The 144,179-nt window shown below is 42.1% G+C and overlaps 5 protein-coding genes, 1 long non-coding RNA gene and 1 other non-coding gene across 9 annotated transcripts; 6 read left to right on the top strand and 1 right to left on the bottom strand.

Annotated features, from left to right (window-relative positions):
• Window positions 1-52,753: 52,753 nt before the first annotated feature.
• marcksl1a (MARCKS-like 1a) lies at window positions 52,754-55,704 on the top strand. Its single transcript, XM_070920510.1, has 2 exons — window positions 52,754-53,047; window positions 54,328-55,704. The coding sequence occupies exons 1-2, from the start codon at window positions 52,964-52,966 to the stop codon at window positions 54,868-54,870; spliced, it is 627 nt and encodes a 208-aa protein (XP_070776611.1). The 5' UTR covers window positions 52,754-52,963; the 3' UTR covers window positions 54,871-55,704.
• A 2,310-nt stretch (window positions 55,705-58,014) lies between these two features.
• On the top strand, window positions 58,015-58,096 carry trnas-gcu (transfer RNA serine (anticodon GCU)). The gene has a single exon. It is a non-coding gene; the product is annotated as a tRNA-Ser (tRNA).
• Window positions 58,097-59,047: 951 nt separating this feature from the next.
• Window positions 59,048-65,513, bottom strand: gjb9a (gap junction protein beta 9a). Its single transcript, XM_070919948.1, has 4 exons — window positions 65,398-65,513; window positions 61,995-62,206; window positions 60,470-60,771; window positions 59,048-60,357 (listed from the first exon to the last, which is right to left on the bottom strand). Exons 2-4 carry the CDS (start codon window positions 62,163-62,165, stop codon window positions 60,015-60,017), a joined length of 816 nt encoding a protein of 271 aa, XP_070776049.1. The 5' UTR covers window positions 62,166-62,206; window positions 65,398-65,513; the 3' UTR covers window positions 59,048-60,014.
• Window positions 65,514-67,084: 1,571 nt separating this feature from the next.
• On the top strand, window positions 67,085-68,389 carry LOC139297199 (uncharacterized). Its single transcript, XR_011598479.1, has 3 exons — window positions 67,085-67,137; window positions 68,060-68,198; window positions 68,281-68,389. It is a non-coding gene; the product is annotated as an uncharacterized lncRNA (long non-coding RNA).
• Window positions 68,390-69,213: 824 nt separating this feature from the next.
• On the top strand, window positions 69,214-71,520 carry LOC139297516 (protein tyrosine phosphatase type IVA 2-like). Of its 3 annotated transcripts, XM_070920220.1 has the most exons (5): window positions 69,214-69,309; window positions 69,456-69,548; window positions 70,055-70,185; window positions 70,565-70,639; window positions 70,823-71,520. In XM_070920220.1, the coding sequence occupies exons 1-5, from the start codon at window positions 69,214-69,216 to the stop codon at window positions 70,932-70,934; spliced, it is 507 nt and encodes a 168-aa protein (XP_070776321.1). In that variant the 3' UTR covers window positions 70,935-71,520. The 3 variants fall into 3 exon arrangements, with proteins under 3 accessions (XP_070776321.1, XP_070776323.1, XP_070776322.1); XM_070920222.1 differs by lacking the exon at window positions 69,456-69,548; XM_070920221.1 differs by lacking the exon at window positions 70,565-70,639.
• Window positions 71,521-83,161: 11,641 nt separating this feature from the next.
• LOC139297455 (apoptosis-stimulating of p53 protein 1-like) lies at window positions 83,162-117,222 on the top strand. Its single transcript, XM_070920129.1, has 24 exons — window positions 83,162-83,278; window positions 86,673-86,820; window positions 88,354-88,461; window positions 91,218-91,279; window positions 101,791-101,886; window positions 104,285-104,341; window positions 104,546-104,666; window positions 104,930-105,009; window positions 105,119-105,265; window positions 105,356-105,496; window positions 105,621-105,819; window positions 106,210-106,338; window positions 110,183-110,250; window positions 110,432-110,633; window positions 110,955-111,182; window positions 111,311-111,526; window positions 111,713-111,863; window positions 112,002-112,039; window positions 112,144-112,508; window positions 112,762-112,899; window positions 114,565-114,698; window positions 115,104-115,270; window positions 115,406-115,605; window positions 117,096-117,222. Exons 1-24 carry the CDS (start codon window positions 83,162-83,164, stop codon window positions 117,135-117,137), a joined length of 3,354 nt encoding a protein of 1,117 aa, XP_070776230.1. The 3' UTR covers window positions 117,138-117,222.
• Window positions 117,223-119,728: 2,506 nt separating this feature from the next.
• sdsl (serine dehydratase-like) lies at window positions 119,729-123,173 on the top strand. The gene is made up of 9 exons (XM_070920502.1): window positions 119,729-119,861; window positions 120,733-120,886; window positions 120,965-121,001; window positions 121,100-121,239; window positions 121,357-121,445; window positions 121,559-121,792; window positions 121,875-122,005; window positions 122,194-122,280; window positions 122,601-123,173. Exons 2-9 carry the CDS (start codon window positions 120,740-120,742, stop codon window positions 122,702-122,704), a joined length of 969 nt encoding a protein of 322 aa, XP_070776603.1. The 5' UTR covers window positions 119,729-119,861; window positions 120,733-120,739; the 3' UTR covers window positions 122,705-123,173.
• The last annotated feature ends 21,006 nt before the right edge of the window (window positions 123,174-144,179 follow it).

The raw sequence follows: 144,179 nt of genomic DNA, 5'->3' as shown, positions 1-144,179 counted from the left end.
TGAAATTATAGGATGCAGAAGATAAAAGATCTGAAGAGAGGATGGTGGGATTTGCTTTTGTGGGTCAAAATGTGTCACTGGTTGAGTCTTTTGATCTTTCAAACATGGATTTCAATCAATTTATCCGCACAGGACTCGCCCGTGCTGAAATATGCTTTTTCATTGTGTCGAAATCCCGTCAACGTCCTGTCTGTCCGTTTGGATCAGAAGCTGGAGGCAGAGCAGCCACCCCTGAAGACGTGTTGATCCGGCCAGCTCATGTTTCCCAGTGTTTCTCCGTCGTTCCCACTGCGGCAGACCACAGAGACAGTCCCATGGTGGCCTCCGTTCCAACCACCGCCATCTTGCATTCCACAGCAAAGCACGATGGGGACGGACCTCCACCGAGGAGACACAATCACAGAAGGTCAGCGCTACAGCCCCCTCCCAACACCCCCTGTGAGAGATTTTCCCATGAATTCAAAGCCAAAGAAACATTTTACATGGTGAAAATACTGATTAATTGTACATCTGCTGTAACTCAAGATGAATTCTCTAAGTGGTTGTTCAACTTTTTGGTACCACATACATAGAATACCCCCCCCCCCCCGGGGGACTATTACAATACAGATTTTCAAACTACCAAAGCAAACACTCGCTATTCCAATCCCATTCCACCGGTGCAGCCAATCTTGAAGGAAATGAGAGCGCCACATTTAGTTTTTGCTGAGCTCAAGATTTTCCTACATTTCTAAAGAAGGAAACAGCATCTCAAGACAAGGGGAAGTGATGACAGTGAACTTGCTCCAGAGTAAACTTTCTTTACTTGAGTCAGCTCCTGCAGTCTCACTCGAGTGGATTTTTGCTCCTGTGTTGTCCATTTAGGCTGTCGGTGGTTGGCACTAGTTGCCCGTGGTGATTGGTGTGAAGTGAGGGAGTCCGGAGCAGCACACTTGTCCTCTATTGATCTTCAGATGGCTATCATGTAGGGTTGCTCAATCAGCACAGCACAGCACGTAAGAAGGAGAACCTGTCTGTCTCTTCTGTGGCCTTTTACCACGGCTCGGTTCTGCCAAAGGTCACAAACCGAGGACACGCTCATCAGTAGGCTGCTAGTTTCAGTTGGGATGCATTTCTCTTATAATGTACATTATACCGAGCACTTCCGGACAGTGACTAAATTTAACATTTTAAAGTGGAACTGAAATTTGGATTCTTACTTCTTGTGGAAGGAAATGTAAGCTATAATGATACTGCTGCATTTTTCAAAAGAGGATAAACCTATTTATAGACATATTTGTGGAAACAGCATCAAAGCTTCAAGTCTCTTGTTTCCTTTCACAATGGCTGCTAAAAGACATGCTGCCAACTTCCCTGGTGCGCTACCGACTGGAGCACATTATAATGTATAGCCTTTGAATGTTAATATAAGACCTTTTTTTCCTCTTCTTAGCAAGTCCACATAGCGCTGCTTGTGTACAGTTAAGCAATTTAAGATGTTTGTCTCTTTACAACATTTAACATTTGTTAGGAGCCGCCGTGCTGCTAAGTTTGTCTTAGACTCAGAAAGTGGCAGCCATCAAGTTAGGCTGAAGGTCGCAAATCAAAAGTGTTTAGCTGTTTTGAATGGCCACACTCGAAGGCAGAGTGAAAGGGTCATGTACGGTCAAGTGGTCATAACTGAGTAATACTTTCAAGCAAACAAGGCTAACTAGCCTACACTAGTTACACTGGTAGAAGCTCATTTGCCTAGCTTGCTAGCGTTCGTACTGATTCCCACTAAATTTTACTTTATGTTTTTGTTGGTCTAGATAGTGTTAACTGTCTTTCTTTCATGGGACCACGTGGCTTCAAATGACCAGACTGTCAAAAACAGCAGTCTGTCTACTGTAGTCTCAGTACTCCTTACTTTACTCTGTGATTTAAATCAAGACACGGAGTAACATGCAAACTCTCACAGAGTAATGTGGGGAGCGCCGAAACCACAGATGATACAAGACAAGGGCTAACGACAGCTGGTTAAATCCCTGTGTGGCCGTCATAACTGAGGTGATGTCACAAACTATTTTTATTGCCCGCCCACACAGATATTGCACCAATCAAATTACAGTACCAGCATGTCAGTCAGAACCAAAAACCCCTGGAGAACGCCAACGTTAGGGGCTTAGTTACCTCCGAAATATGCATAAAACATGGCTGTTGGACAATTTGGAGTCGAAACAAACACCAGGGTATAAACACTGATTCCTTAGCAAAAGTTTCAGTTTAACTTCTGTGCCATTGTGGTGCTTATAATCGTTCATTCATTGTTGGATGAATACCTAATACCATGAAGACAACAGCCAATAACCGCTATGCCGTTTGTTTTTGTTATTGTAGCCATTAAAACTTCATATCCATGGGAAGCAGAGGGTTGGACATTGGTATGTCAACACTCACCAGCAATATCGTTTCAACTATTTCCTGCAGTTTATTTACACTCAGTCTGGTGGTGAAAGTGAACAAAGGTTAGAAGTTTGTCAAAGCTGTGTTGCAGGCCTCCTAAAACAGTTTGTGCAGTCAAAGTCCATATATTTTCTGTTTAATTACTAATCTACATTCACAGGATTACTTTCTGTGGAAGGTACTTTCTAAAGGACTAATTAGGAAATGGAACAAGCTAAAGATATGACAAAACAATAACTTGCAGCCAAAGCTTTTTTTTCTGTTTGCATTCAGCTATGAATAAATTGTTTTCAGTCGGGTTTAAAAACAGCTGGGGGCAAGCTAACGGTCCTATTTGTGTGTGTGTGTCTCTACGCGCTGCATATGCATTACTAGCTGAATGCAGCATTGATGGGAAGCAGTGTTTGGCCTGCTCGTGTCCTTCCTTTTTCTGTGTGACACTGAGCAGTCATCGCTGTGTTTACAGGAGCAGAGCAGCTCAGAAGCAGCAGAGGTGTCGCTGCCTCCCCCAGACATCAAAACACACACACAAATAACCACTTACTTACACACGCACACACACACACACACACACACACACACACAGACATACAGCCGGAATTTAAGACCTGCAATGTTCAGCAATGCAACTTGGTAATGCTTGGTAATTGTTGACCTGACATTTAGAGAAATGTACACACACACATTTGTGGATATGAATGAAAGTAGAGGCGACATGTGTACACATTTGCGATGTACAGAAGTGCAGGTTGAAACACACACACACACACACACACACACACACATATACATACATATGCACATGCAGAAATTCACACATTCACTCTCAGTTCTTGTGAGATTCACACATGTGATAAGTCATCATACACAAACAATCAGCCAGCTCTCTGTATGTTCTTAGAATAACTGTAAGGCCAAGTAAGGACAACTTCAACTTGTATAAAGGCAATGAATATCTAATGAGAAAATAGTCCTGCCCCTGCCAAACATAGGCACGGAAAGTGATTTGTTATAGTGTATGATCAAAAAAGATCTAACAGACCAATGCATTAATGGATAGGGTACAGATGAAAAGCAGAGCCAATATTACCATTTTTATTTATATGTCACGCTAGCAGCATGGCTCTAGGGACGTTACTGTCTGTCTATTCGGTGGGTCCACCGCTTCGGTCCAGATTGAAATATCTCAACAACTGCATGATTGATTACCATTAAATTTGGACCCCCAGACTTTTCTTCCAGTGCCACCAGCAAGTTAAAATGTGTTGTTTTTACTTACATTTCTCCACAGCTGTTCGATGTATTGCAATTAAATTTGGTACAGATGTCTTTGGTGCCCAGAGGATGAATTGAAATAGCTTTATAACAACTATAATAACACTCTTTCCCTTCAGTTTTGTGTGCCACTATCACGTCAATGCTTTAATTTTTCTGACCAAATACATGCAAAACAAATAACCTAAATAGCCTTAGCTGCCTTAGTGCTAATTAGCTAAACTAAGATGTTTAACACTATACCTGCTGAACATCAGCATGTGTGCATTGTCACTTTGAGCAAGCCATGACAAACACATTGACAGACTGAACTGTATTTCCATCCTTTATAGTAGTTAATGTTTCATTTTGAAATGTTGTTTTACCAAATCAGAGAAGTTTCACAGCACCTTCTTCAATTGACCTACCGATGGATGGATGCAACACAGGAAGAGGAAGCAGCCTCAAAATTTGAAGTCTCTTTATTTTTATCCACACCAACAGCTTCAAACAGAGGCATCAGTCCTGGACTAGATTAGAAGGGCTGGCTTTAATCTAAGACTTCAGTAGAAGTCTCTTCAGTGTGCATGGATAACGTCCTCTGAATGGATCATTGATGAGCATCCAATGTGCTTTTTACGCAATCATGCGTTTCATCCAAAGCCCCTTTCAGCACCAGCTTACACGACTATTGAGAACCCCAGAGAATATATAATAGATTTATCACTTGTGCTGGACGCTTCCGAAATAGACATTTGGACGAGAGGACAGACAGTGTGTCACTCGGCTCTTTCCCGAGCTGACCTTCTGATGCGCCTAGTGATAAAAAAAAAAAGATGATCATAAAGCATTTTACGTAAGAAGGAGATTGTGCAGGATTATGGCTGTGGCAAATGTACACAGCCTTGCGCATGAACACACCGTTAGAAGTGGAGGACAACAATGCAACAAGGCCACACACACACAGATGTGATTTGGGTCAACCAGTAGTGGACCAAGGTTTTAATTCTGCTAATGACTAAAACCTGTTTGTCTCTTCTGTGGCCTTTTACCACGGCTCGGTTCTGCCAAAGGTCACAAACCGAGGACACGCTCATCAGTAGGCTGCTAGTTTCTGCTGCCGTTTTGGCTCTGATGAAAAGAGAGATGAAAGGGAGGAGGGAAGGAGAGACAGAGCGTCTTGTTTCCTCTCCGCCAGTAGAGGAAATACTGCTTGAGCAGGGGTGTGGGAACGCCAAAGCCAGCAGCGAGGGGCTCAGCGGGGCGCCGAAGGCCTCCTTGGCAGGATGCAAGCAAAGGGGATTGTGGGAAATTACACGGAATTAGAGCGGGCGTCTAATGCCCTCATCCAGCGGGACATTTTCATCAAGAAACAGGGCTGTTGGACAGGCACAAAGAGAGAGAGAGTGAGAGAGAAACCTCGGCCGACCCTTTTTTCCAGCTCCCCAGGATTAGACCTTGCAGAAACGTTCTTTCTTCTCCTTTGTGTTGCTCTTGCAAGCTGGCACCTCTTTGAGCAATTGTCCGTGCACACGGAAAGAGTGGGGTAGACAATAAAAAGGAGAAGGAGAGCGGAGAGGATGCTGACGGGTGGAAGTCCTGCTGTTTAAGTTGTGATTGGGTGTGCGGGCCTCCACCACTACTATACCTTCCTTTTCCTCCCTCCCTCCATTCCTCCACATGGGGTTTGTAACATGGTAGCTTTTGAGTCTGTGGGAGTTCCTAGTCCCTGCACAGATCCCCCTGAATAATGAGAGTTTAATCTCAGGCCCTGAACTCATGTGGCAAGTGTTTTTAGATTGGTCCTTCATTCCTAAACTGGATGGTGGGTGTAGGCCTTTAAATACCTGAGACAGGCATCCCACATGTAGTCACATTTAAGCTATTAAGACACTTTGGGTAAGGTCAAGGAAAGATTGTTGTTTGGTTAAGATTGATTATAATTTTGGTTGAATATAAAAAAGAAAGTCAACATGTTCTGTCTTCTGTTCTTCAAGTCAGTGTTCCCACATTTTAAATACTTAACCAAGACCACTATCTTTCCCTGACCTTAAGAGAGGTAAGCTCAGTTTTTGAGTGCTAAACTCTCAATAAATACCTTTTTTTTTTTTTTTACTTTGAGCGTTGTTTATTTAATCATATATACAATGTTAGAGAAATGCTTGAGATGATTTTTTCAGTTGCTTTAATCAAGTGCTTTGAGTTGCCTAAACATAACCATAAAACCTTTCATTATGCTTTAGTTGCCACGAGTGGATATTGTAAGAAAAACTCACTCAGGCTCTCTATTTCTTCATACAAGTACGTCCTTCACTTTCTGTGTGTACAACATCATACTTGGCTTTAAGGAGAGATTGTCAAAAACGGTGAATTATCCCCATTTGGACAATTATCACGTCTCGTCCCTCTCCATGATGGCAGGCTTTTTACCGCCCCTTCGAGTGTTCCACTGCTCAGAACAGCTACAAACACTTTGGCCTTCAGACGTGTTCAGTGTACAAAATAGCTTGTTTCAAGTGTGCTCCAGCCTTTATGGCAGACGTTTTGTAACTTTTAAGAATGTGTCTTCATTATGTTGAAGAAAAACATAATTTTTAGGAGACTTGTACTTCAGAACCTATAGGCTGCTTCAGTGGCAGATGAGGGCCGTCTCTGACTGATCCCTGTTCTTTTGGATATCTGTAACCCTGATAAGTGTCCATTGTGAAAGAGCCATCAATGGCTTTTTGTCACTCAGTCAAAATGTACCACCAGTCAGAGCTTCCTCCTCTTCTGAACTGCCTGGTCAATGAGGTAAGGGAGTCCATAAAAGTGACAAAAAGAGCTCAATCCCTGCTGCTTTTAAAGACAGGCTGTAAAAGCAGATGCCTTTACTGCCGCTTTACTCCTCCTAATGATTCAGGACGTTTTAACACACAGAGGAGAGAGAAAAAAAGCAATCCTCTGCATACATTTCCTATGGTTGGCAAGGATGCAATAACAGGAAGCCGCTGTCTTTATAAGGCAAAATAAAACCGTAATGGCCTTTTTAATATTTGGGTTGCCAGGTGCTGCCTACTCTGGCATGCATTTTCCCCTTGGCTTGCCTGGGCCTATTCTCTATTGGCCTCGGTTGAATGCTGTGGGAGAAGCCACTGAGAAGCCATTCACTAACCTTGTAGTGTTTTACATGCCCATTAAATCAGGCTTAAACAGTGCCTATATAGACATAGCTGCTTTGTGTAATTAGTTGTGGAGGGATAATTGCAAGGTCACTGAGTGTTATTGTGTGCAATCTGATTAAAAATCCTTAATTTCTGGCCAGCCGCTAACTAATAAGTTGTTAGACCTTGAGAAATAATGGATTAATAAGGCTTTGCAGAGATATTCAACAAAGCATTATATCTGAACCTTTTTTTAACCACAGTTTAAAAAAAGGTTATTCGTCTCTACATCTTAACACACTTTTTAAATTTGATTTACATCAGAATATCAGATTATGTCCTTTGATGGGTTTTTTTTTTGTGTGTGATTGCTATGAATGCCATATTTCATAAACATACAGAGGATACGTGTGAGATCCACAGCAGAACAAATCAGTTAATATGACTCAGAAGACTTCAAAGTCCCATCGAGAGACCTGACACTCAATGGGATTTTCCTTTTTACTGATGCATTCCAATTATGCTTTAGCCGTCCTCTTTTTCATTTTTTTCCTTCTGTCTCTAAAAATACATCTTATAATTACATTTTGACTCATAAAATTGCAATTTGTGCCCTCTCTACACCCCTGCCCTGATGTCAAACAGCAAAGTCCAAAACTGCAAATTGATTTAGAAGAAAAAGGCTACTGATGACCCACAAACTTTGAACTAAAATTCGAAATGCGCCTTCTTACATAAAAAAATCTAAACTGTAATGATACTGCAGCTATTGTTATTATTATTTTCAATTTTCAAGAGAGGATAAAACCATTTTGGACATACTTGTGGATCAGTGTGTCAGCTTCAAGCAGCTCTTGAGAATGTGAAGGCTTGCTGGCACTAGACGTTACTTTTCGTTCACGTAATTTCAACACCTGATGTGTCAGAAGCTCCCACAAACTCAGTGTTGTGTTCGGCCTGCATTATAGAAAGGAGGGGGTTTAGCTAGTGTTAGTTGTGTCTTTGCACTGTGGTGTCAAAACTCACAGCTGCGGGTGGTCCTGTAACCTCAGCACTCAGGGGTGTGTTGCCCCAAGATTTCACTTACTACATTATCTAATGTACCAGGTTATAGAGTGACCTCATCACAGATGAGACTAAGCAACATCTAACAACATCGAGCTGCCGGCTGGTTCACTGCCTGTGTGGCCGTTGGAACTGAATATATATTACAACTGAGTGTCACCTCCTGGGGAACACAGATGAAGGGGGCACTGTCACTGCAGAAAAATAATAAAACTCAAATTTCTTCTTCCTGGTAATCAGAATTCTGTAAATACATATGTGACTGTACCGTATATAAAAATGCAGCTGATGAAATCTATTAAATACGAATGTAGTAATGGTACTGTTTATTGTAATCTACGTCTCTTTACAAGCATTTAGTTAAGTACAGCACAGCCTATAAAGCTGTACTTTCAACACCACAGATAGCATGCTGCAACTGCCAACCAACACAAACTCGAGGTCACATGATTCTGGTTTACTAATCCTTCCAAGAATCAAAAACTGCAGGCAGCAGGACTTTCCAAAGCAGAACACCACTAATATGGAGTAGCCACAAATAAGCACAGGGTACAGACAGTCTCAGTGTTTAAACCCAGAGACTGTGGTTCTCCTCTGTCTCCACCGGGCTCAGAGCCCCAAAGTCCAGGAACAGCAGGGTCCCTCTGCCTCGACCCCACCCTGCTCTGTCCCCCGTCTCCGGGAAGCTGCAAATCCTCTCTACATTTAGAGCGAGCGGTGTGCAAACAGCGATGAACAGCTTGTAATTTATGATGCATAACAAGAGTGATTAGTCAGAGAGCTAATTATTCCTTTTGAGAAGTGTGGGGAGCGACCGCAGACTTTGTCAGGAAGCATTTTTCATTTATTGTTTGAACTTAACCTCAAGTAACCCGAGGCTGGCAGGGGAAATAAAGAGTAGTGGTTTTTGCGTGTAGAATTTTGTATTTGCCACAAATAACACATGGCTCTTGTGCTTTGTTTAGGTATTTCCCTAAGCTTTCCTCTGTTTTCTGGTTACATCAGTGACGTTTCTCACCTCAAAACCAGTTTTGTTTAGCCATAAGCCACACGGGGCAGATTCATGATGACAGCAACATGATATTAACAGTTTTAATCTTGAACATGCCTCAGTTCTAACACCTTTCATTTTACACCCCCCCCCCCACCCCCTCCGACACTGGGGGTAGTTTCATTACATGCTGCTTTGCATTGCTGCTGAGCAAGTGAGTCACATTTGTGCGAAATTCTCGAGAAAGGAAGTGGCACACTCAGCAGTGACTTGAAGGAGAATAAAGTTCATTGGTATTGTTACCATGGCGATTTTAATCAGTTGTTACTGCTTCTACTGGACATGTTGAGCCAGGATGTAAAAATAATAAAGAAAAAGTAATCGTTTGTTATTTAAATGAGCAACAAAGTGAGTTTACATTCAATACAGGAGAGTTTGTAAAGGTTGCAGTGGGTAGTAACCATGACAAACATTGGCAGTAACTTCACACACAGCCACCAGTGAGTGCTCTGAATATACAGCTTGTCCAGTGAAAAATCAACAGTGTCACAGCTGGCAGGCTGTTTGTACTTGCCTGACAACAGTCAAGCTCTATAAACAATGCTGCAGTACAGCCGCTGCTCTACAACTCACACACACACACACACACACACACACACACACTCCACCAGTCCACTTGTTTGCATTCCCTGCTGCATGACATCACCACCCGGGGTCAATACCCCGCAAGCCAATTGGTTGGCTGTGGCAGAACTGCTGATCAGGTCCAAAGATCACAAAGTCGTGCCAAGAGGTGACATCAGCGTGTGGAGCTTAGCCAATGGCCGAGAGATGCCTGGATGACTCTAAAGCAACATCCTATTAACACACACCGACACACACACACACACACACACACTTACACAAAGCAAAGTAGCTTTCAGCAAATGCGACGTGCGATGTGGCCCTTCACTCCATCCAGCTGATGTGTTGAAGAGGATGTGAAGCAGCTGAGAGTAAGTTGTGTCGTAAATAAAAAATGTGCTGTGGTTGAGCTTTGGGTCTCTGTTTCTTAACGACTCTCACTTCCACTGTTTATGATGACTTCACAGTATGACAGAGTGGTGTGCTGTCACCCCCAAAACATATGTCTGTAGTGTGTGTACGTGCCAGCATGTATGCACTGTAGTGTATGACTCCTTCTGCTGTACCAAAAAAATAGATCTTTCAAAAGGAACAGATCACTGCGATTTCTTCCCATATTTCAGATCACACATCCAGTAATTGTGTTCCACGTCCTGTATCAGATACTGAAAACGTCGACAAATATGTGCTGTAAGTATTTCTTGAGACGGAGCCAGACTAGCTATTTCCCTGTTTTCAGCCTTAATGCTAAGCTAAGCTAACAGGCTGTGGGGGCAGCTTTATATTTACCGTATAGACACGAGAGTGGTATCAATCCCCTCAAACCTCAAGCTATTCCTTTAACACACTGTGGGCAAGTTATCAGTATTTTCAAGCAGAAATCTACATATGTGGGTGTTTGTGTGCGTGCATGTGTGTGTGTGTGTTGCCCTGTTGTGGTTTCGTTGAATGAATGAAGTCCAAACCACCAAGAGAGACATTATGAGTGATTCACCTCTTGATGGGCAGCTCCTCACCAGTCAGTTCCTGGAAGAAGAAAAAAAAAATATCAGCTCAAAGTGGGTCTGTTTTCCATTCAATGCTGTTTGATTTTTCATTAGGTGAAGAAAAACTCAACCTCCCCTCAACATGACATTGATGAATCATTTGCCTTTGAAACGGTGGTTAACAAACTTTGACTAAACAGACTCCTGGAGAGCTTCCCACAAAAACTCCCAGGGAGCTCAACAGGAGGCCACATTTACTGTTTCAGCAATGATGAAAGCCTGTCCCAGCGGCCCCTGTAAGACTCCGCAAAGACCCTTAGGGGTTAAGCCTCCTCCAAACTTGACTGTGTTTGGAACAAAATGCCTAGATGCTACTCAGCCATACTGTTTTACTGACTGTTGACAAAGAGCTACATAGCTTCTTTAAAGTCCATAATCTACAGTCCGATATACGATGCTCAGACCTAAATCCAAAGAGAATCTTTCCAATTTAAAATCGCGACATCTCTGACCTGAAAGTGATGAAATCCATATGTCCTTCTGACACATTTTTGCTGTTGAAACATGTATATAAAAAGCGGTATTTGGGATTTGGGGATTTTGGTAAGCCAGTGTGTGCTTTCTGTCCCCTCCTCTGATACAACAAGGAAAGATTGTCTTGTTAGTTCAAACCTTTGTTAGTTGAGGGACTTTTTACTCTTAGTCGTATAGCTGGATATTTCCCCAAGTCCCCAACAAGGTAGGGGATTTTTCTTGCACCTACTACTGTACTAAACTCGAAATGCCACTGTAAAGATGGACAGAAACACACTTCCTCTTTTTGCTTTCGGTTTCCTGTATTTTTGAATCTCGTGGGGGCGTTCAGCAGTGAGCAAGTGCAGTACAAGACCTTAAAACAGAAAGAGACTTAGGTGGTGACATTTCGGCCCACATTTCACAAGAGCGGCCATTGTTGAAGGACTGAGGGAAGCACAGTGTGTGGTAAGCCAGGGATGGGTGAATGACAGGGCTTAAAGAGTAGGCTTCTGTTAGTCATTGTACATTACCATTAACACGTCTGACTGCCTGGCACCGATTCCACTGTACGAGAGGGAGCGTGAAATCCCATCAGACGGTACAATCATGTCTCACACACATTCATATACAGACAGTCATATAGTTACACTCAACCCCCATGCCCTCCTTCCTTGCAGACTGGTTTGCCTGGTGATAGATGATTTGGTTGGCAGGCACGAGGGGAGGAGTCTGTGTGCCCTCTTGTGTGCTTGGCGAATAGGCTTTGACTCAGCTTTCTGGCATTCAACCTGATGGTAGCTGCAGAGGAGGGTGAGATTCCTCTGACAGCTGAAAGACAGCAGGATTCTATTAATACCTGAAGGATACAACTAAATTCATTTTATTTTCATTACGTTTTTTTTGCCTAAAACAAAACAAATTCATTTTAAGTTATTTTGTAATTATATTTTTGTTAAATATCATCAGCCATAAAAAAAAAAACCTATCCAACCCAATCCTAGAATGTAAGAGCCTCTTCATGTTATTAAACCCACTAAATTCCCAGAAACATTGAAAAGGACATGACCTTGGTGGGCCCTGACCGTAAGTCGAAGCTGCTATGATCAATATTTTCGTAATAACCATAGATCAAATGACTATGTGTAATGTGTAAGGGGTCGTTCATAGTGATGAACCCACAGATAACCCCCACTCTGTAGTTCCCCGTCAGCTCTACAGATAGTTTTCTCTTTCAGGTCATTTTTTTTATTTTATGATCCGCAGCTTTACTGTTTTGGTTCTTTGTTTCCAGAAGCAGCTGTTTTCAGCAAAAAAAAAACCCTATAAACCTACTATACACTACCTGTTCAGCACCAACCAGCAAACAGACAAAGTTAGCAACTAGCTGGTGAACACTGGGGAGCATTTAGGGCCAGATCTTTTTCTAAGGAGTAGCTTGACACCACATCAGAGCAAAAAGGATACCGAGTTTAGAACTCACATTCCTCAGGTGACCAGAAACGCAACTTGCTCTGTATCTGCTGATTCAAACAGCGGACGCACACCCTCAAAACCCCTGCTCTTCATATTCATATTTATTCTCTGGGCTGTTTGACGGTGGGGAGGCCTGTAGCACTGAGTGACAGCATGACATTATTGTTTTTTTTAATGTTGCATTCATAGCATTGAACTTTTCCATCCCAGCCAAAACACTGATATTTAGTTTGAAACTTCTGGCATCTCCACTAACGTTTTGTCATTTGCAAACTTACAAAGAGTCTGAACCCATTGCTGTGATTGCCACGCTCAGAAACTCACATTGTCTATTCTATTGCAACTTCACCTTATCTTGTGGAAATCATAGGCCCCCATTATTTTCAAAAATCAATTAAAACAGCTTGCAGAGACATATTGCTGCATTGATGAACACAATCCATCACTGTAAATGAGACAACTCAATTTGTTCCTCACATTTTTCCCCCCAACATGACTTTATAAGACAACATTGACTGCAGATATAATCCCATCAACAGCAATTTCATTCTGCCAGAAATGAACAAGAACAGGTTGCTGCACATCTCCTGTCTTATCTGTCTTATCATGTTGCCTCTTCTCTGCCACCACAAGTACATGTACCAGTAGGAACTAATAAGAAAAGAGAAAAGAAAAACTAGTTCTATTAAGTGTGGTAATTAGCAGCTTGGTGAAGTCCTGTTAGGAAATGTTACCAGTTGTTTAACATGATGGATGGCATCTGTTAGTACAGCACGCTGTCTCTGTCAGCTGTTTTTATAACAATAAGCTGACTTTCTGGATGCCGAACAAAGCTGCAGAACAGTTTGTAGTTTCTGACAAATACGTGGTGTGTTCAGAAAAAAAAAATTCCCTTTGTAAAACACCTACTTTGTCTTGATGGTACTTGAAATATAATAGTTTTTACAGGCTTGTTTCTTGTTGATACTATATTGATCTTATTGATAGTAATCTGAACTAACGCTTAAAACTTTTCTCAGGATGTGACATTTATCAATGGTTGTTTTTTCCACAGTTAGATAAACTTTGGAATACCGGTTGGTTTTTGGCACCACTACAGTAAAGTTTTTATCTGTTTGGTGATAAAAAAAAATCTCTGCCTTAATACGATTTTACCCGCCATGATTAAGTGTGTGCTGGAGCTGCACTGTAAAATATTTACTAAAATGCACTGCAGTCATGGCTCACCTCAAATGTCCTTTAAGTCACGAGAGTGATGAATGTTTCCCAGGGAGCTGGGTTTTTACTCAGTACTAAGTGAGAAAAGGCCTGCAGCTCTGCAGTCAGCAGTGGCAACTGATCTGGGACGAAGTTGGATTTGGTAAATCCCAGCCTGTGCATGGGGATATAGGGAATGCTCATATTGGCTCAATGTACCACAAATACATATCATAAATACCATAAATATTATATCTGCAGTCAGCAGAGCAGTCCCCATGGGTTTTACGATATTGCAGGACTCCTGAGCGATTATGTTATGTTATGAATGTGTGTTTGCATGTATTTGATCGGCCACCGCAGTCCGACAAAGGTTGAGCCAGGACTGACCTCATTCAAATAAATGGGAGGGCTGCACTTTTCAAGCAGGGATGAAGTTGGTCTGAACGAGGCCAAGACCAAGACTCTACAGCCATGCCAGCAGCTCTGTGAGGTTGTACTTGGACACAGCTGTGCTTTGAGCTAAACGCTAATGTCAGCATGCTAACATGCTCACAATGACAATGCTAACATTCTGATGTTAAGCAGGTACACTGTTTCCCATGTAGTTTAGTTAGCATGCTAGCATTCGCTGATTGTCATATGTTTTGTAGGTATTTGGACAAATTCAAATTTAGATCTGATGATGAAAAGTTAAGGGATTACCGACATGATTACATTTCATAATGAGGGGAACATATATGTACCAAATTTTATGGCAGTCCTTCCGATAACAATCGAGACATTTCACTCCAAACTACAAATGTCAACCTCATGGTGGCTCTGGAGGAGAAGTCAGGGGATCAAAAAGTCAATGGATTCACTGTCCGGGAACCATGAACGTCTGACAATCCATCCGTTAGGTTGAGATATTTCAGTCTGGAGTGAAGTGGTGGCCCGACCAACTGAGAGGCCGTCATTTCCACCACTACAGTGTGGCCAGAAAAAAACAAACAGAAAGCAAACAGTATTGCAACACTTTGTTCTCTATTATATTGACACACATTGAGCCTTTTTGTGGTTTTCTTCCATTTTCGAAATCCATAACGAAACTGACCTCAGCAGTTCCTCAACTGTTCTGCTCTGTTCCTCTGTCTCACTTCAAAAAGTCCTGGGGAAATTGTTGCAGCAGAAATTGCGTATTTTAGAGAGAGAGATGTGGCAGTGGTGGTGGGGGGGTGGGGTTCTGTGGGGTTTCCATCAGCTTTTGTCTGACCAAGCCAGCTGTCAGGTTTCTTCTGCCTGTCTCAGTGGCTTTATACACATCTCAGGGGATTTGATACAACTCTCCTTTCCTACTCTTGCTGAGACTCTTACACAGCTCCACTGTAGTCGATGTGATGCGGATATAAACAAGCTCTATAGGGACTATGACACGACTGTGGGAGAGTGACAGCTTTTTTTGTGTGGTTATATTGTGAATATTTTATTTGAACAGTTGGCAGAGTCAAAACACAACTGCGTGTTTCTGTATCGCACTGGAATTCAATCTAAGCTGCAGTTTTTGGGCCCGTGCTTTTCAGCGGGCTTTGATATCGAGAAGGCAGCGCTGTGTTTTGACAGCTTTCAGGCTGTGATGGAGGAGAAAAAAAAAAGGGGGGAGAGAGAGAGATGGGAGAGTAAATGGGAGTGGGGGTCGGCGTGGGTGTGGCAGAGAAGGAATCCTGGGCTGCTCAATGTCACACTAGGGAGGACTGCAGGGTAAATGAAAGAGGATGGGGGAGGTTAGAAGGACATGCTTATCAGTGTGTTTGTGAGGATGGGGGGGGGGGCAGGCTGGCTGCATGAACCGCAATTGATGGAGAAGAGAAGTGATCCACCACCGAGCTCGTGGAAACACACACATGCTATGTACTGTACCTCAAGCACGGCTTTCTTTCTGTCTCTCTTACGCACATGCTCACATTATGTCGAGTAACACTGCAGAAAGGCTTGGGGTGTATGGATATTTAATGAAACACCCCCACTCTCATCCTCCACCAAATCTGCTCACTAGCACGGGAGTCCAACGGAGGAGGAAGAGGAAAGTAGGGCACGTCTGCAGATTTAATGAGGCAAAAAAAAGCGCTGTATGACAAGCTTATGTTTTCTCCTCCAGCAGAGCTACTCTCTTCAAAAGACAAACTCCATTCTCTTCTGACGCGCAGCCACAGAATTCAGCAGTTATTGAGGCCAATCTCGCAAGATTTCTTTCCATTGTGAAACATGAATATTTGTGGATTCTGAACAGCGGGACAGAGGCCAGAGAAATGAGTCCCATCCACTGCATGTCACCGCAATCACGTTAGATCGTTTTTAGAATGTAATCCCATTGAGTAGGCTTACAGTGCATTAAATCTAAAACCCCCTTTTCATTTCAGACGTGTATTAGGTCGAGTCATGTTGGGGGACAATTATTCAGACATCATTAACTCAAGAATTCTCCTCATATTTGTGGATCTGCAGGATAAAAAAAAATACAAAAGCTTTGCGCTGCAAGGAAAAAAAAAGGGTTAAATCTAAGTGCTGCAAAAGATGAAGTACAAAAGTGACAACAAAAGAAGACGTTTTCAGATGATCACTCTGCAAACCAGCCAGAGGATCCCTGGTACTAGCCCCTACATGGCTTTCTCTGAACCAACCACAGAGCTCTGAAAGACACTCTATTTTAGTAGAGATGTGCTCAAGCTCATTTCACCTGGGGGGATTCTGGTTGCTAAAACAGGGGCACACTCATGCCGTCATCTTTGATATGGCTGAAGAACACACCCAAATACAAACAGGCACAAATGTAAATACTTCACTGCCCAAGTGCACATACTTAAGAGGCAGTTTGCCCCAGCCTCAGTAAAGAAAAGGAGACAATACGGGCAGCCATGTATCCAGAAACAGCTGAATATGTCGCTAATTACATCTTGAGGTAGGACGCTCCCTCATAAGACCTTGTTTACCGTTTGGCAGCAGATTTTTCATTGTATCTCTCTAATTGAGGACATGAGTTGTTTTTAGCAAGGTTGCAGTGCCTGACCCAGCGTGCGGCAGCGTGGCGATGCGTCTCGGATGTTTGTTCAATAGGTGTCAGCGAGGCAGAATTTTCCAGAGTGGCTGTCAATTTGTTTGTCTACATTCTTACTGCAAGGAATCATAGTGTGACATTGTGATTTGTGGTCAGGGTGACATTGGTTTAAAACAAAAAACACACAAGTCTACTGAGAGGTTTTGAGGCAGACGAGTTTAGAAATAATCTCCCCATCTTCTGCTTTTGATTCCTACATGTTAGACATAGTAGATTTAGGATTGTCTTACTTCTTCTGTGTGTCAGCAGCTCTTTGAAAACATCCCTGCTTTGAAATGTGACAATAGCCACAAACCAGCGCTGTTACATAAAAGCCCAAAGTTACTTTTTCCATCGATATGTCAAAAAAGGCCTTGTTGATATGTGTGAGCATGCTTTTTTCCCCCCTCGCCTCAGTCTGAAATGAAAAAATGCATCTCATCACGTCGACTTTGAAAGCGTCTGTCATTTTCACCCTGGGTGAGCTGGAGGAGGAGAGGGGACGCAGGTAGCGAGGCAGAGGGAGAGAATGAAAGACGGATGCTTGTTCAGAGTGCATTTGATTGCTGTCTGATTACAGCCGCTCCTGGCGGGACGGGTTCAGACTGTCTCTCACAAACACACACATGGCTGAGTTCATTAGAGGCCCGCTGAAATCAGATAGCTGGACGGACATCGCAGTACATCATAGTTGGGACGTGATCATGAGCGCTCAGACGTCCACAAAGGCACTCTGGAAAGCAACTGGAGACACGCTGACGTGTGTGTGTGTGTGTGTGTGTGTGTGTGTGTGTGTGTGTGTGTGTGTGTGTGTGTGTGTGTGTGTGTGTGTGTGTGAGTCTGTGCTTTCCCAGCAATAATGTTTTGATGTAATGTATTCAGTGTCTCATGGGACTATACGCACTCGACTTTCTCATGCTAAAACTGCATACATATTCTATACCATGCAACGGGCTCTCATTTCGTTGTGTTGCCAGTTGTTTTTTAATGGCTTTCTGCTTCGCGGTGGATACAGATGGAGTGAGCGCCTCTCATTGGGAGGAGAACGAGGAAAGGAAGGATGTGTGTGGAAGAGCCAAGCCGAGCAGGCCTCATGGGGTGGGGAGGGTGATGGTGGAAGGGTGTGGGGGTGAGTGGGGTGGGGGTCTGGGGCCCCTTCCATACCATCGTACCCCAAGGCATCCCTCTAAAGTTACCCACTGTCTGTGGCTGCGGCCAGCGGGTCTCACATCACCACGTTCATTAAAGCAAAGCTGTAACCAGATAGCCTTAACTGGACCCACATCGCCATCCATATTTTGGTCGGCATGTATGCGGTCACTCAGCCACACACACACACACACACACACACCACCTCGAACCCTCTTCCTCAATACCACAGTGCAGGCTGCTTTATTACAGGTCTGGTGTGGTTAATGAGAGATGTGAGGTGCCAACAAGGTAAATCACTTATCACACACCAAGCTAATACCGGCCAGTGTATGTGCCGGGTGATTTACTTCATGAGAAATTCACTGAAAAAGAGAGAAAGGAAACAGGTGAAGGAGAATAAGGGGAGTTGATTTTCTTTTGTTGGCACATGAGTCATACTGGGAAGCTTTGTTGCTTCCTGTAGTTACACTCATGTTCAAAAACACAGGCATCAACATCTTTCTATCCCTTAAAACTAGACTGAAATATGTAAAGACCTTTTATATCTGTGATTAAATAAGGCCACACAGCTAGGAAATGAGTACACTGAGTAATGTTGTGGATGTATTGATTTTCTGTCTTTGCCTCCCTCTCTTTCTCCTCTCCTCCACCATCCACCTCCCTCCCCATGAAGGAAGCCTCGTCTCAGCCTGTACGAGCCCCTGTACGTGAGGCGCTACTGGATGCCGGAGCTGCCCAGTTTCTCCACCCCGCACCAGGGGAAGGGAGGGTACTGGTGGAGTCCCCAGAGATACCAGGAGGTGGGGTCTACATGGAGGGACACACGCCGCCGCCGCGTGGTCTTCCCAGGGAACACTGGCTTCTCTGACGTGCCCTCAAGTCTGAACGCGGGCTACTGCCACCTCCACCCCACCTTGGTGTGAGTGGGCCACTACGGATTGGCTTGTTGGGGGTTGTAAGCGTACCTCCCTGCATGTGTGTGTGTGTGTGTGTGTGTGTGTGTGTTATGGCATTGTGCTCTATGTTCCTGCTTTTGACGAGCCTCTTCTTAAGGAGAAGTTGGTTGTCAGCACTCTGGGAGAAGCAGACGACAGACCTGTTAGTACTCAATCAGCACTCCGTCGGCTTATCAGAGGCCAGGCGTGGAGCCACGGTCAGGAGCTCTCCTCACGCTGTCATCCTGCTTGTATGTCACCAAGGCCACCTCTTCACACAGGGGCCATTAGACCTGTCAGAAAGTATGCCTGTGGTCGTCACTAACCTATAATATCTGCCAAACAGTAGTCTAATACTGTAGAGAGAAACTGGAGGGAATGTAACAGAATATGTTTATCCTGTGTGTCATACAGTCAGCCAGTGCCACTGGTAGAAAACAACTACGGACATTTACACAAGCATTGTAGCCTACTTAATTACAATTTTGAGATACTCGTACTTTACTTGAGTGTTTTCATTTTACTTTAGAATTATACTCCTCTACATTTCAGAGGACAGTGTACTTTTTTTTAACGTTTATTTAATAGTTACAGTCATGCTAGCAGCTCTGCGAGGCTGTGCGTTGCTTTGAGCTAAATGCTAACCTGCTGACGTTCAGCAGGTCTAATGTTTACCCTGTTCACCTTTCCTAATTTAGCTCGTGCTTGCATGCTAGCATTTGCCAATTAGCACTAAACACAAAGTACAGCTGAGGCTGACGGGAATGCCATTAGTTTAGTTTGGTCATAGATCACTGAAGTTATTACAATTTATCCTCTGGGCACATTTATATCTGTGCCAAACTTCATGGCAACCCATTCAATAAAGGTTGAGACATTTCACTAAAGACCACAAATGCCAACCTCATGGCGGCTGCTCGCGTGGCAAAAAGAAGAGACTTTAATTTGTGGTGGAATATGTGTACACTGTGGTATTGCTATTTAAGTAAAAGATCTAAATTCTTCTTCCACCACTGCTTACTGTACACCCCCACAACCACTCCTACCACCTACATCCATCACATCACAGTATCTACACTGATCCCATCCCTACTAAAGTGTCTATTCCCAACCCTCCCATCACCAACCCAATATACAGCACATATTCCTCTAGCCCTCCGGCTACTCCACATCACACACATCCCCCCAGGAGGCTGATAACCCGGAGGACGCTGACCTAAATGGATGGGCAGAGTAATGGTCTCCACGCCCCAGAGCGTCTCGTCATGACAGCAGCATGGCTGTGCGTCGGGGTGTTTCCTCGCACTGATCTGATCCTTACCGCTCTGTTGATTGAGGCGATTGACACAAAAGCAGTGAAAAGAGGTGTGGGATGGATTAAGAGTGGTGATGTACTAGTGGGTCCAAGGGAGGGATATGAAACAAGTGAGGTGAATCACACAAAAAGGCCTCAGCACTGGGGAATGGAGACTGAAAGAAAGAGGAAACAATAGAGAGAAGAAGAATAAGAGTACAAGAAAGAGAGAGAGAGAAAGTTGGGACTATGAGAGAGAGAAAAGAGGTGATGTGATACAGTGGAGAGTTCAGGAAGCAAAGAAGAAAGACAAAGTGAGACACTCAAAATGGAAAGAGGTGGTTTTGAGTGAAAGGGAGAAAGATTGATGGTCAGGGGAAAAAGAGAGAGTGAAAAAAAGGAAAGAAGTGGAAAGAGAGAAAAAGCCAGGGGGCTAATGGGCTCGTGGCTAATCAATCCTGAGTGATGGCCACTTTAGAGTGGGCCAGGATGACAGATGGAGACCATCCCTCTGCTTTAGCTCTCCCCTGACTCCCCGGCTCCTAACTCACCATGCAGGAACACATCATGTCCCCCCCCACACCCAGAGGGCATCTGACATCACGTATATGTAACACACATACGGAGACATCAGGCCAGCCAGGGTCTGTCACATCAGCCAAACCATTTATCACGTGAGAGACGGCCGTATCAGGGGTCCATACTGTTATTTTTGACATGGATGAGTTTGAACGAGCGCAGCATCAGTTGTAGATTGATTCTCTATAAGGACTGATCGGACTAAATGAGCGCTGGGATCGATTGCAGGAGATAGGAGGGGTGGAGGGTGAATGAGTTACTGCTCAGGCAACCACATGGTACTTTTGTACACTTGTCCTCAGTGAGCAGAAAGAGGAGAAACTGTTCCATTTATACAAGATGACCGTATAAATCAGTGATGTGCCACCACGGCAGGAAAGACGCACATTTTCCACATTGCTGTGTAAACCCACAGCATGTGGACGAAAATGGACAGGAGGATAATGAATGGGAGAAGGGCAAAATAGATGCTATTTAAAGAGTCTGGAGATGGTGCAATTCTTACTAAACACACAGGAACTGTGGAGGTTATATGATACTTCTTAATAATACAAAAGAAAATGTCTATATGCTGTAATCCATGATGAAGCAACTACCTGCGCTTCCACTGTAGCAACAGTGTCACTGTAGGAACACAGAAGTTCACAACACAACTAACAACACAGTAATATTTCTATTTCCCCCATTTCACAGCTATAGTCCCGCCATTAGAGGTTGTTTACAATCTTGTACTGAAACCAAGCCAGAGTCCAATCCAGGGCCAGACAAGAAAGCAGTGTCATAAATTGCACTCTGCTGGCCCTGTTAAAAAAGATTAAAGGGAAGAAAGTGTCAATCCAGTGACAGGCTGCTTGAGCAGGGGGTGGATGGAGGGCTGCTATCAGCTCCTAAAGGACAGCAGGAGGCAGGGGAGCAGGAGGAGGAGGAGGACAGTGCTGAGGTCTCCACTGATAGATATTCAGCAGACAGTCACTTTCTGCTCGCACTATCAGCAGGGATGCTGCCACTGGGTCACGCTCGCAGACACACAAGCCTCTTGTGCTGCAATGTCAACAGCTGCAAGACTCCAGTTGCTACTGTGCGCTTGTTTGCTTCTGCATGTGCGTTCATCTGTGCACACATGCGTGTGTCACTCACATGTTTTCTTTGTGCGCACTAAATCAGCGCATTATACAATCCGACGCGTTGTCTGTTCTGTCCTTTGCCAATCCTCTTGCAAGGGAACGGCTCTGTTTTCCTCGCCCAGCTGTCACGTCAACAGTCAGCCAGTCAGTCTGTAAGACATTCAGTCAGGCAGCGATGCAATTCTTCCCCTAGACCCTGCTAGGGCTTAGATCCTTCACTTCCTGAGCCATGGAAAAGGGTCAAAGCACAAGCCACAGATGGCAGAACCAGGGCCGCGCTTTGGAGAAATCCAACTCTGCTCAGGGTTGGAAAGCTAGAAGGTCGAAAAGGCAGAGAGAGGGGAAAAAGAAATGGATCTGGCTGGAAATGAGGGAGGAAACTGAGCAGAGACAGGCCGTTTGTTTCCACAACCCAGCACACACACACTGGAACACATCCATTAGGATTAAGCCAGAAACTGTATTGCCTTTACTGAGGTATTCTTTCAAAGCGTATTCATTTTCATGCTTATTCGTAATTTCCAGGGATAAGTTAACAGTGTTGACTTAGCGGTGATGTATGATGGAGAGATCACAAACGCTCCTATATGTCTGTCTTAGCTGTGAATAGCACCACCAGAAAAGAAGCTTATAATCCACTGACATTTTCAAAAGCAAAGTCTGGCCTCTTGGAGCTGTGAGAAAACCACCTGCTGAGCTTGGTAATTGAATGGTGCTGTTCTGCTATTATTATCCTGGTTCACCTCCGAGAGGCTGATATGCTCAATAATGAAGTCTTTGGTAATTAAGTCAGCTGATTATGGAGGTGATATATAATTAAATTTGCAGGGAATAGTTGTGAGGATTGTCTCTGTTTCACTGTTAGCCCTTTTTGGAGATGAGAAATCTCTTACTTTTGACACATGATTAACTGAAAGTTAATATAAATAAGACAACTTTCGAGTTTTCGACTCACCAATTACAAAAATTATGTTGGGTGATTCTGAGTAAAGATTTTGCTTTTGTATCAAGTTGTGAAAAAAAAGTGTTGAAAAGTCCTTGCAGCGACTGATTTCAACAGTTTTCCTCAAGGAGTAGAATAGACGCAGGGTTTCGACTGAACAAATTATTCTGCCTGGGTGCTCCGAGACATGAGTTAGTCATTAAGGACTGAAAATCAAATAAGTGAAGTGCTAATGCTTGACAAACACCCTTTTCGTCACACCCTCTCTGTCGATGCGTGGAGCCTCCAGTGAAAGAGGATGCCGGGCGGCAGAAGGCGGCGTGCTGAACAGGTGACAACACGGCCCCCGTCCCTCCCTGAGATGGCCAGCCAGGCTCAGTTTACTGTAGAATGTCACACAGCAGATGGTGTCCAAGGAAGTGAATTAGCACCAAGAGGCCGTGTCCACACACACCAGATGGGGGTAGAAGAAGAGACAAAGAAACTAGGGGAGAAAAACAATGACATAAAGGCAGAAGCCAAGGTGGAGGGGGGGGGTTGGTGGTTAGTGGTGGGGGGAGTTCGGCTTTGTATGGGCTCATTTGTTTGTTTGCTTGTGTGTGTTTGTGTCTTTTGTTGGCCCAATGCAAGCCTCGGGCCAAGTTCATGGGCCCGTCGACTGTGATTACACACACTCATTGACTCATTAACAGGCCAGATCTCATGTGTAACACTTCTCATTTTGATGATAATTTTACACGTGTGGTGCAAAGCAAAGCTGTTCAAACATGCTAACTTTGTGTTTTGTTCCCTGGTTGAAAAGGTGGAGGCACCGCTGGCAAAAGCTGAGGGAGAGGGTGCCTCAAGTGCTGAAAAGAAGAGAGTAAGAAAATGAAGCCTGTTTCCCATCCAAGAAACTAAAATAAAGATCACAGTGGTGTATTCCTCAACCTGTTTCTAATATGATGTTTTTCTCTTTTGGTCCCTCTCTCTTCCTGTAACCTCCTTGTCCTGTGAGGTTTCTTTAGACCCTCAGAGTGAATGTGGAGCTCCGACACTTGATACGAACATATTATACGGGTGACAAATCGCTCCTTCGAAAAACAGAAATGACTGCAATTTGTATTGGAGCTGGAGGGGTAGCAGCCATGTTTTGGTCAAGGTAATGTCACGGTGTCAGTGGTTCAGGAATGGGCTCTGGAATGTTAATAAGGGGGAAAAAAGGGCAACGCGACTTAAATGCCACACAGATGTGGCCTATCGGTGATGCAATCTTGCAAGGAAATGAGTTGTAGCGCTTTCAGCCGCACTGTTGTTGTGGAAGCTGTTAACTTTTATGTTTTGACTGTGCACAAGGCTGTAACTAGAAATGTCAGAATAAAGTTGTGCTGTAACCTAACTCTGAAAATGTCCCAGGCTATCTTGTTTTTCAATCTCCCTCTCTGTCCACGCCCCTCCACAGCCCATCTGGCTGTGATTATTGGCTGTGGCCTAATCCAGCACTGTGTCCCTTTTGACACAATGGGGAGGGCCAACTCTCTGGTGTCTCACTCATCCCTCTTCATCTTCTACCCCTTTTTCTTCCCCCGTCTCTCTTTCCCTCCTTCTCTCCCTCGCTCTTTCTCTCTTTCAATCGCTCTTTAACTCTTCTCCCTTTCCTCCTCTTTGCCTGACTGCCGCTGCATCTGTCACTAGCCGAGCGGCAAGCGCCTGTGTGGCACTCTGCCAACGCTGACAGCTGGCAGAGAGAAAGAGCGAGAGAGAAAAAATAAACGGCGGAGGAGAGAGGGCAAAGAGAAAGGGGAGGGTGAGGGCGGGCGGGCGGTCGATAAATATCAGCACAAGTCAAAAATTCCAATATCACCTTTCTGACTGCACATAACATTGCTGGGGTGGCAAAGGAAATCAATGATAGTGTGACAGATAAACAACATAAATGAGTGATACAACAACAACAACAAAAAAAACACTGCATGAGGAAGCAGGTGACAGAGCACCTTTTGTCCTCTAACTTTGGAGATATTACTCTTACTTCTCTTATTTCCCCCTTTTCAAAATATTTGTTTCCTTTTGCCATATTTGAAGTGGTTGGAAGATGCCTTTTTTTCTCTGTCTGTTGGCAGGCAGCCATGTTTCATGACGGGGGGTCCACTCAGGAAGAGAGCTCTGAGTGGACTCCTCTCTTTTATTGACCTTTGTTTGTTTACAGTAGGAAATAGATAATGAGTGGATGGATTTTGTGTCGTGTTCAGAGACTTAATGCTGAAATTCAGCTCATTATCGCAGAACACGCGTCCCACAAAATGCATTCTTTGTAACTGCTCTCCGGAACGACCAGCGTTTTCTGATCCCCTGTGGGCCGGATGACAACATTTGCCATGGTTAAAGTGGGACTATGTGACTTTTGAAAGTAGAAATGGCACAGTCTTCCTCTTATGAATGAAAAGTTGAATTCATAAGCAATAAAAAAGCATCCTTTCTCAGTTCAATGCGCTCAGGGGTTGGGCTGCTACGGCCTCACTTGGTCTCATGATGGCTAATGTTAGCTAATGTTGGCTAACGTTAACTGTGTAACTGACATTACTTAATCATTTCACTTACTTTATGACTCTACTGCTACTGTTCCACCAAGTTTTGGCATGTCACAAATAAACATCTCAGTAGTTTCATCACAAAAGTAAATAAAGAAGTAAATAAATTGTGCCAAGTTGTGTAATGTAATCCCTGCTGTTTAGAAAAAGTGACATAGTGTAGCTTTAAGGTTTAGTTAAAAAACGACTTGGTTAGGGAAACATCGTTAAATTGACGTCTTTATCGAGGTCTCCCGTGTTGTAGCATCCATCCACCCTGATCTCCACAAAAAGGAAGTTTTTAGGGGAGCTCTGGTCCTTACATGTGACCAAGAGAGGTCCCAGGATGCATTGCTTCACTCAACATCCTGCTGAAAGACAGACTGCAGCAGGCCAGGGTGGGCTCCCAACACTGTAGGGTGGTCTGAACACAAACTATCAGCTTGGACACAGTTTTAAAGTAGCAAGGCTTTGATGGTGCTGAGCTATAATATGTTTGCATTATAAAATCGCAAAGAGAAAGTTGGTATTACATCTTAACAACCGTGTGAAAGTATGAGGCCCCATTTCATACAAACTTGCAGTGTTGTAAAGTAGAGGCCCAGCCTGCCGAGCCATCAAAGGCGACAGATTAGTAAATCGCCCGCTCTCCTGATGCAGCATCATTCTTGTGTTAGTGTTTAATCCAGCGTGCGACGTCAAGGGAATGCACTGGGTGACCCAACTTATAAATATCTGCTGTGTGTTTATTTGGCAGCACAACACTATTCTTTCACTCCCCTGCCTGCAGTGTAAAAACAACAGTGGCATGTTTATAATATATACATACTGATGCATGAGAGCTCTAGTGGAAAAATATTTCTGTATTTCGCAGTCTGGAATCTCAGGAATCACAAGGGTCCTTACACTGACAACAGAGAAGAGGGCCGCAGAGGGGATGTAGGGGGGAGGGATGGAGCAAAAATGCAGCATTCAAGCGAAGAAGAGGGCTTGTTGTTGCACTTTTTTCGACTGTGTGGTGACCAAATGTGTTGCAGTGAAAATAAATGTGCTGCTGGAGAGACTGGAGGAGATTTATTGAGAAGATAAGTGGCAGGTCGGGCGAGGGGAAGAAGAAGGGAAAAAAAGTCCAGATTTGTTTCCAACGTACACGACAAGCAATAACACTCAAGAGAGATGAAGCTTTTCCTTGCACAGAATGCAAAATGGTTCACTAACACTTAGGAATGAGCCGGTCGTAGTAAGTCTGATTAAACGGTGGGGGAGGTCGGCAGAGAGAGAGAGCGAGAAAAGGAGTAAATCTCCATTTTTCCATCTGGAGAATGTATGTCAGTGGGCTGCACTATCTGCCTGGCCCACATCTCTCTCTCTCTCTCACTTTCTCAGCCTTTGTGAGTGGGACTGATTCAGTGCTGTAAAGTACAGTAGTCTGTTGCCAATGCAGCCAATTCATATTCAGAGCGCGTACTCTGCACTCTCGCCCAGCACACACCGCACACTCCCATTGACTGGCTAATGGACGGATTGAAGAGGTCTATCTGGGCTGCTCATATTCAGCTCATTAAAGTCACAGTCGCTCTACTGTAACACCTTTTTTCATCTACTCACATACTGTAAGGAAGTTGCGTAATGAATTAAAACTCAAGAGCATTTACCCTACATGGCCAAAAGTATGTGGCCACATTACAATCATATGAGAGATTGTTGGACAGCTTTGCATTAATAGGCAGCTATAACAGCCTCTTCACTTCTGGAAATGCTTTCAGTTCCAAGATTTTGGAACCTGGCTGTAGGGATTTGCTCCCATTCATCCACAAGCGCATTAGGGCGGTTGGGCACTGATGTTGGGCGATAAGGCCTGGCTCACAGTTGGTGTTCCACTTCATCCTTTATTTACCTGGCATTATACAAGGGGGTATTGTCATGGTGAAACAGGAAAGGGCCTTCCCCAAACTGTTGCTACAATGCTGGAAGCACACTATTGTACACAAGAGCATAATAGTGTGACACCCCATGTGTCATGCCTTTGGCCACATATTCCATATACCAAAACACTATGAGGAGCTTCCAAAACGACTAACATATGGTATGATATTAAGTGAATGAAGACTACATGCTTGAATATAGGCATAGTTTGCATATTCGTGTTCGAGTTCTATAAGAAGATTGATGCCACTGTATAGTTTGCTTAATGTGTACAAAAACCAAAGTGTAAAAACAACATGTTGTGGATTGACTGGGAGTTATGTGCCCGACTATTTCTTGGCAAGGAGCAGTAACTATCTGGACATCAAGACTCCAGCATATATCTAACATATGTGTACTGATTAAACGTGTTAATCAGTGAGCTTGAGAGGTGTTGGCACGCAGTTTGTTACCTTTAGACAGAGCGAGGCTAGCTTTTCCCCCATGTCCCCAGTCTTTATGCTATGCTAAACTAACCAGCTGCTGGCTGTAACTTCATATTTACCATACAGACATGAGAGGGGTATTGATGTTTACATCTAACCCTCGTTAAGACAGTGCATGAGCATATTTCCCAAAATGTTTTTAAAAAAACGTTTAATTTCACAAGGCAGTTGCAGATGAGCACTTTGAGCAGATTGCAGAAAGGATACAAAAAAAAAACAAGACAATTAGACGTCTTGTTGTACATCAACACTGGAGTCAGTGAGGACATTCATCCCCCCTTCGTCATCCAACAGTAGCACAGACTTAGAGCTGCGATGAGCCTGACGAGGTGGGACGCCACTCCTCGTTAGCTCAAATTATTCGAACGTCTGCACGATCAATAAGACCTTGGAATGTATTTCCTGAATAGGTAATGGAATTTCAAACTTTTTAGATTATCAACAGTGCTTGGGGGAATATCCCCCTGGCACAAACACAATTATATGCACATACTCGACTCCCCAGAAACCCCCCATGCACCAAATTGAATTAGAGCTTTAATGAAGAAGTTATTTACCTCAGCCTGTACAACCCTGAGCAAGAGAGCAAAGACAACCCTGGTCTAGTAGAAATAAAGACTCACCACAGCTTGTTTCTTTATCTTTAAGCTGTGTGCACCAGTAGATATCTAATATAGTTTCTGTGTGTGTCTGGATTAAACAGATAGTGATAATATCTGAGCAAAGAGGAGCTGCGCTTGTGCGTCTGAGCACTTTGCTCACATTCTGTTTCCTGTGTTGTGGTTCCAGTGCCAACAGCTGTAGGGGAAGTCGGAGGGTGTTTGTGGGTTCGGCACTTGTTTGTATATATATATATATATATAATTGTGTGTGTGTGTGTGAGCGTACACGGCCTGTTCTTCCACCTCCCTGCTGGGGCTGTTCTATTTCCTGGTTGCAGGTGCTGCAGTGAGATCACTTCCTGCCGGCTCCCCCCTGTGTGTGTATCCGTGGGCTCCAGCCATTTCCTGTCCACAGGGAAGAGGAAGCTATAGGAAACAGGATGAGCATCCCGGGCAGGAGGGGTCAGAGAGGGCTGGGAGAAGTGGAAGGAGGGGGTGATGACCCTGGAAATAGGGGAGAGGACCACAGATGCATGTACGCACCATATCAAGACCTGTTTTCCTCGTTGAGAGTAGATAGTGATGTCTTTTTCAACATTAGGCACTCACAAGAGACAATCGTTTTATTCTTGTATTTTCAGGGGGGAGTTATGAAGGTCACAAAATGGGATGACAGTACTACAAATTATCAAAGCATAGGTCGACATTTTGAGAAATATAAAAAAATATATATATAAGCCTACGGCCAGCAGGCAGTTAATTTAGCTTAGCATAAAAACTACTGGACTCTATCCTAAGGTAACACAATCCACCGACCAGCGCCTCTAAAGCTCACTAATCAACAGGTAGTATCTAATTTGCTTAGTCTGTACAAAAACGATAAGTGTAAAAATGACAAGTTATTGTTTTACAGGGGAGTTCTGTGCCGGGCTGCTTTTTTGCCGTGAACAGTGACTTCTTGAAGTCTCCGCTGGTTGCCTAGCAACCTCACAGTGTCAACAAGACTTTGGAAAGTCACTAATCTCATCCAAGTCTAGCCCATAACCCACTGTAAAAAACACAACTTGTCATTTTTATACTTGTCGTTTTTGCACAGATTAAACAAACTACAAGCTGGCTGTTTTCTCCTGTTCTCCTCTTGTTTGTGCTAAGCTAAGCTAATTGTCTCCTGGCTGTAACTTCATATTTAGCGCACAAACATGAGAGAGGCATCAATCTTCTCATCTAACTCTTGGCAAGAAAGCAATTAAGTGTATTTCCCAAAAAGTTGAACAATTAAACAATTTGAACTTGAAGTCCAATAAAATCCTTCAAGTGATGTCATTTGAGTTAGCATTGGTTGGGACTGAAGACTACGAGTTAGAAAATGAAATAAATCTGGAGGTGCTGACCTCTGTAGCCCGCTTCTCATCTCTGCTTGAGGCTACATTAGCCACTAGTTGCAACACAGCTGAATCTCTGGCCAAACTGTTGGTGGTGCATTGTGGGTAATGTAGGCACCAGATTTTGACAAGGAATAAGAATGAGTGGCATATAAAAGCTGGTATCTCTGGTTCTGCTGCATTGATTTTGTCAAGAAAGAACTGTCCATCAACGTTATAGAAGTGCAATGCTACATTGTTGGAGTGTTCTTTTAATGGGCATACATGAGAAGCATGCCTTGGCCACAGCCCCCAGATAGTGTTTAACCTTGCCGGGATGAGTAAAGGTCAAAAGTCATGATAGTGATTTAGCGAACCCTCCTGTTTGTTTCCTATCCTTAACTCATATTTCCTCTAACTGACAACAAACTTCCCTTCCTACCTTGAAAATCACCCACAGAAACAGACAAGACAGATGTTATTGACGTATACTCACATTTAGTCACACATACTGTACACCCTGACACACACAGGCCCATTCATTACCCAAGACCACGGGCCATGTGAGGGGCAAGCCCAGGCAGATAAGTCTCTCTTCTGACATTTCCGCTACACTTCTCGCTGTCTATCTTACTATTCTCCCCTTTCTGGGAAAAATTGTGCTCTTGTGGAAAACATTTTGTGATGTCACCTTTTAAAGAGGGTCTGTATGTGAGTGTTGATGTATGAGGTTGTAGCTTCACAAGTTTTAGGAAGATAGTTGGAGGTTATTTTGTAATACCTGTCCTTTATGGTCTCCTTTAATAGCTGGTCAGACTCTAGAATGCGCTATAACTTTGAAAGGGCCCTTGTGATAGGAATCTTTTTATTATTATGATCAACTGCCTGGTGTGCACAGTAAAATTAGTTTCATCTTAGGGGTCACCTTAAACATTTACTTTCTCTGTGCACCAGAGAGAATAAGAAAAAGGAACCTGAAAAGTTGAGCTATCAATACATGTGATCTGCATCTTTCCAGAAAATTCCTCTCCACTTTACGCCCTATCTCAGCTCCATCTGAAGATGAAGAGGATACATCCGAAGTCAAAGGGTGAGCCCGTTCCTATTTTTGTAAACCCCTAAAACCACCCACACAGATCCCAACTTAAACCCAGCTCTCGGCTGATCTCTGACCTTTTCATATCCTGTCAGAAGTTGCTGAATCTCTGACTGACACACAAAGCTTCATCTGCTCGGCTCGCTGGTTATGCTCCGTGCTTATGTGTGTTCGTGTGTCAAGATTTATGAATGAACCTGGCGGGCCAGGCTGGCAGGGCTTCCTGACTCGCTGGCGTGTGTGTGGCGATGGAACTTCCTGTCAAAAGATGTGCGATTTCCCGTGCTCGCACAGCTGGGAAGTGAAGCGCTTGGGGAAAACACCCCTGCTACAGGGAATACTCAGAGAACCACTGCGAGCTAAATATGCCATGCACACAGTATAGTTTAACAACCATGTTTTGAGATAATCACTGTGAAATGGAAAGAAATAGACCCCGTTTCATTTATCAAGCATTAAAAGTTCCAAATATTGAGACCCCTCCTTGGTTTTTCCTCATGCTGATTAAAGACCCGGAGGAGTGAGACACACAGGAGTCCTTTAAACTCTCAGCCGGCATTCCTATGGGCACGTGTCATCGCTCTACTCAGGCATGCCAGGAATGTAAAGAAAGAAGGGGAGAAGACGAAGGATGGAGATTGTTTATAACAGTCAGGCTCCAAAACAGTTTGGTCTCATGTGCCAATATCGATTCAATTCTAATAAACGATTCAGTAAGGTTGTTCCCGGCTTGTAACTGACTGGAAGGTATGTTGTTTTGGGACATCAGTGCAAGCTAGTCGTGCATTTAAACAGTCCGCTGACCCTTCATCTCTTGCGTCAGAGTTTCGTCCTTAGGAAACAGTGCAGTGGCCTGCGGGAGAACTTTGAGAGAGATCAGATAAAACAAATATCTAAACATTCATCTCGAATGAGTGGTGTGTGTTTTTGTGTGTGGTAAGATGGCTGAAGTGATAGTCATGTAATTTTCATTGTGAAAGAATGTAGTCTGGTTGTTTAAAGATCGTAGATATCTGGGACACCAAAAACAAAAAGTTTAGATGAATATCTCGTGCTAATCAAAAAACTTTTGACACTGTTTTATCTAGTGTTTACTGGTGGTAGAAATCATTCAGTTTGACACAAAGTCTAGATGATTTTGATCTGGCCAAACACATTGCCACCTTACAATCCCTCTCCCCTATCATTTGAAACATACCCCTTATTTATGAGGTCCTAATTGGTGGAGGGCTGCCTTTAGGAGGCAGTCGGGATGGGGCCACAGTCAAGAAACTCACTCTTCTGATCTCTCCTGGGGGTGGGTTAATGGGGCAGGATCAGGCAAACAGACTGACTGGTCAGCCAGTTAGCCCCCAGGACGAGTGTGTCACAGGGCCATTAACGCTTTAGCAAAAATGGCTGCTTTATATGAGGTGTCAAGCCTGGAGGGACGACACATTTCTAGACTGTAAAAAGGAAAACACAAGCTGCTAAATCGAGAGGTTACACTCCTTAAAGGTTACATACTTCAGTGAATCAGCAAAGTGAGGGATGCTGAAGAGAGCTGATTAATCTGCTGTCCAGGTATTAGACTGTGTTGACTGTGTGTGAGTCTCAAGTGGAGGCTCATTGGTTATGAAAGGATTTCCTCTTTCCTCCCAGGAGCCAAGGCCGGAAGCACTATGTCCAACCTTAACTGCATGTCTTCATCTTTCATATCTGCTACTTCACTGACTCCACTTATCGGGGTGGTTCTATTCTTTTGTCACTGAGAATAAATGGCCTGCTGTCAGTATTTGGTCTACAGAGTCTCAGCAGTCTCTGACTCAACTTCAGCGCAGCCACTATTACCCAACATCCTCTGCTCCTGGCTCCCGCAGATGTTGTAAATTCTTTGAGCGTTTATCAGCCCGACACTCTGACTCTTCAAATCTCTCTCTGTCTCCCTCTGACAATCCTTCGCACATGTGTCATCCCTTCACATCTCTGGGGAAAACATATAAGGGTGCTTCCTCTTCCTGTGGGGTGATTGGCCCCGGCATCCTGCACATGCTCTGCTGCCCAGCGGGGGTACTGTCACTTCCTCTATGACCTGGGGGGCAGAGGTGGAGGAGGAACCAAAAGAGGTAGAATCATGAATATGATTCAAGGTGTGAGCAGCATTCCAGGTGTTGTTTCGCCTGAATAAGGATCGTCGTCATTATGACACAATGAAGGGATCATTTAGAAAGCCCTGGAGATTGTGAGACTGAAATTAATGAGTGTGCAGCGGCTCCTCATTCACATACATGCAAGTCATTAGTAAGTTAATTTTCATTCAGCAGCATGGAGCTATTTTAAAACTGAATCAAATTCCAGCTGAAGAAAAAACACAGCTAACTATCCAGTCATGTAACATAATAATGTAATATAACCGAAGATGAAATGTAACATCAAGAGAGAAATGAATTGGAAAAACTTGAATACCCTTGAGGCCTATTGTATGAAATATGGCATGGTCGTAAAAGAGTTGCAAAGCAAAGTTCATGATAATTATGGGCTCTGACAAAGATCGGCAGAAAACTGACAAGTAGACCCATCTTGGTGTTTTATTCCTTTCTGATAGAAGTGCCCTGAAATCAGTGAAACTACACGTCAAGGAGAAAGCAGAACACTCAAATGAACTAATAATGTTTTTAGCTACTAATTATGATGCCCCCCGAAAGTGTCTGAAGCTGCCTTCTCTTTTGTGTGGTTGTGAGGCTAAAGTGTCTCTAAAGACTATTGAGACCATGTAAAATGATTTCATACGTTTTTCTTGTGAAATATAAGTAAATAAACTAATCAACCAACCCAGTAAATTCCATTGTAGTGTCATAGAAACGAATATAATCACTCACAATGATGACAATTTGAAGTATGGTGAACCTGATGTAGTGATATCACATTGTCTGGCTATTGAGATTTTTTCTTTACAGAGCAGCTGACTCCACACCTTTGACCAGGGTGAGCTTGAACAGGGTCGGCTCAACCTCCAGCGCTGCTTCTCTTGTTTCGCTCCAGCCCTGTCAACTGGAAATCCAAAGCAAAGAAAGAATGCACTTACGACAGTGCAGTGTAATTACCACACGGAGTCAACAAGTATCCTCTCGTCTCCATTGTGAAAGAAAATCTCCGCCAAGCCAGTCAAGATTACAGATTTCCATTCTCGGCGAGGAAGTGCCACAAAAATGACACTTATTCTGACACAAACATGAAAAAGAATGCGGTCAGGCATGCACATGCCCGCTGTGAAAATTGGCACCCCAGAAGTGGCCGATTGTTTGCACTACATTGTTATCAGTACGTGGTGCCTTTGCATGCATGTGTAAACAGTACCTAAACCCATAGTGTTCATAACTTAGATTCCTGGTTATCCATGTTTACAAACAGCTTTAGACCTCTTTCTCACTGATTCTTTCTCCATCCACAAGGGAGGACGATAGTACTTGAGCTGGAGCTCTTGGGACTCACAACACAAAATAATTCCACAGAAAGGCGTGCACATGTATGTGCACTGTCCAACATACACAACTACTTCAAATACATAAACACTGTTCCCTCTCAGCGTCTGATATGCTGGTCTAGATCCCAGTCAGGGACTAGAGTGAAGAAAATAAGAAAAGAGTGAATACAAATGAAAATCATTGATTTGCACTTGTCAGAATACTCATGAACATGGCTGGAGTTTTTGGATCAAATGTATGAAATCTAACTTTCCATTTGATCTTCCCCACTTACTGAATCCGTAGGAGTGAGGTCTCCACCACAGGCTGCACTGCAGTGACACATGGCTTGACAGCACGCATACACGCACAACACATGGAGGACGACCTGGAATGTGCTGAGAGGAAAATATGCAGGAAACGTGATCACACACACACATTTGATCATATCTAGGGTGTCAGTAAAATGCCCAAACTGTTTCCAATCTCGGACCATTCTACAATGATAAATGGCGACTTCTTCTTGCCAGGAAGTAGTTCTAAGATTTCCTACCATGAGTGATGCTATACCCATGACACACACACCTTCATGCCATACACACTGTTACACCGTGGTTTTTGTTACCTGGAAGCATGCATGAGTACCCCAAGAGATTATGTTCAGGAATATTGACCATGTCCAGGCCAATGTTCAATGTCATTGCAGGTAGTAGTAGTGAAAGTAAAGGTGTGTAGGTTGGCTACACACCTTTAGGTTGTCTGTGTATCACATTCGACTTTGAATCCCGGTACAATCCAATAGTTAACAGTTAGCAATAACATGTTTTGGTTGCTTAACCTTAACCATAGTTTGGTTGCCACAACCACACTAACTAGTCTACCCACTATTTTGGTGGAGACTGAAATATCTAAACAATTATTGGATGGATTACCATGGCATTCATGCTAGAGGATTAATCCAACTGACACCCTTGACTTTTCTTCTAGCACGAGTAACAGCTCGACATTCTTGGCTTTTGAAACTGAAATATCTCAATTGAATGCCATGAAATTTTGTACACACATTCAAGCCCCCCTCAGGATGAATTGTAATAACTTTGGTGATCCCCTGACTTTTCATCTAGTGCCACCATCAGGTCACAATTCCAATTTACTTTGGTTTACGACCAAATACGAGCAAAACTAGTGACATTCCCATCAGCCTCAGCTAAACTTTGGGTTTATTGCTAATTAGCAAATGTTACCATGCTAAACTAAGATGGTGAACATGATATAAACATTACACCTGCTTAATATCAACATGTTAGCATTGTCGTTGTGAGCATGTTAGCATGTTTACATCAGCATATAGCTCAAATTGTGACCGGTCTCTGGTGACAGTCCTGCGTGACCAGGGAACATAATTCAGTCGGCAATTACATTTCTACTCAACATATATTTGGCAAAACAACTTAGTACTATAAAAGACTATTTTGTAAGAGACATGGTTTGGTCAACATTCTGTCTGGTGATAGGGTTTTGACCCATAGGTGAGACCCATGAGCCTCTTGTAGCCCCGAAGTATCATCGAACATATTTTGCAGCTCGTAATTCTGTTTTCCAAAATGTTGGTTTTGTTTACGAGACTCGGTTTGGCCTCCGTGCCGTCTTGAAGGCCAAAGTGAGGCTTACAGTGGAGCCTGGAGGGACGTTTGAATAGGAGGGCAGTGGTGGAGGACCCTGTCAGGGCTTATTAAAAGGATCACATTCCCTTCTGAGGACCCAGGGGGCTGGCTACTTCCTGTGGCCATGCGGCAAGCAGCAGACCCTGTAAAGACAAGATCAGACAGATGGACTGGGACAGAGTCCTGGGAATTGAGTATTTCCTCTCAAATCGAAACTCTTCTGCTGCTCTTCTGGACAGACTCGCCTCTGTCTATCAAAGTTTCTTTCTCTGGTTTCACTTTATTCATGCACACATTTCTGTTTAGCTTCTTCCGCTCTGTTTCGTGAGGCTCATTTATTTTCTGAATCACTCACTTGCACCCACCTCCCTCTGTCTTCTCCTTCGTCTGTACACCTCAGCTATATTTTTCTTTAAATCTCACACCTCATTTCCTTTGAACCCACGCCAAGTCCGCCTCACATGTCCGCTAGTGTTCTGTTGAGATACAGCATTCCCTCACAGCTCTGACAAGACGTAGCCTTGCATCTCTCTGCTCCCCAAGATGAGACAGTTGTGGGACAGACGTGTCAGATCTCTGACTATGAACATCTGGAGAATGTTAATGTAATCAACCCAAATCAGATTCCTCTAACAGCCACTGGCAGGAGTTCAGGGCTCGGGAGGGAGGGATGGGCTTGGGAGAAATGGAGGAAAAAGAAAAGGAGGGAGTGCCATCGAGGCGATGAAAGAGTAAAAGGTTGCTGGTTCGTGTCCTATAGATCTAAACAGATGTGCTGTTAAAGAGGTGGCACATTCTTTTTTTTTCTTTCGCTGATGGCTCTGGTGTTTCATCAAAATGTTTTGCTCATGCACAGAGCCTGAGAAATTAGAGAGGAAACACTTAGAGGATGAGAAAATGGGGCCCACTTCATTGCCGCAAATTAAATTTCAACCCGTGAGATGTATGATCATGTAGCACTGCAGGAGAGAGGGGTTCAGGGTCACTGTGTGTGTGTGTGTGTGTGAGAGAGAGAGAGTGTGATTAGTGTGCCTTTTGAATGGCTGAACGTGAGAGTGAGCCATTTGTAATGGTAACCTTTCACCTCTCAGTTCAGGGCTGTCGTAACTACGTTTCCTCTCCCCTGGGTAAGTGTGTGTGTGTGTGTATGTGTGCGCACATGTGCTGTCGCAGGGGGAATCGGACGTATTTCCGGGTGTAGAGTCTCACGGAGTCCCAGCATAGTGACTGACTGGGAAAATAATGATAGTGCAGGAGCAATGAGGTCAGCCAGCCGGAGGACTCTCTCTCTCCCAGCCTCTGACTGACCCAGATTGCTGCAACAGCCAAAGCAGATTTTGGTCCAACCCTCCCCACCCCCATGGACAGAGCGTGGCCCCCCAGGCCTGCATGTGAGCCACACACTCCTCTCTCCCGAGTCATGCCCACTGGGTTTATCATTGTGAAACTGTCACTGAACACCACTCCACTGTCCACGAGTAACCATAATCACTGATGACGTTCACACATGCTGCTACAGTATGCTGTGCTTGTAGGCTCGACATAATGCAAAAATGTAAACTAGTGTTTGTTGTGTGTTTTAGGATACACACACAAAAATAAAGCATGTAATATATATATATATATATATATATATCCTATATAGCATGTTTATTATCTTTTGTCTAACATGTTATTCTCAATACAGAAAAAAACTGACTTGCAAGGAAGGAAGACAGACGAAAGAAGAATCAAGCCGAGGGAAGGATGTGAAGGACAGGATGAGGTAAAGAAAGATACTGGAGGGAAGCTTGTAAAAGGTATTTATACTCTCCTATTGAGGACAGACAAGGAGGCAGACTAACAAGCGTACAGCCAATATAGAGGCAGAGGAATAAAGCCAGGTGGTCGACCAGACAGTATGCAATCAAAGGTGAAGATGGGAAATCCGATGGTGAAAATTTTCGAAGATGTCTTTGTGATCTGAAACGAAGCCAGACATCATGTAACAGATGTTCGCAGAAAAGGGCAGGTAAAGGCTGTCTGATACAGTCTGGAGGGAGGAAGTGATAGTTAACAGAGAGAGCTGTTATTTTGAGTAGATGGCAATAATGAGTCTTGGGACCGGAGGGGGCAACAATCCACGGTCGCCAGCAGCCCTATAAAATGACTCCCGACTTTACAATCTTTATCAGACATTTCATTGGTATTATGGTACGTTGGTACATTTTATTGGTACTGTTTGGTACTGTTAAACTACTTTGTCAGATCTTTGCTTAAAGACAAGCCTGCACTGTTCCTGATGTAATTAATGCTTTATGGACCAAGTACTGACTAAAACCTATGATTACGGACCTCGGGTTGGCAGCAAGCTATAGCAAATATGTTTTCTTAAAAGGGCAGTACTAATGGAAAAATGTTTTTCACAAAATGTAACAAGAAGAAGTCTATGTGGACATATGAGCAATAAAAGCTGGAGTCAAGCTCCTGCACGCTCAGCGCTGTGTGCATCCCACGATATAAAGAGGAAGAGGTCTAGCTAGCTTTAGCTGTCCTTCTTTCATGGGTCCGGTTAGCTACAAGTACATATGTAACCTCAGCATTTCGTACATCACCCACATGGTTTGAATCACAACACAGTGACACACAGGGTCATGGATCACGTTGGGAGTGTTCAAATCACAGATAAGACTTAGCAACAGCTAACAACGTAGACCCCCCCCAGTTGGTTTACTTCCTGTGCGGCAGTTAGGATTGAAGTGATATTAAAAAAAATGTATTGCCCACTCACATAGATATTGCACCAATCAAATTACCAGAACTGACATTGTGGCTATTGTAGGGGCCCTGTCACTGGAAGAAGATGGATACAATGCAAATTTCTTTTTTTTTGGTTTGTACAATGTTGACCAAATAAGTACAACAAAGAGTAAAAACAAACACCAAGGATATACAGTATATACTTCTCGTTCGAAGAGGGCCCCAAAAGATGTCCCTCCATACCAGTATGCCTGTCCTGCCACTCAAGACCCTCAATCAAATAACCATTTCATGCGTATACAGTAGTTTGGCAGCATATTGTCAGCATTTGCATTAAGATAAGCATTTTTGGCCTGATTGACTTATAAATTGAGTGATCACTGAGAGGACAGAAACTTGGCCTCCTAACTTTACATACTCAACCAGGTCTGTGAAGGTTTCACAACATATGTAACTGTTTACAGAAAGCTACATTTTCTTCGTCTACAGAGCTTATTAAATGTATGCTCTCCAGGGAGCGTTTCTGAGAAGAGTTTTTGATGGTGGCAAAGGTTATTTCGTATGGATGAAGGCCAAAACAGAGAGGAAAAGATGCTGTTTCAAATTTATCTCCATTAGTGTGGACACGGCTTGAGTAGAGCCCAGAAGGTGGGGAGGGTCAAACTATCACCTTTCTGCCCCTGAGTTCTCCCACAGCTGCCACCTCCATCCCAAACAATTACTGTCAAAAGGCCCCAACACATATTGCACTCTCTCTCTCTCTCTTTCTCCCAGTCACACACACATCAAACACACACCCACACCAACAGCAAACCAGTAGGGGGTTGAAAAATGGCATTTCTTAGAAATCACCAGACATTCGTCCCTTTTAAACTTTCTCAACTCACTTTGTCTGTAGTTGGGGAGACTTTCTGTGAGCTCCCAGAATTCACCAAGGAACACTTGTGTGGCACTTGTGGTGGGTCAGATTAATGCAAGCACACTGTGTGGCACTCTGTGTTGGCACAAGGCACTTAACCTACTTCCATGAAAGCATTAAGACCCAGTCTTGTTAAGCCAGGGGCCAGGAAAACATCAAGCGCTTGATTTGATGGCCTTGCTTGATGAAATTCAGCACTTCCATCTGTACAATAACATAATGTCAACACTGTTTTCATAGACAGAGACGACAAGGTGTGGTAAGACTTGACTGATGAGCAGAGGCCAATCGTAATGACCGTAAAGTTAGCACAGGGCGCGGTAATCAGCTTAGAAGTTCACGACAGCTCCTGAGAGTTAGATGGCATGCCGGGTGGTAAAACCACGATGCATTATGAAATAAAGAGCTCAAGGCAGCCCCTAACCGAGTAATGTTATTGAGTTATCCCATAACTGGCTCAGCCAAATCCGCCTGCTGCACTTTGCTTAATGTACAACAGCTGGTGGCAGCTGGGGCCAGTGGCAGCCATGATGGATGTGATGTCATATCGCAACTCCCGCCCACCCTGACCTCCCATGATTCCTCATCTGCTGCAGGCTCCAGGAGAGTGGTGAGTGTGGCGGGATGAGTGGTGAGTGTTCGCGGTATTGTAGATCGTCCACAACTTGTCACTGCAAAACCTGCTTCTTTTGCTCAAAGAAAACACATATTCTTTTGTTTGAGTTTATCATATCTGTCCTGTGTATATTTATTCTTCACCCCCTTTATTGCTATCATTATCTTTTTATTGTCTGTAACCATAACCTTTCCCCAACCTTAACCAAATGTTTTGGTTATCTAATCTAACGTTAACCATATCATAGTTGCCACACACATATATTACAGAGTAAGAATTTACTTAATCTGAGGTTTGGTTGGTTTAAAGACACTCAGAGATAGTCTTGCTATTAATATGCAACAGAGCACAGCAAGTTCAAATGGGAACATGTTGACTCCATCTCTCAATGTCAATATGTTTGGGTTCTGACAATCAAACCAACTTCCGCCTCTGCTTTGGGGCAGTTGGGGCTTCCATGATGGAGGAGATATAACATGTAATGTGTCTGTGTGTGTGTATTATATTTCTGTTTGCAGGGGGGTGATGGGGTATACAGCTACCAGACGTGAGGTTCCTCTGGTTCAAACTTCTTCATTCATGTAATCCTGGCCATGCCAAATGAATTCCATCACCGTTGTCATGGCATTGTCATGGCAACCACTTAGACCCCTGTCATTGATGCCACTGCTCAGTCAACAGGGAGAGTGAGAGCGAGACGGAGAGTGAAAGAAAAGCAATATGAGGGCAGGAGGAGGTCGAAAGGGGAAGATGTGGAGTCAGAGACGTTGAATGACAAGATGAGAGTAAATATTTCATGCGATTTGACCATTAAAACATTTTGAATAATGCAGAGGAGCTGCGAGCACTGGCTTGAAATGAGTGTTACTAGTGACTGAGGGCTTTACACAGATCCAGTTCTGTTAACAGGCAGACCCACCGACTGTCCCCTCCTCTCTCTCTCTCTCTCTCCTGCAGGGATACTGGAAAAGAACTGGGATGCACAGCAGGTACATGGATTATTAATGGATATGACTCTATTTTGGAGCTCTGTGTGAGGAATGTTTGCCTGAGAGGGAAAAAAATGTACAGATCACACTTGATCTTTACATAGCTGAGGGCATATAGGCCGTCATGACATAGAAACATAAATATGCAGAGTAGATGCAAATTTCATCATCACTCAACCACATGGTGAGTTTCATTTCTCTTGCTGTCTCTCCCCCACCTCCCAAATCTTACTCATACAGTCTCCTAATAATACATACATTGAATTCTTCTTCCTCCATCTGTTTTTCTCTTTCGGTCTCATTTTGGTTTCACTCTCTTACGCACACACAAAACGTAGATACACACACACACATGCATATTTCACCGTGCCCTGACACAAGCACACCACTCTACCCTCCCTTCAGACTGGGAGCTACAAGATTAATCCATTTGCTACAGCAGCAGAGGAGAGAGAGGAGCGACCAGAGGGACCAACACCGAGAGAAAGTGAAGAGGAAGAGGGCTGAGAAAGAGTCAAATGCAGGTAGCTGTAATTTGACCAAGACGTTACCGTATCTTTTACACCAAGACAGTGACAATCAGGCAGTGCGACCAAGTGCGACAAAGAGTCAGGGACCCTCGGGTGCCATCGTGCATCTTTCTCACCACAAATATGCTCCTTATAAACAATTAAATCATTAACCAGCCTCCACCTGGTAAACAATATTCGTGCAGGCTGAAAACAAGATATTGTCACTTGTTTGTGTGTGTGTGTGTGTGTGTGTAGAAACCTTTGATGTATCAATGGATGATATGTGACACGTAATGATGCAAGCTGATGAAAAACTGAAAGGGGGCTCAGCAAGGGAATGTGCTTCATGCCTGCAGGGAGCATGTCAAGGCTGATGAGAGCTGTCTTAATCTATACGAGGGTGTATCTGAGCCTATGGGAGGCGGGAGAACGATTGGAGAAAGAGTTACAGTGGCCGATTTCATTTTGAGATAATGGCTCTGCTACCTCTGACAGTTGATTGTTTAAGGGAATATGTAAAGCCTCAGCGTCTGTTTGCAAACCTCAACAGACAGCGGTGGTCGAAATCCGACAGCTCCCGGACTGGCTTTCATCAACGCTGTGTCATTACTGTCTTCGCTGCCTGTGCAATAGCTTTAGAGGCCCAGGCCAAAGCCAAGATGGGTGTCTTTCCATTACAGTGCCCCCCCCCCCATCCGTTATCCTCATCTGAAAGGTGTGTCTTGCTATTGATTTCCTCCACCTGCCAAAAGCTTGGTGAACAGCTGCTTGGTCGGACAGCTACATTACTCATCCTGGACACTTAGCAGATATCAATAATCAGACCCGTTTCCCTCTTCTCTATTTGGAATAACAAGGCCATACATCAGGCCCAACAGTCACTCGCTTGCTGCCAAACTGCTTGAGGCTCCAAACTCTTTCAGGCCTTATAAGGTGATTCAGTATGTGGTTGGACAGGGGAAGAAGGAGATGGTTGTGGATTGTTGAGTTAACTCAGAGACTCTCTGAAGGTTTCAGGTGTTTGATGATAGCACAGGAGCCGAGATAAAGGCGGTCAAAGCGCCTTGCTGCTGGTAGTTAATTACTCCGGATCACTCCGACCTTGAGGAGACTGGGGTCACTCAGCCCATTACGAGGGACAACTTACCTCCACCCAGGCAACTTTCCCCTGACACCCCCATAAATCTCCTTAAAAGAATCCTCTGAATGTTCGGCAAAGAGCATAAAACCAGACGCCACTTTTAATGCCCTTTTAAGCAGTTTATTACCTGCCCATCTACAAAATTCTGTCAATCTGGGATAAATGATTCAGGGAATACTACTGAGCTTTTCCTTTTTCTGTCCACTCTCCGACAGCTGGAATGTAAGAGTATGATGGTTTTGGTTAACTCCATACTTTCAAATTCGGGGAGAAAATCGGACACCCAGGAATGTTTCAGGAATGAGACCTTTTGGGCAAATTCTTAAGCAAATGAAAAAGGAGCTGCCTCAAAACTACATCACATCAACATCCATCATACGCTGAAGGGACAAATCATGACACCAAATAGCCTTGATAGTTCAACAGTCTTTGCTTACCATAGTGAACCCGCCACTATCCCCGAGGGCACTCAGCACCAGCAGGCGACAGAAATCAGGCCACAAGGGACAGTGATCAAATTGCTCCTGTTGTGTGTGCACCACATCAGTCTGGTCATCTCCCTGTGACACAGGTTATGTGCTTATGTTACACATCCATAGGCTTAAATCCTCCAACGACATCAATAAAGAACTGACAATCTCATCAAATTATGGCCTTCTATATATATCTAAACCATTGTCACTGGGTTCAAGCAGATTATCTCCCACACGGTCCTGAATGGTGCCTGATCGGCTTACATGTTGGGTATTTGAGGATGTTATGGGGGTCCACCAGCAGCACCTGATCATATAGCGCACAACCTCCTGAGACCTGCACCAACCGATGCCCTTGGCCCATATACCGTGCCTGCTGTCGCCCCTGTCCCTCCCGATGGCGCCATTGTGGACAGATACTGAGGGTCTTCTAACTGCTTTCCAATTGATCTCCAGTCCCAGCTCATCACTGACCCATGATAACCTTGTTAGTACGCCCCAAGGGGATGACACACAAAGGAAGTGTCTCCCTTTGGAACTGACAAATTGCTTTTTCTTCCCTCGGCTGTTGTTATAGCAGGTGTCTTTCATATTGTACCTGTCAGCAGGAGATATATTCATCCCGTTTCGTTCTTAATGTATCTCTCTGTCAGGGCGGTATCTCAGGCTCTGACAGGCAGTGAATGTACGAGAGAATAATATGGGCAGTAACCGTAAATCTCGACCCAACCTGACTGCACTCATTTCTAGATGAGACACAAACGTAAATAACTGCCCACCGTACCCACATCCTTACCTCACTCCACCTCCCTCCCTATCCCCTGTTTCAACCAATCAATCCTTAATCAATCACTTGCAATCACTGTCAGGCGGTAGCCAGAGTATTATGGGCTAACCAGACCCAGGCAAGCAGGAGGTTAATGCAGACTCAACGGGGCAGGTTGGTCAGGCTAGCATAGATCAATGCTAGCTGTCTCAGCAGACCAGTGGAGATGAGGTCTGTGCTGCTCTGCAAACACAGACGCACAGTTCTAGATCAATTAAAGCACGGTTAAGAGGGAGGGGAGGCAAACTGGACTGCCAGCAGTCTTGGTAAGTGCAATGTCAGTGTGATGGTGAAGTTGTGAAGGATGGCTAGAGGTCAATATTAGCAGGCTGGGTTAGATTTTGACAAGCAACAGCCATTGTCTTAGTAACCTTATAGCCGTTAATCTAATGATGAGAATGAGCTGTACTTTCAACATTTCAAAGTTACATGTCTCCTGTTATGCCACTTTTGAGCTAAGAATATCTCTCAAGAGGGAAATTTAAATAACCCAGACTCAACACCTCACCCTGTCTTCTGAATTATTTAATAACTCACAAAGATGTTCATGCCACATCAGTGACGACCCATTGCTGGTTCAAAGGGAGCTGTTTTTATGCAACCATGTTTTGATAAACTGGAGGAGGACAAAAAAAAGAGAATTGGGGGCAAGAGATAGAGGGGGTGGGTTATAAATAGGTCACTCACAAACAGGCGCAACACACTGCAATGATGCTCCACGACAACCCAGCTGCAATGGCAGATGGATAAAATGGAAATCTGGAGCAAAATGACAACCAAATAATGAATCACGCCAAAGCTGAGTGAACTACACAAAAATCCGATTTTTTTTTTCCAGGCTGACTTGAGTTTTGTCGAGTGGCCATTTCTCAGCTGGAGGACCTGCATGTTTTTGGCAAAAATCTGCTTTCCTTATGTGTCATTTGGGCCTTTGTAACTGAACCTGCACTCAGATCTGTGTGGAGGAGGGCTGGGAAATTAGAACAACTCATGATCATGTAGGTATTATTATATGTGTAAATGTCAACAGTGCTCTAATCCTAATTGAACCAGGCACGTAACTGTGCGCTACTTTGTTCTGTAATCAAACGGGGAATGAGGAGTCAACAACAGGAGTGAACCGGTTGTCCTTTTTTCAGTGCAGTAAGGGGCGCAGAGTCAATGAATCCATCCCACACTCATTTAAACACAATGGCCGAGTATCGACTCTAGACATTTATTTATTTTCGCTGGGGGGCTTTTTCTGCTCTCCACCATCTCTGCCCTCCATTCTGGTGTGTGTGTGTGTGTGTGTTTGTGTTTGTGTGCATGTGTGTGTGTGTTTGGTGGGAGGGGTGGGGTGCATTGTCACTGGGGGCGCTCGGTAAATAGTCAAAGTTTGACTTCTGTGACAGCTGGGACGAGCTTGCCCATAGTTTAAGCTGCAGACATAAGAGCTAGACGGACCTCAAATGCACACACTGTGATTATACACACGCTAATACACACCCTGACACACTTGCAGAAAAAAACCCAAACTTAACATCTCAGACAGCAGCTGAACACTGTGTGTGGCCAAATTAGTGAGATTTCAGTAATGGCTTTACTGCTTCCACACAGATAAATACACAGATTAATACATTGCCATTTGCAAATTATGATCGCTATTCATTTTCCAGTTAGTTTGACAAGGTATTAGTGTTTGACAGAGGGAACAACAACGTGACCTCGGTGACATTAAGCTCATTAAGTCTAGACTGAACAAAACGCCATCGAACATCCTATTCTTCTCTGTTCCACTCCTGAATGAGATTACTGTTGAATGAAGATACGAGGGGCGTCTGCCATCTTTTATTTCAAGATGAGGCCGTGATGTTGGTATCTGATGTCTGAGTCATGTATACAGGCTGGGGGATAACCCTCAAAGCTCTCTCTTTCTCTTTCTCTTGGGCTCCCCTTCCCCCAGCCCACGCCGGACCGCCTGCTGAGGCACAGCAGGGCTGCCAGGTCATACTTAACACTAACCACAGCCCTCCCCACAAACCTCCTCTCTCCCCATCCCCCACACCCCTGCTCCCATCCCCCACTCGGTCCTTAAATCTGCATCACAATGAAGATGGTTGAGGAGGAGGAGGGCGGGGGGGTTGAGGAGCTGGGGGAAAAAACTGAAGGGGGCTCAGAGAGAGTGATGATTTCACAGATTGGCCAAAAAAAGAAAAGCCCCGGCTAGCAGATAACCCAGAACTGAGCTAATGAGTCTGTCTGTGTGTGTGTGTGTGTGTGTGTGTGTGTGTGTGTGTCTGTGTGTGTAGCGATGGTGGGGGGTAAATTCATTTGCATGTGGTTGCACGCAAGTGGTTATTGTCGTATATATGTCTTTGTGTATACCAAACAAACGTCACGTATGCTGCCAGCTATTTCTGAGCAGTTGGCTGTGTGGTCTTGTATCAATCTGGCCCTTTTACAATGTGCAGGAATGCAAAGCTGTCGTGAAATATAGCCTATTATGTTTTATTGGTCTGCCTTTAACAGCGCGGAGTGTGTCAAGCTATCTGTGCTTCTACTTCCAGATCATTAAACTGGATTCACGAGGGATAATTGATTTCTGTCTGTCACAGGGCAACTGCTGTTTTGTGATTTTTGACAGAAAGAGGCATGGGTTTGATAAATGGCGGTGATGATGGCTCTCTTCACTTTTGACATTGTCAGGTCATTAAGAGGCGCAGTACCATTTTATTGAGTCTTTAATAATGGGTAAAAGGTCTACTTTTCCAATAAAACATCAATTCTGCAGTTATTAAAGATAATATGGTACATAAAAATAAAAAGTTACACAGGTTTCCGACTTTCCATCTTTACTTTCCAAGGCATCAGCAAAAGTTACTGAGAGGCCCGCAGATTCTTGAGGAAGTCACTGGACCCGATCTCTGCAAAAAACTGTGCAGCACACATTTACCAGTAAAACCACAAACACACACTTTGCTTTTTGTACAGATTAAACAAAAAAGATATACCATGTTTATAGTGGGTATTAAAGGTGCTGGTAGGCTGATTGTGTTACCTTTGGATAGAGCTAACCTAGCTGTTTTCTCCTGCCTTTATGCTAAGCTAAGCTAACCACCTCCTGGAGCAAGTTACAGGTGCTCCCATTCAAGAATAGAATGATAGGAATGTAATTTGTTTTTCATGTATTTCGTCACAAGTATTTTGTCATTCGGAGAACATGAACGTCAAAATGTAATGGCAATCCATCCAATGGTCGTTGAGATGTTCAGTCTGGAACAAAGTGGTAGACCAACAGCCCGACATTGCCATCCCTTGAGTGTGGATGTGGCCGAAAGAGCTAGCGAAAACAAACAACTCGAGTGCCATGTTGACATCAGCCAAAGGTAGTTTTCACAACCTGGTAAACCAGAAAGTGGTGCCTTTTGTGTTTTTCAGCATCTGGATGACCTTAGCTACTGTGTTACATGTCGACTTGGACTCAAACCACACAGACCTGCTCCGTCTGAGGATGTTTGGGCTTTACTTTCCATTCGGTCTCTGAAGCTCTGTGTCTCTCCCGGTGTGGTGTGTGCGATAGGGAAGAGGAGAGAACAACTGCAAGAAAGCGTGGGAGGGATGAAGAGGGAGAGTGGAGGAGGAAGAGCAGGCTGTGATAATGATGAATGAGATGATGGCACACTGACCTAGTAACGCTGCAGTGCCGTTGCCAGTGGGGATGAGCTGCCTTACTACTGTACGCCCCTGTCTGACACATAGACACATGCACACACACACATCGACTCGGCCCAGCCCCTATCCTCTCCCTCTGCTTCACTCATCAATGCTTTCTGTACTTCTTAACCCCTCGCCCTCTCCTTTTAATTGTCTCGCCATCTGTTTTTATCTCTCGCTGTCTTGTTACCTGGCCTGCATGTTATGACAACAGATGGAAACAAGGCACCCCTGGGTGAATTCGCCTATGATGGCCCAAGTCTTGATACCAGAGACGAACGCAGGGAGAGGGAGGGAGAAGACGTACAGTCGGTGAAACTAAGAGAAAGAATTTATGACGAGGAGGAAAAAATGTCTGTCTGACGGGGAGGTGGTGAGGGTAAAGGTTAAAAGGAAACCACGCTTCATTTCCCTGTGGTCACAGAGAGGTTGAGAGTCTCGGCTGCATAAATTGTGAGAGTCAAAGTCGTCTCAAATAAACAAGCCAGAGATGATAAGGCAAACAAAAACAACGGCAAAGCTATATCCTCTTCCATGGGTTCCCACCAAACCACGTTCCACTCTGTAACATCAGCCAGAGATGTCGATAGAGGCAGTAGTTGCCATGGTAACCGGCTCTGTGGCATGTCTGCACGCACGCAGAAATGTGGGGAGGGGTGTGTTGCGTTGTGTCTGCCACCTTAGGCACAGAGAGACAGAAAGGGTGGGGGGGGGGTCTACACACATCAACATGATTACTGTTGGTTTCCCTCCATTTCTAGAGGTTATGTTGTGTTTCAGAGCTCCCCTGTGATGTAAACGACTATTTTATCAATGAGGCGAGTCAAACATGTAAGCTTGGCTGAGCATTGGACATCTAGCTACCATCCCTTCCTCCTCCTCCTCCTCCTCCTCTGAGAGCCACTGCCAGAGCCCAACAGATAGATACATCTGCACAAGCCCCCGGCCAAGATGGCTGCCATGCACAGCTTTGTGGCTGCCTGCTGGTGAGGGCCTTTTTGCAGTCAATAAGCCAGTTGATCGAATTAATTAGCATCACAAAGGGCTTTCTTTTAAGTCTACACACCCCTATTCATGGGAGTGAAGAGGGCTGTGCACCTGATTCTCCTTGTAATTAGGTGCTTGGCAATGCAAATGTTCTGTTTAAGCCAGACTAAATCAGACGTATAAAAACAAATTTACATCGTTGCTTATATGTCGCTTTTGAGCAGAATTCAACACTGCTTTTGCATTTGTGATACATGAAAATGAAGTGTTTTTGTTTTGAAACTGTGTTGTGGCTGTATATAATCCACTTATCGCCCACATTATTTCTTATTATGAAACCTATTTTTTGACTGTGCCTCATAGCATGACATTGCATTAGGTATTGAGGTATTTAGGCCATTAGAGGAGTGCAAAACTACAAGTTTGTTATCAGCAATGTCTCACGAAAACCATAGGAAGCACACAGGAAACAGCCTGCACTCGAGTTTTTGTGATCATGTATGCATGATTTGAGAAACTGAGGAACTCGGGGAAATTACATATTCATCACGCTGATATGCTCAAGTAATCTGTTCAAGGTGACTGTCGTAAAGCCAACTTTTCTCCTCCCTGAAGCAAAAGGAGCCCCAGAGACATGTTTCTGATTCTTCTCCCTCCCTTGCTCCACTCCTCCTCTCTTTTCTTTTCTCTCACTCTCTCCTCTTTCCTCTCTTTCTACTTGTGATGCTCATCAGTTGGCTCGCCGAGAGCGAGACAATGAAGGCTTTTAGCGGGATTTGAGAGCTCATCCTGTGTCAGGGCATGAAAAATGGGCAACCGCACAAACGGGCATTGACGAGCTCCGAGGGAGAAGAGTGTGTGAAGAGGAGGAGAAGCACCATGTTGAACGTGAGAGAAATATGTAGGCAGGTCGAGGCCAGAGGAAGTCCTCCAGCCACAATCACATTTTTCTCAAGAAAACCATCATCACAATGTGTGTACTACAAGTGTGTGTGCGTATTAAATAAATGGCAAGGCCTTCATTGTTAGTATTCACTGCAGATTCAGCTGTTCTCTGGTTTTAAACACTGAGCTGCTGAGGACAAACATAATTAAGACCGTGTTTGCACTTATGTAGAATGTAAAATACTTTTATTCACCTTTTTGCTGAAAGTTAAATGAGGAAAGTGAAACCGCTCTCATGTCTGTGCGCTAAATATGTAGGTGTAGCAAGCAGCCACTTAGCTTAACTGAGGACAATGACTGTAAAAGGAGGGAAACAACTAGCCTTGCAAGGTCTAAAGGTAACAAAATCCACAAAAACAGCTCTAAAGCTCATTTATTAACACGTTATATCTCGTTTGTTTTATCCATACAAAAACAAAAAAACAAGGCCAGCTGCTTCCAGTCTACACACTAAACTAAGTTAATCGGCTGCTGGCTCTAGGTATTGATCTTCTCATCTAAATCTCAGCAAAAAAGCGAATAAGCGGATTTCCAAAAATGTCAAATTATTGATATAAGTATATATAGAACATTTTCCAAAAAGTCTGTATTTTCTTTACAAGCAATGCAAGACCAGCATTAGCCAGCTTTATTTACTTTGGAGGAGGAAGATTGTCAGGACAGAAATACCAATGTAAGGTCAAAATGGAGAAAATCTAATTTGCTTTCAAATCCAGCATTGCTCCATCCACCCAACTTACACCTGACTACAGGTCTCATCAGCCAGGGTTACTGGAAACACCTGTGTGGATGTGCGGAGCCTTTAATTTGTAACTATATTTGTCAAATGAATGTAGTACAATATTTTCTGAAATGTATTGGAGTAGAAGTATAATGTTGCATAAAATGGAAATACTCAAGTAAAGTACAAGTACCCCAAAATTGTATTTAAGTACAGAACTTAAGTAAATGTACTCACTTACTTCCCACCACTGTATATGAGGGACAATCCTGAAGTCAAGCTGGTCAGAAGTCCCTCCGCAGAGGCTTGGGTGCCCTGCTGTGAAGACATCCCTTTCTTGTGCTGATCAAACCGGGACCATCCCTTTGAAATCTGACAACGTTAATGTATAGACCTCGTCAGAAAGAGGACCCGATTCAGACGTGCCACATCAGAGAGCAATGAGGAATGTCAGAGCCAGGATTGGATGGCGAGATGGGGGTTAAAAACATCTTTCAAACATGTTGTTCTCCGTCTTGACTCAGTTTGGGAGAATGTATGGAGCGGTGGTGGGGTGGGGTGGGATGGGGGTGCAGATTTTGAACCCCTGAGGGTGTATTCCACTGTGGGAAGCACAGCCCACTGAATGGATGGAGGTCATTCTCTGGGTGGCGTATGCATGCCTCGCATACCACGGCTGTGACATGTGTGTGTGAGTGTGTGTATATGTGTGGAGGGGGTGGTTGTGTGTTTGCCAGCGGATTGGTCGAAACAATGACAGAAAGGCGAAGAGAGAGAGAGACGTGGACCTATAAAGGGGTGCCTCAGAAGAATACGGGACTTTAACAAGAGGAAATCATAAATTCCACTTAATGAAGTCCTGTAGAGATGACAGGCAGACAGAGCAGCATTTTGTTAACATGGGTTCATGTGGGGGATAAATGAGGGCCTTGTTGATGGGAAAGAAGGGATAATTTGGTTAAGGTTGCCAGAATTAAGAGTAACGGCTTGAAAATGAGGCAGCTGGCATATATAAATGCATGTGTGACCCTGTCTCATGACTGGCCGGTCTATGGAAGCGGTCCACTGGCTCTCATAACTCAGCTTAAAACACATGACCCCTGACCTCGCCCGGATCACAAGAGGAACCCATCAGCTTTTTGGGCTCCCAAAAAATGCAGTGTCATTGCTGCGATCGTGGGATTCGCTCGTCTGGCCAAGAGACCTCATTACCGGCTGACAGGCTGATTCACTGTCTCCCTGTCTGTGTCGGTGACAAAGCAGCCCCAGTGCCATCGCAAGTGCAAAGCTGGCTGCGGGTTATGTAACCAGTTTACTCTTGGAAAGCCGGGCCTGTCACTCAAACTCCGGTGGAAGCCATTAATGAAGTCCTCCTCATCGCTCTTTCAAGTAGTGTTTTCTGCACAGACAAATCTCATCATCATCAAGATCATCTGAGGATTTCTTTTAGCTAAAGGAAGTCACCCAAACTGTGATAGTCCATGTTAAACTTGAACAGGCGTTGGCATCATCTTTATACAAAGTGTGTGCGAGGGTGAAACAGACGTCTGGAAATCATAAGGTTGGAATAATCACTGCACGGGTCCCCCAGCTTTTTTGATCATTTATAGCTAAACAATGTCTATTTGCAACCCCTTATCCCTTACCCTGAGAGCACTTCAACCAGAAGGTGAAGTTTCCCTCCCAGATTGGCTGATTGAGTTTGTTGAGACCCGAGGAGGCAAAACTCTAAAAGAAAAAAAAGCCATAGACACTTTATTTGTTGCAGAATTACTTTTTATTTCCCTTGCGGTGGCCGAACCATAGGTTGGGAACCACTGATCTGTGGTGTGTCTGTCGTCCTCATCAGTGAATTTATAGCATCAACATAACATTTATGGTATTGTTTGTCCATTATGGTATCAATGTAACACCCCTTATACAACATTATATACAATTCATAGATGTGTTATTTAAATGGCGTAAAGCGATGATATAAATATTTCTGTGACCTGTATGATCGCAGTTGCTGGCAACAAGTGCTGCTGAGTGAGTTCATGAACAAAGTTTAAAAGTTTAGAATGGCCAACATCTTCCAGACATGTGAAACAGTGGAAAAAGTCCTGCTGATCATCCAGTTGAGCAGCAGACTGTTGCAGTGACAGGGGGGTGAAGGAGGCCCTTCCCCCGGCTGCAGATTGGACAAAGCCCGGCTGTCACGCCCATGGGAGGAGACTCTGGTCGATTTTGAGGCGCGGTTGAAATACTCACAGTCTTATCACCGACATCCTTTAATTTGAGCTCAGCCGCCGTGGGGTCCGCACACAGACACAGAAGGGGGATCTTCTCGTTTCCAAACCTACCTAAGGGAGAAGGAAATCCGGTCGGATTTTTCACCTCTTTGGCAAGATCTTACCCATCCCAGAGCTGGATTTTTAAAATCTCAAAAAACTCCTCGAGGTTTTTCTTTTTCGATTTTCTTTTTTTTGTTCAGAACACCTAAAAGGAAAAAAAAAAAAAAATGGGAGCCCAGTTGTCCAAGGGTGGAGTAGCTGTGGAGGGGAAAGCCGCCGCCGACCCTGCTGCTGCCAAAGCCAACGGCCAGGTGAGTAAAGCAGGCCTGACGTGCCGAGCATCAGCGGGGAGCCACATGGCACCCAACGCCCACTGGCAGCATGGGTGCCACGGCCACGGGGCTGAGGGCTGCGATGGGAGCCGAGCTGTTGCTCTGTCACACTCTGCACCTCCAGCAGACCCGGTCCCCTGTTTAAAACCACATGGTCGTAGACACGTTTACTGTGACTGAAAGTAAAACGCATCGTCTAGATCCGGGGGACCTCCAGCAGAGCGGCCGTCGACTGGCACATGCTCGTGCCCGCCCAGCGCGCGCCAGTCCTGCCTTTTGTTAATTCCGTCTGCGGGGTCTCGCGGGGGCCGTTCAGCAGCAAAGTGTGCGCGAGGATGTCGGGTTGTGGTGGAAACGTGTGTTCTGACCGTGTTTTCTCTCATGAGTTGGCTGTAGTCTGGCGGTGTAGGCGCTCACGCGTCGAACAAAAGATGCGAGGCGAACGCTGCAAAAGATGCAAATGCGGTCTGCTGGAGGCGCATGTTGCGGAGCTGCGAGCGAGGCGCCGCTTCAAACACCCCCCCCCCCCTTTTTGCCCCAACATGCGTTTTTCACATAGTTCGATGAGACTAGGTTGAAGAAGAAGTTTGTAGAAATAAAATGTGCACTTTGATGACCGATGTGATTAACTGCTGATTGTTGGGAGAGTTAAATGAGTGGCTTGCTCGAGCCTGACCCCAGATCAGACGATGTATTATGTGATGCCCGTTTATACACGTTGATGAACTTGGGTCGCCGGGAGCTGATCGACTTGAATAACTTCTCTCCCTTATCAATATGAGTGCAGTGGGTTCACTGAACATGACTCCTACACTGGCCGTGTGTGTGTGTGTGTGTGCTGGCTGTACTCCGGCCACACCGGGCTCCTGCAGAGAGCAGTGGGAGATGTGAGCTGCAGCTCTTGGATGAGAGCAGAAACCAGGTTTCACGGGGATTCCTTTGTTCCCCAACTTTGCCGGGTGTGTTGACGTTCAGACGCAGCACTACTGCCCCCCTGTGTCCGCTTAAAGTCATGCAAACAGCTGTTGAACCCCCCCCTGTCAAGCAAGCAGCTTTCCTCAAGTATAACATGGATTAACTATTGGAGTAAATGGGCTAATGCTAATCTGTCATATGCCAGACCTCTATTTATTTGGAATATTGGTACACAGTTTATCCATCTGTATGTTTGAGTGATTTTCCATGCCCAGAGGCAATGTGTTTATTTTGACCCAGTTTGATTATTTTAATCCATGACTAATGAGTCCCCCTCTCTGCAGGAGAACGGCCATGTCAAAACCAATGGCGACGTGTCAGCCAAGCCTGATGGGGAAGTGGCGGCCGCAGATGGAAATGGAACAGCCGAACCAGCCAAGGACGGCGAAACCAGCGCCGGGGATGCCATCGAGCCCGCTCCTGCAGCCGAGGGCGAGGCCGTCAAAGCGGAGGGTGAGGCTGCCAAGGATGGCAAGAAGAAGAAGAAGTTCTCCCTGAAGAACTCCTTCAAGTTCAAGGGCATCTCGCTGAAAAAGAACAAGAAGGGCAGCGATGAGGGCAAAGAGGAGACCACCTCTCCCACAACTGAGGACAAGCCCGAGGAGAACGGCCACGCGGCCAAGGAAACCAAAGAGGAGACGCCGGCCGCCGAGGCCAAAGAGGGCGAGGCCGCAGAGGCCGATGCTGCACCTGCCCCAGAGGGAGAGACCAAGGCGGCGGAGGAGGCCCCACCAACAGAGGCTGCCCCCGCCGAGGAGGCCGCCGCCGCCGCCCCTGCCGAGGACACGACACCTGCAGCCTCTGAGGGCGAGGCTAAGGCAGAGTGACTGCGCCCCGCCACCTGAACTGATTTTCCAAGATTAAAGTATATAAATATATATATGAGAGACTCGTGCCACGTTCTTAAAGTTATAAACAAAACTACAAAAGAAGACAAAGGATATATCACGTTTGCTGATTCAACCACCAGTTCACTGCCTTTTATTAGTTCTTCGACAGACGGAATCTCACCGGGCCCTCTCATGATGAAAGTGTCGGCTTGTGTCGCCCCCTCATGGTACACACAGAGACTGGCGTGTGGCGAAGGTAATGGATTGGATGTGGAGCGAATCAGGAATAATGACTTATTTTCCCAATTCATGGAGAAGCATCCTTTTTTTAACAGCGTGGCAGCCCTATAACATTTTTATTTTCTTTCTCATCCTTTTTTGGGATCTAAAAATTGTCACCGGAGCGGGGCAGAGCATCTCCTTCACTCGAAATGACTGTTATATGGACACATAAACCTTTCAAATGATCGTATTAATTTTTAGAATTCTACATTCCTTTGTTTTACCCCCAAATTTCAAGTATTTTGTCATGTATAGAAAAGTGAAAACCAAGGAGGGGAGGTGGAAAAGGAGCTATGTCTTTGTTCGTGCATTTTGATTCTTTTTCTGGCTAAAACCACATTCAAGCTTCTTGAGTATTGCAGTGTTCACATTTCAGAGTTTATGATGCAGGGGTTGGGATTGTGTACAAAATGTGAGCTTTTTATCTGCAAACTGTCTCTGTAAATATGTTTTGGCCAATATTTTTGGTTCTCTTTATTTTGCTATCGTTTGAAGATGTTAATGGTTTTATTGTAACTTTTAATAAGGGTAAATAAATGTTTGATCCCCTCTGTCTGTGTTCTGCCTCCTCATTCACACCTCAAAGACGCACACTAATTGGTTAGACTAGTTTGAAACAAGGAGGTTGGTTCAGTTATGTCATGCATACACAAACAATCAGTTATATAAGGATAGGATAGAGCTTTATTTATCCCTAGGGAAATCGTTGTGCAGCAGTTGCAGTACAAAGTTGGAAAAAGTGCAAATATTAAAGAGTGCACAACAGTTGGTGGCTGCCGCTCGGTGCCGTAAGAACTTGTTTTATAGAAGAGATTTAAATGATTAAAAAAATGGATTAAACAACTTGTACTGTCTTGGATGAAAAGTTATTCAAATCAACCATGATAATTAAATGTGCGGTATAAACAAGCTTTACTATTGAATCATCTAGATTATGAAAACGGCAGAAGAAATTGGTACTATAGAGGTTGCATGGACGTCATACTTGATTCATCCAAGTTCTGTGTAAAATAAGAGTCGCACCTGCATCAATATCGTGTCCCTAATATATTTAGTTGGGATAACTAAACAAATATTTGCATATATTTAGATTTTTACCCTGTAGATATGTATATTTTTTAATTGCTCTAGTCTTTTGAGCACATTGGCAGCATGCCACATAGCATTTCATTACACATATTACTTGTTTACGTGACAAATAAGCCTTGATTTTTTTTAAAAATCCAAATGATGCATATTGGGCACAGAGAGCTGGAGGCGTGTCTCGAGCAGGATGAATGGGTATGACATGATTTATTCAATAATTACACATTAACATATTTCACATATGGTCATCAGGTGCTGGAATAAGACCCACTTACAGTTTTTCTCAGTTGTTTACACAAAAACACTGGTACTTGAGACACAGTGACCACGACCTGTAACTCGTGTACCAACCCTGCTTTACACTCAGTTTGCAGTTCAAAATCACACTTTTTTTCAAAACACTGTACACGATTCTCAACATTTGGCACAATCTTCATGAATAAAATCTCTTGTGTTCACATGGAGCACAATGAATAGTACGCTGTATCTGTTCTTTTCACAAAATAAAGTTCAATTATCTTGTTGAAATGTTTGAAATGACATCTACTCCTTCATTCAAAATATAAGTTGAACTGCTGGACAACAAGTGTTCCCTGCTTCACTGTAAAGTCCATTCTCAGTGTGTGTGTGCGTGCTGGGGGCTTCAAATTTCCACACCACACTTATTATTGGTCCTGGATTGGCTTCCAGACTATATGTGATGTCACAAATCATGGTCTTAGGCCCGCCCCTGAAAACGGGATTTTCAGTGATCACATAGAAACTTTCTACATTCAGCAGATGAATGTGAAAACATCCTTTTTGTGTCAAACTCTGCACATACATCATTCTGCACAGTGAAGCTCAAGCACCCAACTGTAGGAACAAGAAGAAAGACATATTTTTGAGTGAGTTAATTTTGAGTTAATATTTCAAGTATGAATGAGATTGGGAGCTGTATTCCTACCTACACAGTATTTACAGTATTTATGCTTGGAGATGGAATGACTCCAATCCTTATACACGTATATACCTCTTCTGCAAACTATGGAAGATGCACGTGCAGATATATCTGTAGAAGCTTTTCAGAATCAGAATCAGAATTTTCAGGGAAACAAATACTTTCACTGCTACTTGGCCAGGGAGACATTGCCCGTGATGTTAATGAGGAGGCCAGACCGAAGCAGAAGACAGGATACAGCTTATCTTTTTTTATTTTATTTTACTGTATACAGTACATTTTCTATATATCTTTGTTCTTTATGTAGAACACTTTACAAATCCAACTTTGTGTTTGTTGGGATGTATCCAGTCATTTGGGGAAAAAATAAAAACATTGATGTTTATATTACAGTATATTTGTGTGTTTGGCATGCTTTCAGAAAACGACTGAAAAAAACAAATTGAGAAAAAAAAATAGATAAATCAATTAATTATAAGACGGTTAAGACACCTAATATTATCTGTTGGTCTCTGGCTCCCTGTGGTGGATGTTTGTGATTCTCCACCCTGTTGCTCTTCGGCTAATACATGCAAACACCTAATCTGCACGTTGTTCGTGTTGGTGATCAGGGTTTTAGCTATTTTTTTCGTAGCATCCTTTGCAAGGTTTATATTGCGTCTAAATGACGTGTGGAAATGGATTTGGAAAGACCACATTAAGTCACTGGAACACATTAAGGTAAGAGCAGCTACGTTTACTGAAATAAGCCTAACTAAAGTCGACGCTTGTAAATGGCATAGAAAGTTGTACAGTGTATCAACATATTATGAGCTAATACATCGGCGCCTCCAGACGAGGTGGCCGAGTGGTTAAGGCGATGGACTGCTAATCCATTGTGCTCTGCACGCGTGGGTTCGAATCCCATCCTCGTCGCAGCGGGTATTTTCCACTCGAGTGTCAACGGATCTACAGTATTTATTACAGTGGACATGTATGTGGTAGATTACATGAAAGACATGTTAACACAAAGTAAAAACAGTAGTCCCGAAATGACTGAAAAACCTTTTTGCGTTTTGGTAAACTACAGACTCAAGTTTATGTTAGTATTCAAATACAAGCTAATGGGGGAGAAGCCATATTTAGGGGTTTTCATGGAGGACTTGATGGCAGCACTGTAGGTTCTTGTGCCTAATGTCCATATGGTGAGCAGATGTGTTCACAGCCCTTGATGCATGTGTCGGCACGTGATTCCGCATGTGTCAGGGCTGCACATGTAGTTATGTGTTTTCTTACCTTGGTGATGTGTTGAAGAGTTGCAAAGTTTAAAACTTATCTTTAGACAAAGTCCCCGAAATGTCCATAGATAGATAGAATTTGGTTTATTTAACTTGGAGAATGCTGCCATCTAGTGGTGACACAACAAAATTAAACATATTCAGTCCATATTCTGGATGTGAACATCTGTAAACATCTGTAACAAAATGCCACATTTAACCAACAAAATAAATACAATAAGCTATTTTCATGTTTTGTTTGGACATGTTGTTACAGCAGGAGAAAGCACAGGTGTAAATAATAAAATCAATGATGGCTGAATTCCATTTAGCTGCTTCAGTATCAGGGTCCTGGTATTGTGCATGCTGGCTCACTGTCACTGTTAATGTCTTTGGTAACAAGTCCTTGTGATAGACAACAGACTCTGCATACAATATTAAATACAACCTTAAATTTGTTCAGAGCTGCTGCTAAATTTGATTTTTTTTTTAAGCCTCCACTTTCTCTACTGATCTAGTCTCTGATATTGGGCGCAGTATCAAAATGTCCATACAAACCCTGCATATCTGTGGGGACAACTTAATAGAAGAGACCAGTCTAGACACTGAGCTTGATCAGCATTTTTATTTTACAGGAAATTAAATATAGTGCTATAAGGGTCAATAAAAACAAGTCTTAAAATAAACTGTTGGACCACATTAGGACATTCCAGTTGGCTCGGAGTCAAAACAGAAGTAGTCTGCTCTGTGTCTGGGGATTAAACCAAAGATGAAAGTACAAATGATCTTGTCCTGACCTCAGACTGTACAGCAGGACTACAGCTTCTTTACTCACAATAAATGATGAAAATGCAATAACTTTAAATCTCCAATGTGTATTTTGAATTCTGATAATTGAGGCCCCTCAGCAGGATATGCAAAGAACTCAGCTGGTTGTCAGATTTAGCACATATGAGCCTCTTAAGAGTTAAACCCCGATGGATAACTCATCACTTCATGTGGAGCATCAAATTCCCAGCGACGTTTTGGTCCCTTTAGTAGAAGCAATATGAACGCGCAGAGCACCCGAGGCAATCATTTTCTCCGTCACACAATTAATAAAGCTATTAACAGTGTTGATGACACCAAGTGCAGGTCATTTACACCAAGGTGTTACACATAATTCAAATGACATATTGATGTTGACTCATGATCAACAATCAATCAACAGTGCCCTCACACACAATGACAGATTGCATTTGTGTTATACAAGCCGGCTCCTTGATGTTTCTCCTCGTACATTCAGCCATATGTTGATCAGATCTATGATACAAAGAAATGTGATATCCGAGCACAGTAATAGTATAGTAGTCCTCTTCTGTAACAGCGTCCTACAACATACATACAACCAGCCAGTGTCGGAGATCCTTCCAGCAGAGAGTCATGAATGTTTTATGTTCAGCTGGATCACAGGATCACCATACACAGGATCGGCCCTTTAATCAGTCGTTCGATTTAATAACTTTATTGGGTAACTTGTGCTCCGGATGTGGGGGCACCCATTAGAAACAAAGCCATGGTTTAGTGAGCCCTGGGTCCTACAGGGTCGTACTTGCAGCACCTTCTCTCACTTTGTCCCTCCTGTTTAAACTCATCTGGCTCTCTGACAGTGTTGGATCAGTCTTACGATACTGGGACCTGGGTGGGGCCATGGTGGTGAGCTCATGCTGCTCAGCAAATAGGAGCCTCTCGTTTTCTTGACGGACCCTCAACAATTTGGCGATGCGCTTGCTAATGAGATAAATCATCTCGCAGATACACATGAAGATGCACAGCGCGCTGGATATAACCATGAACAACATGAAGATTTTTTTCTCCGTTGGACGACTGATGAAGCAGTCGACGGTGTTGGGGCACGGCTCCAGTGAACACTTGGATAACCTAAAAGACAAAGTAGAGCAGAGAGTTCTCTTCAATATTCATGTTCTTCTGTTTTGCTAAAGATGGTTCAAATACTGTGCTTTCATTTGAAAAGCATTGATAAGAGCGTTACCTGGGCAGGTCATATCCGTGGTATATCCGATACAGGATGTAAAGAAATGACATGTCGAATCCAGCTTTGAAGACCAGACTCAGCAGATAGGTCCACCACAGACCCCCTCTCTTCTTGCCAGGGTTGGCGTACAGGTGAGAGCCTTGGTGCAGCTCCACATATTTCCTGTCCTTTCCTTCACGGTATTTAACATGAGCCATCACCATCAGAGACGGGCAGGTGACGAAAATCAGCTGCAGCGCCCACAGACGGATGTGGGAGATGGGGAAGATGTGGTCATAGCAGATGTTGGTACAGCCAGGCTGGAAACAAAGTGAAAGAAGTTTTTTAAAAACTTACTGCGATTGCTTTTTCCATAATGACTGTAACGTCTCAGGCGGGTAAAATGAGTGATAGCAGAAGTTGTTGCATTTGTGCCAGAGATAAAACACAAGGAACCTAGGAGTTTCAAAGAGGCAATACTTTTATAACAAAGTTAATGTCATGGAATGATAAATACAAAACAATACCACTAGTGCTGCCAGAATTAAATATCAGCTGGAGGATGTGATGAAGGTTATAATATGTAGGGCTATAACACCTCTACAATGGTAAAAAGCTGCAATACATCTAAACCCACAGTCCTTTTTAGGGGATCGGTGACATAAATCTAAAGCAGGAACATTCCAACTGCAGAACCTTTTTTCCTGAAAGCTTAATATAGACTAAATATAAATATAAAGTCATCATTTTGTCATTGATTTCTATTAGGATTATGACAGAGATGTCTGATGTTCAGAATCTTCTAGCCATGGACTAAAAGACAGCTACATTAATAAAAGGTTTACTTTAATAGATAGTGCTGATTGCCCACCAGTTACCTTGTGTTCTATAAGAGAGTTACTCATAAACCTGACAAAGATGATGCAGTCACCAATCTTCTAGTCACACGGGTAAGCTTACAAATGTGTTAAAGTCCTAAGAAGTCAGCACATTTCTTTAATAAGTCTGCCGAGCCCTTACGGGGCTACTCCAGTGATTTGGTGTTGCACTTTCATAAAGTTGGGGGACTCACAAGAGACAAATTAAAAATAAGAGAAAGGTCAACAATGCTGCAACAGAGCCTGAGATACTTCTTGTTTCTAGAATGGGTCAAGTTCCAAAAAACACTGGATCATACAGTTCCCATATTAAAAATCAATAGACCTCACACACCCCAAGTTCGTAATTCAGGTTTTCTGTTATAAATTTGAGGTGTCATGTGCAATCCAAGATAACCCTTATGACATCAGTAGGGGTAGCTCCCTCCAGAGCCACAGCAGACATGACTATTCACGTGTAAAAATCAGGGGAATGCCTCTTTAACATGTGAACCGGATAGAGCCAACCAGCAAGGTCAAACTCAAACAGTCAGTGCCAGATTTCATCATTAAAACTGGTATGATGTTAGTGCGGTGCCTCCTAGGGGGAAACTCATTTATCTGATGAACTGAATAACATTTAAATGTGTTAGCACAGACAAAACAGTATTACTCCTCTATCTTACCTGTCGAGTATTACACACAAAGTCTTTGCTCTCGTCGCCCCAAACCCTCTGCGCTGCCACCACGAACACCAGGACGCGGAACACAAACACCATGGACAGCCAGATCCTCCCGAACGCAGTGGAGTATTTATTGACTCCACTCAACAGACTCTCCAGTCCCGACCAGTTCATCCCTGCTGCTGCACTGGCCTGGGCGATCGAAACAAGTGCACCTTGTGAAAGAGAGGAAGAAAAGGGGGTTATGTTTCCATACACTTGTTGCAAGATAAAAACAGATCATTGTTTTCATCATGACACATTTAGACTTGTTATGGTTAAGGATTAGTCACATCTTGCCCAATCCAGCAGATGCAAGTAAGCCCCGGAAACTGGTGTGTCTAGTAGAGCTTGCATGGGCTTGTATGAAATCGTTACGATACAATACAAATTAAATAGCAGATCTGCCAAGAGAGATAGGCAGAAACATAGTTTCATCTCGTGTCTGCAGATGTTCCTTGACTGTGCTGTTGACAAAGAGCAAATTTAGTTGAAAGCCTGCTGACTTTTATTCTGTATTACTAGTATCATAAGGCCCCTGACTAATGCAACTCCATACTTCAGTAGTCATGACAAGATGTAGCCAGAGAAGATAGAGTCATGTTATGCTCAGGGTGGAAAATTAATCTTTTGTCAGCTGGCTGTAGTGGCTGATGGAAAAATCAATATGTACCATCAGTTTTTGACATATATATGTGTATATGTATATATATATATATATATATTGCTTTCATACCAACAACTCCAGCAAAAGATATAGCTGGATACAGGAGCCGGTTAGCTTAGCTTAGCACAAAGAGTGGAAAAAGGGGAAAATAGTGAGCCTGGCTCTGTCCAAAGGTGACAAAATCTGCCTACCAGCTAAAGCTCTGGTTTAGATGTGGTCTGTTTGATCTGTACAAAAAAAATATTTGCAGTTTCATGAGAGGTACCAGACTACTTCATGGCTGGGACCACTAACTTCCGGTAGTCTCTGCTGGTTGCCCGGCAACTGCTCCCAACCAAGAAGTAATCCGGCACATAAATCACAATGAAACAGGGAATTGACATTTTTACACTTTGGTTTTAAGCTAGCTGTGTCCACCTGTTTTGCTGTCTTTATGCTAAGCTAAGCTAACCTAACCGGCTGCTGGCTCCAGCTACTGACATAAATCTCTGCAAGAAAGCAACTATTTCCTTAAGTTAAAGGTGCTGCTGTGTGTGCAGCATTTTGCCACCAGACTATATATAAAGAATTAAAACCACATTTCTGATAAACACTACCTTAATCCTGGCAGCTTTACATTTCATGCACAAATGTATGTTGCTCATGCAAAATATAATTATGCACATAATTCTTAGGTAGAAAAAGTTCACTCACTTACAAACACTGTGCTTTATGACCAGCAGGCAGTGTGAAGTTGGGATTGTGGAACTTGAATAAAGTTGTAATAAGACCTTTTAAGCCATTATTTGTTATACCTGTGCTTTTTCGCACTATGACGAGTCTAGATATCTGCAGAAAAAAATGGCCTATTATTGCAAATTGCTACAGCTCTGTTCCAGTGTTACATTTGTGTAAGGTAATGCCACTAATTTCTCAAAATGTATTTACTAATGATTTGTTGATCGCAAAATAATTGCTACTGAAAATGGCCTTATAATGATATCACATGGCAAATGCAATAGCTTTTGATGTAGCTGACTCGTAATTGCTGGCATTTTTAAGTTAGATTATGATGTTTACACTTTTATTGTGTATTTGGACACAGGGGGTGCACGCGTGTTGTGTTTAAGGAATAAGCGTCGCTGCTGTTTTTGTTGCTATGTGCTTGTCTGCTGCTGCTGAATGAACACAGTGGAAACACTGGCCTGTGTGCGAAGCTAATGAGGTTTATGAATGAAACAGCCCAATGTCATTAGTCTAGTTTAAATATAACTTCAGTCATATGTGTGTGAGCTTATGTTACCTAGATACTGGGTAGTGTGTGTGTGTGTGTGTTTAACAAATATGTCTTTGTCCTTGCAAACAAAATGTAATGTACACAATCAGTGCCCAGTTTTCTACTGGCCTTTCATGGTTTTCATAGGTACATGGGGCTGGCATTGTACAGATAGAAATACTATAGCTTCGTCTTTTTCTATTGTACATTATCTTCATTTTCAGATCAGCTGCTGTAAAACACATTAACATCCATTAAGTCATTAAAAAGGCATATCTATTTCAGTATTTTACCACATGTATGTTCCTATTTGAGTGCAGAAAATGTTAACCACTTAAACTTTAATCAAGTTGAATTTCTTTATAGGTTGACATCATTTTGCACAAATATATACAAGTGAGGCTCCACAGCAATAAGTATAAACCGATGGAAGTTATGTGAGGGCAGTGTTTTCATAGAAATGGAGAAATGTATGCTGATAACAGATTTTTCAAATATTTTGCTAGTTGTTTTTCTCGCAGTGATCAAACTTGAGTCATATACTGTTTCTTTTACATCCCAACACATTACTGGTCATAAAGGGAAATAAAATCCATATGACACCATCCCTTACGCTTGTATGGTTTCTGGAGCAGCGCAGGATCACGCACTGTTTAGAAATGGGTAAAATATTTAGATTTCATTTAAAACAGGAGTGGCTCAGCGCTGAGGACTTTTCAGTGTTAACACTTTAAACTCTGGATTAACTTCACTGTAATACTATATATAGAGTGATATTACTCTGACACTGACCTTTCATTAAACATCAGACCTGGTCCTGTAAGTGCTAAGTAGCTGCTTTGTCCCACATACTACCATTTCAGATTCTAATTGAAAATGAACTGTATTGTTTGTGTAAAGGGATATCGTGGCAGATTAAACTGTAGATATCCGTTATATAGAAAACTGAGATATTCAGCAAACAGTTTTAATTTCAGGAAAGCATTAAGTCACCCTTTACCACCATTAAAAGACCAATTACAAACTATTTACTATAAAAGAGGTTACTTGATATACATCAGTGTGCATGCGGAAATGTCTAACTTTTAAGAGGGCTACATTCCACAACGCCGCTGTCTGTGTATTGAATCTATAATTTATAAGAACACCACATTTTACTTTTTGTAATTGTGTCTTTATACTGATTGCTCAATATCATGCCACACTTGAAGTTTGTGTCTTAGTCATAGCAGAAGTCTCTCCCCCCCAATGGAATGAAACTGGTGGTTTTTCCTTTGTTGGCATAAAAAACAACTTGTATCCGTCTTGTTTTGGGGTAAATAAGGAAAGTAACATTAACCGTAACTCAGCCAGTATTTAATTTAAACACTGCTGTCTTTTGTTTACCGTACTCACTTTAATATGATACAGTGAAATTAATGAAAATCCAACAAAAAGAAGCTTACCTAGTGCTGAAACCCGGCTCAAACGCCAAAACCCGTAATGTCGACACCAGCAGGAGAAGATTAACACACAACAGTAAAAACTACTTTAAACTATTCCGCTCCTTTTTCTCTCTGAGTCTGTCTGTGCTCTCTCGCCCTTCCCTCAGAAATCCTGCCAAACCAGATTCAGCAGCTGCTACGTCATCACACACACACAGACTTTGCATGTCCTGTCTTGTCAGTTTGCAGGATACAGGAAGACTACCACTCCCTACAAGCCATGTAACCTAACACCTTATAAATACGTAAAGAAACAGACACATATGCTTTATAGAGCAGGGAGATAGGACATCCATCCTTGCCAACCAGAATGCCTGTGGTCTGTGTGTGTGTGTGTGTGTGTGTGTGTGTGTGTGTGTAGGAGAAAGAGAGTAAGAGAGAGAGAGAGAGAGAGAGAGAGAGAGAGAGAGAGCGATGCCACACCCTCCATGTTTTTACAGAGGCCTGTAGGGTAATGCAGATGTGTTTTTAAAGTGAGTGATGTGTTCATGAGTTAGTCTCACTTGAAAAACAGAATTACATGAATTTAGTGTATCGAAAAAGTAACTTGTTGAAATAGTGTCCATAAGCTGTGAACATAGAGTTGTATGAGAGTAAAATTAATGAAGATAAAAACATAAATGATATGTAACAAATAAGAACATTTGATGAAATCTAGTGGTGTGTAGTCTTGCACAAATGTGTACAGGGGTAATGTTATAAAACATCTTAGGAAATGATGTCGTGCCAGCAGGCTTGAGGTTGGAGGTGTAAGTCACACAAGAGGCTTCACATTACCAGTGCTGCCTTCAGTGCTGGACCATGAACCACTCACCATCAATGAGGCAAATATAGAAAGGTAAGGCTGCAAGCCTCCTGCACTGACAGAAAACACATTTGAAAGTGTCACTGTTTTGTAGTTTTGTGTGTTTCTTCAGCTAAAACCCTCACTGGATTAAAGAACTTCATCCATACACTGTGTCACCCAGTTACATCTTGGTAAGTTTACTTTCTTCGTGTACAAACAGTAGATGGCAGCAGTGACTTCAACATCAGTCTGACAGTTACAATTTGTCAGCTTGCAGCTTTAAAATACCATACAGTACGTTAAATAAATAATACTAAGAAGGGTAGAAAAAAAGTGACATTTAATATCACAATGTATGCAAAGTGACAAGAGAAAATGAAAACGTGAAAGCTGAAAAGTGTTTATAAGCTGTGAAAATATAGTTGTATGAGAGTACAATAAATGAGGATTAAAACATTAAATACAAATACTAAATAAATAATACTAAAAGGGTATTTTAGTTATGCCTGGGTTGATAAAATGTTACATGTAGAAGGCAGAACATTGACACCAATCAATTAAAGTAAAGTCAGCTACTTGCCTGAATAAACCTAACTTCACTCACTCTGCTGCAAATGCATAAAACATAACACATAATGTGAAGTAAGACTCTCCAGGGTGCTGGGGCAATTTTTAAGACAGAATTACAGTGAATTTCTTTTTAAAAAATCGTCAAGTTAGCAGAAAACAGGCTGCATAATACCGGAAGTGTGTACAAATTAAAACGGTTGTGTATTTTTACCAGTTTTATTATTGAAAGCTTGCGGCCGGAAGTTGCGATGGTTATTGTCGACATTTCTGTTCAACATGTCTCCTTTGCAGACTGTTCTCTGTCATTAGAAGCGTCTGGATTTTTCGTGAACCTACTGCGTTTTGTAAGTATCTATGTCAGTCGTGTGTGTGTGTGCTTGACGTCGATGTAGCAACTGTTGCTACTGTGGAACTGATGTTACCTGAGTTGACAAGCCCACTATGCTCGCTGTCATTTGGCTGATATTGAAAACCGGCGAGTGCTTTAGCCTGGAAGTGTTAGCGTGCTGTTTATTCTGGGAATATTGTTTTTGACCTGTTTTTACATGACCTGGCTGGCGGCGAAGCCTCTAATGACAGATGGCGTTCTTGATTAGGTTAGTCCAGTGAGTTCGTTTCCAAATTATGTGCTAACATTTTGTCTTAAACTGGGTACGTTATAATCTTTGTTGTATATACAGCAATTTATGTGCCTTTATATAAAAAAAAAAAACAGCTACCAGTAACGTTAAGCTAGCTGGCCGAACGTTAATTTAACGTTAGAACATCGCCCTAGCTAACGATAACGTTAGCTAACTAGCTAAATATTGAGCTTCTAACAATGTGTACGTTGTTGTCGCCGTTAACGTACCTGTTTATTAATTGACGTTACTCTCGGCAACTTGCAGGTGTAAAATCAAATATCAGGCTATAAATGGCCTGATATTTGAGGTTACAGTTTACCAAACGTTAAGTTAACTGAACACAGTGGCTTTGAAATGTTTCATAATTTTCGTGTGGCCACAATGACACGCCGAACTCTAACGTTAGCGTTAGCTATGTTAAATTAGTTAGAATATCTAATGTTATTCCGATAAGAGGTACAAGCGACTCGGTGGATCATTTTACTCAGGCTTCATGGCTTAACTAACCGTTGTGAACGTTAGCTAATGGTCTCGATGGAAAGGGAGGTCGCAAATTTCTCGTAAACACGTTAGCATAATGCAGGGAGCTGTTAAAGTCAGGTAACGTTAGCTGAATAATATTAACATGTTTTCCTTTGCGCAGCAGGTTAGTAGCAAGCTAGCGGGCCGTTGTCAGCCAGGACCCATAAAAGCAGCATCATCATCAATGGTGTGTCTACATCCCGGAGCCGTCACATCTTCCTGTGTCCGCTCAATGAACTATCTCCTCAGCTCTCATCAAAGTGAGTATACAGTCCCGTCTTTTAATGCAGTGCAAATGAGTAGTTACACATCACACTTGCTGTTCATTACTGTCCTACTCAGGCTGCACATGTATGGCGTTTGCGAGGCTCGGAGGGGAGTTTTGCCAAGCCCAGCACCTGCTGCTTATTGTGGACAAGTGAACAGGAAACACCAGCCAGGCGCAAACACTGCCATTCACACTCACAGGTGTGTACTCTAAAGGCAGATCATTAAAAAGTTATCCTTTTTACTATGTTACAGCCCATGAACAGCAGACAGTAGAGGTACACTGAATCAGTGGTGATACAAATACTGATCATAGTCCAAGTACTGTCCATGTCCATAAAGCTATAAAGGTTGGAAGGATACTTTCAGTTAGGCTTGCTTAAAGCCGTGTAAAAAGTGAACGACAGTCTCCATGTCCCCATAGGTCTTTACTGCCATCCTGTTGAACCCATATGAAGACAAGCCAACGTTCAGCCTGTCACCTGACCTGGGGAGTAGGAGAGCCTTTGGTTTTATCTTGGAAGTTTTCCGCACAGCTCTTCTCCCTTCCTCCTTTGTCTTTCTTCTTCTTCTTCTTCTCTGATTTGTACAAGTATTCTTTGAATGGGCTAACAGATTTGAAAGAAAGGAAGGACAGATCTTTTTTTCTGTCTTCAGTGTTTTTTTTCTCCAGTCTTTTTGATCCCACTCTACTAGATTAAAATTTTTGTTTTTATCCAAGCCAATTTTTGTTTTTCCTTCATTGCCAAGAAACATTTTTACCCCCCCCCCCATTTATTATCCAGATATGTGTCTTGTCTTTTTAGTTTTTTATTCAGACTACTTTTTGTCACCAAAGGAATAGAATAGTTACATTATTTTCCCATTACGCATTTGTTAGTGAAATTGATTTTAAAGTTGGTTTTCATTTTGGGTTTCTTTGACGAACCTGTGTGTTACTCCATTCTTTGAAGAACAGTACTTTTCTGATCTTTTTTTCTTTATTAACAAACCTTTGTGGCTCTAAAAATGAACCGACCGGCTCCAGTGGAGATCTCTTATGACTGTCTGAGATTCCTCATTACGCACAACCCCACCAACGCACAACTGGGAAGATTTATAGAGGTAACACAACACACATTTGAATAACTCATTTATTTATATATATATATATATATATATATATATATATATATATATATATATATATATATATATATATATATTTCTAGAGGAAGCAGTGATTTTAAGAAGTGTGTTTTGATGTTTAGGATCTGAAGGCATATGGAGTAAACACGCTGGTGAGAGTGTGTACTGCTACATATGACAAAACACCAGTGGAACAAGAAGGTGTACAAGTCCTGGTAAGTGACATACTGTAGATACACACTAGATAAAGCCAATTTATTTAAAGTCTAAAACAAGTGCTTATCCAAAAGTGTAATGCTGTACAATAATAAAATGTAGTTAATCATCAAACTAAGGAGCATCAACTTCATCTGCTGGTCAGTCAGGCCCGAATGTTCAGCCAGATAACCAAATGCCTCCATAAGCAGTTTGAGTTATAGAGGGTGGAAAATGGATAAAGGACATTCTTCCAGTACATTCTGCTTGATGGCAGCAGTAGGCATAGCAGGCTCCTGGTCTTAAAAGGTTACTGGAGCAACTGAACAACGACCAAGTGAAAATACACACTTCTTTGAACATTCTGGACCCAGGAAGTGATTTTGATATCCTTCTGCGGTACCGAAACTTCTTAAAGGTGGACATCAGTCAGTCTAAGCATAACCATGAAAACAAAAAGGTTTACATTTGAGGACACCTTGCAACAAATTGATGAGATCAAATAACGACTTAATCTCCCTTCAAGGATTGGCCGTTTGACGATGGTTCCGCCCCCCCCGACCAGGTGGTTGATGATTGGCTGAGCCTGCTGCAGACAAAGTTTAGAGAGGAGCCTGGTAGCTGTGTGGCTGTGCACTGTGTTGCTGGACTGGGGCGGTTAGTATGCACTTGACACAGGATTTAACATATTGTGTTTGTCGTAAATATGAACTACTTGTCAAGATAAATGAATGTCCATTCAGTTTTGTTTTAGTTTTTTTTTTTCAGATGCTGATATACACAAAATCTGTTGTTGAAACCTGGCATTTATTGTCAGTTGTGGTACTGTTGCGCAGTATTAAGCTCTGTGGTATTAGATTTTTAAATTGGTACATTACCAGCCACTACTGTGCCACTTTGATTAATGGCTACAGGGGCCCAAACAAGACAAACTGAGCTGAACTACTCTTAAAAAGTCTGTACTTCATACAGGGCCGAAGGACTGTTGCCCAAACAGATGGTTGTACATATTTATATACTTGTTGTTTGTCCTCAGAGCTCCTGTGTTGGTGGCGCTGGCTCTAATTGAGTGTGGGATGGAATATGAAGATGCTGTGCACTTCATAAGACTGTGAGTACAAAACACTGTTTCTACTGTTCTCTATTTTACTTGGTTGTACTAACAACTGCTCAGTCTTTTCATGTACCACATTCAGTACCATCCCTGTAATTGCTCACACACCTGTCTTTATAAACCTTTATAAATCTATAAAGTGTCTTTGTTTCAAACATAATGTCTCTTTCATGTTGTCAGGAAGCGCCGTGGAGCGTTCAACTCCAAGCAGCTGCTTTACCTGGAAAACTACAAACCTAAACTGTGTCTGCGCTCCAAAGATGCCAACGGACAGAGCTGCTCTATACAGTAGGAATCTACAGCCCAATACATCTTCACTGCAGCTTCATAGGAGACTTTCATCTTTTGATGTTAAATGGAAAGTTGACATGTTTGGGTACATTTCCATTAAAGCCCTTGAAATCTATTCAAAGTACTTGATGTATTTCCAAAAAAGGACTTAAAAGTTCTGAAAATCTTCCAGAAACATGGGCCGGTAACTTCTGATTTTACATCAAAAATGAACCTAAAAAGTGGAGGCTTTTTTTTTCTGCTCCTTGGTTTTTAACCTCACCTTTTAATATGTAGCAAAAACACACACGAATACTTAGCCCATTAAAGGGAAACCCCAAAGTTAAACAGACTTGATTTTAACTGTCAGCATCACTGAGAAATCAAAAGTTAAAAGTTTTTATTCCAACAGTTACTCTCTTAATTCAGTGTCACAGGTGCAGCTACAATAAACGCTGCCGATGTTAACAAACTTTGACTTTGGGATCAGACATTATAGAAAATTCAGTGTCAGTAGGAAAGTATGTTTGACAGTTGATTCATTTGTGTGATGTTAAACTGGTCTGCAGCTTGATATTTGTTCTAAGCGACAACAAATGCTGAATAAATAGTTGGCAGTGTGTGCTTTCAGAGGCTTGCTGGTTTATTGCACATCAATCCACACAGTGCTTCAGACTGATTTGTTTATCCAATCTTTCCTCACTGACCAAATCAATGTCCTGCAGCCAGAATGTGACACAGATGATATAAAATTTAGAAAACATACAATATTTTTTAGTTAGGAAACATACAATATTTAAGAAATGTGCTTAATGGATTATTTGCTTAAGAAGTTTAAAAAGATTTAAAAAAATGTATTAAACAACACTACAATCTACCTACCTACTGTATGTCCCAAGTGTGAGTCATAGGCGGACAATCTGCTTCTCTAGAACAAACTTGTGTTGGCTGTAAATACATTTGACACTGTCCTTCATAATGTCACAGTGGCAAGAGGGCCAACAGTCAGTCAGTTGGTGTATTCATAAATGAACACTTTAAGGTTTTGGTAGATTGTCCTGTTACTGTAGCTGTGAAGTGTAAAGAAGAAATATGAAATCATCAATAAATAATGATTAAATCCTGGTAATTCATTGGCCCCACTGCTCTATACAGGGTTTCCACGGCTACTTAAAAAGTCTAAAATCCAATAATCCAAATTTTAGGCCTTAAAAAGGTCTTCAAAACTGATTGGATTATGAAATTAATGTTACTTTTGTAAAGTTGCATTAGCCTCAGTATTGCTTTTGAATGTGTTTTTGGAAGAAATGTGTATTGATCACACTTTAACAAAACAACAAAATGAAACCAACATGGAACCAATAACCACTAATGCAAACTGTGCAGCCTGGTCAGAATTCATTGGCGCACACCCAGCTAGTGTGTCGCTTGGGCTAACATGGCATCTTCTCTCATCAAAGAAATAGCTACTTCTAGAAGTAATACGTTAAAATTGTTTCTGTTAACGTTACTTTCATCTACCTTTGAAGCCTGCTGCACTTTGTGCAAGAAAACACTCAAATGAGGAACTTTGGGTATAAAGGCATTAGAGTTGCATGGGAAGTCAGAAAAGCATAAAGCTGCCGTAAAAAGCCACCAGCAAACGCCTGTCATCACCATATATTGTTCTGTATTCACATCGGGAGCATCACCAAAGTCTGGCCTCAGAGTAACCCACTCTGCACTGAACAAAAAAAAATGAAAGCAATGATGACATAGATGAGCTGTTTCAAACCATGTTCCTTGGTTCTGACATTGCTAAAGCCTTCAAGTGTGGAAAGGCATCAAAGACTGCTTACATTATGCAGTCTGGATTGGCAGATTTCATGAAGAGAGACCTCATCTAGGCCCATTAGCACTGATGTTCGACAAAAGTCTAAATCAGACAAACAAAACCAAGCAGTTGGACCTGCATGTACATTTCTGGGAAGGCGAGCAGGCACAGTCAAGGTACATGGGGTCCAATTTTTAGTTTATTAATTTAGTTTGTAATAATTCAGGGGCTCTTACTCTTTTGCCATTATTAAATTTAACTTGTTGAAACCTGCAGAAACCCTGTCTAACTCCACTTCAGAATGCACAATGTTTAGCAACACAGTGCATGATGGAGTGGCAGCGTATGGTATGTGACATTCCTGCTAACAATTTAGCATTAGGTGGTAATTGTGTGATAATTTACTGCTGAATGATAGCAGGCTTCATGCAAACACATACAAGAGCAGTAATACAAACATGTAGATCATTTTGGTTCCCCGCTTGTCATCAGTTAAATTTCCTAATGGGACAATCTCCTTAATACTTTCTGTGTTCCTATTACAACCACCATGGAACAGGACTGTGGAGCCAACATGGCTGCCATCGAAACCTTAGTGGCCATAGTTCTTGTCTATCTCTGGCTGTGTACTTGCCTAGCTGTCTGTTCAGCTGCCGTGTTTGTAAGATGCTGTCGGTCTTTGTGATGTTATTATTTTTCTAATAGGTTTTATTTTATTTTCCCTGTACCTTTTTATCTATTTGTACTTGTTATTTATTTATTGATTCCACAGTGTTTTCTTTGTGAAATGTCTGTCTGCTTGAACAAATCTATTAGTCGTCTTGGAAAATTAAAGTGTTTAGTACCATAACTGTTGCTTGTTGCAGTAACTGTTTTCATAATCGTCCTAATTCTAGTTTCATGTGTCTGTATTGTGTCATTAGTTTACTTTTAGATTAAAGTTGAATACACATTGAATACATAATCAGTCAGATTACATAATATCTACCTGATCAGAGGTATAAATAATGACGCAACTTTGGATAATAAAAAGTCAGGACTATAATGTAAGTGAAAACCATGTAACCTATTTCCAAAAGCACATTTTTATTAGTATTTGTCAATTAAGCTTTACAAACTGCTTCTACAACAGTTTGAGGTTATGGTGATTACACTGCATGTAGCTGTAACGTGGCAGCTGCCCAACGTGAGGCTGAGCCTGACCTGAACTCTCTGTGTGTGTGTGTGTGTGTGTGTGTGTGTGTGTGTGTGTGTGTGTGTGTGTGTGAGACAGTGAGAGATTGCCTGTGGCCTGTGTGTGAGTGACAGCATCACATGGAGCCAATGGATGATTCAAGGTTGATTGGTTTTATTGACTGACCTGACAGCACACACACACACACACACACGAACTAACCTTGAACTAAGAGCCACAGTGGATGAAGATGGTACATGTCCACACAATTGTGTTGGAGACTCCATTCTTAAATGTCACGTTACATGCTCGAGCGGGTTTTCATGACAACATTAGATCAGTGAACTGAGAAGAAATATAATTATTTAAGTGGACTTCAGAATTGGAGAAAAGTGTAATACTTTACTTTCGCTTTATTTGTACTGTGATAAAACAGTAGAAAGCTTTTCTGACAAAACTACAAATGAAAAGGGTTCTTGGAGTCATTGCAGTTATTATATAGCCCCTCCAAACCAAACAACTGAACATTATAACCTTCATGAAGGGAGGATTTATTATAGGACTCTGCCTTAGTATTAGCTGGGTGTACCTAATGGACTGGAAACGTTCAGTAGAAGGGGTAAATGAAAATTAGGTACAATAACTTCTAGTCACTTGTCAAAGGCACAAACACTCTCTCACTCATTCATATTCCTGACTTTACACTGAACGCCTGCATGTGAAGATATACAGAGATGAAAACAAAACATTGACTCCTCCGGATCAATCAGTGCATAGAGGTCAAGTTCAGACGTTTCCATTTAGCTTGAGTGTCGGTTGCTCCTGTGGACAGTAGATGGCGGTAATGTCCTGCCAGATAGTGAACTCTATAATTAAGTCGTTTTGCACTCAGGTTAAAGCGTAAAAAAACTTTCTCAATCTTTTAAATGTGTTTCAGAGGTGTTGAACAATGAATCCATTTCTGTTCACAAGGTTGAACACATTACAGCAATAACTCTGACCTGATAAAGTCCTACAGTACAGAGTGTCAGAGTCAACATAACTACTGTACTGCACTGTATTATTATGGTTTGTACAATGTGACTTTAAAATGATCTGTCAGAACACACACACACACACACACACACACACACACCGAGGTCTAGTGCGTCCTTGGCAGCAGAGGACAGCTCTGTGATAATCTCCTCAATATATGACAGCCGAACATCTCTAAGCTCGCTGTAAGCTACACGAGCCTGTGTGTGTGTTCAATGTCCTATGGAGTCAAAATCCCTGCTATCTTCAAAAAAAAGAATAATAATACAACATTTTTAATTACAAACGGATGGATGTGATGAAAGAAAACAAAAATCTGGGTAATAAATGCACAGGATTGGTGTAATTTAAAAGTTAAACACTGAATTAAGTGCACGCACACACACACACCCTGTTCGTTTTCCAGAATATTTCCATTCAACAGACATACTGAGTTGTCAAAGTCCCCATAGGATTGTGTCTACACACTCTAAGCGGGAACACTGGTTTACAGGTTTGCTGTAATACTGGTTTACAGGTTTGCTGTAATACTGAAGGAAAACATTGTTGCTCCTCGCACAGCCGAGAGGGGGCGCCCTCACTCAGAACAGCATGAATTAACATATACGGAAAATAGTATTGATTTTTATATTGATGATTGTTCCACCACCTATTTTAGCGACATGTTTAACCTGTAGGCTATTTAACGCGAGGAGGAGGAGGAGGAGGAGACCGGGGGCAGATGGGAGGGATGATCGGGACGGTGACCCAGTTCACCCTGCAGACCAAACCGGAGGACCGCCCGCTGACTGGCCGAAGGATGAAATCAGTGAAATTCTGATAATGAAACTAGAGCTGGTGTTTCCAGGCTTCTCACGTGCAGCTGTATTTCCTCTCCCAGTGTAAAACAGAAGACAGAGACTCAGTGTGTGTGTGTGTGTGTGTGTGTGTGTGTGTGTGTGTGTGTGAGAGAGAGAGAGAGAGAGAGAGAGAGAGAGAGAGGGGAAGGAAGAGGGAGGGATTGAAAGAGGAAAGTACACACAAGCTGGAGTTTTAGGTTTTTTTGCTGAGCATCTGGCCCGGACGCGCAGAGAGAGAGAGAGAAGAAGAAGAAGAGGAATTTGGATGTATGGGAACTTACCTGAAACCAGAAGAAGAGACCGAAAAAGGCGCAGTAGAAGAAGAGCTGAGGACAGGGAAGAGGAACACAAGGAGGAGAAAGTTCTTTCTCTAACGGGACAGGAGGACTGAGCAGCAGGAATGTTGCCGGTGAGTTTCCATTGATGAAATATATCAAACAGGATGTGCTTCGTAGAAAATGTATCGTCTCCTCTCGAACATATATTATTGTGCTGTATAACAAAGACAGCGACAGTTGGGAGGCTTTTCCCGTGAGTTAAAAAGCGGACATTAAAGCTGGAGTTTAACGGCAAGGCGACATTGTAACCTAATAACATTTTAGGTTTTGAAATATTCACTATGAGCACGTTTTCATACGTTTATCAGCTGCAATAAAACTAAACGACTTTTTTTAAAGCGTGTATTGTCAGAATCTGCGTATTTTCACGTCAGCAATTCCCAAAGTGATGGACAGGAGAGGAAGAAGAGTGGAGGAAGTTCATTACAGAATGAATATATTTTGCAAAAGGTGGTCAAGGCAAGCAGCTCAAACCGGCAGAGGAACAAGAGTTTCAGCAGTTAAAACCCCGCGCTGTGTGTAGTGTTGGAGCTGTGTCAATATGCCACATTTAAGAAGAACAAAGCCGGAAGTTGTGCGCTTTGCTTTCAAAATGGAAACTTAACCATGAAGGGTGTAGTGAGTACTGGAGTTTGTGTTTTGTGTTTTGAGTGTGGTTTTTAAGCGTGCCATAGTCATTGGCTGATCCAATTATTATGAAACAAAATTTACACATGATTATTTTCTATTATTCAGGCCAGTAAAGGTGGCTCTAAATCAGATAAATCTGTGCCACAGTTTTAAGTCAGATGATCTAATGATCTTTGAGATTTCTGCCTGACATCCTTTGGTTGTCTGGTGTACGACAAGTTCTGTGACATATATTTAGACCTTACATATACATGTATCTCCATACACCTACTGTATGTGGCAATGAATATATGCATTTGCGATTTTCACTTACACTACAAAAATTATACCGGCTTTTATTTTGAAGGTTTCAATCAGAAATCCTACTTTTCTTTCGGCTGTCTTGACACTGTTGAAAGTGTGTGTGTGTGTGTGTGTGTGTGTGTAGTATAATTGCTCATCCGTAATTGGTTGAAACATTTTCATATTTGAATTTAGAAAGATGCAGTTGTTTTCATCATAAACAGAAATGCATTCATGCACTACTGTTTAGCACAAATACTGAAATGAAAATGACGTGCATGCATTTTTTGAAGTTTTTAAGAAGTCTTATGGATGTATGATCACAATCATGATTGTGATTCCACCTGAAAACCAACACTAAAATCAGTAAACCATTAGTATTCCTACTTCCACTCCACTCTCCTTTCTCTCTCAGTCTTCCTCTCTCACACACACACACACACACACTGAAAATACTATAGTGCTTTGTGGTGTTGGTTGGGCTGCTGTCAGCTCCGGACAATACAGTGAAGATATAGAGATGTGTTTACTGCAGAGAGAGACAGAAACACAGAGAACACTTCTACCTTGACCTTTGACCTCACCCTGAATGTGACTTTCAGTCCAGACTCCCCTTGTGAAAGTTTTTGCCTAAATCTGCAAAGCATCAACAAGTCTACTGAATTATTCAGACTGCTGGGGAAACTGTATTGACACTTTGCCCTGACTTCTGCAAACAGCGGGCAGCTTGCATGATTGATACACCAAATCCAAAACAGAGCATGATATCATCTGGCAACTTCTTCAGAAATGTCGAGCAGCCAACACATATTTTCCTGAGGTAGAGAGCTGATTTCCCATGAACAAAGAAAGTAGTCCATGCTAAATCATAATAAATAAGATGCTATCTATTAGCCATATAGCCAACATGACTCAATGTATGGCCATGTCGGTCCGTCTGCTGGTCGGTCGGTCGGTCGGTCGGTCCCTCACTTTGGTCCAGACGGAAATATCTCAATAGCTATCTGATGGATTCCCATTAACCTTTGTAAAGACATTCGTGGTCCCCAGACGATGAATCTAACTTACTTTGGTGACCCCCTGACTTTACCTCTAGCGCCTCCATGTGGTTCACATTTGTGGTTTCGTGTGAAATGTCTTGAAAAGTATTGGATGTGTCTGTTAATTTCACATCTTCTTGTTTCAGTCAGAATGAATTGCAATGACTCTGGTGACTTGTCATGTAGTGCCACCATCAGGTCAAAATTTTAATTTGTCTAATATTTATGAACAAATGTCAACCTCACTGTGTGTTTAGTTGTAATTAGCAAATGTTAGCATGCTAACACAATACATTGTGAGCATGTTAAACATTATATCTGCTAAATATCAGCATGTTAGCCTGCTGATGTTTTTTTTTAACAATCTTCTCAAGGCTAACATATGTAGCCATGTAGCATTTTAAGTTTACAATTACAATTTCTCAATTTTAATGTAGGTTTTAAACACTAAAAAGCATATGCTAACAAAAAGTACAGTATATCCTACATTATTAGAGACTAGGTTTGCTGTTAGCACACATTTCTAAAGGGTCACATCGCAAAAAAGATTTCTGTAAAAGTTTTAACTTAATTAAAAAGGTTGCAAAATTAAATAAGTGGGGTTTTCTTTTGCATTGTTGAATACATTCATCCTGAATGTGAAACTGGTTTCAATAATTCATAGACCAAAGTATTGATTCGTTTTGGACAAGTTTTGTTGCTGATTGAGATTGCTGTGGGATTTCTGGGAGGTTGTTCTGGAGATGTATTTTGTAGAAAACTTTCAAGAAAGTCTGTGTACATAAACGATTCAGAGACACACTCAGGAGATAGTGTAAACTGGTTGAGAAGTGTACGGATTGTTTCTTTCTCAATGAGCTGGAAGCTCGTGTTTCACCGGTCACATGCAGCTCCTATAGAGACGGCACTGACTGATGTGTGAGTGTGTGTGTGTGTGTGTGTGTTTGGGTGTGGGCAATGGGAGCTGCGGCATCTGAAACCCAAATCACTTTCAGCTGTCACTGTGTTCCACTGTGCTGTCTCACTCTCACACACACACACACACACAAAAACACACAGAGACAGCTCATGAACAACCAGCAGGGAAGTTGGTGTTACTTTGGGATTCATTTATTTCCCCTCTCTCTTGTTTTCATTCATAAGCATTACTTGTGAGCTTCAAAGCAAAATAAAACGTTAGTTTTGTGATTCTCTCTGTCTAAAAATATGTTTATTTGTTTTGTCAGGACTTTACTCTGACATTATCATTCTGTTGTCATAGGGATGTACCACAGTATCATTTAGTTTGCTCTCATGGTGATTTAAGAGACTCGTGTACTTCAGAACGTGATTAAAGCTCATTCAGCTGTTCATTCATTGCACGTTCCTCTAGATAACAGTGACAGTTCCTGAAGTGTAATTGTAACGTAACATAGACTCGTGCTCATCACCAGCCTGTCTTCAATGAGCGCTACTACATATCTGACTCCATATTTAAGCTTGTAAATCCATCCAGTTCATTAGCAGGTGTTATTTGAGGCTGCCTCACAGGAAGGACTGTATGGCAGAGCTATTTTCTCCTCAGCGTGTAATACTTTACTAATTTTGGTTGCTGTAGTGACTAAAAAAGGATGCCTTCCTGTGTGGTATTTGAATGGCAGCGGGTCCCTCCACTCCCACACTAGCTGCTCTGCCCTCCCGTGATTCATCATTAACTAGTGAGCAGGCTGTTGTTTGGAATATCACAGAAATTAAATTAAAATGATGTGGGCTTCCAGCACCTTACATAATCTTCCTGATTTCATTTACGACCAAGTAGAGTTCAGCTGTAACCCAAAGAAGAAGAGATGGCACAAAACACATAGGAAGAGTCAGGACAATGGACAGGTTGAAAAAAAAAGAAGCCACAGGGCAGACAAAGCAACTACCTGACAGATGGCACTGACTGAAAACCATTTCACTCCCAGAGGACTAACTCTCCTTGAATGGTTGGAACAGCAGGTATAAGCACACTAGACCCCAGCAGAGCACATCATCATTTAAAATGATTTACTAGCACAAACAACAAAGCATATCTGTTACAAAATTCACATTCACAAAAATAGTAAAGTCACACACTGTAAATACGATGCACCATGCATAAGTTCTGTAAGCTGCCTGGTGATAGAGCAACTACAGTGAACGCACACACACACACACAAAGTGCTGATATACAGCAGTGCCTCATGGTCTAAGTACCATGGGAAATGGTGTTTGTTAAAGGCAGCTAAAAACAGAAATATTGAATTAACAGTGATAATCGTTTTTTTAAGCGCTTATCTAGTCACATGACATACTGTTGTGACAGGCTCTGCTCCAAGGCTGTAGGACTCGTTATTTGCGTTATTACAAATGTCAGTGGACTTTTTAGGTTTTCTTACTACTGGAACAGGAACCCTGATGTTTTGGTTCGACTTTAGCTCTCTGTACATTTGTACTTTCAGTGAGCAGCTGGTGACAGCTGATGACCAGCACCATGTGACTTTTTCACCACTCCTAGTGTGCCTTAGCCAGACACACATTTTCCTGCGGTCAGCTGACCTTATTTTTCTACCCCCAAAAATCCCCCAAAACTGTTCCAAAATGTCAGTGTTTTGTTAATGTTAAATCAGTTATTTCTTATTCTATCTATTTTCTTATCTGTGCTCTGATTTTACTGTTTCAAGTCAAAGTGTCTGTGTGTCTGTGTGTGTGTGTGTGTGTGTGTGTGTGTGTGTGTGTGTGTGTGTGTGTGTATCTGACTATGTTACAGTGTGTGGTTGTATTGTCTGTAGTGGGTGGAAGTACAGTACTGTCCCTTGGAAGAACTTGGAAGAACATTTTGTTTATAAAAAATCCAGCTCCTGCGGACACGTACACACACACACACACACACACACACACACACACACACACACACACACACACTTTGTTATATGTATATAATAATATATATAATAACAAAACACTGCTTCTTATCTAATAAACTTGAATGACTGTTTTGACATTCATCTAATAATAATTGTTAATTGTAAATATTGTTAATTGTGTCATTCTTGGGTCACAGTGTAGTGTGGCGTCCCCAGGCAGCAGTTTCAAAGGATTGTGGGACATAAATATCTGTCAGATCCACAAGACAACTAATCTGTGACTGAAGATTTACTACCGTGTGTGTGTGCGTGTGTGTGTGCGTGTGTGTGTGTGTGTGTGTGTGTGAGTGTGAGAGAGAGAGAGCAGGAGCGACAAAGAGATGAAGAGTGAGGGGAGGAGGAGAGGGTGAAACAGAAAGAAGAAGAGAGATTACAACATTGTTTCTTGTTGAACGTATTCAGTCAGTGGTTCTGACAATAGACAGTAACTCATAGTAATGATATAACTTGTCTTCTGGTTCACCTCTCTCGTCCAGCTTGTCTCCTCTGCACTGTCCACTGATTTTCTGTCCATTCCAATAGATGCAACAGAGGGCTCGATGTGCCTGTTTTGAGGTCACATGCACCAAACATGTGACCTCGTGTGGGTGTGTGTGTGTGTGTGTGTGTGTGTGTGTTACAGAGAGAGAGAACGAGACAGCTCTTCTGCCAATGTACCTTCTGTGTCCTTTCTGTGTGTGTGTGTGACAGTGCAGTCATGCTGCAGTATATCAGTGTGGCCTCTGTAATCTCTCCCCTCCAGCGTTACCACTGCTGCTTCTGGACAGCTTCACTCCACACCACAGCAACCCACCAATACGAATACTTAGTTCATATTAGTGCCGATAATTAGTGTAGAAAGAAGAAATGTTTTCATGATTATTTTTAGGTTCACTCCTCAAGTCTAGACTATTGCTGGTCGGCCGTCGTGTCTGTCATTCAGGACAGTATTAAGGCTTTTTCTTTTGTTGTGTTTTTTTGTCTGTGAAACACATATTATTAACCACTTTATTTCTTATTTAAACAATTGCGTTGAAGTGTACAACAATGCAACAATAAAAGCACAGTACAAAGCACATACAAATTCAACTTATTGTTTCTTACGAAATACTCATTAAACATAATTAAGACAACTACATTAAAATAGAAAGTAGCAGTTAAACAAAGTACCTTAATATGTGTCAGTGTTGTGCCATTAAAGACTTTGTAAGTGAAGGTGTCAGTCTTGACCCTAAGTGACCTGGTCGGCTCCGGCTCTGCTGGCTAAAAAAAAAAAGGTTTGAGCATCAGAACGTCTGGGACTTTTTTAAAGAGTTGTCACATGCTCGAACTAATCAACAAGTCAGTTGTGTAATAATCACATTTGGTGCAGACTACTGCATGAAATATTGTACATTATTTGGTGGCAAATGTTGACGTTTGGTGTCAGGCAAGAAAGGTTTTTGTAAATTGTTTCCGTGATTTGACTGGGCAAATAACGCTGGCTACATTAAACCACACTGTTTGTGGAGAATTTTAAAATCTGAATTGTAAAATTAAACCCTCATCTCAAGCATTACATTAATCTACCTCTACAAGTATTATAAATGGTTCTGTCATTACTGTTCCAATGGAAATAGTATGTTTACATGTAATTTGACCCTTTTCATGAGAGTGATTTTGTTCGGATGAAACTGCCATCGTGGAAGGTAAACTTTTAAACTGCTGCAGGAACGAGTGACATTTGAGGCTGATGAGTGAAATGATTTTTATGGTCACACCTCTGACTTCATCATAGTGACAGTAAAAATAGCAGCTCCTCCATCATATCACAGGTGGACGCTGTTGACTGGACCATATCAGATTTGTAATGAAAACCAATATCAGCTCAATATCATGGTCCACTCCCACTAACAGGCATGAAAAGTGTCCAGATTCTCGTTCTTATCTCCCATCATCCTCTCCTCCTCACCCTCTCCTCATATTTACTGAAAGCCGACTCCCTCCCTCCCTCCCCTCCTCCCTCACTGACACACACTCTTATAGTTGTATTCCCTACCCCTGGCGCGCGCACACACACCCACCCTGACATTTCAAACACACTCTCCTACAAAGACATCACTTTCTCCATCTGACACCACTAATGATTTATCTATACATCAAACACATGCACACACACGCCGCTGTGTGTGTTTTCGGCCGATGGTTTTCCAATGAAGCGTTTCTTTGGGCTGGCGTTGGAGCGACTGGCGTTTCTGTCTAAGACCCTCAAACTGAGCAAATGCAGGAAACAGGAGAAGAAGAAGAAGCTAAAAAGCAGGAAACCACCGGTGAGTGAGAGACAGAACAGCTTCACTTTATTTTACATATATTTAGATATGAAAGATTGGTACTTGCGTTAGCGTTGGTTTTGTTTTCTTATGTAGACTTTTACCAACACAACTGGTCAAATGAACATCGCAGCAACAGGTGGCAGTGACTGTATGTTAGGAAAGCACAGATTTTGGGACAGTTTACTGTTTAACATCAGGCTGGGGCAGAGGGACCCAGGCTGGGGTTTCAGTTCAGAGGATGTATGCCAGCCACTGTGCCATCCTGCCCCCCCCCCCCCCACACCCGAAATTAACACACTGTGTTGAAATGCCCTGGAGTAACTAATAAAATGAGCCTTGATGTGCTTTTTGTAGTTTTCTTTTGCAGCAGACAGACTAACAGGGCAGACCAGACACCGAGTCTCACTCTCGCTTTGACTATCTGACTATCTCTGACTCTCTCTCTAAAGCCTTAAAATAGCCAGGGTCACTCCATTCAGCACCAGAGGCAATTTAGGAACCACAACTCAATTTGCCTCTGTGTGTGTGTGTGTGTGTGTGTGTGTGTGTGTGTGTGTTTTGTAGTCTTTGTCCTGTTCACTGATAGACAGAAAGAAGTTGTCCTCCTCTGAGTTCATGTTCAAATGTACAATGATCAGATCTAGTGGTGGCTTCGTTTGGTGCTTCACATCACACACTGTAGTCCTGCCCAGTGCTAACAATTCACTGCCACTATGTTCTGTCCTGGTTATGCATACATAGATATGGACACATCTTGTTATAGTAAGTTCAACAACAATGGAAAGCCTGTTTGCTGGTACAGTGGACATCACATCGCACTGTAAGATCTGGTGCTTTGGTGAATCTGGCCTGCTTTTGACCTATACAGTCTGGTCTATCTATAGAGGGTTTTTCTTGTGATATACTGTAATCTACACTGTAGTGGCCATGTTGAAAGTCCACAGTGGGTGTAAACAGCAGATTGGGTTTCTAAACACATCATTTCTCCAGATCAAGACAAACTCTATAGGCCCCGTTCACAGCAGATATTGTGGCATGTCAGTAGGAAAAGCACAGGTGATAATGATAATATGAGTTAGTAAGAATTCCATTTATCTGCTTCAGTTTCAGGGTCCTGGTGGACACTTGGATAGGACAGAGCCACTTAATGTTATTAGTAACACTGTGCTTTGTCTGCTGTGAGAAGTCAAAATGTCTGCTGTGAAAATGTCCTGTATACATGCTTAATTAACATTGACAGGACCTCAGAAATGAGGAATTTAATAGATTGAAGTAGGAGAAGGAATTGTGTAAGACATCTGCTTCCGCACAAAGGATTTACAGTACAAACAGTAAACTGCAAGGGTGTCCTTGAGCAAGATACTGAACCCCAAAATGCAGTGTCGCTTTGGCGCTGTTGATATGTGAGTGTGAGTGGGTGTGTGTGTGTGTGTGTGTGTGCATGGGTGAATGAGAGGCAAAATGTGCTTTGCGTAAAGGGCCGTGCAAATGCAGTCCATGTGCCAGTGAAGTGTACATGGTGTCCAGTTCAGTGACCTCAGGTTTGAAGCTGTGCTCTCCACTGCCAGTTACAGAGAATAAATCCACAGTGGGGGTAATAGTTTTTGATTGTTGAGTTGTGTTTGTGTTCCACGTTCATGATGATCCTGTAGCCCGTTCAGTTCTTCTGAGAACTCCAGAGTTTAATCCAGGATGCTACCAGAGATGTGTAAAGCACTGTTTGCTCTCAGTCAATTATACGCACTATGGTAACATAGGTGGTTGAAATGTGTTAAAATGTGTGTTTTTAATGAGGTCAGATGAAGAATGTAACTTTTGTGCTGGTGTGGAGGACACATAGTAACCTGCATGTGGAGAAATGGCTTCTTACTTTCGCTGAACGAACCTACACTCACAACAATCTCCTTCAGGTGTCTCAACTTTTCTCGCCTAATTGTTACACATTTACTCATTTAGCTATTCGTTATAATTGAACATGTGATACTGCAGTTGACCTCCACGATGGCGCCCGATATTAGAACATTTTGAGGTGTAACTGCGGAGACTCTGCATGCTTGATCGAGTTTGCAAATGACAGTGAGTGTGTGTGTGTGTGTGTGTGTGTGTATGTGCTGCATTTATAGTGAATATTTTGGATGGTGTTTTTCAGAGAATTACGAGTATTTTGTTGATGAGAGAAAAACACTCTGAATGATTTGATTTTATGAAACACTCTTTCATCTCCGCCGACAGTCCTTCGGCGTAACAAATGCCGTTTTTCATCATGTGAAACAGACAACATTACAGCCCTTGTGAGGCCACGATTAGCCTACTTTAAACGGTTTGTGGACTAGTAAAACCCCTACTGTGTTCGCAGGGTTTGCACATGTGTGTGTGTGTGTTTGTACATGCGTGTTTGTGTGTGTCTAATCCAAGCTTTAGAGAATGTGTCCCTGCTCAGTCTGTCTGCATGCAACCGCAGATTACTTCACATGATCTGGGACAGGTGTATAGAAAACTGTGGATTAGTGTACTGTATATATTTTGAGTGTGTGTGTCTGTGGACAATGTAGTGTGTGTGTGTGTGTGTGTGTGAGAGAGAGAGAGAGAGAGAGAGAGAGAGAGAAAAAGCAACATTGAGATTAAAAGTGTATCTGTATCTGTATCTGTGTGTGTGTGTGTGTGTGTGTGTTCCTATCCCAGATTACCCTAAATTTATCTTTCTGCTGCCGACTGACTATCTGACATGACATCACCGGTGGCATTGCCAGTGACATCACTGGCGACAACACAGGATGTCCTTTTCTGATTGCTATTTTAATCTTTTGGATGCAGAATTTGGAGGATTTGATAACAAAATGATTTCAGGAGGGGATCATCACTACCCAGCTGATACTTAGAAGCCATATATTGCTTTTTTTCAAACCAAACTAAAAGCATTAGCATAATAATATTGATAATATTATATTATACTTTACTCTATTAGTCTGATTTAAACTAACTGAAGACTCGGTTAAACTTGATTTTGGAACCTTTTGGTCTAAATATGGACATTTATGACATTAGATGAGGTTAAAGCTTTGTCCCGAGCCCAGAGGGAGTTGTATTTGTGTGTCTGTGTGAACAAGCAGTTATTGATAGGTAATTAAAGCTGTGATCAATGTGTGGTGTAATCAGATGGATGGCTGTATCTTATTACACGCTGCTGTTATCAGTAGCTGAAGCTTCCCAGAGATGTCAGTGGCCTTGTGTCACTTGACATTAACATGTGTTGTACCTTGTTAAGATTAAATTATATTCATTTCACATCTGATCCATTAATCAGTGAGAAATACCTCTGAAATGGTAAAGTTGTAAATGTTAAGATGTTTTTTAACATGTTTATTTAACATGTTGATTTCTATGGTTACAGGTGATCCTGACGGTTTATCTCAGCGACACCCAGCAGATGCTAACTGAGGTCCCTGTTACTCCGGCAACCAGAGTGATTGACGTGGTCGAATACTGCAAAGAGGCCGGCGAGGGGGAGTGTCACCTTGCTGAAAAATGGAATGGGCACGGTGAGTCCATCCACGCTCTATCCATCTACATATATAAGATTAGTAACATCTGAATTTATTTGAAACAATTAAAACAAGGCAGAAATGATAAAAGACAAGACAAGAATAATCAAGAGAGGCAAAATGAGATCATCAGAAAGAGGCCGTCTTTTTCTATGCAGATGATAAACAGTGAACTTCAGCTCCATTAACACAGTAAGATAATGATGATGATAATTATTAATATTATTATTACTACTTGTTTTCACAGTAACCAGACCTGTAATTCATCACCATGTCCAGCACTAATATAATTACTATCAACACCCTCTTGACAGTCTTTTGAGCATTAGAGGATTCACATGATTATAATCTGGAATTATATGACAGTGTTACTCTGGCCTCGATCGTTTGCTTTGAAGCTGATTATAAATAAAGTCAGACCTGTATCACGACTACAGCTCGTGAAATCAATAGTGCTAAGTGCCTCCGGTGTACTGTACACCACTGTAGACTTGAATAGACCAGTCCATCACATGCAGACACTGGGAGCTACTGTGTCCATTAAAGCGTGGCCTACATTCATTCAGTCATAGCTGCTGAAGTAGTGATCCACGTAACAGCACAGTGTGTTTGTGTAGCGCTGCGGTGCGACTGAGCGGTCAGACGGGCTATAAATGGCTCTAATACTATACTGTCTCTTAGAGGGTGACACTGTAACGCTGTACATAATAAATGGTGTTGTGTCAAAGTGTTTGTGTGTGACGAGAGGCCATGCCTCAAGGCCACAACTGGCCTCATGGCAGCTGCATGTGTGTGTGTGTGTGGGCACTGAGCCATTGTCTGTGTGTGATATTAGCTATGGATTTGATGCTGTGAGAATATTGTTTCTTGGGTTTTGGAAAACCTGCTTTAATCATATAAATGTGTAAATATTCACACAAATAATTGAAGAGTTTGAGTTACAGATAAAAAAATATTAATAATATATGTACATTTTTACACATCATTCCATCACATGGAAAGATTCTGGTTGTCTTCTGCCTCCTTTTATACTCATTTTCACAGAATTCAGCTCGACATTTTTGGCATCTGTTGGAACTTCGGGATCCACACTAGAATTTAAAAATGCAGTACACATCTGTGGGTTTGAACGATGTTTGGCTGCACAGCACGAGTTTGTAATGACTGACCTGCTGCAGGACGGTGGGATTGAGTCAATAAAAATGTAAACAGAGTAGATTCATAGAAATATAGAATCAAGGCCGTTAAAAGGAGATCATTACATAAAAGCAAACCCAGCCTGATGAGTTTTAAGAAGTGTTTTATTAGATATTGTAATTAGTCAGCATAAAATGGCAGAAAAAGAGGGAATATAATTATTGATTAAATGTGAAAATGTGCTGTTAAATAGGGTTTCATGATAATGTAAGTAATGTTAATTGAATATATATGATTATCTAATCTATGAATCATCTCTTCCTGGCTTCTTTCACAATAAGGCGCTGTCTGTAACCGCTTGGCTAACGTTTTCTCCCCCCTGTCTCTTCTCAGAGCGAGTTCTCCCTCAAGAGCTGTTATTGTTGGATCTTCTCCAGCAGTGGGGGGCCAGGAGGACGGAGGTCAGCTTCTACCTCAGACACTGCCCCTCCTGGACACAAGGTACAATGAAACAAACACACATACATGTCGATTCCACTTCTTACATGAGTTGAATTGCTGACTGACAAGAACGGCTTTTAAAATAGATTTTTTTTTTTTTGTCAGTGTTGAGCATCATTGACTGTAGAAACACACAAAAACAGAGAGCCAGTGGTGTGTATGAGGTATTAGAGGTGAGGTCAGGGCCTCGGACAGTAATTAGCCAGATAAGATGATTAGAGTTGCATAACATGGACCGGGCAGACGTGAAGGGGAGGGGGGGACGGGGACAAGGGCAGAAAAATGTTTGGTCTGCTGCAGACGTGTCAGTTGATATTCGGTGCTCAGTGCTTTGGAGAATACCTTTATGAAATCAGCTCATCAGCACATCAGTGGAGGCTGGTGACTCAAACAATTGTGGAGGACAAGAGGAAAACCAACCCAGTGTGACGAACTGGTGGTAAAGGGATAGATTCATAATTTATATAATACAGTAGCATATTAGAAAATAAATTATAATGTGCAAATTGTGAACTACTTTTAAACACATCACTAGCACTATGTAGTTTTACCTTTATTGAGTAAAGTGATGCCCAAAATTTAAACATCCCGCACACCGTGCAGCCTGTGCAGCAGTCCGTCGGCCATGCCGGGATCCAGAGTGCAGCAGCATGTTGGGCCATCCTCTGTTGGAGCATCGTTTTACATGTTTTGGCCAATGACAGATTAAAATGAAGTAGAGACTCTTGCCTCTCAAAGAGGAGCATCCTCTTCACCACTGATTCAGCATGTAGCAGTGATACTAAACCAAAATGGCCACGGTAAATGGTTTTCTTTTCTGTTGAACAAAGAATGAATGAGTGATTGTGTAATATTTATGCATGTTAGTCCCCATAAGCGTACAACAGCAACCGCTGTAATAACGTCACTGTACTGTAGCACTGGTGTGTTCTTGTGTCTGTGTCTGCTCCCTGCAGGGGACGGGACAACCTCACCACCTGCTGGTTCACCCCCCCCCCATTCATTATAAACATAATTATCATTCATTGGAATCTCATTATTAGCATATGCATGTGGACTGTGAAGTGTATTCTCTGTAATAAATTAATCATAACCCTTTTTTAGCCAGATTTCTTTCAACTTGGTCCATTAAAGTTTCCCGTGTGTGTTTTGATGGTAGATTATTGATCTGTATCTAAACTTATATTTAAACCATCTATGCTACACTTGTTCTCATTCCTATCAAAAGTTCTGTCAACATTGAACGTTTTCCATCCAGTCACAGTTCATTTGCCAGCAGATCTGTAACTGGTTTAGGATCAGCAGGGTAAGACAAAGATAAAAAGAACAGCAGTGCATTCAGAGGCCTGCTGTGGCCTCCCCTGGTCCCCCTGTTTCTAGCACCAGGGACAGCCAAACTGCCTCTGCAGTTTTGCTGCCAACTTGTGTTTGGCTCTTCACCTGTTATCATAAAACAGCTTCTTAAACTAGCCAATTGCTCTCCCACGGACCAGAGCAACACTATTAGCTTAATGTATTACCTCTACAGGCTAATTTAACATCATCTGCCCTCTGTGGCTTATTGAAGGTGCCCGTGGTGAGTTTGCGCCTCCCACACAAGGACATGACCTTCCTCTTAGAAGCTTACACTGTTTCCCATATCATCCAAATAACCAGCCCTGCACAGGAGAGTGAAATGCTCTTACTGGGATGGAGCAGAGGTAATTAATTAGTCATAAGTGAATCCAAGCCCACCACAACTAATGATGATGTATTTCTCTCTGTTTCCATACATTACTCTTGATTTTTAACATACTATTGTAGCTCTCCTGGTGTGATAGCGTCTCTGTTAAATTAAGTAACTGCTCAACTGAATGTAATCACTGTTTTAAGTTCTCCGTTGATTGTAAGATACTGTTTCATCTGCTCAGTTGAATGTTAAGCGCTGCATTAACTGCTCTATTGACTGGAGGTGAAACTTAGAGCTGGCTGGGATTTGCCCAGATTAAACCTGTCTGGTCTTAAAACAAATGATGCTATTTATAGATTATACACAGAGAGAGGCATGGAGCTAGGTGAAGATAAGATGGGGGACATTCCACTTTTTTCACTCATAACTTAATGTGTTTTGTCTTCATCCAATAGCGTTTTACTTTGACATTTCTTTTAAGATGTTTTGTTAGAAACGTCTCATTAAATATAGCTTGAGAATCAGCCTTATTGCAACACCTCCTCTGTATTTCAGTGCTGTTATAGCAGGCAGGTTGCCAACCACATCTTCTCCATCCTCAGTAGGAATAAGACAGACTGAATATAAATGAGGACGGTGCGAACAAGGACACAAAAACATGATAACACTTACACTTTCAACACCAGAGCAGCTTGTAGCTTATCAAGTCATTGATATAAAGAAAATACCAGAATATGTACATACAATATGACAGTACATGAAAAACTGCAAGAGGTGTTAAGATATTTGCAATACTTAAAAATATGAATGGAAATGAAAAAAGTGAATTTATGATTTATATGTAGTGTAATAGAAAGGAAAGTGAATTTTCACAACCTAAGGCAGTCCATTTATCTTTGAGGTAACACATATGGTTGAATGGTTAATTAAGGCCCTCTGTGTGTGTGTGTGTGTGTGTGTGTGTGTGTGTGTGTGTGTCAGTCACATGTTCAGCAGTCTACCAGGCCAACTCACCCCTGTCCATTTTATTTTCTTTTTATTTCAGTATCTCTACTCAGATTTCTTTTCCTTGTTCATTTATATTCAGGAAGTCAGCGGCCTTTGGAGCAGAGCTGGACCACAGAGGAAACAGAGAGTGCTAATGACAGGGTAGGTGGTGACACACACACACACACACACACACACACACACACACACATTGGAGCTGGGCTGGGCTGGGCTGAAGGTGCAGGACAGGCTGTGTTATGCATGTCCAATTAGCTCAATCTCAACATTCAGGATGTATTGTGCATATAAACACTCTACACTGCAACATAATGCTATTGTTGAAAGCTTCAGTTCCCTGCAGTTTACTTCTATGGTCTATGGTAAAGACCTGTACCTGAATGTATCCCAGTGTGAGATCTTGATTCCAGCTACAGTATGTGTATAAGTACACATATGTAAACATGTATGCACGGTGCTTTTAGAGCACGAGAAAGATCAGATTTACCAAATACTCTTCATGTCCAGAACACCAATGTCTTAGCCTTCAACTTAATCAAACCCTCTGTTTAACCCTAGAGATATGTTAAATCTATTGCCTACACAAGACCCCTAATGCTGTTCATAAAATAATCTTCAAAAGAATAGTTTCAAAATGTTCCTTTAACACATTTGTAAGCTGCCGGTTGTGATATTTCACCGACTTCAAGTATAAAGTGAGACTGGCAGCCACTAATAAAATATCCATCCAGTCTGCAGCCACACAATGGTGTTTGGATCTTTTAAAATATTCTTAAACTAGGCTCATTTCATTTAGTGAAGGCAAACTAAACGTTAAAAAGGTTTTGGTGCGCGCGTGAGTGTGTGAGTATTCACACATTAACAATACAATGCAAGTGCATGTTTGTGTGTATGTATTTGTCTCTGTGTGTAGTCTAGGGGATTAGCCCACGGATTAGTGACAGTGATGATTATAGTCCTCACCATGTGAACACACACACACACACACACACACACACAATATATATATACTCTATACATAAAGTATAATGAATGTATATATTCAGAGACAGACAGAAAAAGAGATGAAATGGGAATTAGCCTAGTGGTGACTAAATACCATTAGCTAACCACGTTTTGTTTCGCTGGCTTGCTTGTTTTGTTATCTTGCCCACAAAATAACGAGTCATATAGTGAAAAGAGCAGCTGACCTCACGCTAGCAGCTTCTTATTTATCACCAACAGCTATTTTCAGCCATGTCGGCCATTGTATTTAACCCCAGCCTAGACGCTTTCTTTGTACGCGTTGGTCGGGCCTCGGTTAGACAGTCACCAAACATGTTTGTGTGTGTGTGTGTGCATGTGCGTATCTGTGTTGGTCAGTCTGCTGGTTAGTCAGCCAGTGTGTGTGTGTGTGTGTGTGTGTGTGTCTTGGTCAGTCAGTGAAGGTAGGATTAGCTTGGTCCCATGACATAACCAGGCTAAGAGGATTGTTAGCTAGCCAAACAGCCCCTCCTCCTCCTCCTCCTCCTCCTCCTCCTCCCTCTTCTCTTCCTCTCACCTCGCGCACTCCTTCACGGTCGTCTTGAGGTATCCGTCTTTCTTCGTCCTCCACCTTTTACGTTTGGTTTCAAGCATAAACAAAGAGTTTGAGACAAGACAGGAGCGTGGGGGTGAGTTCTGGCTATGTGTTTCTTTTCTGTGGGTTTGTGACAGTGTCTGTGTGAAGTGCAAAATGTGTGTGTGTTTGCTTTACACTTTCTACCCACCTTACACTCTTTTGCCTTCTTCTCACATCAGCTCGTCATACATAATAGAACAATCGGAAAACTGGATATAGGCGTAAATGTAGAGGTGACTTTGAAATGTGTGTGTGTGCTTTACTTTCTTTTCCCTTTATGTTTCTAAAAGTTGTTCTCTGACTTCCAAACTACACACACACACTGGCTGCTTGCTTGACAATGTGTCATGTGTCGAGATGGGACTGCTGGCCATGTGTTTCTGTGTGTGTGTGTGTTAGTGTCACAGTGTGTGTTTAGGTCAGTGTGGTCTTGTGAAAACTGGACGCTATGTGCAGGCAAGGTGTGGCTTCTTTTGGCCATGTGTGTGTCTGGGCCTTGACAGTGTTATTTTGTTGATGTGTGTGTGTGTGTGTGTGTGTGTGTGTGTGTGTGTGTTACTGAGGGATGTTGGACTCCAAGTCAGGGTGTGACTCTTGGCTCTATGTAATCATATCCAAAAGCTCTCACTTGTACACACACAGACACACCCACCAGATGCTGTGTCTTCCCACAGAATGATGTAGATGACAGTGCTGACATTTGTGTGTGTGTGTGAGTGAGAGAGTGAGATCATTTTTGTGAGCAGCAGTTTTAGATTTGTTATTCATCTTTCATCTCTATACTAATGTCATTACTCATTGCAGCAAAATTATCATTGTATTTTTGATATTACTTAAACGACTCGAAACAAGAAGTCTTCCCTCCTGTCTTTAAACAGGAAACCAGACTGTGCTGATGACATTCTTTATCTTTAACTGAAAAGTAGTAGGGATACCCACTACTATGATTCAGGCTTAAATATCTTGACATATATATGATGGATTGCCATCTACACCACCTTCAGGTAAAAATTTAAATTTGTCTAATTGACCGATTTCCGAGTCTCGTCATTGTGAGATGCGAGCGTTAGAGAATGACAACATGGGAAGTTTTGTGCCTTAAACTGCACAAATTGCAAAAGTAATTCATGGTAGATGTCCAATTCCCCGAAAAGGAAACCTCTCTGTTTGCTCAATGGATAATTAGCTATTAGCATATAGTGAATGGGTCAGAGCCCAGCGGGATTTTAATAAGACAGCTCATGTTACTGTGTGTTTACAGTTGTCCAATGAATAGTGCAAAAGTTTAACCGGCATCAATGCTTTGGTGATAATTTCGACGTATTAAGAGTGTGACAGCTGATAGAGGTGTCACACTGATGGCTTTGGATGAAAAATACATCCTGTTTTTACGCTTGTGGGTGTGCAGAGTCTCTTTGGCACTAACATAACATATCTGGCATGAATCTAGAGTTTGGTACATTTTGATGGTAAACAGCAGGAACCTAACCCTAACCTCAGAAGGACCACAGGAACCGTCACACATTTTGAATTAACACACACACACACACACACACACACACACACACACACACATAATATAGTCTGTTGATCCAATTATGTGTGTAACTCGACCCCATCCAACTGTTTGTGAGAGCGCTGCTGAAGGACATAATAAGAAGTCAGGTGTGTCTTTGTGTATGTGTTTGTGTGCTCTTGACATAACACACACACACGTCAGGGGCTGTGTTGATGTAGATTAAGATGAATATTTTCCCTTGTCAGGTTATATGATAGTCTGGTTTCAGGGACGTCGGCAGACTTGAATCACTAGTGACAAATGTTCACGCTGGTGATGCTGTTATAAAGGTCTGACTACTATGAACTTATATGCTTATATTAATCATACATCCAGAACATAGAAATGATCTGTTAAGATTTGTTGATTAAACTAAAGGCATTTATGCTTGAATATTAAAAGTAAACAAGTTTGGCAGCAAGTTTTTGGGAACTATGTAGAAATGGAGGAAATATACATGAAGTTTTGACAGATATCTTCTCCATTTTCAGATTTGTTAATATTACATGCTGTAGTTGTAGGAAAGTCCCTGTTTGGATGAAATCTTGGGTGGGATTGTGTTGCACCAGAACTTGAGTTAAGTGAATATCCTCTAAATCTGGCTGGTCGTCCTATTTTTGCTCCTAAATTATGTTGAAGGTGTTGACCGCTTTGCCCAAGGACACTGTCAGGGCGCGTGGCTGTTGACTGTTGAAGCCCTCAGTGGTGGGGTTCAAAGATGTGACCTTTCAGTTCCAGGAGGGTCTCTGTGACCTGCGGGCCACCCTGCTGTGTGAACGTTAGTCACTGGAGCGGTTCTGATAACAGAGTTTTCCCCTTTGGTCCGGTCGGGGCTGCAGGAATGTCTGAAGGCTGTTGTTGTAGATTAGGAGGAATATTTTTACTGGAGGCGAGCAGCAGATGGGAAGGGGATGGGTTTCATTACTGATGGGACCTGTGATCAGAACAATGTGTGTGCCTAGTATGTGTGTGCATAACTCTGAGAACATATACACTGTAGGGAAACGTAATACTCACTGAGAAGGTCAGATATTCCCATGTGCTTCAGATTAGAACTGTGATCGCAACATATGTGAAACTGCCGCGAAGGCCAGTGAACAGCAGCCACATGAGACGGTTGTCTTTACAGTTCTGTTGTACAATTATAGCCAAATGCCTTGAAATGTGGCGGTCAGGTTTCACTGATAATGAAAGCACTAAATATGGCTTCTTAAAAGTTCACATGTTGCTATCTCGAGATAACAAAGCTAGTTTTCTCGTGATAAAGGGTTAATTTATCTGGTACTCTTCTCCTTAAATGTCAAGGACTGATCTGAATCTCGTAACAGAAAGACACAGTGCAGCTTCTGCCGTTGAAGTACAGTCTGATGCATTGATGGAAAATGGGTACTCTGACAATTTCAGCTTAAATCATTTGCGGCAGTTGTCATGACATGTCTAGATCTCACAAATAAGCAGGCTAATAAGAAGAAACATTTTGCTTTCTCGTGATAAGTTGTTTATCTCGTTTTCTTGAGATAAGGAAATGACTAACTCGTGATTTCAAGATAATGGCATTATTGGGTATGCCCTGTGGTTCTTGGGAGGAATTTGAATATGGGTGCAAGATAAAAACAAAGCATTCAGAAAGATGTGCCCGGTCTTCTGTTTTATTATTAGGCTTCATAGTTTAGGCAAACCCAAAACCACGGTTTCTCTATTGAAAAAGTTATCCAAGTAAATCTCTCGTAAGTCTCGAATAATGTTACGTTAAACACACTCAAAAAAACCATCAGCCTAGTTGAAATGAACTGAAATGACATTAGGTTTTGTCGGTCATCAGTCCTCTGTCATTGCATGATGATGTGTCCAAGTCCAACTGTCCAACTCAGTGCCTCAGTCTCTTCTTCTTCTTTGTCTTCTTCTTCTTAGAGTTGAGGCAGCCACGTCTTCCCTGTCAGTCTCGATACTAATTGGCCTAAAATATGAAAATCAAGGAAGACTGACCAAGTAGCCTCAATTATCACAAGCTACTCAGAACCAACCAATCTGGCAACACTGAGCTCTACCAATATGAGGTAGTGTTTTACATGTCTGTATTCAGCTCCTCCAATCAGAAGAAATGTAGCCCTCACCTGCAATCAGTTCAGCCAATGAGAGGAATGTTTTAGTTTAGTTGAAGAAATACGGTTCATGTCCAGACCTTGATCCGTTACCTTAATGATATGAGACACGTTTACTTCCTGTTGTGAAGTGAGGTGCCAGCAAAAAAAAAAAAAGATCTCCTGAAAACAAGATTGTAATACATTCAAACATTTTAATTGTGAGTATGCAGTGTGCAAAGTCATTCTTCATCACTCAGACGTCAACATGGAGCCAATGCTGTGCAGGCAACACAAGGAAGATTTTGATGTGCATGTTCATCATTTTAGTGTTGGCCAAATAAATCCGACGTTTCCCCGACATTTGAATGTAGAGTCTAACTCTGAAGGGAACTTGAAAACTTCAGTCGTTCAAACATATCAGTTTCAGTCTTAAAAAACTTTTAACTTTTCTCATAAAAAATTATGAATCACTAATAGTTCTACATGTTATGTTTTCTAATGCAAATTGCCCACTCACTCCCACAGACGCCTGCACCCAGAACAGCAGCACTCGCAAAAACTCTGCTTTCATTACTGGACGTGTGTGTGTGTTTATCTGAGTGAAACACATGTGTGTCTGGGAAAGGGAAAGGGAAAATGTGTGACGCAGCAGATAAGTCACATGTCACACTGTGTGTGTGTGTGTGTGTGTGTGTGTGTTGCAGAGAGTGAAACAGAGAAAAAGAGGAGGACACTACGACGCAGCAGGAATCAGCTGTTGTGTGTGTATACATGCATGCACATAGATGTGTCGTGTGCACGTGTGTGTGTCGCTGGACGTGTGCACACTGCCATGGCCATTAACTTGCCATCATCATCATCGTCGTTGTCATCATCTTCCTCATAACACACATCTGGAGCGGGAGGCAGAGGCTGATTGAGAGCAGCTAGTGCCCCATCAGGCTGTGGTGCAGTGATTTCCCTTCTGAGAGAAAGTGGGAGAAGGCGTGAGGGGGGAGAGAGACAGAGAGAGAGAGAGAGAGAAGGGGGGGGGGGGGGGGGTGTCGCTGCAGCAAAAAGCCAGCTGCAGAGGGATGACAAGGATTGAAAGAAAGAGAGATGAAGGAATGCAGATGCAGGAAGAGATGGGGATTAAGAAAGATGGAGAAGGAGGGTTGGAGGGAGATAATGAGGTGAACAAAAGGAGGGGGGGGGGGACAGAGAGATGATGAGAGGTGGAAGAAGAGAACAGAGAGAACAACAGCACCAGTTTATAGGCTTACATGTTTGTTTACTGTAGTAATTGAATGCAGTGTCACATTAGTGGGCTTCACACGTCATATGAGAACACACCGATGCTGGAGAGAGAGAGAGAGAGAGAGAGTGAGAGAGAGAGGCGGGGGGGTGGAGGGAGCGTGGGCCGAGCGAGAGAGAGAGAGAGGGAGAGAGTGTCGTAAATCACAGCACATCAGCGGGCGGAGGAGAGGGAAAGTTGTGATAAGGATCGCTCTCGTTCCCCCCCTCCAAGCTTTTCTCTTTCGAGCCTCTTGCTACAATTTTCCCATCTGAAAGCATAAAGGTCTGCTGTTTCTCTGAGAGGCTGTGAGGATGGAGTGGAATGAGGTGGATTTGGTGCAGGAATTCACTGTTGAAGGACAATGCAGCAAAATTAAAGTCCGCTCCTGCAGGATCACATGGGACAGCCTGCAGGTAAATACAGCACAGCGGGAAGCTGATGGAAACCGCATGTCAATGTCAGCCGGGGGCAGTCGGCAGGGTGTTGTACAGGGTGTTCACAGCGTGAGCGGCACAATACATGACACCGCTGTTAAGTGTCAGGCGAACTGTTAACTTTTCAGTAGCTGTAGGATGCATGTCATCATTAGAAAGACCTAGCAGTAGGGACGTAAACTTCATCAGCCACACTGTTTCGACTGACAACTGATCTTTAGTCCAGCTGATGACAATTTGAGGCTTTTAAAACAAGCAAGTCAGCAAGATAGTCGAGGGTGTTTACAATACAGATAGTTTCACATATTGTATTTGTTTTTCAAAGCCACTTATCTTTAAAATGTTAGCTTTTTAGGTTGGTGACCAGTTTTTTTCCAGCTCCCTGTGAAATGTAGTTTTTCCAGCTCCAAGAATCAAGGATTTGTCGCTATTTAGATGAAGCTCAGGTTCAGTGGAAGATCAACAAAATTCTGCTTACTTACCTTTCTAATACACCTTTATAATGCAAGTATATGAAAGCAAAAAGGCCATAAGGATTTTAATCTAGCAACCAACTGAATACCTACAGATGTGAAATTAATACTTAGTGTTGGAAATTTAAATACCACTGCATTCATAGCTTTGAAAAACTTCATCTTGTCTCTCCATGTGGTTTGAAGTCCCCTTTTGAAATTAATTTGAAGATAATTTCAAGTTGTGCAAATTCAAAAACTTGATTTTAAATGTAAAAGAAATCAGGTTATTCAAATTGGAATGGTGAAATTCAGACACCAAAATTCAAGATGTAAAAAGAAGGATTGTGTGTGTGATTGTGTGTGTGATTGTGTGTGTGTGTGTGTGTGTGTGTGTGTGTAAGGATCACGGCTCATACGTCTTCCTTGGAAACAGAACATGTGATCCAGGTCAGGGTTTAAGGACTGGCAGGAAAGAACACTCGACATCTGGGCCACCGAGGAGCGCTCAGACCTCTATCCTATCAGGTTACTTTCTGTCAGTCATGTGATCCAAGAAAGACAAGTTCAGACGAGTGAAACCCTGACACTTCAGTTTAACATTACATCACATTAACATCCAGAAATGTTTAAGGGGGGAATTCAGACCACCGTTCAGACGTATTCAGATGCTTATAAAACTCTAATTATTCTGGCCTTTCTTTGCTTCCATACGAGTACATCTAGTAATGACTGCATCAAGATGTCCCAGGAAAAAACAGGGAATTAAATTCATGTCGTTTACACTACGTTGAAGGTTGTCATTGCCTTATAATGATCTTAATCTATGTATTAACCACTGCATCACTACTCACAATGTGATAACAGCGATGTTTTAATCATACTGGCACTGCCTGGTCTCCTTTAAGCTGACAGCACTGGACCGGAGTGCAGGTCAGCAGTTAGCTAATGACACGTGGCACCACTGACTGGAAAACCGGTGTAATGTGCGTAATGTCATCGTCTAAAACATGATGTAGTCTGCATTATGTTGGAATACTGCACGTCTGCATTATGTTTTTAAGAATTATGTAAGTCAGCCTGAAGGCAGCGGTGCTGTCTCGGTCTGTGTCAGTGTCATTAATCACTGATACTGATATTTAGCATAGCGCTAATGCTGCCAGAGTTCGAGCTTCTACTCCCTGAGTCGTTAAATGGTCGGTGGGTTTAATTTGTTTCACTGATTTCATATCTAAGAATTGCCATAACCCTCAGGGCTCAGTTCGGGGTAATGGAGTTTTTCATCAGCTCCTCCCTGAGTCATGGCATTAAAACCTCCACTGAGATGAAGACTCTTTTCAACATTTAACGAAATTGACTGAAGCCTCCGGCCCCTTCGAGAACATTTCTCTCTCATCTCTGGCAGAAATTGAGTTTTGAATGAAGTCCCTATAATACTGTTCAAGCCCTTAAACCATAAGGCTGTGGACCCTTAAATCCAGAACGTTTGATGAACTTGGTTAGTTAGTTAGTTAGTTCACCCAAATACCAAGAAAAAAACAACAAAACAAGAACCCAATTGGACAGTTTAACCTTAAATAAATAACATGGAGCAAGTCTCATGTAGTAAAACTGGGACATTACTTTTAGACAAAGTTCGTTTTTTTGTTTCTCAAATGTAGTTTTTCAGTGCATCACATACCAAATTGTGTATCTCTTAGTGTAGCCATTTACACCGCAAACCATGTAAATTAACTGACCACCTCAAATTCAACATGGCGTACAGTAAAAGTGGCACTACAGCATTGGTCATGCTCATTTCTCTTGCTCATGGTTTCATTTTAGGCCCCTTCCTGTTTCTATTTACTACTTGTGTGTTGACTCAGCTGTATTGTGTGTTTTGATCCTACAGTATTTTTCCTCATTTACATATATCAAGGTGCAAAAATACTACAAACACCCTGCAGCATAGCCGATCAAGAGACCTCATCTTAGCAACAGTTTGTATCTGTGACTTTCATATAAAATACGTATAACAACCATAAGTATTAGTCTCAGAAAATGGCAGATCCTTTTACTCTGGGTGGCGTTCATTAATCAGTGTTACTCTGGATTGAGACTCAAATGAAACAGTAAGACTGTTTGAGGCCATGTGGCTGTGTAACTAGTATGTTTTAATCCCAGGTAGCACCTACATTTTCACTTAGCATTGGTCCCCGGCATGTTTGAGTAGGCCTGAAATGTAGTGAATTAATACATAATGCAATAATCTATACTGATAATGTTCATACCGAGTCATTCACACATTTTTGCTTATAGTCAAAGATCTGCTTTGCAAGACTTGATATTCTGCCATTGTATTGTACACTACATTATAGCTTTATTTGATGCAGTGCAGAGCTGCATGGTGTTGAAGCTGCCCTACAACATGTTTTATGGTGTGTTGTAACTATGGAGACACAGGTCTAGAAAGTAGCCCAAACATGCCTTTCATTGGACAACATGTAGAAAGTGTTTAGATGATCAAGTAAATACCATTTAGAATCTTTAACATATGAAGTCATGCATTGACTATTAACACAGAGGAGAGTATTTGTTTTTCGCATTGTCTGGCTTCACTGCATACTGAAAATCAATGTAACAGACCAGGTGCAGTGTTTGTGTCCATGAATGAACATACACAATAGCAGGATGTGGCTGGGCAGAAACCTTCCGCTGGTGTCTGCTAAAGGCATTTCTCTTCCCTCCCGCCACACCCCCACCCACCCCCATACACATATTGTAGAAATGTTTGTTCTGAACAACATCCACAATCACAGCTACGTAACGATCTGTTCTGGTGTGTGTCCGGCTTAATAAACCCCCCCCCCCTCTGATAGTAAAATACAGAACAAATGATGAGTGTCATTCGAATTTTTTTTCTGTGTCACAGCCCTGTAATGACCAGGCCAGATAGGATTCCGGCTATTTTCCCCAGAACCAATACTATAATTCACTCTGCCAAGGCCACCAGCTGCTAGCCTAATAACATTTCTGTAGCACGCTGAAGGCGCTCTGTGACCTGAAGTGGGAGGTGATGTGTGTGTGCAGCTGTGCGCTGTAGTCTAGCATTTATCTCCTGTCACTGTTTGGGTTTTCATCTTGTCAGTAACAGTCCTAAACTCAGTGACGTGTAATGGATGGAAACAGTGATTAGAGATACACGCAGGAAAACGCAAACTTTTTCTGTGGACATACTGTATTGATATATGTAACTTCTTGTGTGTGTTTAGGTTCCCCGTGTGGAGCTGACCCTCTCTGAGCTCCAGGAAATGGCCACAAGACAACAGCAACAAATAGAGGCTCAGCAACAGATGTTGGTCGCCAAGGTAACTCATGCACGCACACACACAGAGTTGTTAGATGGATTGCCTGTCAGTTAGTGTAAGGTTATCTACATTAGAGTCTGTCTGAAAAGGTCAGCTTTGAGGCCCCAAGAGCCACGGCCTTGGACAAATGTGTGTGTGTGTGTGTGTGTGTGTGTGTGTGTGTGTGTGTGTGTGTGTGTGCGTGTGTGTGTGTGTGTGTGTGTAAGGATCACTGCTCATACGTCTTCCTTTGAAACAGAGCATGTGATCCAGGTCAGGGTTTAAGGACTGGCAGGAAAGAACAACTCGATTTGAGCCAATAGATCACCACTCACCTCCAGTGACAGCATTGTGTGTGTGTGTGTGTGTGTGTTAGTGTGTGCGAGAGAGAGAGAGATCATGGCCATTCCCACACTAGGAAGTGACCTTATAAGTTGACAGGAAATGAGGTCATCAGGGAGCTGCTGGGAAGTTGAAGCTGAATTGTACTCCAGGAAAGAGTCAGGAAGGGGAGCCAAAAAAAAAAAAATCCGATTCATTTGATGAAGTGTCTGCTTAGTCTAAAGCGAATAAAAATGCTTTCAGCAGGGAACTTTTTCCAACCACCAAACTTCTACTGGGCCAATCTGAATTTTTCAAGGCCAACTGTGGCACTGATGTTTTTATTTGGCAACTTTATGCTGATATTCAGCATTTTCTAAAGGCTGCAATTTCCCCTGCTAAGTGATAGCTATTAAGCCCTTCCTTCCAGTGTGTAAGTGTTGAACTATTTCCTCGTCTCGCTGGGTGGAAAAGTCTCCCAGCTGCCATGAAGAGGCAGTTTCCATCCTCACAGCATTAGCATAGTACAACATGGATTGATGACTTCCCGGAAGCGTCCAAAACACAGCTACTGTTCTGGCACCACTTTTACTCCTGTGCTGTCTATGTAATAAAACAAGCTACTGTTATGTAATGTGTTATTAGCGTGTGTATGTGTGTGTGTGTGTTTCCAGTGAACGATGGGAGGCTTCTTGCCAACATTCCATTTCCCTCTTCCTCTGTGTGTGTGTGTGTGTGTGTGTGTGTGTGTGTGTGTGTGTGTGTGTGTGTGTTGAGAGAGACACACAGGTCAGCTGTACTACGTGCCAGCACGACACAGAGAGGTGTAAACTGCCTCAGTCAGCATCACACATGACATGCCTCTCTCTCTCTCTCTCTCTCTCTCTCTCTCTATTCCTCCTCTGTAGGCTATTTGCTTTATAATGTGTGTATAGTTGCATTCATATTCAAAATCAACAGCAAATATGTCATTAGATATTATTAAATTGAATGTTACATTGTGTGGTGAGAGGGTCCATTACGCTGTTAGTACAAAGTCATGGCATTTTCAGTGTAAGTCAAGGTGCTAATAAGGGCTCACTAAGACAACGCAATGCTGCTAGTAATAAAAATGTGTATGTGTTATTCAGCAGGGTGTTAAATGTCTCATGAAGAAATGCGTGATAGTACTTAGCTGGCCTACCTAGTTGGCAGAAGGTGGGTGGAGCTATGTAGGTGATGTCACGACCTCTATGAGCTAATAACAATGGTAATGGTGTAAATAGACATTTTGACTTGTCGTAGCAGGAAAAATCACAGGTCAAACAACAACTTCTCTAACTGCAAAAAAAGTTTCAAACACAGAAGTGATATTTATTGTCTTTCTCAAAGCAATTCAAATCAGTAAAAGGTATTAGTGTGAAATATCGATGAATTGATGATGACAGGGAAATAATGCCATTATCAGTGCAACAACAGCACGTGCCACTTGTAACTGCAGTATTTGTCTTTTTCTTTTTTGACAGCATCTTTATCAGGCAGTACAAAGAAACTGGAAATGACACCTTGATGAATGTGAAGTGTGTGTTTAGGAATCAGACAGCAAACTGTCAAACAGCACTGGACTGAAAACTTTGATTAAAAACTAGTAACACTTGCACGTACATGCAGTTTTCAGGGGGGGTTTTCACCACAAAGCTTGAGTGTAAAAGTGCATGTTCCTGACTTTTATGCTGTAGTTAAACCCCCTACATCCATAGAGGATTTACAACTCAACATAAGCAAACAACTTTCATCAAATTTGGCTTGACCCTTATGTGAAATAGTCAAAATGGTTTCAACTTAAACAGAAACACTTTGTGTTCATGCCAGACTCCATTGCTCTAGTAAGTAAATTGAGCAAATAGGTTTTCACGTCCTTGAGAACCTATTTACGTGGCCTCATCCATTTTGAGTTATTATGGGTAGTAACAAACAAACTCACAAAAATAGTGTGTTTCGTGATGAAAGCAATGTTAGTGCAGCTAACTGGGGTCATGTTAGTGCCATCACAGGGTCTGCGCCACTAAAAACGTATCTGGAACTGAATGAAAGTTTTCACCTTTTTTTCTTCTTCTAGGAGCAGAGACTGAGGTATCTTCAGCAAGGAGGCAGAGCTAACCAGGGACAGACACAGGTGGGGTCCATATGTCTGTCTGTCTTCTATAATGTCCTATAAGGCACCAGAACATATTTAAGGTTGAAACACTTTGTGTATATACTGTAGGGCTATCAGTCAACTCAATTATTTATTTTGGTCACATTTCAAAAGCTGACTAACACTTAGATGAGAATACAAGTGGTTGTTTAGATTGAGTTCTTTTCTTCCTCTCTTGTTTAGTCTGAAGCTGAGAAGCTGCAGCGGCTGAAGGAGCGAGTGGAGACTCAGGAAGCCAAGCTGAAGAAGATCCGAGCCATGAGAGGACAAGTCGACTACAGTAAACTGATCAACGGAAACCTCTGTAAGCCCAAACACACTAAGCACACTGCAGAGATGATGACTATGGCTTAACAGGCACTGCACTTCATGACTGCATATTAATAGTATTATAGTGAAATAGACTTGCTGCTAAAATGCTGAAAATCGATCTGGCTTAAAGGTGACAATTTGAACTTAAATATTTTGGTCGCTGTGTCCGTTCCAAAAGTAATAGTGAACTCATTTTACTTAAAATATTTCAGTCTAATTCGTATTTCCCCGTCTTCTCCTGGTCTCTGTCTCCAGCTGCAGAGATTGACCATGTGAGCAGCCTATTTCAGGAGAAGCAGGCAGAACTGCAGTCCGCTGTGGTCCGAGTCGACCAGGTAACGTCTGTCCCTGAGGTGGAGTGAGGTTTCACTGTGACAGTCAAAATCAAGCAGAATTGAGTTCCAGGTGAGTTGTTAAGTTCTGTTTTTAAACGGTTTTAACCAGTTGACCCAGCAGTTGGAGGATTTGAGGAGAGGACGCCTTCAGCTACACTCTGTCGCACCAGCTCACGGGGCACCCACCGGCCAGAAAGGATCGCCCCTGTCTGGCCCTGCAGCCCTGGAACTGAGGAAACTCTACCAGGAGCTGCAGGTGAATTAAATCATCTCGTGATCTCCTTCTTTCAACGTTAGAAAGCATAAATACAAACGTGTATAAGACTTCTAATGCTGTGTGTTTCAGGCTCGTAACCGTCATAATCTGGAGCAGAGCAGCAAGCTGGCACAGAACAAGGATCTGCTGAACAAGAGGAACGCCCAGGTGACCGTGATGGATCAACGCATTGGAGACCTGAGAGAGCGACTGCATAAGAAGAGAGCAGAAGTACACTTTACTTTACTCTTACCATTCATGGAAATTTGCATTTCATTTTCTCTTGAGAGTTGTTTTAAGGTCGACAGTTAGTGGAGGTCTAAGTCCGTCTGTCTCTCTCTCTCCACCCTTTCAGCTGACTCGTATGAATGGAGGAGGCCTGTCGTCGCCTCAGACCTCTTCTTCCCACCCGGGCGGTGGAGTTTCGGGTCGAGTGGCGGCTGTCTGCCCCTACATCCAGGTTCCAGCGGAGGGGAGACAGGAGGCTGGGTACCCCATGCCGGCTGACCCACCACCCAAACCCGCCCCGCTCAGCCACATCCGCTCCCTCTCAGGTTGGTAGAATGACTTGTTTTTTTTTAAGACACTGTATAAGAGGTGGATCAGTTTGTGTTTGACTTCAGAGTTTCTATCTGCACTGTCTTACATCTGTCTGGGCTCTAACTTTCTGTCTATTTCTTTTTCCTGTCTGTCGGCTCCTTCTTTTCCTCTCCCCTTATCTGTTGTTGTGATCTTAAATGTGGTGTGTTAATGTTATTGGTGGTTTTGTGATTATTGTTTTGTCACTTGTTGATGTTGTGGTGGTGGTTGTGACTGTTCCTGTTACTGTTTTGTGACACCATTATGATGACATCATGATGATGTGCGTGTTGATGTTTTCGGTGGTTGTTACTGTCGTGGATGGCGTCTTGTTACTGTCTTTCGCGGTGGGTGTGGCCATGCAGAGGAGGACAGGAGTGGCATCGGGAAGCCTCCCAGCCAATGGAAAGTGTCAGATTTAGACATCGTCCTGTCAGAGCCCACTGAGACGTGGGAGGGACCTCGGTCCCCTCAGAGGGGCGACAGTAACAACAGTGAGTCCCCAGAAGGCGTAGAGAAACATCCTCACTACTAGCTCCGTTGGTGATAGAGTAGCAGCACCTGGTTCATGCTCACTGCTTCAGTGGGTCTGGTGAAATAATAGTATTTCCGAAATGATTCAAGGGGAGTGTCTTTGTATAACTATACAGAACAGATGGTAAGGACATAACATAATTGAATCAGCGACAGAAAAGGACCTCAAAATGTAAAGGTCGTGAGTATAAGGACACAGATGTGACATCTTACAGCCAGCAGCTGCTTGGGGTTAGGAAGCCCAGCGTAAGAAAATAAACTCAGACTCAGATTCAGTTTTCCTTCACGTCCTCCTGTCTGGTGTGAGACGGTGAATTGCAGTAAAACATTTGTCCTCTTTAGCTACAATGGCAAAGTTAGAATAATCTTTTTGCAGCCAGCAGCCAGTTAGCTTAGCTTAACACAAAGATCGGAAGCAGGAGAAAACAGCAAGCCCGTTTGTGTCCAAACAGAATCAAAAATATACTATATCTTGGTCTTCCTGGAGTCCTGTCGTCACCTCGACGTTGCCAGGCAATTAGTGAGCTTTTTGGACAGAGCCAAGCTAGCTGTTGCCCCTTGTTTCTAGTCTTTATGCTAAGTTAAGTTAACTGTCACCTGACTTTCGCTTCATATTTACAGTACAGACATGAGAGTGGTATTAATCTTCTCAAGACCCAGCAAGGAAGCAAATAAGTATATTTCTCAAAATGCCAAACTATTCCTTTAACTTTGCACATGATTGAATCTAGTTAATAGTCACACTAGCTTTACTTAGTAGTGTCAACATCCATCCACATAGTTGACTGACCATGTTGTATCAGGCCACTTTCATTCTGCATTATGCCAGCCAGACACTTGCTTTCCTTATAGTAATATATCAGTACACCCAGGCTGGAAATAGCAAAACATTGCTATTCACTTAGCTTAACTACTGGGTATAAGTGAAGTGTCTTCAACTGATACTAATCCAATTGTGTTCTTGAATGCCAACGCAAATGCCACAGCTCTATTTATTGTCCCAGCTTATGTAATGTGGAAAACACATATACTTGTAAATCATGTCGACAGTGCACTGGGCAGGCAGGCACAACAAATGAATGAAAGGAAGTCTGAGCTACGCTAACTTGTAGCTATTTACAGTGTGTGTGAATGTGTCTGTGTGAGTCAGATAACGAGAGAGATTTTAGGGAGGGGGGGTTGGGGGGTTGTGGCAGCTGTTGTTGGTGTCATCAGAGCGATTAAGGCTCTCGAACAAATGTTAGCACTGAATATCTTTTATACTGTATGAATGCTAATACGGTACAAGCACAGTCTACAGTATTCTTAGAAGAGGAAAAAGCACAGCAAGGAGTTCCATGCATTCCCAATAGCACTAGAATACAAGTGAATCGTTTATTTATTCATTGGGAAATGGTTTCATATTCTGTTGACGTAAACAAATATTTGCTAGAAAGTGGCAACAGGAACCAAGAGCTAGTGAAACAAAAGCTCTCTTTTTGAATAATCCCATGAGGAGGCTTGGTTAATCATCAATAGGGAAGGCTTCAAAAATCCTGATGCTTCTGTTTTAGAGGAAAATGGTTAGACAATGGTTAAACTTGTCCTTTTATTAAAAATCAGATCTGCTCCAGCCCGTGTTGTCTACCTATGATATGATAGGTAGGTGCTGCTTGATTACAGTACATGGTGTAATATTTAGTATTGATTAATATTTAAATATTTATTGATTTTGTAGAAACAGCTCAACATTTTAGGAAATACACTTAGTCGCTTTCTTGCTGCGAGTTAGATGACAAGATTGATACTACTGTCATGTCTATGTGCAAAATGTTAAGATAAAGCCAGCAGCCAATTAGCTTAGCTTAGCATAAAAACAGGGGGTAACTACTGGCCTGGCTCTATCTGTCGGTAACAATATCCACCTGCCAGCTCACTAAGCAACACATGACATCTCATTTGTTTATTCCATAGTCCCAAGTTTTCCATTTTACAGGGGTATGTGCTGGATTATCTATCTATTTATCTATCTATCTATCTATCTATCTATCTATCTATCTATATATATATCGATATAATGTAAATATATATATACACCTATCATCATACTTCAGTTCAAGAATACGAGATTGGTGTTGAAAAAACAAAGAAGACGCTTGAGAGGTGATGAGTTTGATAGGCTTCTTAAAACCCTTAATCAGATTTTGCATCAGGGCGTACTGTGATGGTGCCAGTGCTGTGTACTGCACTGTCTTTCCTCTACAACACTGAGTGACTACTTCTAATCTGGGCTCTCAGGCAGATGGCCAAGTTTCCACCTCGCACAGAGCTGACTGTTTGTTTCCTGTCGTGACTGTTTTCTTCCTGAGGTCAGCAGGTTACAGCGGCAGTCAACTGGTTGCACAGCACAGTTTATGGACTTCAGGACTCCCAGGTTCAATAGTTAATCAGTATTAGTCTGGTATGTGCCAAAACTGTGACGTAGCTGTACCACCGAGAGCTAGGCCAAATGGTTAGGTAACAGCTTAAAATGATACATTGACAACGGACGCTGAATTGTAGCCAACTGTGACATGTAGTGGAACTTCAGAAATATCTTTTGTAATAACTTTGCTGATCCCCTGACTGTTGTAATAGCCTCACATAGCCGCTAGTGTGGCTGTAGACCAGATATAATAATATTATTATTGTTTTGTATGAAAACTAACAACTGCAGATTCATAAGGATATTTCCTTTCAGCTAGTCTTTAGTTTATATGGAAATAAGGTTAAACACAAATAGGCAACAGTGGATCAAGATTTACTGGCTGACCGGTACTGTGACCTTAGTGTTACATTGAACTCTGCCAATCAGTTATGTAACACCACCTGTGTGGAGACACTCTGTGGGTTAAACTGCTACTTTTCACAACTAACAGGCTTCATTTTTCAAGAGCTTAGCATTTTAGCGCCGTCAGTCAGTTTTAAACCTATCTGCCTAATCAAGGCAGCAGCTTTCTGTTATTTGGGTTTTTGAAGTCCCCATATAAACCAACAACTCTTCTTCTGGTAAAAATAGCAGCGTAGCACCCAAAAGTCAATTATATGACTGCAATTGTCAGTTACTATGAATATTTCTGTTTTTTTTATCGTCGGATATATGATGACAACTACACTACCCATACATTTTGCAACCAAGCTCATGATCAGAGATACTTTAGTCCCATTGTTGTACTAGTTACAAGGAGGCTAAACACATGTTTGCACACACTGTAATCACCGATCTGAACATGTAGAGTAGTGGTTTATCAATTTGACGCTTGTCTTGTTACATTACAGTATTTGCTATGTTGACGCGAAACAATTGAAAGCCAGAATTAAAAATAACTCGATGACTTGGAGTCTGTTCCAAATATTGCATCATTGTTATGTGATACTAAATAATGGACCATGCAGTTCACGTCAAATCCAAAGCTGTCATGTACACAAAAGGCTTCATGTTGTTTGTGGAGTAAACTATATGTATGGACAATAATATAATTTTTTTTTTGCTTTGTATGTTTGTGTTGTGTGACACACTGTAGACTGACAGCTAGTGTAAAATATTTAGGTGACTATTTAGCATCCAGATCCCTTCCAACGCCTTCTCAGTATAACATATGAGCTTAACTTCATACCAACATGCCTCCTACTCTCTAACACTGTCTCACCTTTCACCTACTTTAACCTTCTTTAACACACATGGTACTTTGTCATTTTCCTGCCTCTTCCTCTCCTTAATTGCCTTTCCTGTTCTAACCTTTGTCCCTTTCTCAACACTTCCCCTCTCTCTCTCTCTCTGTTAAGCTAATGAAGCGTCATGGCCGAGCATCAGTAAGAGTGTGTCAGGTTGGAGGACCAACAGTCCAGAACAGGTACTGTACTGTTTCTACACTTGACATGGGGAGATAATAGTGATCATCACAGTAGTCATTCTTTATTAGATTATTTGACCAAATGACATTATAGAGACATTAAAACATTTTAAATTTTACAATTTCTCTCTCTCTCTCTCTCTCTCTCTCTCTTCATTTCAATGTCTCTCCCTCCCACCAGCATCCCTCTGGTTATGGTACCTACCCCAGTGCCACCCACCAGGCAGCAGGGCATCACTCTGCCACCAGCTCCCTGCCCCGTTCTGCCCCTGGTACACTGGGATGGCCCCGATCCAGTGCTGCAAGTGCCACCTCCTCTTTATCATCTTCCTGCTCGCAACAAATACAGCAACGGATCTCTGTCCCTCCAAATTCAAGCCAAGGTAACTTAGCTGCCCTCTCTGGTTGAAAGTTTCAAGCCTGTTTCACCTCTGACCACACCCACTATCACTGATGGGTGACGGGTTAAACCACTGGAAGTTTAAATTTCAGTTACTCTTTAACGATTGCTCTGTAATTGATGTCACGTGGGTAGAATTTGAATAATTTCATTTAAGAAGTAATTTCTTACAAAATACTGCAAGCCTCTCTCTTTTATGCAAACTGAATGATGAACTCTGCAAATCACTTCTTGGAGATGTGAGTGAAGTGCTTGGACATGAAGTGTCAATTTTGCGTTCTCCCTACTCTGTCTCTACTGCTAGGCCCTTCCACCACCTCCCAGCCCTCTCCCTTGTCCCCACAAACAGAGCGAACAGATCCCCCTCCAGCGGTGGCCGTGCGTCCCTACGTCCCGGACCACCCCTCCAGGCCCCAGTCCCCCAGGAAGGGCCCCGCCACCATGAACAGCAGCTCCATCTACAGCATGTACCTCCAGCAGCCTCAGGCTAAAAACTACGGCTCTCTCAGCAACAGGACTACTCTCAAAGCAGGTGATTAAACAAATACATTTGTACAGATTGTGCCACATATGCAGACTAAAGACAGCGTGTGTTTAATGTTGTTACAGAATGAAAAATCCATCTAAGCACCATCTGTCCCATTTTCTTTTTCTCCATAGTCTATGGTAAACCCATCCTCCCCACCTCCTCCACCTCTCCGTCCCCTGTCCCTTTTCTCCAGGGAGGAGGAGGAGGAGTAAGAGCAGGAGGAGAGGATGTTACAGATAAAGAAGGAGGGAAAGGAGGAGGCGAGAGCAGTGATGGGCAAGTCCTCCCTCCACCCAGCGTGGACAACATCCCTCGTCCCCTCAGTCCCACTAAGCTCACCCCAGTGGGTAGGTACCACATACCAGGCTCCACGTGATATTGTAGATGTGGTGTATAAATCTGTGACAAATATCTAAGGAGCAATAAATAACAACATTTCAATAAACAAATGACAGGAGAAGAAATGTGTAGTTTCAGACATTACAGAATCCCGCTCTAACACATTTTTTATTTCACACCTCTGCCCTCCACAGCCCACTCCCAGCTACGTTTCCAGAGTGACGCTGACCTGGAGGTTCTCCGCCGACGCCTCAGCAACGCCCCACGACCCCTGAAGAAACGGAGCTCAATCACCGAGCCTGAGGGCCCACAGGGGCCAAACATCCAAAAGCTACTTTATCAAAGGTCTGTGCTACTGTGTACTGTACCCCACCATAAAAACAAATCCATTTTTATGAAACTAAATTTGAAACAGAAACTAAATAATAATGAATCAAGTGCAGCTGCAGCTTGGTTGATACTGAATTCTGTTGTGATGTCCAGGTTCAACACGTTGGCGGGAGGCATGGAGGGAGGCTCAGGTAAGACACTGTGATGACATGGCCTTGCCTCAGGACAGCCTATGTAGTATTTCTTTATTGATCTCAAGGGTTTGATGATGCTTAAATTGGCTGTTTAATTCCAGGAAATACTTTCTACCAGCCTGACTGCCTTTTGGGCGACATGGACAACATCCATTCAGCAAATGGGAATGTGGAACCTGGTGACAAGCAAGTCAGTGTGGCACCCGCGGAGGTCGAAGTTCAAAACCTGAACTCAGGCTCCCGCCGCTTGTCCCCTCCTTCTGTTGTCATGGAAGCATCCAAAGAGACACCGGCTAAAGCGGAAACTACCAATAATGTGTCTCCATCAACCCAACCCAGCCCATCCCCGGCGCCTGATAGACTAGAGGACCAGAACAACAATAACCAAAGAGGATCTAGTCCCGCACACTCTGTGGGCCACACCTCCCCTTTGCCTTCCCCCCCTGCTCCACCTTCACTGCCTAAGGTAGGCATAGATTATAATTACACCTGATATGGGGTACACACATTAAAATAAGGTCTTCTCATTGCTTAGACAATGCATCTCACTTTCTTAGCAAGTATTCCACTTTGTTTCCCTCTGAAATATGTTACTGATAACTTAAACAAGTAATTGTTCTCTGTGAAAGTTAATGTTCCAGATTAAGAAGTAAGTACTTTATTACAATTTCTATTCTGCATTGTCAACCCTTTTCTGTCTCTCTCGCTGTGTGCTGCAGGTGAAGCGAACCAACCTGAAGAAGCCGTCATCAGAGCGAACAGGCCACGGCCTGAGAGTCAAGTTCAACCCTCTAGCTCTGCTGCTGGATGCATCGTTAGAGGGAGAGTTTGATCTGGTGCAGAGGATTATATATGAGGTAACACAAGATGTAATTGTTACAGTATTTGTATTATAGTACATTTTCATATTTCAAATTTGTAAAGCTTATTAACTGCCTGCAGAGCTAAAATCAAATTAGGCCAATATTACAGGGAATCAAAGGGCTTTACAAGCCTACAGGAATGGTTCTAAACCCATCTTACGCTTTGCAAGAAAACAAGGAAAACCACCCTCCAAAACTCCTATGGAGACACGCATGAATACAAAGAGAGATCGCCTCTCTCAGACATCTGGGAGTGCAGTAGGAGCCATTGGTTGGAAAATGGCAATAACATGAACAATTATGGAACAATCAATCGTAATACAAAATGAACCCTTAACACACGTAATGAATATAAAGTCCAATGTACCATAATATATCATCCTGTATCAGTTTTCCACATCAATTTAGGTCCAAGGGGCAAGCTAGGTGGTGTAGGGGTTGGGGCTTGTTGGATGAGGTTAGAATAGGCAGCTTAACTGGTGGGGAATGGTGAAGATTGAATATGGCAGAGGTCTTGTTCTTTCAAACAACTGGACGGAGAAACAACATAGAATCCTGGGAGTGGGAGCACTGCATAGATCATCAGGTTTGATGGCAACACAGAACAGACTGTTGATTGTTGATTGTCACAGAATGGCAGCATATGTAAAGAGAAAGGTAGTGGACCGAGTAGCAAGCCTTGAGGGACACCACACCTTATTTTGTAGAGAGAGACTAATTGTTATCATCAAGCAAGACAAACTGGTACCTAAACGTTGAGAGTGCTACGTTCACTACTGTTTTTAAGATGACCTAGTGAAATGTTTTGATTAATAGTATTGAATGTTGTGCTTAGGTGGAAGAAAATTAAAAATCAGGTTGTAACTTGACTCAGATACTAGTAATGAAGTGAGTTTAATCTCACTAGAGAATCTTCTGTTAAGCCCTCAAATTTTTGGGCTGAATATCATCTGACATAGTTTGCTTTCATACTTGCAATTTGGTTACACTTCTAAAATCTTTGATACATTTCTGTGTTGAATGAAAACACATCCTTATGCAATAGAAGAATATTTGTACATGCCAACAATTACTGTACACCCACACACAGATTGCCTCAACAGATCTGCTAATAACTGGGGGATTTTTAAGCGTTTCAATACCTTCACGACAATACTTAGTATAATATCTTTGATCCTTGGCAGCTCTGTCAGGGGGGAGAGGTGGTCTCAGTTGTCAGGTGTTGAGGACTCACTCACACTCTGTATTACAGCAGCACAGAGCTCCTGAGAACAAATCCTTACGTCTTTAAAGAGCAAACCCCCATCTATCACCCTGACATCTTTCTCTTGGAGACTGGACAAAAGTGCTTACTGACTCTCCAAACTGCAAACTCTAGCTGATACTCTCAAGGAAACATTCAGATGCTTCACATCCAGTTTGACATTATCGTACCCCGAGGCAGTAAGACTCAACTCACCTCAACAGCTTCCAAGCTGATCAAAAAATGTAGCACTATCCTGAGTTTTGCAGTGAGTTCAGGAACTCCACAGGGCTTTCAGTTAAGGGTTTCTCAAGGCTAATACTAATACAGGGATTTTGGGGGATTTTTTGGGATAGCCAAACATTCTAATCAGTCTAAGTCTCCATGTATAATTTCTCATTATTTCTGTCTTTAAGGTGGAAAATCCCAGCATGCCTAATGACGAAGGCATAACACCTCTTCATAATGCTGTCTGCGCTGGCCATCACCACATTGTTAAGTTCCTGCTGGACTTTGGAGTTAATGTAAACGCGGCCGACAGTGATGGATGGTCAGTACCTTCAGTCGTGCAATACTCCAGACTAATAATAGAACAGTGGCCGCTGAGGGACTGGAGGGTGTTTGGGTAATGAACACACTCTGTGGCAGCAATGCTGGAGCTCAGAGGCAACAATGACACAGATAATTGCATTTCCAAATTCATTCTTGACTACAGCTGCCTTAGCAATATTGCAGGATGAGATTACCAAGTCTAATGAGGATCCGCATTCAGAAGATACATGATTTAATTTATTCATGTTTAGTTAATGTCAGCCTGTTTCATGATGATATTAATTGTGTTGAGCCGATTAGATTTTGGATACAAGTGCATTACTGGAACATCTTTGTCAGAGGTGAATGAACCTTGTCTGGCAGAGTCTGTTTAAAGTTATGTTTTTAATGCTGTACCTCGCAGGACTCCTCTGCACTGTGCAGCTTCATGCAACAGCGTCCACCTCTGTAAAATGCTGGTGGAGTCGGGGGCCGCCATTTTCGCCACAACAATTAGCGACGTGGAAACAGCAGCAGACAAATGCGAAGAAATGGAGGAGGGCTATACACAGTGTTCTCAGTTTCTCTATGGTAGGTAGACACAGACAGACAAAACTAAACTCAACAGGTCTACAACAGTCCACAGGGGAAAGAAAAGTGCCATACATGTAGTTTTTCCTCCAGAAACTTGACACTGAATGCTCTGTGTGTGTGTGGCTCTCCCAGGCGTACAAGAAAAGCTGGGTGTGATGAACAAAGGCTTGGTCTACTCTCTCTGGAACTACACAGCCCAGCAGGCTGATGAGCTGTCCTTCAGCGAGGGCGACGCCCTCACCGTGCTGCGTCGGCGTGACGACACTGAGACGGAGTGGTGGTGGGCGCGGCTCAACGACCGCGAGGGATACGTGCCCAGAAACCTACTGGGGGTGAGAGACCACAAGACGTTACAACAGACACCTTTCCACAAATGTGTGCACACATAGAACTTGGTCCATCACTTCAGTCTATTCTCACTTATCACTACACCGTGCTAAACTGTCGACACGTCGCTAAGCCCCTTTAACAATGGGTCCTTGATTTCATACAGATGAAACACAAGCTGGCTTCTTATCTCTTGCCTTCAACAGTCTGTTTCACCAGCTGAAACGACAACTGTCGCTGGCCGACTCAGTTGTAGCAAGCTAGTTAAGCTAACGTTTGGTTATGTTTCCAGCTGAATATGCACCTGATGCTACATACGTATGGAATTCTGCTAAAAGGCTAAAGCGGCATGTCCCAGGCAAAACAGTCGTCATTCACACCAGTTGATGATTCAAGTAGCTAGAAAACATGGAAATACTGCATTGTTCTTGTATTGCAGTGTAGACCTAATTAGTCCTAGTATTGTAAGTATGAGGAAGGAACCAGGCTTTCATTCTAATGTAACACTGTTTGGCTGCTTACCATGCACACTGGCTAACAGTATGTTAGCTGAACATGCTAACAATTGCCATTGCTGAAAACAACACCCCCATGCACACCGCTTCAACATGTGGAGAAATCCAAAGCTTGATAGACTTGTCGTATTTAAGTTACGGTTGCTAAGCAATGATTGGACAATTTGCTGCGAAGGGAGGGGTTTAGCAAACGGCAAATTGGCAGCAGCTACAGGTACTTTGCACTGTTATGTAGTATAGTAGAAGAACATTTCAACATGAGTGGTGACAAGTTCTTTAAGTATGTCACAATAAAGTAAGTAAAATAAGTTATTCTATAAAATAAATCTCTACAAAAATACAATTCATCTTAAATTAGCACACATTGAGGTTGATTGGATCTGAAATCTAGCAGCTAACACCATATAGCACTAATCCTAAAATCTGAATGTTTACCAGGTAAATAAATCTGTTTAACTGTAAAAGTGAAGTAGCAAGAATGATATTATAGGCTATATATATATATATATATATATATATATATATATCCTATATAGGCTATAGCAGAGGGACAGAGAGGTGTGCATTATTGGACAGGACTTGCGCTTTAGTGCACAGTGCCATTTAAGCCTCAGGGAGTCCAGTATGTTCCATAATGCTCAGAACTCAATTATTGTACCAGTAAAACTGAACTATATAGCTTTAATAAAACTGTCCATCCCAGCTCCAACCTTTCAGCTGCAACTGTACTGTATACCACGCTGCCTCAGTGTATATAACTGAATGTGGGATGTGTAAAGTTTAAATCCACATTAAACTCACTGAAATGGGATTCATCACAGGTAACAGCTTCTCAAGTGGCAGATTTATTCCCACACTGTGTCTTACGGTTTGCCTTCATGATGTTCAAGCGCCTTGAGAACAATGTTAACATGATGTAGTGACCCTGCCCTCTCTCCCTCCTCTCTCCCTCCTCTCTCCCTCTCTTGCTCTCTCTCCAGCTGTATCCAAGGATCAAACCCAGACAACGCTCACTGGCATAAAGCCCAGATCAGGAGCCACGTGCACGCTCGCAGAGGGCACGCGCACACAGAGAAGAAGGAGAGCAGCAGCAGCATGTGGGCGGAAGCATTAGCAGAGAAAGAAAGAACAAAGGATGGAGGTAGTCGAGAGGCTGAGTGAGGGAAGAAAGAGGGAAACAAAGATGGAACTAGAAGCAACTTTTTTTTCCGTTTGGTTGGATGTGATGCTGGAACCACAGAGACACTTTATGGTAGAATCGTAATATATTTTCACTGAGTCGCTGCAGTTAAAAGAACTTGCCTGAATCTTATTTTGAGCAGCAGTAGCTTGGCAGCTTCACAAGAGTTCAGATGCATGAGAGAAGCTGAATAGAAAAAAAAAATGAAGATGATCCATCATGTGGATGCAGCTTTGATTTTTTTCCAGCACACAACATGAAAGCATGAGCTTTGAATTATAAGGCTCTCTCTGACATTTAAGCTTGACCCTTGAATGCCACTTTATTTTTGTAAACACCCAGATGGATTTTCATAAAGCGATGTTTGGTATAGTATGTTGTCTGAAAACACTTCCGCACTGTGTGGCGTGAAGTTTTAAATGCGGTAAACTTGCAGGCTGGATCGGGTGAAAGCATGTGTGAGACGTGAAGTTGGAGAGAGGAAAGTGAGAAGAGAGAGCAGATAGTGAGACTCTGAATGTGTGTTTAAAGGAAGTCAGGTTTTTTTTGATGGAGCAGCTATTAGCAGTGTTGGTCAGGAATAACATTGTAAGTGCAACAACAAGACTAAGAAACAGAACCCAGCAAGCTTTTGGTGCATGGTGGCTGAGGTCCACATCAACCCACACGAGCAACAGATGTTGACAATATAATTTTATGGCATGGTAAAAAATAAAGGTTTGAATTGATATCAGAAGAATATTTCTGTTTTTACCAAATGATAAAAGATGCATCTGTGAATCATTACGGACGTCTCAGCCTTTTACTATTCTGTATTTATGTTGACTCAGCACTGGCACATGCTGTCATATTAACATCTGCTCAAATGCAAAATGGTCGCTGCTGGAAAAACAGGAGGAAAAGAGGAGCGTGAGAAACCAAAGCACCAAGGAAATGGGTTTAGAGATGAAAATGTAGGAGAAGGGATAAAAGTGGCAATATTTTCTTATTTTGAAATAAAACCTCTGCCAGTCTTTACCCATTAACACACAATACCTAGTCCAGACTAGGGTCTGGTTACATATTGGTCCTCATACTGGGACATTACTGGTACCAGGCTTTAAAACTAACACTATGATAAAGCAGTATTTCCCATCTACCAAAAGCCCAGGATTTAATATTTGCCAGTCCACCTAAATATATCACATAGAAGCTTCTGTGGCTGCTCGGTGTTGTCTTCAGAGCAAACTCAGCCTCACCCGGGAACATGTATACAAAGTTGAGAAGGTTGTGTAATAATATGACTGTATACATTATCACTGGGCTGACTGATTTAGTGTTAAAATGGGGCTAAATAAGCCGAGAGTGAATGAAGAATCTACAGTGTGAAAACAACTTTACTTTCTTGAAACGTCATCTCTGATTTTTTTTTCATTTATACATATTTCAGTAGTTGTATGAAATGTATTATTCCTCTGATGTGCTGTTTTATTTAAAACAAAAGACTGACATTTGTTTTTCTATTGTCGTTATTATTATTATTATTATTATTATTATTATTATTATTTTGATCATAGACACACTGCTCCTGTTTCTTTTTATGTGTCAGCCACTCACTGCTGCCACCCAGTGTACAGGGAGGTTATGGCACAAAGCGTCATTTCCTTAAACATGCTGTGTAAAACATGAAGCAATAAGTTGAGTGATGTCTGATGTGAGAATGGCTCATTGGTCTGAGAAATGCGAACCATAACTTTGTGTATATGCAACCTGTAACTACACAGCTAATGTACCATAATAATAAAGAAAGTATAATCCCTGCAGAGAATCAACACTGTGACTGACTCATACACACACACACACACACACACTCAAGCCTCGGCAATAAACTGTGGACTTTAGAGGGGAATTGAGGTTCACAGTTCATTCAAGTCTCTGCACCGACAGCAAGCTCTCCACACGTAAGTTTACTTCTATTTAAATTCACAGTATTTTGGCACGGTACAATTATTGCGTTTGACTGAGTTAGTTTGTTATTCAACATTCCCTCTTTTAGAGAGATAAAACATGCTGACATGCTGGTACAACTTCACTTAAAATATACGTAACAAATAATGCAGAAACAAATATTTGTCTTTCCAAATGAAAATCACAGAAGAGACAGCCACGTCGGTGGAACAACAAAATATAGATCTGGAAATCTAGCTGTGGGTTATCCTGACCGCCACAAAGGTGATACAGAAACAAGGGTTTACGTATATAAGGGTATAATTTTATACTCTTGTCTATTCATTTTTCATTTTTTTTCTTGCATATTACACTTGTATAGAGTTGCCAGCTGCATAAATGAAAGATAAAAAAAAATGCAGATTGTATTGTTATTACTGAAAATGTGAATTAAATGCCACGTTTATTTTGAAGTAGCGGCCGGAAGTGGTGGTGTTTCGCTGGCTGGACGCTGCTGTTGTCTGCTACATCATCTAGCATAATGTAGCTTACACTGAAAATATGACACACTTTGCATAAAATAAACCGCCTTGTACTTTTCACGCTCAGAGGCGCGTTCGACAAGAGTTTTTATCCAAACGTAAGTCAACATTGCTGCCTGAGAATACGCTGTTTCCTAATGACGCACAGTGTGAGTTGGTTACGTACGTCGTTACATTGGTTAACATTGTAACTCACTGTACGTCACGTAACGTTACATATTTTGTATTTGCTGCGTCACACAGCTTCTACTGGAAGACAAAAGGATCCCTAATGGTATCAAGCCATGCAGATGGTTTTGGTTGTTTGTATGTCTGCTGCCAAACCAATACCGTGGTGGAATGAATGGATTTAGTTTGTGATGTTGTGTCTTTCCAGAAACAATTCCCAGTTACTCAGAATAATTCCCAGATGTCACTTTGAGCTAGTTTCTGCTGAAGATGTCTTCTGCACATAATGGACAGAGATACAACACATTTTGAAATGTGGTCCACTTCATGACATTAAATCTCATTCTGAGAGGGGTTTTGTTTGGTATTTAATTCAGAAAGTGTGATTCTGTTGAACAACAACAAACAATTATCCAACAATAATGAATTTCTGCCCAGCTGCACTTTACTTTCATTAGGTGTCGCCACTCTGTGAGCTATAAAATGTGTGGTGAACGTTTTGCAGGAATCCTGCAGAAATGCACATGCCTACTAATATTACTACCACTACCTATTACTGCGTTTCTAGCTGGACCTGAAAGCAGCACTGACCATGCGTGGCACACACAAGGGCAGGAGACATCAGTGTGAACATAGGCACCTGTTCATATCTGTAGTAAACACAAAGTATTTTTCCTGTACTTCTCTTGAAAGATTGATTAAAGTTCTGGTTGTCTACTTCGTCCATTCAGTAGCTTTTTTTCTGGGGCATTTCACAGTCCCCATCAGTGGTTCATCTGATCACGTTCCACCATCTATTAGGTGCACCATGGCAAAGCATTTCCACCTGAACACGCCGCTGCTGGAGAGCGCCGGCATGTCCAAACGCGTGGGAACCACCGTGTACCTGAAGATGGAGAATTCACAGCCCTCAGGCTCCTTCAAGATCCGTGGCATCGGACACCTCTGCCAGCAGGTAGGAACCCTCACACCTCTGCTGGTCTTCACATTCCCCATATCAGACACTGACTGATCCGATGTGTCATCTCTGCAGCTCGCCACACAGTCCAAAGGAGTCGTCTGCTCTTCAGGTGACATTTCCACTGTGACACGGCATGTTGATATGCATAATACACAAACAATTGGTGACTGTGTTAACTGTAATATAGCATTATATGGCCTTTTCTAGGTGGTAATGCAGGTATGGCTGCAGCCTATGTAGCCAGAAAAATGGGTGTGCCAGCCACCATCGTGGTTCCCTCCTCTTCTCCTCAGCTGGTCGTTCAGAGACTCCAGGATCAGGGTGCTGCTGTAAAGATCACAGGCAAAGTAAAGACCTGATCATAGTTGTTTAAACAGCAAATCTGTAATTGTCTTCAGTCTTTAGAATACAACCAACACAAGAGGTTTGGAGGGGAAAAATAAGTAAAATCGTCTTCTTTGTAGGTTTGGGATGATGCCAATGCAGAGGCTCTCAGACTGGCAGAGACTGAGGGACTTACCTATGTTCCTCCATTCGATCACCCCCTGCTCTGGTAGAAACATTCATCACAGTTCAAGTTTCTGCAAAGCGATGTTAACGGATGAACTACAAAACTGGTATCCTGCAACATTCAAACTCCCTCTGTATCTCTCTCCTCACACCCAGGCAGGGCCATGCCAGTCTGATCTCAGAGGCTGCAGCCTCTCTGGGCCCCGGTGTGAGGCCTGGAGCTGTGCTGGTGTCTGTGGGCGGAGGGGGCCTCCTCTGTGGGGTCATCCAGGGCCTGAAGGACGTAGGCTGGACAGATGTACCCATCATCGCCATGGAGACGGTGGGGGCCGACTGCTTCAACGCTGCGGTGAAGGCGGGGAGGGTGGTCACCCTGGATGACATCACCAGGTGAGAGGTTGAAGGAGTCTAAATGTTTCCTGCAGTTATGAATGCGGCCACACTGACTTCCTCCTCATCTGTCTTCCCACAGTGAGGCTAAATGTCTCGGAGCTAAGACAGTTTGCAAGACAGCTTTCGAATACAGCCAGTGCAGCGAGCTTACAATCATTTCTGAACTTGTGACTGACCAGCAGGCTCTGCAGGCTCTCGAAACATTCCTGGGTAAGTGTGTTTCCCTGAACGTGCAGTTTAATGTTCCTGAACTCTCCTTTGACTTCTTAATACTTACTTACTACTACTTAGAGCTTTTGAAGACTTATTTGTTTTAATTGGTAACATAAGCCTCTATAGTGAACTTTATGTTGCCTTTGTTTTACATAAACTCAGTGTGTGTGTGTGTCATCTTGTAGATGAGGAGCGTGTGTTGGTGGAGATGGCGTGCGGAGCAGCACTAGCAGCTGTCTACAGTGGACTTATACGCAGACTACAGGATGAAGGTAACGACTCTCTGTAGTCATCATCACCTTAAAGGATATATTGCCCCACATTGCGTGTACTACTAAAGCACATATGTAGGAAAATCCATTTCCTGACTATTTCCTTCTTACTTCCTCTCAACTCTTTACAACCCCTCTGTTGATGTTTAATAGGAAGGAAGGAATTAAGATACATCTCAGTGTTTTGGCAAAGCAATCATTACAAACATGTCCTGTGGCATCCACATTGGTAGAAAAAGTTTAAAAGCAATAATTATGATTCTAATGAAAGGAAACATCTGGAGAAGATGACGAGTTTTGTTGCACCACTCCTCTTTTAGGCCAGCTGCCTACTCTCTTGGGCCCCCTGCTGGTGGTCGTGTGCGGTGGCAGCAGCGTCGACATGAAGCAACTGGCCAACCTCAAACACAAACTGCAGACTTAAAACCACTGTATGTGTGCAAATGTGCGTTCGTAGCAAATAGCATCAGTTCAGTGAATGATGTGTGGATGGATGAACGGAATAAAGATGAATTCCTGGAAATAAATAGAAGCACAAGAACTACAGGAATGCATCATCTCATTTAGAAGCAAAGGTGTTGTTTGCAGCGGTGGTCATTAGTGCTTCTTCTAATGTTGCCGTGTCATAAAGTGTCGTATAAAATATAAAAATGCAATGGAGCTTTTTTAGAAAACCCAGTTTCAGTTATAAATCACTTAACTTTCACAATCCAGTTACCAGGTTTCCCCACATGGTGGAGTCACAGTTCACCATTCAGAAATGCACCGGCCATCTACAGTCTGAGTCACATACAGAAAACTTCATGGGGGAAAAAAAAAAGCTTTTTTCTGCTTCAAGCAGATATTTGTTGATGTGATTTACTCATGAATAAACTGTCCTTTAGCACTGACAATCTGAGACAATATATTGGTTAAAGCTTTAGTTTTGCTCTTACTCTTACACTCTTACACTACACCCAAATATTTTGTGCATTTGAGTATTCTCTTGGTCTTTTTGTGGATACATTTGCAGCCTTGGATACTATATTTTGAGATGAAAACTACAGACCTTTAGTGCTGGATTGTTTCGTGTCATTTTAAATTTAGTAGTCCAGTCCATGTGAGTTATGTGGAGGAAGCTATTACTATGGAAACAGCTCCTCACTGTCCTGCCTGCGTCAGAGATGTCAGTGGAAAGTGTTGCATTTAACAACCTGTTGATAGTCTTTGCCTTCTTGACTCTCAGATGGTTGCATAAGATATTGGGGTTGTTCACAAGAGCACAAGCAGACTTTATGCTGACATTGTAATCACTTGCATGCTCTATAACACGACATTGTCTTTTAAAAAGCACCTAAATATTATTTTAATTTTTTAAAATATAGCAAGATATTAAAATACAGTGAAAACTGGAATGCTTTGTGATGACAATTAAGACTGATCTTGCAATGTAGGCGTTGGTATCTTTACAGTAGGTGTTTGGTTTAAGTGCCATACCCTGTGATTTACATATTTGATAAGAAATAATCAGTAATATAAACATTGTCACTGGTATTTGCACTGGTATACTCATCAGTTTGAATTCTTCACTCAAGGTCCAACTTATTGGGTTTCTTCCAGATCATAAAAACATGATGTATTTATAAGAAAAAACATGATAATAACTTGTGAGCAAAACAAACTAGAACTACATCTCTGGCTAAAAGAAAGCTAATTTAATCAGTGAAGGGAATATAAGACAGTTGCTTTGACTATCCTTTCCAGGATACATACCACATCCTGCATATTTGCTATCTTTACATCAAGGACCTCGACGGAAATAACTCTTAGACTTTATCGTGTTATCTTTGATAGTGTTGTAGTCGTGTGTGATTTAATTTCCTCCTCATGATGTAAAATACGCTACACTAAACTAAAGATAATTCTTCCACCTGTGCATCACCTCTACTTTATATTGCAGTTATGATGCTCAGGGAAGACAGCCGTGGCTGAATGACTGCCAAAAGTCTGTGTTTTTTTTCCATTACTCCCAAGATCTTCACGAGGTGGACATCTTATATAGAATTCTGCAGGATGCATCAACACCTTGCTTGTTTATGGAGACAAACACACAACTTTCTGACCTCAGTGTTTGTGTTGGATCATTCTGCACTGACGTGTTTGCCTTGAGGGATAAACTACCAACTGTAGTAGTATTTGTCAAGCCTCCAGCCTTAAATACACTGAATGTTGGATATATTTAAGAGCTTAAAATCAATCATCACTCACTAGTTTCCCATATCATCAATTCCAATAACAGAGGAGATACAGCGACCGATACGTTGAGGATTTGCATTGTGGATTGTGCAAAAGGGAAAAGTGTCCCTAAAGCTTTGTGCTTTCTGTATGTATGAACACACATAATGAATATATTTTCCACAAATGATTAACACAGCCCTGAGCCTTCATTTGACATTTACAACATTATGAAAAGCATTAAGTATATTCTGAGATGCTTGTTGCTAAGCAATAACCAGTGTGAATAAATGTAATGTAAGCGAGGTGATATAAGGTGGTATATTGCAGCTATGAAGCTCCTCTCATTCAGTCCCAATGTGTGGCTGAAAACATGCATACAGCTAGACCTGCTCCTCTGAATAACCAATTTTCCCAGCAGCACCACAGCAGCAGTAAGCTGACTGAACTGGGTAATTCCTAACAGAAGAAAACTCTGATATAAAAGGACTGAAGGGGAAATAGCAGTCATCTGATTACCTGTATTAATTGGAGATATTTACATTAGGACATATTATCTTTTCGGCTCACGCATGATTAAATAACAGTCCTCTCCTGGTCTAAATAATCTACCTGTTCAGATAAATCCACCTGACCCACAGCTGTGCTCCCTCCTATGGTGAGTGTGATTTGGGCAGCCTGCAGATGGAGAAGCTAATGGACGTTGCCAGCCCATTTCTATGACAACAGGAAGGAGCTGCTTTGATGAGCCCAGCAGAGGGCATTTGAGCAGAGCTGCAGCTAAAAATAGGACAAAGTAAACAAGAATGAATGGAGAAGAGATGGAGACGGCGCATGTCTGTGTTTATGTGTTTGTCAATGCACGTCTGTGAACATGAACATGTCTGTGCACATGTTTCATCTCCATCTTCAACCAGCATGCTATTGTTAGCTCATTTCCTGACATACTGGACTCCAAATCTCTCCAGTCACGCTGCTTTTTGGTATCAGTCAACTCTTGGAATGCACTAATTTGATGTTCACCCAATGAGTTTTTATGAAGCATCTTCGACTCTAGAGAGATAAACTATTCCACCCTCGGCACAGCTCACCTCATCTGAATGAGAGAAAGTCACCATCATTATTTAAAAAATATAATAAAATAATAAATCTGAGCAAACACACTGGAGGTGAAACCTTGTTTGTGCTCTTGAAAACTGGCCTCGCAGCATCAAAGATTTATGGGCTCTTCGGACATTGTATATTGTTTCCAACTGATCATTTATGCATGAACAAAATACGATTACATAAAAATGTTTTGGTAAAATTTTGAATTAGTGTATTCCATGTGGCGATACTGACAGTTATTTAAAACATTTTATGTAAAGGTCGTGGTAGAGGTCAAGCCTGCTGGGCTAAGCTTGCATTTGAAGCGAACAGTATCATCTGCAGCTCATGATGCTTTAGAGCGCAACCTGGGGGTCGGGACCCTCACAAGTGAGATGAACCTAGTCGCTTGTGAGATGATTGCCCAGGTAGTCATACAGAAAATCAGGACTATCTTTACTTCTGAATCTGAGAGGGGAAAATCACAACTTATAGACATGCAACGTATGACAAGAGGTCGCAAGGAGACGTCACTTCATATTAAGGGGTTACAAGCTAAAATGTTGAGATTGAGACAAAGGGATGCAGAGCAGCTCAATTTTGTCTTAATAGTTGTATTTATCCAGTAATTTGTATTTGTCCGTTACTTCTGCATTGCAAGTCTTTGTGTTGAATCATGCAACTGCTTAGTTGAGCAAATGAGAAATATAAGACAGAATGTTGACATGAAAGAAGTCTCACAGTTTGCAGCTTGTCAGTAAGTTCCCAAATACCATATGTCAGCCATCGCTCTCTTTCTATTAGACAGCTTTCATGTATAGGTAATGCTATTTAAACTGCGTGTCAGATTATATTACATAGGATGTTTCAGATAATAACGTAATTGATGTGTGGTTAAATCCCACTTAAAAAGCAAATACTCTAATACACAGCTCTGTTTAAAGGCACAACAGAGTGAGGATACAGAGATCATTTGTTACAAATGCCTCGGTTTTTGACAGGGACTCACAAGGTAAAGCTCAGCAGCTGCTGTATGTATCCATGGCAACCTGATGACAGCATAGCAGTGTAAATTGAACCTCAAAATGAAACTTAATGGGGTTTACAATTCTATTATAACAACAGGTTCTTATAAAAATCCATACAATACAACAGCTGCATGTTTTCAGAGGGCTGACAGAAAGCACTGCTGGAGTGGATGTTTACATTTTAGGCATTCAGTCGAGAGATGAGCCCAAGCAGGCAGTAGCATTCTTCTGACTGACTTACAGAGATGGCAGTAGCAGGATAAGCTTAATTACAAGTTGATTACCGTAGATAGAAATGAATGGAGGTTTAATGAACATCAACAGGAAATGGGGTGACAGCAGCAGCACAGAGAGCGATTTAGATCAGACTAGAATAAATACAAGGCACTGAAGGCAATAAAGTAATTACAAGATAACACCGGCAGGTTGTAAGTTGTGTTTGTATCATTAATGCAAGAGGCAGGTTCCAGCAGGGTAAAGGTAAAAACCATTGCACAGAGGTTGCATGTGGCTTTTTTTTGCCCAATGAGTAACATACATGGGGTGTGCAGCTTGTTGGATTGGATGAACAGTACAAAGTAAGTAATATTTGAGTATATTCTCCATTCACTATGTCTACACCTCTGGTGGAAGCACAGCAGCTATGGAAAACATCACAGCAAGGATTGGAACAGATTTTCTCATTAGCATCGATGCCTGCTGTGTGAATATTTAATTCCAGCGCCTTATTTAATAGCTGACCTTTAAGATTCACACTACAGGGAAACAAATCACCACCACATGCTTTCGTATTCCTAGATAACATATTTCGTACCAGTCAGAACATTTCAATGTATGTTTTTGCTGTACTTCTCATGGTGACTCCTTGTGACTCCCAGAATGCTTTTCAACAACTCCCAGAAAAGGTCTGTGAAGATGGACGTCTTCCTGTATGACTGAAGGCTGTCGGCACGGCGTGTGTAGGAAGAGGCTCTTGTTCTTTGGTTCTGAGGGGCTGACACAAACACTTACTGCTGATTTTCAGAGCGGCGGCCTGTTCTCAGAAATCAGAGCCCTGCTGGTTTCTTTTCTGGTTGTCAGCAATCAGCGTATGATTAACAGCTGAGGTGGTGGGTGAACCAGCAGCACTGAGTCACATGCAGCAGGACTGAGAACCACTGCTGAAGAGCTGGAAATGTCCCTCAAGCACATATAGAAAAATATGTCATACAATATCAGCTGCAGAAATGCAAAGCTCTCCACTGCTGGAGTTTTGAGCATTATGGCTAAATTGATTGGGTGATTAAAGGAAGATGTACTTATATCAAGTTGATTTAGGTAAACTAAACACATTATTTTGCTGTATATAATAATAATAATAATAATAATAATAATAATATAATAAGCATATTACCATCCCATACGGGTTAATGTTGTAGAAAATTATCTTTTCTGTTCGCTAAGCTATATTGCATTTGCATCTAGATAGCATTATTATTAAGCTGCATTAGTATTAGTAGGAAATTAATACAGATAAAGTCCATTGAAGGATGATGCCTTGTATTCAGGAGATAGCCAAAAAAAGTTGATTGTTCAGCTGTTTATCATTAGCATCTCATCAGTATATTAGCACCTTAAATTCCAGTGATGAACATGCTAAGAACACTGATTGATTGTGACCACACAAAGTACTTGTGCTGAAACATAAAAACATGGTGAAATATGGCATCTAATAATTCAACATCTTATAGGCTACATATTCATAATGTATCTTAGCCAACTTAAAGCAACTCTCCTGTTGACTAAGCTACATTATTGCAGTATTATTGTTGTACTACTTGTTCATACAACTAAATGAGCTATATGCTATTACTAAGCAGCAATAGCATCTAATACAGTTTTTGATGTATCACTTAACTTTTGGGTTGGCTAAACTATCTTACATTATTTTGGTCAGGATGAAGGAAGTCCATTGAAGGACGATGCCTTGTATTTAGGATATGTCTGAAAAAGTTGATTTGGGTCAGCTGAGGTACATTATTAAGATGTATTAGCATGTTACAAGCATACTAGCATCTTAAATGCTAGTGGTGAACACATGCTTGATTTTGACCAGTCACACAAGTACTGAAATATAAAGATATGAAACCACTGTAAAATATTATTATGCGTCTAAGAATTATCTCAACATCTTATGCAGGTTCATAATGTATCTTAGCCAACTTAAATTCACTTTCCGTTGACTAAGCTACATTATTGTAGTAAGCTAGTATGAGCATCTTCCCCAATTTAGTTGTATGAACTAAATTAGCTAAAACGACTAGATTAGCTAGATGCTATTACTAAGTAGTCTTAGTATCTAATAGTTTTAATGTGTCTTAGCTGAACTAAATTAACTTTTGGGTGGGCTAAACTACATTATGGAGCTGTATTAGATGATATGAGTCTGTCTCACATGAAACAAATCATTTACTGAGAGACCGAAAATCGGTTTATGTTTATGTCGCATGTTTTCTCTTAGCTGTAAAAGATGGATTAGCTGGTTTAGATATGTGTACAGCGCTTGTGTCAGACAGTCTGCCTCCTCCCCGGTGTCTTATGGACTGTACCACACCGTGAATCTCCCCCTTCCCTCACCCTTGCAGTGGGCCGCTCCCCCTTCTTCACCGCCCGCTTTGGTGGAAGCCAAAACAGAACATCATGGCGATTGATGGTAAGTAGGCCAATAACGTCTCTCCTTTCCTTGTAATTAACTTCGGCTGGAAATAATACGTGTCTAGCTGCGTTCTTTGAACTAAAAAGTGAAAATGATGTCGGGAGAATGGTGCATGCTTTGGCTGGTATCAGTGAAAGTTAATTTTAATTTCTTTGAAGCGGTGATTTTCCTTCGCTGTGTGAGAGAGTAGAGGTGACAGAGGAGTCTTAAGGCGGGCTCAGCGTGCTCCTGACGGCGGTGCTGAAAGGACAGCTCCGCTATTTTAACTGCATACCGTTTATTTAAACGGAGAGTAACTGAAACGGTGTCATGAGTGCATTCGCTGGTTGTGTTTCTACTGTTAATTTAATACCACTCTGGCTGTCATTTGGTTCTCGTTGAAGTGGGCTGTGCGTTCAGCAGCCTCGCTGCATGTTGGTACTTTACAACTTGGGTTGAAGGGAGCACACCCCAGACAGATGGGGTTTGAGAGGTTCATTCAGTGGCTGCAGTTGTGAAGGCAGAGTGTGGAATCGTGCTAGGTTTTAGACCAGGGCAGTATGCTTTAGTAAGCTTTGGTTCAGCTGAGGAATATCCAAAACAGTAAGTTTAGTTTAGTAGTTTAGGGTAACTGTATAGTTCATCATTTCCTGTGCATACTATCCTGTGTTATAGCCCCCCCCCCCCCCCCCCGCTGTCTGTTTTTGGGCTGCACAGTGAACAGATATGTGCTTTTACTCTCCACCTTTCTCTGCTTATATAACTTTGCAGGTTGTAAGCAGCTTTGGTGCTTATTTGATCTGTTTGAATATCATACTGTAATGCTTGCAGCGGTGGAATACAATACTTTAAATGTAAGTGGAAAGAGGCCAACACAGAGCTCAATGATAAATGACCTGCTTTGTAATAATAGAGAGTGGTAGCCTTTTTCCTTTTCAATCAGAATGAAAAGCTGTGTTCTGAAAAAAATATCATCCACTATCTCGGTCATCTTAATTTATAAAGTATGAAATAACACACATATCTGAGTACTTTAATGCATCCTTAGTGCTTAAGTGCTTAGGAAATGTGGATCCACAGTAGAATATAATCTACTATGCAGGCGTCATTTTTACATGCTGGTGTCTTTGGGATGTTTCCCAAAATAAATCAGTGTCAGTGCTTTAAATTGTCTTTCTGCGTTGTGTGATTATATAACAGGTTTTAAAATATTGAATTCACTCTGCAAGATTTCATTAGTGTTTTCATATAGAACTATTTTATGATACGGTCATGGTCACACCTGTAGAAGCTTTTTTTATGGGTGTGCTTTATGCCCTTGTTTATTAGTTGGCAGCAGCAGAGAGGTGGCAAGTGAGGAGAGAGATATGTGGAAAATGACATAAAACAGTTAAAAAAGTTTCCCAGTCAGACTCGTACAGACAGCGTTGTAATCACGGCACATGGTATGCAGTTAGGTCAGCAGGACGCCCCCAAACCTGTAAAAGTTTAAGGTCTTTGCTGGTCTTTGGAGAAAGAGAAAAAATAATGGGCCATGAGGAATACAGAGCAGCAGGGTTCACCTCTAAAAACCAGCACAGCGATGTGAACTATCCAGTTCCAGCTGTAAACTAGGCAAATAGACCAACCACCAGCCCAGGGGCCTCGGGGGCTTTGCTAATAAGACTTAACATTAAGACTCATCATGTGTACGAGGGAGAATCTGCAAAAAAGGTTGAACTGAATGCCAGTCACACCTACAGTTTGAGTCCTTTGGTATGAGCCATAGCTAAGACGAATTTTACACTTTTTTATCAAGTGATCCGGGACTTGTCATATGGACTACTCTGGAGCTTGTTTATGTGACAGTTTAGCTTATATTTGACATTTTATCAATGGGGATAGTTATTGAAAACAAATCTGATCCCAGCCTTTTCAACTTTATCTTAGCATAATGGATAACACAATGCATACCATAAGAGGCAGCTCTTTACCCCTGCATGACTTAATCTCACCCGGCCTCATCTCTGGCCGTCTCTCTACCATCATACCTCCTCCAGTTTATCAGACCGCCACACCCCACCCTGAGTTAAATGCTTATTCTACCCCGCACACGGACCTCAACTTCTCGCCACATTAGTCAGCAAAGTGCCGTTTCCTGAAAGGCCGTGATTATAGCAGCCCCTGTCAGTGATATTTCACCAGAGCTAGTTGGCTCCGCTGAGATTTACAGAGCAGCTGTGGGGCCGACTGACACCTGCGGCATCCAGCGGCCGGGCAGTCAACACCAGTGGGAGGCTGCGTTTCTGTCTGTACTTGTGATGTTAGGTTGGGTGAACATCATGAGGTGTCACAAAAAGAAAAAAAACAGGAACAAGTTGTTTGTGCCTGACATTTTACAGCAAAGAATTAATTTGGATGTTATGATGTTTTATTGTGACTGCATTAATCAGAGTTTGCAAGTAATTATGTTGTTTAAAAAGTGCTATTATTTAGCAATGGCGTCTCATTTAATGGTTAACAAGAAGCTGTCTGTGCCGACACTGCTACTAAATAAAAAATAACTAAATATTTATACTGCATATACATACAAAAGCATCGTACAGCAGCAACAAACATTTATTTTCATTATTATGGTCTCATAACTGGTCTTTCAATTAATCAATTACTCATTTAGTGTATTAATTGTAGATAAAATGGCTCTAAGGCTCACATTTGAGAAGCTGGAGCCACTGAGTGTTTGTCATTTTTGCTTGAAAAACTAAAACGATAAATTGATTATCAAAATAGCTGCCAACTACTTTTCGATCTTTAGTTTCGATCAACTTATCAATTAATCGACTAATCGTTTCAGCTCTAAAGCAGAGTTTGAAAAATGTTTTACTTATATGATTGGGTGATAACAGTAGGAAACATGATGGACAGAAACTGTAAAAAATGGCAAATGGTATTGCAAGCATCGCATTAGATTTAAATTATTAAATTATTTCTGTTACATTTTTCTTTTCTTAGTTTTAGCCAACAACCAAGTGTGACCCACAAATTTGAGCTTTCTTGATGCCTCAAGGCTCATCTTTTAGCAGCTATTTAGAGACTTTATTGATGCATTCAATGACATTCAGTTGTGTGAATTATTTTGTTTGTCAGTTTATTTTGCTAATTCAGATTGTGCTTAGTCTCTGAATCATCATCTTAAAACTAACATTATCAGAGCGTGCTGCCTTAAATACTAAATATATCAGAGCTCTTTAAGCTTCTTAATTGGATATACACAGCAGGCTCCCTGTGAAAAGAGCACAGAGTGTCTTGACTAAGCTCGTGTACACGAATGCTTTATTTGGTTAATTAAGTCACTGCAATAGAAATAAAAATAAGGAAACATGCTAATCAAAACTCACTGATGCACTAGCAACTTAAAATACACCCTAATGTGTTTAAAAGATGGAGGATTTTACAGAAATCTGGATTTTCTTGTACAAATGTGATCCCAACAGGACTGATGTATTGTGTGGTTAAACTGCTCAGCCCTGTGACAAGCTGTAGACAGATCGACTGCAGGCCCAAAATGGATTTCACATATCCTGGTTAAGCCCGGTTTTCTGGCCGGCAGTTCGAAAGCAGCGTAACTCACGCGCTTGGTATTCTCAGTGTGCGTGGTGTGTATGAAGCCTTGTTGAGTCCTGAGCTGGAGCCAAGTACAGAGTAGGCAGCTCGGGAGGTGTTTAGCTGTGGAGATATTATGTGTTGAAATTATAGCAGCAGAGAGGCTCCTCATGGTGACATTTTTGACAGTATCTTTCAAATCTTACTGAAAAGCCTGCCATGTCATCTGTCCTCTGGTGCCTTTGTCAACCAGTTTAGCTAAATCCAATGACAAATATATGGATGTCTTAGTGGTAGATCGCATATGTTGTTTAGACTGATAGAAAAACAAACAGTACACGTTTTTTTCTCTCGAAGCATTAAGGCCGTGTCTTCCATGAACCCTGATGCTTCCTGTCAATGATTTTTCAGATTCTCTCCCCTCCTCCTCCTCCTCCTCCTCCCTGGCATGGCTCTGTTTGTTTTGGAGAGCGAGAAAACAGGATATGAGGTGATAATAGCCAATATGTCTTCGGACCATTTGAGCTGATGTTTGCAATGAGACATTGTAAATGTAATAGAGCAATGCATTACTTTCAAAGTGAAACTGTTGTGGGCCATAAATCAAACCAGAGAAAATCAAAATCAATATTTGTGATGTATATAAAATGTTAGCAGGATTAGCATGCTAAAAGTCTTGGCCTGAAGATGATGGATATTGCCTGTGGAATCTATAAAAGAGATGAATTTAAAGGGATTATGTGACTTGTATACCTGATCTCCCGTTGCATTGTGGGCACAGGCCTCCTTCTTTAGTGCAGTTTTGGACTCTTCTCTTTAGCTGTATGTTTGCTAATGTTCCTCAGGGCATTGCTCCCAGGATCTTTCTGCTCGGGACCTCAGAGTTTTGATCTGTTGGGGTTTTGATGAGCAAGTGTGGGCCTTTACTCTGGACACACACACACAAACACTGTGCTATTAACCCATGGGCACAGCACACTGAGATGGACTGCACATCCACTGCAATGACTCACCATCAACAACATTTTCGCTATATATTTGATTTTTCTGACATTTCAGGGCTTGTTGTCTGGCTGAAACAAAGCGAGGCATTTGTTACTCTGAGGATTTTTGTGTAGTTTACTTTATTAATCTGCTCTCCAGTTGACACATGGCAGGGGAGGCTGGGAGTTGAATTGCAAGAAACAAAGGGACAAATGCATGTTTCTCATGGATGTTTTGCTCCAGTATCATTGTCTGCTAGCTTGTTTGCAGGCTCAAGCTGTTATCAATTTAAGACAGTATTTGTGGAATGAATATTCTGATTCTAAATTGGGCATATGTGGCTTTGTCAGTTCTAAAAATAAGGTATCAACTGCACTACTTTGAAAGTGTGTTTCCATTGCCCTGGGCTATGGGTAGGGCTGGTAATATGGAGCAATAGTTAGAGCAATGTGACTTCACACAGTTCTCCGTTTCCTCACAAGAAAAACCCTGTGCAGCAGCGAACGTTGCACAGAGGCAGTCTGAGGAAGCTGTTGCTGCTTTATGATCTGTCGGGTAAGCTGGCTAATCTTTGACGTACTGTATCCTCCACTTGCTAATTGGCTTAGCTGGAGCTTACCCTGAAGTCGCTCCCTTGTGCCTTTCATTATGACAACGCGAACAGGTTTCATGAACAACCTGATGTAGCACAAACCTTCCCTCTGCCAGTTTCAATAAAGAGACAGGCTGGTTTTCATGCAAATGGCCGCAAGAAATGAGTCACATAAATCAATTATTGCTGTTATTGAGAGGATATGCAGTAACACAAGCTGATCCCCTGTCACTGTGTTAATACGATGAAGACCGCACGTTTAGCTAGCTTAGTTCCCGAAATCCAGTCCGTTATAAAATATTTCCTGCATGCCTACTTTTTTTTTAAAGATGCATTCGTTTATATTTTCATATTACAATGGATCAAATGCTCACTCATTGCGACATAGAGAATAATTATCTCTGCAGTCCACTTCAGTTTCACGCAGCGTTTTAGCGTCTTTCAGCTCATTGTTTTGGTTTTACAGCTTTTTACAACTTTACGACTATTTTGATTCACTCTCATCATTCACATTCATTGACAAAGTTAGCAGCTAGCCAGTGAACATAGCTTAGCAGCGAGCACCTAAAGGGCCAGATATTTCCCTCAGAAGTAAGGAAGAGAGTGAATATTAGACTTGCATCGCTAGAAATACAACTTCGAATGAATGCTAATGCTGCTGGATGGGCAAGGAGGCAACTGTTTGCTGACACTATCACTGCAACATCTTTATAAGCTGACAATATTCCAGTTTTGTGTTTACAGCTTGTTCCGCTGCCCATGAAAAAAAGAGTAAACAATAAAAAGAATGCTCATTTTAAAAGTCTGTATCCTGCTTGAGTTTGAAATGTAATGGGGGCAACACCACAAGTTTTGTTTCCCTGAGTTCCTCTCTCACACAGCATGTTCTCTCCGCTGACCTCAAACAATCAGATATCTCTGTCAGGTCAATTTCTTCAGCCCAACTTTCTGTGTCACGGCCTGGTTCCATCCTTCTCTCCTGAACCCAGACGTGTTAGCCTCGGCAGCCTGATTAGAGGGGTCAGATGGAGGAGATTCCTTAAAGAAACTGGGACAAATCCTCAAAATGCTGCCAGCCTGGCCCCAGACGTCTGCATGAGGGAAGACTGTGAGGCCGCAGACTTCACCTTGATTTAGCTCGCAGAGGTGAGACTTGCTCCTTGGTGAAACCGAGGCTGAGAAACATCAACTCTCTGCATCGAAACATCGACATCGATTGCATGCACGTATTGATCACAGCTGGTGCTTCAAATTGATTTCTGTCAGACTTAAGAAGAGATCGTGAGAACCTCTCTATGCACTGACAAGGTGTACAAGAGCCAGTACTCTCTCTCTCAGTGAACTCAGAAGGATTACTTTGTCACAGAATACTGGATTCTTTCACCACAGGTGTCATCAGCACTCTGTCTTGGGCAGGTGTTGACCTGTTCCTGAGAAGATATTCATCTTTCTCAGCTTTGTCTCCAGATACTTTGTTCTGCCATTTTGTGTTCATGTTGATGTAACTTTAAGTTAATGTTTCTTGGTTTCAAAGTCTCCATAACAGCCATATTATTTCTGTAGAGGGGTTTATTTGTGGTCCTGTTTTGTCTGAGGCAGATGTTTTTTGAGGCTGGTCTTGTCCATCTCCGCCCGGAGGCTTCAAAGCAGCAGATGTGACGAGTCATTTGTCAGTGAGTCAGTGTTTGACATCAAGATGTTAAGAGTTCACTATAGTTACTGCAGTTACTCTTTTATCTTGACTGATCAGGCTCGCGGAGTACAAGTCATGAACAACTAATGATTTATTTTATTATTAATTCATCTGCAGATTGTTTTCTCAATTAATCAACTGATGGTTTGGTCTATAAAATGTAAAAAAAAAAAAGAAAAAAAAAAGGAAAAATGTACAGTACATCACCATATCTGAGCCCAAAGTGACGTCTACGAATTTCTTGTTCAATACTCAAATATATTTCATTTACGATCATATATGCCCAAAATAACAGCAAATCTGCACATTTGAAAGCTGAAACCAGTGAATGTTTGACATTTTTGCTTGAAAAATGATGAAACAATTATCTAGTCAATAATCTATAGTTGCTGATTAATGACTAATGACAGCTCAATGTAAAATGTCATGGCTTGACATTTTTCAACTACTTGTGTACTACAAAATGTGGACTTTAAGGCTATTTCTTGTTCATATTTAAGTATTTTTTATTGTCTAGCCTCATCTTGTAGGCCCTTGTAAACCAAACTGGTGACATCACCAAAGACCATTCATCAGACGTCACACAGCTCTCTGGAGCCACAAAAGGCTTAATACAACTTTTCCACATATGCATTAGTACTCAACATTACCTGTGAACAGACTGTGATGTGTTAAAAACATTTGCAGACTCTTGAGGGAGTCCATGCAGGGACCAAGTGGATTAGATTTTGCAACAACTTGCTGCCTACATTTTGTATTAATGAGCATAATTTGGCTGTCTGTTCATGTTAATTTTTCCCATGTGTTCATGACAAGTGTCTTACTGCACAAATATTTTCACATTAATACAGTCATTTGCTTAATTAACTCATAAACATTAGCAAGTATGTTTTGACATATCTAGGTAATTAAGGCGAGACATTAGGGAATGAAAATGCTTCTTGTGTTGTCTTGGAGAGGTCTACTTTTCAGCTACTGAGACATCACTAGTAAGATACAGTGGCATGAAATGGCATCTTTGGTCGTGAAGGCTACATAGAAACTTTGGGTGCTGGTTAAAGAAATTTCGATCCCCAAAATATTGAAAAGATGGGAGAGAGATTGCTTGTGGTGTGATATGAGCAACCAGCACTGTGTACCATGTTCAAGAGCACATGCAAGAAAATGTTATTTCTGACAAGTATGGTGTGTGGTGAGTGAAAGAGGAGTGAAAGAGCACCGGGAGCTTCCTCCCACACACAGCTGCTGTATTGATCTGCTGGACAACAACTCGACTTTCAGCTCCTAGTTTGGCAGGAAAGATTTTCAGACAGTCTTGTCATGTAGCGACTCAACTTCCTGCAATGGCTGTGTTTACAAGCGATAACATGGCTATCAGCCACACACTGAGGTTTGTAATTACATGAACCTGCCGTCATGAATAAAGCATTTGAGAGTGTTTACTGAGGCTTACTTCCTTATACATGGGAAACAAATGATGCTGTTGTGCTATTAGTACTGTGTGCTTACTGTAAACATTGCTCACTTTTATGTTACTGTAACAGTAGTAGTGCAGACGGCAATAACTGTAAGTAAAGAGTTAACATGTCACTAAACCTGTTCAATATGCGACTAAGAACAAAGTCATGTTTTTACAGCCATAACATTTTAACTCGAGTTACAGGATTTAAACTGTTTACTGTGTAAACAGCCGACTTAGGTTTGTGTCATGTCTGCAGCCTGGTCGCTTTTTTTTTCCACCACATTTTCCCCTTCAAACACACAGACAGAGATATATATGTGTAAAGATGTGACTTTTAACAAAGCAATACCGAAGGTTTAGAACAGTCCATTGGTATATATGACTTTTATGAATATGACCTGTTAACCAAGATAGATAACCAAGGTATCAAGGTGTAAAATAGAAAATAAATTGGAAAGACCTGAGCTGGAAGCTGATAGCATCAAGAGTTGTAGTTGTTCTGTTTAGGGCTGCAACTAATGATTATTTTCATTATCAATTAATCTGCAGATTGTTTTCTCAATAATCAATATTTTTGAAAAATCCAGGAGGAGAATATCAACAAGAACAATGCAGTATATCAGTGTATTCCCATCAGAGTGGGTTAAGGTTGAATAGGAATAGATTGTCACGTGTGGTTCTGCGCACATTTCCTCAAGCTCCACGTGTCTGATTCCTTTACAGATATGTCAGTATGTAGTTCAAATGTTAGCTCAGTATGAAAAATGACACGAGGCAAAGGTCATGTGTCACCACGACCGTTACACCACTGTGACACCATCAGTTTCAGTGCTCAGTTGAAGGCAGCCAGAGCTATTTGAGACCTCAACCTGTAGGCAGATCCCAGCGGCGGCCACAGAGCTCAGAGACTGGGAGGCCATCACAAGTGTGAGTAATAGTTCTGAATTACTGTCTGGAATCCTGTCTGGTGAAGAAAAACCATGGTGAGCTCTTCGTAGCGGTCGTCTGAATAACAGCGTCTAGGTATCTGCCTCATGATATACCGATGCTCTGATGGACACTCACGCCCCTGCAGCTGCCTCACATCTGGTCCAGGCCACTGAGCTGACAATGCTTAATAAGAATGCAGAGCGACGGAGGAATCCAGTGAGGAAACCCCGGTAGAAATTTGGTCTCATCACCTGACATTGTTCTTGATGCTGGGCTCTGAAATAAAACTCTCTTATCTCAGAATAATTCTACATGTGAAGGTGTCACTAGAATATTGACAGAATGAGCTCTTTATTGATTCGTAAAAGAAAGACAATTATTAGTACACAGTTTTGGCACATTTTACTGTGTTTTGATAATTGTCTTTATGTAAATTTTTTGTATTTAGTGGCTCTATGAATTGTAATGTCGATCGGTCTGTTGGTCGGTCCACCACTTTGGTCCAGACTGAAATATCTCAACAACTATTGGATGGATTTCCCTGAAATTTTGTGCAGTCAAAGTTTTAATTTGCACTTTATGACCAGATACATGCGCCTTCAGCCTCACTTGTACTTTGTGTGTTATGCTAATATAGCATGCTAAACTAAGATGGTGTACATGGTAAACATTATACCAGCTAAATGTCAGCATGTTAGCATTGTCATTGTGAACATGTTAGCTCAAAGCACAACTGTGCCTCACTTGGTGGGTGAAGACTTGGTGGGTTGAGTAACAGCTGGAGATACTAGTGTTTTGCCAGCAAAATGCTGCCTGTTTGCACTGAAAGGCAACACAGTCTTCTACAATATGTAGAATATACAGTATCTCAATGTAAATATCAGCATACAGTACCCTAACATGAAATATACATCGGATACAATATTTTCCTGTCAATCAACAAGACCTGAAGTTAATTTGGTAATTAGGTCGTTCAGTGCTGTTAATGGATCTCTGAATATTTTGGACCGTATTCAATGTGCTTTAATATCTCTCCAGAATGCAGTCATTGTTCCAGTCTTGTGTTTGGTTGTTTATGTAATCATCAAATGAAACAGAAAACAAGAGTGCATGGAGGTTGCCAAGAATTGTGCTGAGATTAGAAGACACCCTCTGCATCCAGAATTTGCCAATGGTTAAGCATCACTGAGCGGCGCCGGCTTTAGAACAATGCATTGTGGAGTCAGATCACACAACAATTCCCTTCCCCATCCGCATTTTCCTCAAGCAGTTTCACCATCAAGCCAGCGGGTTGCATTCAAATGGCATCGGAGGAGGGTGTAAAATACCTCAGGCCTTTATCTGTGCTGCCTGGTTGGGCTCCTAATGGTGATAAGCAACACACAGTGACACAAAGATGCACGATCAAGGACACAAGATTTTATCATGCTGTGGGTTTTCTAAATGTCAGAGATGCTGCAGAATAACGCACAGATTTTGATAAATGCTCTTGTTTACCAAGGTGATCTAATCAAAACAAAAAGGTATTTTGTTGTAGTCAAAGAAAATAGCTATATACTTTTTTTGTTTTATCCAGTTTATTGTTTATTGTAACAAAGTTATGTATGGAGGGATAGAGGGATAAAATAAGGATTGAGGACAATTTGATGAATGGAAGGTGAAAGCTGGTATGTTATGTTGCTGAATCCAAGGAACCCAGTTACCATAGTTTAACATTTTGGGAAATAGGCTTATTTGTTTTCTTGCAGAGTGTTAGATGAGAAGATTGACATCACTCATACAGTATCTGTCTGTCAGACAAGGCGACAGTAAGCTTAGCTTAGCACAGCTAGGCATAACTTAAAAATCCTTGATGAAAATGTAGAGGTGCTGGTAGGCTGATGTTTGTTACCTGGAGCACGAGCTGCTTCCCCCTGATTCCACTCTTTGTTCAAAGCTAAGCTAACCGGCTGTTAGCTGAAGCTTCATATTTAACGAATGGATATGAGAGTGGTATCAGCCTTCTCATCTAACACAAATAAACATATTTCCCAAGATGTCAAACTATTCCTTTAATGGCTCGCCTTTACTTCCTTTTTCTGAGCGAGAAAAGGGTTTTCTGTAAATAAATTCAGAACAACTGTGTTGTGTTTCACGTGCTATATAAATATAGTTAATCAAAGTTGAGTAGCAGAGAGGTTTGGGGCGGTAGAGACGTGAGAGCTGAGACAAAGGAGAAAAAGAGGTTATGTACACCTAATTAGGCTGGGACAGGTAATTATGACTTAAGTGAGTGTGAGGCGTAGTCTAGTTAAGATACGTCAGGCTCTACATAAAGTCATAGCACATACTCAGCCTCTTAATAGGTTTATCACAGTATTTGTGGATAAAAACCAAAGCAGCCTTCAATCTTGTAAAGCTCCTCTGCCCACAGAAGAACACAAATTAAGCTGGGGATCACACACACATAAAACATTTGGGGACCTTATGTGGGCATGTAAGTAGAAAAAGACCTATAGCTGTCTAGTTATTGTCCATTATTTCCTTGCTGGGGCTTAAGAAAAGAAAGTCATCATCATGTACAGGTTGTTTGAGTCTTAAATGTCTGTAGAGCAAGAACCAGACAAGCGTTTCACACCGAACACCCACGTCAGACTGTTCCCATCCAGTCTCTGTCAGTGTCTTTTATCTGTGTTGTTCTCGTCCTTCTCTGGGAATTCGTCTAAATGTTCCAACATATTTCAATGTGTTTCCATGACGTTTGTTCTGTCTTTCGTTTCCTCCATCACAGCGTGGCTCATTGAAACTGCATTGTCTTTCCAGGTGGCGAGCGTAACTGTGGAGTACATGAGCTGATCTGCGTCAGAAAAGGTAGGGCAGATCAGAGCTCTGGGAGGTTGAGCTTTGACCTCACACTGCACCCCTTTGCTCCACCTTCCTCATCAGCATTTATCTCTGTGAAACTGTCATCATCACTGTTGCTGTTTGTTTTAGCCTGGTTTTGTTGTGTGTGCTCACTGTTCAGTGTGTTCATTGTTTTTCTAGAACTGTCAACCCGAAATTTTAAAATTATCTTCACAAGCACCTTAGTTTAATTTCAAATGTCATATTCTCTCAAGTCGGGCCAAGTAAAAGAAAGGAACTTTCAGGCATGAAAGATTTTTTCCTTTTACATATATTTTAAACATGGTGACTGATTACAGCCATTACTGTATAATATTTATCTATTAATTTGTAAGGGTGTAACAAATGTGTGTTAAGGAGGAACATAGAAAGAAGTTATATTGAAAATATATTTGGATTACCCAGTACGTATTGAAGGATTACAGGGTACAGACAGGAGAACTATATGTCTATATGTCTATAATAGTAATAATAATAAAAACACATAACAAAGTTAGATTCTGAGTGAAAATATATCAGTTTGGCTGGTTTTGATATGCCGATATGATAGGAAAATGTAGCAAAATGTAACATGTGTTCCCCAGTTGAAATTATTTACACACTATTAATGATAAGTACTCCATGCATGAAGATTTTTTGCAATGTAATTTTGGCCGTTTTACCCATTTTTCCTGTCTTGTTACCTAGTAACAGTTACTGTGGTAGGTAGTGTAATTTAAGTCTTCCTTCTTCTTGCATAATAAGTATTTATTGATACCCTGTACTAAATAATTACACAGTAATTTGCAGGCTGTACTCTGTAATGTTACCGGATTCATATTAATTCATTTAGTAAAGAAAACCTAAATGGATAAATCACATTCCACTTTAGGGGTCATTCTAAAGTTTTCATTTTCAACATTTTCAAAAAGTAAAAGGTACGTGTTCTACTTCTTGTCACATCACAAAAGCGAATAGACCCAATTTGTTTTTGATGCATCTATTGAAAGTCAGCTGCAAAGTTCTGTGATAACAAGCTTTTAACGCGTCAGGCTGGTTAGAATAATCATCATGTTGCATGATCAGTCGGAGCACTCAGCGCCTCTCTCTGCCGTGGCAGCATTCATATTCTGGATGGAGGTGACTCTCTTCAGAGGGTGCTTCATCACTGTGCATGAACCGGCTGAATGGTCTGGTTGTGTAAGTGTGTGTGTTATCCCATTTGTTTTTTGTGATTGTTGAAGACTCCAGAGGTGTGTTGTGTGTGTGTGTGTGTGTGTGTGTGACAGGTTTGTGTCTACACAGTAGGTGTTGCGCTTCGGCGCATTGTCTGAACATGTGTGGGTGTGTGTATGGGAGTGCTGCTGAGAGTGCTTATGGACTGCCTGTTGAGTGTGTGGGTGTCTTTGTGGTTTTAGATGGTTTTGTGTTTTTGACGTTCAACGTGGCAACTGTTTCCATGTGGACAGAACGCAATTACAATAGAGACATCATGCATCAATGAACAAGCAAACAACAGTGACAACAGTGCACTTTAGGAACGTTTTAGGAACCTGGCATGAGCACAGCATCATCAATCATCCATCCATCTTTTTTAGCCACATACCTGATTCAGGTTGCCATGGCAACAGGGTCAGCTGAGCAGCCCACATGTCCTTTTCCCCAGCAACGTCCTCTTGTCTCTCCCGGTATTGTGGGAGATGCGGTTCTTCCAGTTTGTCCTGTGTCAGAGATCCCTGTGTCGAAGAATGGCAGCTGAGAAGGACGCTGTCACTCTCACTGTCATCGCTGAGACTGTTCAAACAAATCATCAGACAAGCTGTCAGAGGGCTTTTTGTTTAGGTGACAAGTGTAGGGTGTCTTTAATTGTCTGGATTATGATGTTGAAATTATAAACATGCTCTTTGTTGGTTCTATCTAAAGATGTACAGTATTTGCAGCCACTGTAAATTTCATTTCAGACCAACATGACGATCCAGTCAGATCCAGTCAAGGTCACCTGGTTCAAGCCAGAGATGATGAATATATGCTTCAAATAGAAGCTGGATCAGACCACCTGCTCCTTCTGTTTGGTTGGGTCAAGATGTTATTTCTATGGTGCGCAGTGCAGAACCCTTTTCTATGACTTACATTGCTTCCATTTGTTCAACACAAGGAAGGGTCATTGTGTCCTTGAACCGGCCGGTGATTGGACAGTCTTGTGTTTGTCCCCTAAGTAAGTCATATATTTTCAGGCTTGATACAAATCCAGGCGTCACACAAGTGTCCATATTCATCTCCATTGCATATACTGTACATCATTTAGTTTTCCGGAGTTATTATGCTGTAGTGGATTCCAAATAATAGAGTTTGATATAATTTTTAGGCCGACTCTTACAAATGTGTGCGGTACGTTTTATAACCATTACAAAGTTGTTTTCCCACATTATTGCTCTCTGAGCTTCTTGTATAACAAAGTCTGTCATTGTTTAATCTTCCTGTGAGTCATCTTCCAGTCTCCCACACATTATCTAAGTCTGTTCTCAGTATGTTAATGGAGTCAGTAGATTTGGTTGAATAATTCCCATTAGCTAAAACTGAACATATATATACGGGATGTGTGTGTGTGTGTGTGTGTGTGTGTGTGTGTGTGCGTGCGCATTTTTCTCTGTTGTGCTTTACTCACAAATATACTTTAAATTGCCCCATAATTTCTCTGTCTTATTGATCATTTATAGTCAAAACATATCACTTTGACTCATGTATTTAATCAAGATCATAAATAATAAGTCTAATTATATCATGTGAAGTTT

Source organism: Enoplosus armatus, chromosome 15, assembly GCF_043641665.1.
Source record: "Enoplosus armatus isolate fEnoArm2 chromosome 15, fEnoArm2.hap1, whole genome shotgun sequence".
Lineage (NCBI taxonomy): Eukaryota > Metazoa > Chordata > Actinopteri > Centrarchiformes > Enoplosidae > Enoplosus > Enoplosus armatus.
Note: the sequence above shows the minus strand (reverse complement) of the source record. Positions and strands in the feature narration are given on the sequence as shown.

What these genes read in the sequence shown, in the direction of transcription:
- gjb9a (XM_070919948.1), bottom strand. Translation starts at nt 62,165, where the DNA reads ATGAACTGGTCGGGACTGGAGAGTCTGTTGAGTGGAGTCAATAAATAC. An exon ending in TTGTGTGTAATACTCGACAG is followed by an intron (nt 60,772 to 61,994) that starts GTAAGATAGAGG and finishes CTTTGTTTCCAG; the next exon opens with CCTGGCTGTACCAACATCTG. An exon ending in CACGGATATGACCTGCCCAG is followed by an intron (nt 60,358 to 60,469) that starts GTAACGCTCTTA and finishes TTTGTCTTTTAG; the next exon opens with GTTATCCAAGTGTTCACTGG.
- marcksl1a (XM_070920510.1), top strand. Translation starts at nt 52,964, where the DNA reads ATGGGAGCCCAGTTGTCCAAGGGTGGAGTAGCTGTGGAGGGGAAAGCC. An exon ending in CTGCCAAAGCCAACGGCCAG is followed by an intron (nt 53,048 to 54,327) that starts GTGAGTAAAGCA and finishes CCCTCTCTGCAG; the next exon opens with GAGAACGGCCATGTCAAAAC.
- sdsl (XM_070920502.1), top strand. Translation starts at nt 120,740, where the DNA reads ATGGCAAAGCATTTCCACCTGAACACGCCGCTGCTGGAGAGCGCCGGC. An exon ending in TCGGACACCTCTGCCAGCAG is followed by an intron (nt 120,887 to 120,964) that starts GTAGGAACCCTC and finishes TCATCTCTGCAG; the next exon opens with CTCGCCACACAGTCCAAAGG. An exon ending in GGCTCTCGAAACATTCCTGG is followed by an intron (nt 122,006 to 122,193) that starts GTAAGTGTGTTT and finishes GTCATCTTGTAG; the next exon opens with ATGAGGAGCGTGTGTTGGTG.
- LOC139297516 (XM_070920220.1), top strand. Translation starts at nt 69,214, where the DNA reads ATGAACCGACCGGCTCCAGTGGAGATCTCTTATGACTGTCTGAGATTC. An exon ending in AACTGGGAAGATTTATAGAG is followed by an intron (nt 69,310 to 69,455) that starts GTAACACAACAC and finishes TTTGATGTTTAG; the next exon opens with GATCTGAAGGCATATGGAGT. An exon ending in TGTGTTGCTGGACTGGGGCG is followed by an intron (nt 70,186 to 70,564) that starts GTTAGTATGCAC and finishes GTTTGTCCTCAG; the next exon opens with AGCTCCTGTGTTGGTGGCGC.
- LOC139297455 (XM_070920129.1), top strand. Translation starts at nt 83,162, where the DNA reads ATGAAGCGTTTCTTTGGGCTGGCGTTGGAGCGACTGGCGTTTCTGTCT. An exon ending in CCCTCCAAATTCAAGCCAAG is followed by an intron (nt 110,634 to 110,954) that starts GTAACTTAGCTG and finishes CTCTACTGCTAG; the next exon opens with GCCCTTCCACCACCTCCCAG. An exon ending in CTCCACCTTCACTGCCTAAG is followed by an intron (nt 112,509 to 112,761) that starts GTAGGCATAGAT and finishes TGTGTGCTGCAG; the next exon opens with GTGAAGCGAACCAACCTGAA.